The sequence below is a fragment of the Hemicordylus capensis genome, chromosome 6, assembly GCF_027244095.1.
Source record: "Hemicordylus capensis ecotype Gifberg chromosome 6, rHemCap1.1.pri, whole genome shotgun sequence".
NCBI lineage: Eukaryota > Metazoa > Chordata > Lepidosauria > Squamata > Cordylidae > Hemicordylus > Hemicordylus capensis.
In genome coordinates, this window is record NC_069662.1 from 39,377,534 (window position 1) to 39,521,067 (window position 143,534).

The 143,534-nt window shown below is 46.9% G+C and overlaps 2 protein-coding genes and 2 long non-coding RNA genes across 5 annotated transcripts in view; 3 read left to right on the forward strand and 1 right to left on the reverse strand.

The window, feature by feature from the left end:
* Nucleotides 1–5,806: 5,806 nt before the first annotated feature.
* NXPH3 (neurexophilin 3) lies at nt 5,807–21,530 on the reverse strand. Its single transcript, XM_053260624.1, has 2 exons — nt 21,214–21,530; nt 5,807–6,742 (listed from the first exon to the last, which is right to left on the reverse strand). Exons 1-2 carry the CDS (start codon nt 21,268–21,270, stop codon nt 5,999–6,001), a joined length of 801 nt encoding a protein of 266 aa, XP_053116599.1. The 5' UTR covers nt 21,271–21,530; the 3' UTR covers nt 5,807–5,998.
* A 62-nt stretch (nt 21,531–21,592) lies between these two features.
* On the forward strand, nt 21,593–76,812 carry LOC128331809 (uncharacterized). Of its 2 annotated transcripts, XR_008310435.1 has the most exons (4): nt 21,593–21,729; nt 30,895–31,079; nt 72,876–72,986; nt 76,704–76,812. It is a non-coding gene; the product is annotated as an uncharacterized LOC128331809 (long non-coding RNA). The 2 variants fall into 2 exon arrangements; XR_008310436.1 differs by lacking the exons at nt 72,876–72,986; nt 76,704–76,812 and adding an exon at nt 68,752–69,160.
* Nucleotides 76,813–114,590: 37,778 nt separating this feature from the next.
* Nucleotides 114,591–143,534, forward strand: part of LOC128331808 (uncharacterized) — a 35,866-nt gene continuing 6,922 nt past the window's right edge. The window contains exons 1-2 of the long non-coding RNA XR_008310434.1: nt 114,591–114,742; nt 131,678–131,850. This is a non-coding gene — a long non-coding RNA (uncharacterized LOC128331808). The remainder of the gene's footprint in view (nt 114,743–131,677; nt 131,851–143,534) is intronic.
* Nucleotides 117,374–122,432, forward strand: LOC128331807 (protein enabled homolog). The gene is made up of 2 exons (XM_053265698.1): nt 117,374–118,279; nt 121,819–122,432. Exons 1-2 carry the CDS (start codon nt 117,790–117,792, stop codon nt 122,430–122,432), a joined length of 1,104 nt encoding a protein of 367 aa, XP_053121673.1. The 5' UTR covers nt 117,374–117,789.

Genomic DNA, 143,534 nt, shown 5'->3' on the forward strand with positions numbered 1-143,534 from the left:
CCTGGACAGCAATGGATGTTCCCCTCTTAGCCATTCCTTCTAAAATGATGCATTTCAAATGCCTGAAATGTGGATAGTAGATCTCACAGAAGACCAGTCTTTTCTGTGTTTCTTTTCCTCTTGGGCTGTTTCCAGCTTTGCTGTGGACTTCTTCTTGCAAATCTTACTTATTTTTCTTAAAATATTTAATCCCAGCTTTCCAGCCCACCAATGGGACCCCTCAGGCAGCTTATCTGCAAAGAAAACCTTCCAAGGAGCTTCAGTCTGGCCTAGAAGCAGTAGCTCTTCTCTTAACCCCACTTGGTGCCTTCTACTTAATTGGCGGTGTAGCTGAGCCCTTATCAGGATGCTGTCTGATCAGGTTTTTCTCTGGCAAAGCTTGTCCATCTGGGAAACCTTGCAGAAGAAACAAACACTTGGGGAGGGCTTCAGACAAAACCAAGCCGCCCAAAAGCAATCTAAGGACAACTTCTCATCAAGGGTTCAAAGAGGCACCAAGATCAATTGCCCATTATTTTGAAGAACTTGGAAATTCAAGAGGAGGAGGAGTGGTAGACCCTTAAAGGCACCTCTGTTGTTGATTATACTACTGGGGTCATCACCGCCGCGCCCCCCCCCCCCCCCGGCATTTACATCATAGCTCCTCAGAAGTTATTTGTGAAGAAAAGAGGTTACTTTCAACTTAACACAAAAATCAAAAGCCACTCACTCATCATTCTGGCCCTCCATAATGCAGAGGGAAACTTTATTCTCCATTTTAAGGACAGTATTAAAAATAAATACGTGATGCAAGTAGAAGCGCCCATCCTTTTAATCAGAGAAACAGAGGAAAGTACAGAGCAATTTTGAGGAAGGAAAGAGATCTGGCACGAGGGAGTGGGAGATCGCTTGGAGAAAGGTAAAAGTCAGAGCGAAGATGAGAGAAGCAGAGGAAACTTGGGCAAGGAGGGAGAGAAGCCATCCTAATGAAAGCTTTTATACTGCACGGAGTGCTTTATAATCCTTGTCTGTCTTCATAACAACCATCTGAGGTAGGTCCTTAATGCTTCCTTTTCACAGGTAAAAGACTGAGGCCGAGAGAAAATTGCTCAAGGCAACTCAGTGAGCCGAAAGCTATGCTGGTATTTGAACCCAGCCCAGTTCAAGTCTAATGCCCCAGCAACTGTGAAATGCACTGGAAATAGGTTTTCATGTGTGTATGTGCTATGCTGGGTGTGGAACTCTCTACAGTGGGGATGGCAAATCACACCCAGCAACTGGTAATACACATTTCACTGCATGCACTACTCCAAATGGATCCCTACACACTTGTATGCCAGGTGGCAATAGCGGGTGTGCTCTCCAGACAACAGTGAAGGCTGGGAAGCATTCAGCACCAATATGAAATTTTAACCAAATTTGGCAACTGTTCCTAACGTAAAAGCTGTTGATTTAAACAAAACACATACACGCATAATGAAGTTCATTTTGAGATCTGTTCTTTTCATGCTGAAACACGGGTCGAGGAGGTTAAAAAACACACACACACCTGCTTTTCTCACCAGAGGAATCTTGACTTGGTGCCAACCAAAACAAAGAATTGCATGAGAACTTACACACTTTGAGGCAAACTTCCACACTGGATAATATGCCCCGGGCTTGTTACAAATTCCAGGTTCTATAGGAAGTGGAATCTAAGAGGCAGAACTGGGAAATGATGGAAAGAAACACACTTATTACAAATATGTGAATTATTTGGTATAGAAACTGTGTGTGCGCACATGCACACACAGAATATACACCATCTTGCCTGGGTGTGACCTTGTTCTCTTGCACAGGGGCATAAGTGCTATCCCTCACTTGTGAAGCATTGGCAACTAGATTGGCCAAATGGTCAGTTTCTGGCCGAGCACCAGGCCATGGGTGGGATGGGAAGTCATGTTGTCTGCCACTCCTGGCTTCTCCCCATGTTGGTTGCTGCTAGCAAACATGTAGTTAGATGATGCTGAAAGCATACATTAGGCTTGTTAGATATAAAAGTCTCCATTATAGAAACGATCTACACAAACAGTGGACAATTGGTGGTTGTGGCTCGTGGGCTGAAATTTTCTGTACAGTGCAGTGTGTCTCCAAATCCCTACTCCAAAGTTTAACACTTCAACAGCGGAAGTTGCTACTAGGAATGGGTGTGTGTGTGTGTGCGCGCGTGCGCGAATGCACATGGACCTAATACTAACCTTGTGTTCTATGTTCCTTTTAGCTCACCTTGAGAACTTCCTTGAGCTACAGTGGATTGTAAGTACTCTGAGCAGAGACTGAAACAGGGTCTGTGATTCTCATCTGGTTTGAATCATTAGAGTGCCCTCTCCTCCTTATATTCCATCCCAATCTTTTAATTGCAACAGAGTGTCCTTTCTCTAAAGCATCTATGTGCCATTTCTGAACAATGCAGACAGGTGTATTCTCAATGGCTGCCTTGGAGACTCATCAAACACCTGAGCCTAAGGATTTTCTGGAAGACCATCATTTGGGATGGCTGGCATTAAATAAATGGCTGTAATTGTAATATGTATTTAGCACAGTGTATTCTATTCGAATAGAGCTGTGATATTTAGTCAGTTAATTGACTAGATTAAAAACCTTTTGATCAACCAATTAAGGTAGTAGATTCGCCTTGGAATCCAAGTACACACACACAAAAAGTAGGCAACAGGCACCATCTTAGAAGAGGTGTTCTCTTTCTCAGAGGAAGGAATGCCTCTCCTAAGATGGTACCTGTTGTGACATGTTGCTTCACAGTAGCAACAGTGGGTGCTGGTACCATTTCAGAAGAGGCATTTGTTCCTGCAGTTGGCTGGAAGAAGAATTCAAATGGAGGTTCTGCACAGCACTTAATATAGCACTATATTATTCAGCAATGCCCTTTCTTTTGGGCAAGATCCTTCCATAATATTTACTCACAAATAGGTTTAATTAAGCAGAGGTCCTTTCTAATGCTTATCAAAAGCTTCCTGTTTGCAGGCTCAGCTCATTTTATTGCTTCCCTGGTTAGCCTGGCTGCGAAATTAGTGCAAAGAATGCCAAAGAAGGGAAATGTTTTGGTTAGCTTTTGTTAGGATTTAATTATTAGTTTATTTCTGGTTTTTTAGCCTCTCAGTTCAACTATGAGAAAAAGAAAAAGGAGGAAAACCAAATAATTTAATTCCACACTGACTAAATCAGGGCCAATTATGGGGCAATTCACCACTAATTCCCCAGCCACACTGACCAGGGAAAACAAACAAAAACAGGCTGATCCTGCAATCAGGAAGCGTTCAGTTTTCAGGAACAGTTCTCCTTAAAAGCCTTAGCAGTGCTTTTGTTGTTTGCACTGAACAGACTATTGCTACAATTGTGTCTTATAGCAAAAAAGCAGGCACACACAAAAAAGCCACCAATCAGGTCTGAAAAAAACATGAGAAGACAGCACAGACAATATGGCAGTGCAACAATTTGACAGTGATGGTGTGGATTCCTTCTAAAAAGTGAATGAACGAAGGATGGCAATTCCAGAGACAAGCAGCACGGAAGCAACTAGTGTCTGCAGCTGTTCACACAGCATGATGATGCAGATCTAGGTGCTAGCTTCCACCTCACTCTATTATCGGCTCCACAAAGATCAACTCCAATGTTGTTCCAAGCTCCATGCAGAGATACCTACCGTCTCCCCTTACTAGTTTCTCCTCCTGCATGGAGGAGAGGTCTCTGCCATTTGCTTACCGCAACCAATCTGTTCCACTTGGCTTTATGTAAACAATGAATCTCCTAAAAGTCACATAGTACAAATAATTGACATATCTTTAATGGACTGACAGCACTGTTATTTTATCTCAATTGTATTGGGATTGTGTTCATTTTCTGTGGTGCTATTTTCCCTGAGCCCTTGGTGCTTGATAAATATATTTTAGCGATAAATGCAACTTATCTGTGTCCCCGTTTTAAAAACAAAACAACTTACCCACTAGGATGTAGCTAGGCCTGGCCATTACAGGGCTGGATCAAATTAATGATGGGGGAAAGTGTGATGGCAATTGAATGAGAGGGACTATTATGGCCTGGAGGCCAGGTTCTTCATCTACATGTCAGGGAATTGAGTATGCACAATTTATGACCCAGTAATAGCCCGTTGGAACTCTAAACATCCCAGTGGTGCAATCCACTTATCTTATTTTTCAGTTGTTTAAAAGCGCAAAGTTGGGGAGAGGGGCAGTGCTTGTGACTGATGTTAGAGGGAGAAGCCAGGCAACAGTTGCTGAACAACTGTTGCCAAGGGGTGTGGAATGTTGGAAAGGTAGTTGAGGGCAGTTGACGAGGAAGGTGGAGAAGAAAAGAGTGCAAAAGGAATTGATCTGAGGAGTGAAGAGATGGCTTTTTGGAGCCTCGGAAGATAGGTTTGCTTCTACATGGACCAAGCCATCAAATCAGTGACAGGCAGAATGGCTGTGAGTAGTGGGCAGCAGCAGAAGGCCTGCCTTAAAAGACTCCAGTGCTGCAGGAAACTCCAGACTACTGCCCTGCACCGTCTGGGCCACTGTGTCCACACTCAGTTGGACTGAGGGCTGTTAGGATAGTACAGATAAAGGGGAAATTTGTTGGATTTAAAATGTAAAGATAACCTATTGTTCTAGACAAGCATTTGCCTGGACTCGCTAAGCCCCATCTAGATTCCCTCTAAAAGAACCTGTGAAGCTTCCACCTGCCACATTCCGTAAAGCAAGGTGTGGCAGCAAGTGGTAGATTTCAGGTGCCATTAAGGACTGGCAGAATGGGAAACTGACAGATCTGACCCAAGGGGCACAGCCCAGCATGAAGTTCTCCCGTGCAAACCCTGCAGGCTTGCATAGGATAAGGTGCTGGTGGACTGTACCCATCCTAATCAGCAGGAGGATGAGGGAAGGGGGCCATCTTGGACTTTCCACTTGGGCTGACTTTGAGTATGTACAGGTGAAACTCGGAAAATTAGAATATCGTGCAAAAGTCCATTAATTTCAGTAATGCAAATTAAAAGGTGAAATTGATATATGAGACAGACGCATTACATGCAAAGCGAGATAAGTCAAGCCTTAATTTGTTATAATTGTGATGATCATGGCGTACAGCTCATGAAAACCCCAAATCCACAATCCCAGAAAATTAGAATATTACATGGAACCAAGAAGACAAGGATTGAAGAATAGAACAATATCGGACCTCTGAAAAGTATACAGTGTACTGTGCTTGATTGGCCAGCAAACTCGCCTGACCTGACCCCATAGAGAATCTATGGGGCATTGCCAAGAGAAGGATGAGAGACATGAGACCAAACAATGCAGAATTGCTGAAGGCCGCTAATGAAGCATCCTGGTCTTCCATAACACCTCATCAGTGCCACAGGCTGATAGCATCCATGCCACGCCACATTGAGGCAGTAATTGCTGCAAAAGGGGCCCAAACCAAGTACTGAATACATAGGCATGCTTATACTTTTCAGAGGTCCGATATTGTTCTATTCTTCAATCCTTGTCTTCTTGGTTCCATGTAATATTCTAATTTTCTGAGATTGTGGATTTGGGGTTTTCATGAGCTGTACGCCATGATCATCACAATTATAACAAATTAAGGCTTGACTTATCTCGCTTTGCATGTAATGCGTCTGTCTCATATATCAGTTTCACCTTTTAATTTGCATTACTGAAATTAATGGACTTTTGCACGATATTCTAATTTTCCGAGTTTCACCTGTATGTGCAAGAAGAAGAAAAGTTTAGGGCTGAAATGTTTCAGGGGTGGTGTGCTGTCTCTCTCCCACTCACTCGCAAACTCTTTTTGGACCTATTGTCTTTAGCAGAGGCCAGCCACTTGTTGGTTGGTCTGGCATCAGAGAGAAATAGCTCCTCCTCTTTCCTGTCTGCAGCCCTCGTCTTGTTCTGTTTCTTGCCCTTACCCCATAGCAAGTTGTTCTTGGGACTGGGGCTGCTTCCGAGATCAAGGAGGTATGTTGTCACCCAGAAGGGTAATAAGGAACATTGTTGTGGTAATTGTAGTCAGGGCACACTTTCTGGACGAGTCTGTAGTCTATGCTATAGAAGGTAATATAGATACAGATGACTTTGAAAGGTTTGGAGCAAACCCAGGAGACCTGACTCTGTGTGTGGTTGAGGAAACAGGTTTTGGAGGGGTCATAGGTGCACAGGGTGGTCTTCTTTGCTCTGTCCACTTTCTCATACTCCACTCGGCAGTTGAAGATCTTGGATTCCTTTGCCTCGATGAAGATTTGCTGCTCAAGGTCAAACTCTACGGCTTTGTTGGGCGGCACAAGGCTGACAGAGATGTTTCCGTGCCCGGTCGAGTTGTGCCGGAAGAAGACGTTGACTGTGCCGTTGCCATGGTCAACCACTTTCCCTGTGATCAAGAGGTTCAGCTTTACTGTCTTGATGTTGGAATAGAAATCGCCCCAGCCAAATATCTTCTTAAGCCGACCAGGGCTGGCCACAGAGTCCCTTCGGCTGCGGGGTTGCAGGCCTTGTTCCTGCTTAGATAAGCTCTCTAAGACATTCCAAAATTCTTGTGGGTTGGTAGACGCTAACTCCAGCAGAGTTGTGTTCTGGAAGTGAGATTGGGCTACTGAAGATTTCAAGGAGAGTTGGCCTTTTTTCTTTTGTACCCGGGATCTTTGTTGTTCTTTGGATGGTTTCCCACTTTCTTCCTCCTCCTCTTCCGGTGGCTCGTCTTGTCCACAGATCACCTGCATGAAACAAGAAGGCCACGTGAAACAAGAACACCACAGAGCCTGAAGCACTGGAGGGGAGCGAGACTTTCTCTTTCATTGTGTTTGCTGGCTGCAGTGTGAGCTTTTGCCCTTTGGCCAAATGTCGTCATTCTTGAATGGCAGCACAGGCTGGAACTAAGCAGATCTGGGTCTGGTCAGTGTTTGGATGGGAGACCACCTGGGGACCCCTCGTTTCCTTGCGTTTTCATGGAAGAAGGGTGAGATAGAAAGGGTACAACTCTAACCCCTGAACATTTAGAACATAAGAACAGCCCTGCTGGATCAGGCCCAAGGCCCATCTAGTCCAGCATCCTGTTTTGCACAGTGGCCCACCAGATGCCGCTGGAAGCCACAGACAGGAGTTGAGGGCATGCCCTCTCTCCTGCCATTACTCTCCTACAACTGGTACTCAGAGGCATCCTGCCTTTGAGGCTGGAGGTGGCCCACAGCCCTCCAGTTCCTCAAATGTTCCCAACATTTGAGGAACTCCCCTTCAATTTTACTGAATTCCTCTCCCCTTCCCCCACACCCTCCATAACCCAGATCCCAGTGACCTAGTTGGGCATTGAAAGAGAAATATGTACAGGGGGAAAGAATGCCATGTCTTCATTTATCCAAAATATTTTCAGTATTTTGTAGGTGTGACATGCTGGGGGCCCCACACAAGGCCCTGGCCCCCATAGCTGCCGCCACCTACTGCTTTAAAGATCAGTAGGAACTTTGTATAATATCTTGGCCCAAGCACTGGCATGGCAAGGACAAGAGATGGGATTACTTATACGCCAGATTCACCCAGGCCAGAATACATAACATTTTAACAGAGTAAGTGGTTTTATTTAAGAACACGTGACACCAGGAACTGGCATCAGTTAACAATAAAGTTACTAACGATGGTTATAATTACTCTTCTTCTTCTTCGATCAACTGGCTTTCTCCCCAGCGTCTTTCAGTCAACCTTTTCTCTTCAACTCCTGTCTTGTCTGTCACTTCCTCCTGTCACTCACTCCATTCTCCCGACATTCCGCCTCACTCATCCTTCTGTTACAGGAGGGCTCCCCCCCCACCCCACCAGGCATCCCCCCTTAGAGCCTAGTCCCCAACCCACTGCAACTTGGGAGACCTGATAAACCTTGGAGAGTTCGTCTTGTCTCTAGTTACTTATGGCTCTGTAATTTGTGTCTTTGCTGTGCTACTCTAGTACAACAAGAAGCTCCAGGTCATGTGGGGGAAGCCCTCACATGTGGATTCTTCCTACACCCACCTTAACCTAACATTTGTGTGGAGAGACAGTTAGGCAAGTAACAGTGCACACAAGTGATTCATTTGGAGGTAATAAAAATTTCATTTCACATTAAGTGGGACCTGCGGCAAGCAAAAACCTCCAGAACAGTGAAGGGTCTGTTCCTGTGTAGGCTATCTAGTCATATCAGCTCCATCCTACTTTTGCCAAATTTGTAATTAGGGGTGTGTGTGTGTCTGTCTGTCTATCTATCTATCTATCTATCCATCTATCTATCTTCATTCAGTGTACATGGTACTTGGCAGAGCAATATAAGACAGGTCCCTGCCCCCAGGAGCTTACAGTCTCTAAATTTTGCCAAGGGCAGGAAGCAAAGAGAGAGGCAGAGGCTAACTGAGGCAACTGCCTCAGGTGGCATGTTTGGGGGCCTCTTTGGGGGGACGGAATGCACCTCCTCCACCCATCATGGCATGCCTCCGGCCCCATTGCTGATTCTGTCCCTGGGCAGGAGGAGCCAAGACTGAAACTTCCCCACTCAGGCTCTGTCCCACCTCGCAGGGCATGTCTCCATGGGCTGTTTGCACAGTGGTGTGCCTGTGGGAGGCAGTGTAGGGCACACAGGTGGCTGCCTGGCCTCTCCGGTGCTGACTGCTGCCCTATTAAGGGGGAAAGATAGGACTGGAGATGGATTCAAGGGGTGGGAAAGGCCCCTGTCTGAAACCCCTAAGGAGCTGCTGCCAGTCATCGACAATACTGAGCTAGATGAACACAGTGTTGCCCACTTTCCTAAGTGGTGAGGAATCTCAGGGGTTTTCACCATACTTTGGGTTCTGGTTTCCTTTGGAAGGAGAGTCACTACAGCTGACGTTACTCTTGTAATATTTGGCTTATGTACACAGATATACAGGAGGAGGATTGGATATATTTGATAAGACAGCAGATCATTCCTAAGTCAGCAGCAGTTTGAATCAGTTTCCCACAGAGTGGTCCTTACATCCTACATAGCTGCAGCTCCTGTCCGGCCACTTACATTCTAGACTAAAATCTCTGGTCTCTCTTTGGCACAGCAACCTGTCTTCTCTTTTCACACTGTGTGCTCTCTCTCTCTCTCTCTCTCTCTTCCCCGCCACCCCTTGCAGGGAAGGGGAGTTTCAGCCCCTCCTTTCATTAGGGTTGCCATATTCTGGCTTTCCAAATCCGGGTGCCTAATTTGCATATTATGTAAATTGGCTTGATGATAATTTTTGAGCAGAATAGTGACTGTATATTTTGCTCCATAACTCCGCTTCTACAAGGGCTAGAGCTTAGCTTTAATAAATAAATGAATTGAATTGAATTGAATTTAAATAAAATAAAATAAAATAAAATAAAATAAATGAAAGCTGAAATCCGGCCAAATCTGGATGGGCTAAGCAATCTGGGTGAGATGCTTAAAATCTGGGCGCAACCTGAAATTCCGGGGGGCATAGCAACTCTATTTCAGTTGTATGCGACCTGCTTTTTGCCAGAACCATCATGGTTTTGCTCATTCAGAGAGTCATTCGTCAAACATGCTGTGGTCCTCTTTGCCCATCACCTATTTATTTATTTACTTATTTACTTACCTACTAACCTATCTATTTACCAATCACCTAATATGTGTATCTCTAAGTGGTGTACACAATTTAAAACACGACAAATCTAAAGCAGAATAAAAACAATTAGAACAATTTCACAGAATAAAAAGTTAAAATGATTAAACAGTTTAAAATTGATTTCAGTTAAAAGCTTGAGAAAACAGGTGTGTCTTGAGGGTCTTCCTAAAAGCAACTGGAGATGGACATGCTCTTATTTTGTCAGGGAGCATATTGCAAAGCCCCGGGGCAGTAAACCATTTCCCCCACACACCTCAGCCACAAGGACGACAGGACACAAGTATTTTTTGGTATTAAAAGGGCCACAATTTTATTTAAGATTAAATAGGCAATTGGTGAACTGGATGTGGACAGAAAACTCCAGCCCCTGCAGTGCGGGCCTAATAAGGCTGGGTTCAGACTTTTAGGTCTTCCCCCAAGCTCCCTCAGAACGACACACCCTGGCTCAAAGGTGGAAGCGGTGCAAACCTGCTGCCTCCTCATCAGTGCCAGCCTGTAGGGTCAGAGCAACTTCTAGGGCTTCACATCCCAAGCCGCACAGACTTTAAGGTCTGTGAAGCCCCGAAGCAGGCATGATGGCCAATCATAACCCCTGAGCCACAAAGCCTCTAAGGGTGGATGAACCACTCACCTTTTAACGCCTAACAACTAAATATCTAATAAACAACTTTTAACAACTGAATATCCATCCAGCCCGCACTGCACCTGCCAAGTTGTGACCTAACTCTAACTATGGGAAAACAAGGGGGGAACAGAATGATGCAGGCCAGAGTTTCTTACCCTTGGGCCCCCAGATGTTGTTTGACTACAACTCCCAGAATCCTCAGCTGCAATGGCTTTTGCTTGGGGATTATGGGATTTGTAGTCCAACAACATCTGGGGGCCCAAGGTTAAGAAACCCTGATGTAGGCAAAAAGACAGAGACACACACCCCAAACATGGCCAGTCAGTGGGGAGGCTAAAAATTCCTACTCAGCCCCCAAGAGGAAGACCAACAAAGCCCATTCTGTGCCCCAGGGAGGGGAAGCCAAATGCGAGCAAACTGAGAGGAGTGTAGCCCCCTGGGATTACCACTCTGACTGAGCCCGCCCCCCACAGAAGAACTGCCCAATGAGCTGCCTTGGTGGCTGGGCAGAGGACTGGGGTGAGGCAAAGAGCCGTCCCCCAGCACGAGGCGGCGGGGGGGGGGGGGGAGGCACATTCACTCACAAAAGGGTATATCTCTGCCTGCTTACTACCCCCAAATTCACAACAATATGTGCAAGAAAGAGATGGCACCACAGAGCTGATTCAGAGGGAGTCCCAGGCATAAAGGGCAGAAAGGAGAATGAGCCAAGTCATTTAAAAGAGCAGAAGATCCGTGGCCGTCAGAACAGCAGCATTTCAGGCGTGTTTCAGACAGGAACTCTCTATTGGGAAGAGTTTGTTGTATAGCTGCTTCTCTCAGACACAAATAAATCTTAGCTAGATTTAACGAAGAGTTTATTCAGAAACAATTCTCCTTTCTCCTTTCGCTTTCCCTCCCTTTCCCCTCCTCACCCCCCCGCCCCATCCTCTCTACAGGATCCCTACTGGGACAAATGTCTCAACAACAAAACACAACAGACAGCTAGACAATACGACAGAGTTCTTGTAGCATGAAAACGTTACTTGGGACAGCATTGCTCTTTCCCAAACTAGCGGATTTTGTTCCTTTCGTGGTGAAACCACAGTGGCCTTTCTTCAAGCAATAAGTCTAAGGGACACCTGCTTAGTAAATCAAGTCAGCCCATTGCTTTATTAAGCTGGATTTTCCACAATGCTGCTGTGTCTTTGATTTGCTTCTTTTGAAGCTGTTTTGGCTTTGGCGTGCTACTGCAATAGAAATCTGCCATCCTCCACACTGAATAAAAAAGGAAATATTACTGCCAACAGTGAGTGGTCCCTTTTGTTTATGAAATGGTCACACTTAAGAGCGCTGGCCTCCTTCCTTTAGGAGCTTCAGAAAGGCCTGCTGCTGAGCAATTGCCATAGGCTTGCTTACATTTCTTCAATTAATCTGTAAAAGGCCAGGCAATTAATTGACTGAAAGACCTTTAATTGGTTGACAGTGCTAGTGAATGGTTGAAAGCTATAAAGCAAAGAAAATAATGGCTTTCTGTGTGTAATCAACTATTACTTGCATTAAGAGAATAGCACCATCAGCATCTCTGTGTTTATAGGCATCTTTCCTGAAAATTAAGCCAAGACTATTATACCTCCAAGCCACCTAATGGCGCAGTAGGGAAATGACTAGGTGGGAAACACCTATATCGGGCAGTAGCAATATAGGAAGATGCTGAAAGGCATAATCTCATACTGCATGGGAGATGACAATGGTAAACCCCTCCTGTATTCTACCAAAGTCAACCACAGGGCTCTGTGGTTGCCAGGAGTCGACTCCAGCTCGATGGCACACTTTACCTTTATCTCCTTTATTATACCTCCAGTCGTCAGGTGCTCGGTGCTTAATCTGAGCTAGAATCCCCACCACCACCGAATGTGTTCAGAGTCTGTCTTCAGTCTTAGAACTTGTCAACAGATAAGAAGGGCACTAACCACATGCAGAATGCACTGAGTAGCCACAATCGGCCTCTGAGTCTCTCACATCTGGGATTAGAAACTGTGCTGTATAACTCCAGTGGAAAATGTCTGCATATATGGTGGCGTTTCCATATCTCTACTGTTTATGTCTAGAAGCAGTCCATTCAGGATTAATACTGAGCAAATTCTTCCCAGAATCCTCGGGTTCTCTCAAACGTGGGAGCTTAATTCCATAAGTGGAATGAATGACTCTGGCTCCTATAAAGAGTGTACGAAGCAGATCTGTTCAGTGGAGAGAGTATTTAATTGGGCCACTTTAATGGTGACTTGTTTCAATGTACTGAGTCCCCCTATATCAGTCTCCCTGTCTACTTCACTAACCCTCTTATTCGGTTCCTATATATTGATATAACTGCGTTTGGTATATCTCCTGAGAAGACAGACTTTATGATGGTTGCTGTCATAACACGCATGGGAGGTATGGTTCATAGTCTGAATGACCTAAGGCTGCACACCTCACTTCTGAGGAATATTTCCTTCAGTAAAATTTGGACCTAGTTTAACTACCAGGGTTTTATGTATTTTGGAACACAGGAGCCTTCCTCCAATTCCAGCTAGCACTTATGTATCTGGGCAGGAGCAGGGGAGGGATTAGGAACATAGGAAGCTGCCCTATACTGAGTCAGACCATTGGTCTATCTAGCTCAGTTTAGTCTTCACAGACTGGCAGCGGCTTCTCCAAGGTTGCAGGCAGGAGTCTCTCTCAGCCCTAACTTGGATATGCCAGGGAAGAAACTTGGAACCTTCTGCTCTTCCCAGAGCGGCTCCATCCCCTGAGGGGAATATCTTACAGTGCTCACACTTCTAGTCTCCCATTCACATGCAACCAGGGTGGACCCTGCCTAGCTAAGGGGACAAGTCATGCTTGCTACAAAAAGATTAGCTCTCCTCTCCTTAGACCAGCTCTCCTCCTCATAGGATAGCAAGATTTTTGAGCCCCAGCACCCTTTCCTTTAGAAATCAGCACTGCATTGAGGCAGCACCAAGAGTGGAATTTGGCCCTAAGCCCCCAGGCTTTCAGGGCCAGTCCTTGAGGCATTCGGCACTGCCAGCTGCCTTTAATGCCCTAGTCCCAGAAGTCATGATTTTAACGAAAGCTGATAACTAATGGCATAGCAGGTTTATTTATTACAGTAAGTATTAACAAGTACTGGTCCCCCTCAAGATGTTGAAAAGCCACAAGAAAGGCAGGGATCCTTGACAATAATTCGAAAGACAAGGTATGCATCTTCAAAGCAGATTGATTCCACATGTGGTGGAGACCTACGTGCACAGAGCGGGGAGTGGGATCATGCCCTCTGGCCTTAAACTACACCCCCCACCCCCACTGGGGCAGTCCTTTAATGTGGCAAGGCGTGAGAGTCAATTCAGGCAGCAGATTACTGAGGTGCCAGCAGGGCAGTGAGATGGCCCCCCACTGCTGTCATCAAAGCAGATCTTTGGGACCAAACGGATCCTTGTAAGCTTTGCAAGCTTACACTCCTTGCAAAGCTTGTAAGAAGCATGAGAAGAGAAGAGGCGGCTGCTGGCAACCTTCTGTCCCCCCCCCCACCCAATACCACTTTTCGAAGCTTGCAAAGTTGGTTTTGAAAGGAGACTGACCCCCACCAGGGTCAGCATTGGGCGCCTCATCTCAGGCACTGCAATACCTCAGGCCACCCGCCCCTCCCACCCCCTACGGTCAGAAAGATCCAAAAGGTTGGGAAAGAGCCGAAAGATGGAACACTTTGTAGAGCTCCTTGTGGTGTATATAGGGAGCCTATGTGCTCTTCCTCACTGGTTCTGTGTGCAACTGTTCTGTGAAAAGGGCCGGAGTGGCAAAGAATTCTGGCATTTTCTGGGGAAGATCAAGGACAATTGAGTATCCTTGGCAATCGGTACATCAAGGACTATTGATGTAGCCAATTACATCACAATTTAGCCGTAAAAGACGGCAGTTTAGAAATCGGGACGAAGCTTGGCTATTTGCCAATACATGCCAGGTCAGAGGGTGCTGAGAGTTCCCCCTGGCTTTTCAAAATCTTTAGAATTCCTTGTGAAGGATAACGTTACAGCCCATTTGACATTTACTGTAATATACGTGCCTGCCTATTTACACACCGACCGTGTAATAAAGGCAGACAAACCGTTGTATATATTGAAGGACTGACTCAAGATGTCCCCCACTGCTCCATTTGGGAGTCTTTATCCCAGACCTGGAATATTTTAGGGGAAGTGGCATGTGCTGTCCAATTGTCCTCCAGCATGCCCCACTGATGTACCTTCACATCAACATGTTGCTATAGAACATGCACATTAGGAACATAGGAAGCTGCCTTAACCGGAGTCGGACCATTGGTCTACCTAGTTCAGTTCTGTCTACACTACACTGACTGACAGCTGCTCCCCCAGCAAGCGTCTCTTCCAGCCCTACCTGGAGATGCTAGAAAATGAACCTAGGACCTTTTGCATGCAAACAGATGCTCTACCACTATGTTATGGCCCCATCCCCTCAGGGGAATATCTTACAGCAGACAGTGCCCACATGTAGTCATCCTTCCAAATGCAATCCAAGGCAAACATGGGCATCTAGGGTGGTGGGCGGCAAAAGAGGGCACTGCCCGGATTGAGCGAGTTTCCATTGAATTCAGTGGGGCATACTCACAAGGAGGGGAGTATAGGATTGCTGGCTTTAACCCCGCTCCTGGAAAAAGTCCTGTGGGCGCTCATGGAGGCAAACCCTGCTTAGCAAAGGAGACAATTGCTTGCTACCACAGGATCAGCTTTCCTCCCCATGGAAAAGACCTGCTTTCCCAATATTCTGTTTCTAGATCCTACTCTCCCAATATTTTATTTGTGCTGTGGCCCTGGAGAGGGTAGGGACAAGTTATACACCCCCTCGGTGCTTTCCAGATGACACCCTAGAACAGCAGTAAAATGCTTCAGCTTAGCAGGATCGTATTGAAAACGATCCCCAGAATCTCAAACTCCTACAATGGGAAAAGACAGCTATTTTTCTGCAATGGACTTGCAACGTTATAGCACTAAATTGCAGAGAGAGAGAAAATCCAAAGTAAGGCATCGGAAATGTGAATGGCACCTTTCTGTAAGCACAGGGACGGCAGTGGCACAACACAGGAAGTACGGAAGCACACTTAGGAGATCCGTAGTGACACTGTGGTAAAGGTTTATCTGGAAAGCACCCTGCTCTGTCAGAAAGATGTGGAAGGAATGCAGGATCCTGCTGAAGTCATCCCAGGATCAAGGCTATCTCCCAGCTAATGTGTGCAGAAGCCTGCGGCATTTGTTGTCAGGATGACTAAAATGAGGGAATGTTGCATTACTCACTCTCTCCATCTGAGCATCATTTTTTATTCATTTATTTACTGGTATCCTGCCCTTTCTCCAGGAAGCTTAAAGTGCACTTTTAACACTTCATAGCTAAGCAAGGATTTCCACTTGGGTTTCTCCCCTCAAAAAACCAACAACCCCTTAACACTTTGGCCAGTGCATCTCATCGGCTTAAATAATCAACTTAAAAGGTTTTTTTATTTTTCTAAAAAAATAGCTCTGTTGAGACTCAGTTTTCTGTCTGTAATGTGGGCGTAATGCTGGCTTACTTCTCAAGAAGGTTGTACATTCAAATGAGTCCTGGATTCCAAAAGGGTATAATAAACATTCTACTTCAAGAAAAGGAAGCGGGAGAAGTTCTTTAAAGCGCACACACTAATCTCATCATAGCAAATAATGTTGATAGGTAAGATTAAGGCTTTAATCCTCTGTACACTTGGGAGTAAATCCCACTGAACTCCTGTGAGCCAGTCATTATCTCTTCACATAATCTGCATCACAAGGTGGCTGTGAGAATGAAATGGGATCCTGCCATGAATCATATTGGCAATACAAATCTTAAGTTGCAACCCAATAATACTGTATTTACCAGAATCCTAGACGAGGGTTTTTGTTTTGTTTTTTCAGTTTCTTGATATTAGAAATTGGGAGGTTGTTTTAAATTCAGAGTTCTGCTCCTTTCAAGTAAATGCAGGTATATCCAGTATTTGACCTTTACTTTTTAAGGGGGTCATCTTAAATTCAGGGTCATTTTCGATTCGGGTAAGTATGGGTATTTCCTCTAGGAGGATGTGATTGCTCACACACAGGATTAGACACAAGGTTAGACTGATCACCAGGGGTCAAGGAGTGTTGGCTCAGTTCACTAGCCAGACAAAATATTTAACTTGTCAGATGGTTTCTTGAACTATGTTGGTACATTACTTGTCAAGATTCTTTTCACTCACCAGGCAACACTTTTTACTTGTCATGGACTAGTAGACTAGTGGATTTCTTGAGCCCTGTTGATCACCGTATCTGGAGAGGGATTTTGGTTCCAGATCATATTTGATCTGGTCCCAGATCTGACTGGCTGCATAAGCAGTGTGGGGGTGGGGAGATGGGGGATTGCCTTATGCCTTTTGCTACACCTTCCTGAGTCAGCTGACACATTGATGGCTTGGCTACTAGCCCTGAGAAGTTAAATGGAACCTCCATGATTAGAAGCAGTGTACCTTTGGATGTTGGGACCAAACAAAGCATGACATCATACTGATCTTGTGAACTTCCCATGACATCTGCCAGATCACCTCTGTAAATAGGTGATCTAGATCAGGGTTTCTTAACCTTGGGCCCCCAGATGTTGTTGGACTACAACTTCCAGAATCCCCAGACATGGCCTTTGTGGCTGGGGATTCTGGGAGTTGTAGTCCAACAACATCTGGGGGCCCAAGGTTAAGAAACCCTGATCTAGATCAATCAGGCTCATGGCCATTGTCTATGGGGAAGGGATGGTGGCTGGTGTGACCTTGGTGTATGAACAAGATGGTAAAATCACTATTGTGTTGTGCAGGAGTGTTGGGAGACCAGAAGACATGGACTCACTTTTAGTCTTGGGTATGGATTCACTGGATGACTGTTAGACCCTTGTTAACTGAGCAAAGTGACACCTTTTAAAGTGGCGATTCTCTTATATTTAGCAGGAGGTGAGCAACTGGCCTTATCCAACCCCAGCACAGCATCATAGCTGTTGCAGGTAGTAGTAGTAGTCTCTCAGTTTCCTCATCTGGAAAATGGAACCAGTAATCACCTATCTCACAAGGCATTTATTTAACAGCTCTTGTTTCATGTTTATATCTTTTTTCTGGCTTGTATTGATGCATTTAAGCCAAGCAAACTGCTTCTCACTTTATATGACTACTTTTTATTACCTGATGATGACAAATGTTCATTTTTTAAAAAGAGAATGCGTGGGGCGGGGGGCACCCTCCTTTCTTTTCTGTAGAATCAAAGCAACATAGCATAGAAATGTACTATAAAATGATAAAACCCATCCCCATTCAGTAAAAACCAATATACCCCAACAAAATGTTCTTAAAAGAACAAGATTAAATTAAAACCACTAAATGCTTTCTGGAGCACTTATGAAAATGATTTCACAAGGCCATTGTGGCTGGGGATGATGGGAGTTGTAGTCATAGGAACATAGGAAGCTGCCATGTACTGAATCAGACTATTGGTCCATCTAGCTCAGTATTGTCTACACAAAACTGGCAGCAGCTTCTCCAAGGCTGCAGGCAGGAATCTCTCTCAGCCCTATCCTGGAGATGCCTGAGAGGGAATTTGGAACCTTCTGCGCTCAAGCATGCAAATGCTCTTCCCAGAGTGTCTCCATCCACATCTTATTTATTTATTTTATTTATTTAAAATATTTCTATCATACAGTGCTCATACATCAAGTCTCCCATTCATATGCAACCAGGGCAGATCCTGATTAGCAAAAGAGACAATTCATGCTTGCTACCACAAGACCAGCTCTCCTCCAACAACATCTGGGGAGCCAAGGTTGGGAAGAAACCCCTGGTATATATGATTCTGAATTAGGAATGGGGGCATGGCTCAACGGTACAGCACATGCACTACATGCAGGAGGTCCAGGTTTGACCCCTGCCATTTCAGACGTTGGAGGGTAGGCAGTGCTTGACTGGATAGACCAAAGTCTGATTCAATGTAAGGCAGCTGCTTATGTTTATTGTGATTCACAGACCTCTGACTCCTTCCAACTCTGTTTATCATTATAGTGCACAAAAGCGGCCCCCGCTGGGAAAGGGTGAGAGGGCCACAAGCCCCTCCTTGGTAGAACTTTATTTAAATGGGTGCAAATTCCAAAGGGTCAGTTGACTGGCACAGAAGCTAAGCAACAACAGAAATGGGGCTCAGTGGGCGGGAAGAAACCTTGCAGGAGACCACCACAGCATCCTACCAGGCAAGCCCACCAGGCAAGCCAGCTGCCAGCCCCTCTGTGCCCACGGCAATTGGAGGAAGATGCATCCCTGCCAGATCCGCAGGGATTCAGGGCGCTCGGCTGCCAAAGAAAACTCTGGGCTCATTTCCCTGTGGGCCTGAAATGTTTTCTGTTCATAGAACAACAGAACAATTGGGGAACAGGGAGGGGTGGGGGGCAGGAGTTATCTGATCTGTGGGCATACTAGCAGTAACAGAGCAAGAAGAGGTTAGGGTTAGGGTTAGAGGTGCCAACTGCAAGGTGGCTTGGGGGTGGGTGGGTAAGGGGGGGTAAGGACCCATTTATTTATTTATTTATTTATTTACTGCCCTTCCAAAAATGGCTCAGGGCGGTTCACACAGAGAAATGATAAAGAAATAAGATGGATCCCTGTCCCCATTGGGCTCATAATCTAGAAAGAAACATAAGATAGACACCAGCAACAGTCACTGGAGGTACTGTGCTGGGGGTGGATAGGGCCAGTTACTCTCCCCCTGCTAAATAAAAGAGAATCACCACGTTAAAAGGTGCCTCTTTGCCAAGTTAGCAGGGGAAACCTTTAAACAAGTTTTCTTTCCCCTCTGCCCCGCACCAGCCCCCATATCTGTTTCAGGAATCTAACATGTGGGACACAGTTTGCCCAACCAGAAACACACTTTGTTTATTCTGTGCCTCTCTCCCCACCCCATTTTTTTCTGGTGCCATCACTGGTCAACAGTAAGGACCCCTACAGCTTTTTCAGGATATGGGGTAGCCACCCACTGTTCCAGCTACCTGCCCCCAACATTACAGTGGATTTGGAAATGAAATACAAAGGGGGAGGGAATCAGGTTTTGCCCTTCTTCCAGGAAAATAGTATTCCCCATCCATGATTATCTATCCCAGCCAAACCATGTTCCTGCACACTAAAAAAAAGAAACACACACACACACACACACACACACACACACACACACACCCTGTCTCCTTCTCATCCACACCCCAATATCAGAAGTTACCTCTTCCGAACTGGAGTAACAGTCTTCCTTAGCCCACTCCTGTTGAAGTGCAAGCAGCACATCTCAAACCCAGAGCCTCAGGTAGGGGGCTTTTAAAATTAATCTGGCAACCATGTCATTTTGATAAGGATTGACACAAATGCCCGCTTCCTTTCTAAGCAAATAACACTCCAAGGTCAGCAGAGTCATCAACCTGTCCTGTTCCATTTTGCGGCTGAATTTTTGAAAGTCCCAGTAGCAGCCGCAGCAGTTTACAAGTGGGCAATTGGGGAACACGTCCATTTAACAGAGGAGACTTGGGAATTATTATTAGTTACTGGAAAATAATTGATTGCGTTAAATATAGACATTGGACCTGGCTGCGCTCAAATCTGTACAGAGTCAGGATTCTCACTGGTTGGCTATAAAACTCTCTCATTCATTTTCTGTCCAGATGCCTCCTTTGTGTCCCATTGGGAGGAGTTTTCCCTCCAGTATGAGCTCACCCCTCTCTTCCCCTTGCAACACCCACATCCACCCTTGGGCATAAGAGACTGCTATAGGTAGAGGTAAGCATGTTTGGTGGCCTTCCAGTTTCCTGCAGGGAAACCAGTAGGATATCTTTTGTTTATCATGTCTAGGACCTGGCCCCTTGCTCTCAGGAGGAAAGTCTCCCCTACTTGAGTCAGATTGGTTAGAAATGTATTTATTTTTCATTGTTGCAGGTGGTTGGCTTACTTGCAGCTTGGCTCACTTATTTCGAGTCATCTGCTGCTGTTAGTACTGCAAGCATTTCCTGCTTGCTGTGTCTGTTTGACACTAAAGTCTGCATTGTGCTGATTTTTCTGGGGTTGGCGGTTGGCAGTATAACTGGCCACCTTCACCTCCCTGCCTCCATGTCCTGTTAGCAGCAACCTGACTCACAGAAATCAAGCTGGGGGAAACTGTTCTTGGCATGAGATAAAGTGATAGGAAAAGCTGGTCTTGTGATAGCAAGCATGCCTTGTCCCCTTAGCTAAGCAGGGTCTGTCCTGGTTGCATATGAATGGGAGACTTGATGTGTGAGCACTGGAAGAGATTCCCCTCAGGGGATGGAGCTGCTCTGGGAAGAGCATCCAAAGGTTCCAAGTTCCCTCCCTGGCTTCTCCAAGATAGGGCTGAAAGGGATTCCTGCCTGCATCCTTGGAGAAGCCGCTGCCAGTCTGTGCAGACAATACTGAGCTAGATGGATCTATGGTCTGACTCAGTATATGGCAGCTTCCTATGCCCCCCCCCCGCCCACTAAATTTACCAGGTTGCTGTTAAGGGCAGAGCAGCAGGATGGGGGGAAAGTGGCGATCTTAGTTTGTTATTGAATAGTTCTTCCTAATGGGTGGAGGGGAGGGGCTGGTCTAGATGTCCTTTGGATGCCTTCCAAGCCTATGGTGCTATGCCCCTTCTTGCAAAGTTGACGTGAGACTAACTGAAGAGCAGGCGAGCCCGGGTGCCTGCTAATAAGCGGTGCCGCCGAAACGGCAGAGCACAGTACTGCTTGGACATCCTCGCTGAAAGGCAACGACTTGTACTAGCAGCCCTCCCCCCCGCCCCCCCCATTTTGCTTTCAGGCATCTGCAAGGGCATGGCACTACCCGCCTCCCTTCCCTAGTCCATCGGTCACTCACCAGCAGATATATGCTCCCTTGGATCAGGAAGATGAAACAGCAACGTGTCAGCTGCATTTTCAGCCTCTTCTCTTCCCTCCTATCGATCTCTGCAAATCTGGTGTGTCTCCGGCTTGTTGTTGTTGTTGTTTATAGCCTGCCCTCTGGCCTCCTAGGAGCCCCCCATTCCAGCTTCACTCTGGCAGCCTCTTTCCAGCCAGGCATGGGCAAAAGGATCCTCTTTTTTTACCCTCTGCAGCTGGAGACCTCCATGTGGCTGCCTCCTGGCTGCTCCCTGCTTTGCTGGAGACTCTGGAAAACTCACTCCAGTCCCTCGCTCGGCTCTCCTCCAGCTCCCTCCCCCTGACAGGTGCCACCACTGGAGCAGCCAGCCCTGCCTTTAACCCTTTGCCTGCCTGCCTGCCAACTTCAAAACTCAGCACCACACTTCAAACTTGGCATGGCATTCTAGGGGAGGCAGCAATCTCCCGCCCTGCACAGCTAGGCCCAAGATGCAGGGGAGGGAAAAGGCAGAAGGTAAGTTGGAAAGGATGCTGTGAAATCCCGTGTTGCGATTAATTTAACTGTCTTGCAGCGTTTGCGTGTGTGTGTGTGTGTGTGTGTGTGTGTGAAGCGAGTCACAGAGGAAAGCTGGTCTTGTGGTAGCAAGCGTGACTTGTCCCTCTTTGCTAAGCAGGGTCCACCCTGGTTGCATATGAATGGGAGACTACATATGTGAACACTGTAAGATATTCTCCTTAGGGGATGGAGCCGCTCTGGGAAGAGCATCCAAGTTTCCTCCCTGGCAGCATCTCCAAGATAGGGCTGAGAGAGACTCCTGCCTGCAACCTTGGAGAAGCCGCTGCCAGTCTGGGTAGACAATACTGAGCTAGATGGACCAATGGTCTGACTCAGTATGTGGCAGCTTCCTGTGTCCTGTGTGTCTCGTTCCAGACTTTCAGTAGGTGAGAGAGGAAGTGCCTGAGCTGGGCTTAATTTGAACTGGAGTGAACCCCAGAAATGGTTTTTATGGTCAGGGCTGAAGGGGTGTGGAGCTGTTATAAGAAGGAACAGGGCAAACGTGCAGAGAATCCCTTTCTCATCAAGAGTGCAATCACCACCTAGATGCCATGTGTGCGAGGTCAGGTGTGTGTGTGTGTGTATGTGTGTGTGTGTGTAAAAAGACTTCCAGCAGAGCAGGTAGTCTTATTTTATTAATACTGAGGGTCAGTTTTTAAAATAGGAAATGAAGCATACGGGGGGAGTAAAGCACAGGAGGAAGCTAGTGAAAATAGGGATGGATTATGTTGTGAATGTCTTGAATCCCAGGGTGGCTAGGGACTGTCACTGGGTTGAGACATTTTGATGCCTGAGATGGAAAATTCAAATGGCAGCTCCCGCTTGGTATCACGGGGCCCAATCCACCAAGAGGTTCTCTTGCACAAGCCTCTCTGCAAGGAACAACCATTCATTTCCATAGGGCTTGTTTGGCAGAACTTACCAGCAGATTGCATTTATAACAAAGATCTGTTTCTCTCCCAGTCTGCTGTTGTTGACAGTGGTCCCGAAACAATGCACTGTAGTGGACACTCATGGTGAGGCCACCTCTGGACTTCTGCTTCTTTGTGGAATTTACATGAAGATGTGAAACCCGTGATGTGAAACCCGTCCTGTCTGCAGAGAGTCTGAAGGGAAGATAAGATACCCTGGATTAGATCCAGGGATCGCCTGTCGTTCACTCCAGTGATTCATCAAGGGAAAGCCCCTGTTCAGTCCTGTAGGTGGGGACAGCATAACCAGTTCAGACAAGAAAGGAGCTGCCCACCAAGTCTTGCCAGGGCACCAGAATTTGGAGAAGGAAGGCAAGAATGGGCAGAGGAAACCAAAGGGAATGTGCTCCTTAACGGCCCTGCAGAAAAACAGTAGCCAGAGAAGACCCCTGTACCTTTTATTTTTTTAAAAAAATTATTTACATTTATATCCCGCTCTTCCTCCAAGGAGCCCAGAGCAGTGTACTACATACTTGAGTTTCTCCTCACAACAACCCTGTAAAGTAGGTTAGGCTGAGAGAGAAGTGACTGGCCCAGAGTCACCCAGCTAGTCTCATGGCTGAATGGGGATTTGAACTCGGGTCTCCCCAGTCCTAGTCCAGCACTCTAACCACTATACCACACTGGCTCTCCTACACTTTTAGACTTAGAGAGGAAGGGGAACTTTGATGGGTGCTGCTTTTCCCATCACCAACAGTGGAGATGGGAGGTGCTACACCAGCTGGGATTTCCCTCTTTTATGCAACCCTTTACAGGCCCAGGACTCCTCGGTTTGGGGGCTGTGGAGGAGATAAGATTTCAAGCCCAGGTTGATGCAGAAAACCAAGCATCACCAGGAGCCGAAAAAAGGATACATGGGGAAATGTATACTAATGGTGTCATCAAATAATCAGATTATTGTTGTTATGCTTTGGAAAAGGAATAAGAGGAAATGCATGGAATTGGAAGAGCGTCTCCAGGAACTTTTGCAAATAAATAAATAAATAAAAATTAGCTGGAAATTCAGTTAATTCAAAACATTGGGGTTGCTGGTACAGTTCAATGGTAGAAAACCTGCTTTGTGTGGAGAATGTTCCAGCTTCAATCTCCAGTATTTCCACTAAAAAGAATCTCTGGTAGGAGGGCAAAGAATGAAATACCTTTGCCTGGCACTTCTCAGAGCTGTAAGTAAAGTAAAGTGTGCTGTCGAGTCCATTTTGACTCCTGGCGCCCCCAGAGCCCTGTGGTTGTCTTTGGTAGAATACAGGAGGGGTTTACCATTGCCTCCTCCTGCGCAGTACGAGATAATGCTTTTCAGCATCTTCCTATAGTGCGGCTGCCCAATATAGTACCAGCGGGGATTCGAACCAGCAACCTTCCGCTTGTTAGTCAAGCATTTCCCTGCTGCGCCAAGTTGGGTAGAAATAATGGAGTAATCTGTCTTATACTGAAGCAGACCATCTAGTTCAATATTGTCTACACTCTCCAGAGTTTCAGGTTGGAGTCTTTCCCAGCCCAGGATTTAACCTGGGACCTTCTGAAAAGCAAATGCTCTATCAGTGAGCTCTATCAATGAGCCAGCATGGTGTAGTGGCTAGAGTGCTGGACTAGGACCAGGGAGACCCGAGTTCAAATCCCCATTCAGCCATGAGACTAGCTGGGTGACTCTGGGCCAGTCACTTCTCTCTCAGCCTAACCTACTTCACAGGGTTGTTGTGAGGAGAAACCTAAGTATGTAGTACACTGCTCTGGGCTCCTTGGAGGAAGAGTGGAATATAAAATGTAATAATAATAATAATAATAATAATATAATGAGCCAAAGCCACATCTCCATAGACCAGTGGTCTGACTCTCTGCATAAGGCTGCTTCATATGTTCCTGGGAGAGGCCTTTGCAGCTATGTCCGTTCCCAAACAAAGCATTTCAACAAGTGCATCCTTTTTCCAGCAGAGAGATGAAAGATGCCCCTGCTTAATTTCTGCCTGTCACATGGCTCTTAAAGGAACATACATTTATTGCTGGAGGGGGGAAGACAGGGGGGTGGATGGCAAACCTAGAGAAGCCAGAAGAACTACCTGAAGGTTTTGCTGTAGCAACTCTAGAAAGAAGACTGCTGAATATTACAAATTATTCCATAGCTTGACGTTACAGGTTTTTTTTGTTTTTTGTTTTAATTAGTCGGTCAGTTAAGTTTTACTGTGCAGCCCACACCATCACAATATTACAAAGAACATCATCAGTCAAAAAGCATAGATCCATAAAACAGTAATAGTCAGGTCTGGCGGTGCTGACACACGGCTTAGTTAGATCCCAACTTGGATGACGGTAACTTGCTCTGTGGTGCCGGCCTTGGAAAATTGCTTGGAAACTGCAGAATGCTGCTGCAGCCAGTTTACTGATAGGAGCAGGGTATCGCGGCCATGTGACTCCCTTGCTGCAAGCAAGAAGGGTGTTGGGAGTCCCAGTTGGCTTCTGGGCACATTTCAAAATGCTGGTCTTGACCTTGAAAGCCCCAGATGCAGGGCCAGCTCCAAGTGTCAGGGGGTCTTTGACAAACTGCTCTCCGTGGGCCTGCTCCAACCTGGGTGGACCCCGCCCCCAAAGTTCAAGGGAGAGAGAGGATGTGGAAACGCAGCAACTAGGAACATAGGAAGCTGCCATATACGGAGTCAGACCATAGGTCCATCAACCTCAGTATTGTCTACACAGACTGGCAGCAGTGGCTTCTCCAAGGTTGCAGGCAGGAATCTCTCTCAACCTTTTCTTGAAGATGCCAGGGTGGGGACTTGGAATCTTCTGCTCTTCCCAGAGCGGCTCCATCCCCTGAGGAGAATACAGTATCTTACAGTGCTCACACATCAAGTCTTGCATTCATATGCAACCAGGGTGAACCCTGCTTAGCTAAGGGGACAAGTCATGCTTGCTACCACAAGACCAGCTCTCCTCTGTGACTCTTGGCTGAGAGAGTCACTCCACCACCACTGCACGAAGGCTCTGGGTGTAAAAGAGGTGGTGTTGGGGATTGGCAGTGGGTCCTTCCGATTACCCCAGACTAGTGATCTTCACTATTTTTCAAGAGGAGCCCACTTTAGCAGAAAACCTTCAATATTTTATTTATTTATTTTATGTATTTTATTTATATACTGCTCCTCCAAAAATGGCTCAGGGCGGTTTACAACAAATAAAGACAATCAAAATCAATTAACAGTGAAAATCAAAACTAAATCAAACAATTAAAAATCATTTAAAGCCAGCATTAAAACATTTAAACCATGAATCTAATTAAAAGTCTGGGTGAATCAATGTATTCTTTTTTACTACACAGGGAGGAGAGCTGGTTTTGTGGTAGCAAGCATGACTTGTCCCCATAGCTAAGCAGGGTCTGCCCTGGTTGCATATGAATGGGAGACCTGATGTGTGAGCACTGCAAGATAGTCCCTTCAGGGGATGAAGCCGCTCTGGGAAGAGCAGAAGGTTTCAAGTTCCCTCCCTGGCTTCTCCAAGATAGGACAAGATTTTTTTATAGGACAAGATTTTTTTATTGAACCAACAAACTACCAAAGCATACAGATAGGGCTGAGAGAGATTCCTGCCTGCAACCTTGGAGAAGCTGCTGCCAGTCTGTGAAGACAATACTGAGCTAGATAGACCAATGGTCTGGCTCAGTATATGGCAGTTTCCTATGTTCCTAATGTGTCTTCAGCACCTTTTTAAAAGTTGCCAGAGACGGGGAGGCTCTTATTTCAACAGGGAGCGCATCCCAAAGTCCGGGGGGGCAGCAACGGAGAAGAATATGAGAGCTGCTTCCCTGTGTGCTGACCTCTGTGCTGGGAGGGCTTAGAGAGAGAGAGAAGAGAGAGAGAGAGAGAGCACCCTCCCTTAAGAGCTCTAGGAAGGGGAGAGGCTCCATTTCCCAGCATGCTGTGCAAGCCTCCTAAGATGGGGCTGAGCCTCAACAGGATTCTATTTCCCTTAAAAGAGGCCCATCAGCTCTGGGCAAAGTACAGCCTTGCACTGTGAGAACGACTGCCTCCACATAGTGCTGGGGGACTGAGCAGAGTGTTCCACTTTGGCCGAAGCTTCATACAGGCCCAATAAACTATTAGTCAGGGGGCCACAATTAGGGTTGATCATGGGACCTGCTGCTGGCTCACAGGTCTTGCAGTGAAGAACACCGCCCTGGGCCCTTGGTGGCTGCCCTGTGATACTGAAAACTGATAAACAGTCTGGGGCTGGAGTATTTTAAGAACCACCTTCTTTAAAGGAGAGGCTGAACACTGACAACATCCGATGTGCATTTGGTTGGCATGCAATCCAGAGCCTTCTCGGTGGCTGCACCCAGATTTCAGAATTGCCTTCCAAAGAAGGCATGCCTTGTGCCCTTTCTGGCAGTTTTTTGCCCCCAGGTTTTTACTTTCTTCTTCATCAGGCTTTCTCTGCTGGTTAATGGCTTTTAAAACCCAGATTCTTTGTTTTTATCTGCTGCCATTAAAACAAATGTTATAATGATGACTTATCCTCTTTCTTTCTTTCTTTCTTTCTTTCTTTCTTTCTTTCTTTCTTTCTTTCTTTCTTTCTTTCTTTCTGCAGTATGTTGATTGACTTTATAGGATTTTTGTTTTTTATGTTGGCTGCCTTGAACATTCTCTATTTAAAATTAAAGGCAGGGTATTGATATTTATAAGAAATAAGACTACAAATAGTTTGGCCCATGACTAATCAAACCAGTTCATCATCCTTGTTCTTTTAAAATCCATGTGTCAACTGAGGTTTTTTTTTTAATATACTCCACCACTAATCCTTGGAGTGTTTGTGGTTTAAGGCACATTAGTTTGTGCAAATTAAAAACCAGTCGAATGTTTAACACCTTATGACTTAAAAACTGTACTTTTTGGCCTGGATAGCTGTACCCCTAATCCCATGTGTGTGTGTGGTGGTGGTGGGGCAGCTGTGATTGCTTTGGTGACAGAAAGACACTCTTCACATGTTTAAAGGTAGGTATTTTGTTATGACTTATAGGTTCCAGAAAAAGTTAAGCTCTAATGTGCCCTGGCCAAAAGTAAGTCCTTTTTAGATTCTCTCAGTCCCTTCCTCATCTAAGGAACATCTGAAGCTGCTTCATACTGGCCATTGGTCCACCCAGCTGCACTGGCTGTCAGCAGCGCTCAGACAGGGCCTTTTCCAGCCCAGCCTGGAGATGTCAGGAATTGAACCTGGGACCTTTGCATTTATTGCTGATTCACAGCCCCTCCCTCTGTGCCTGACATTTCCATTCCTTTTCTGTACTTTAAGCTGCTTCCCTCTACTCCTCATCCCAGTCTTGCTAGGATTAGGCATTCTTGAGACTCACCTTACCTGCTCCTCCACCCTGACTTGACCTTTTCTTACTCCATCACTATTATATACTGGTCAGTTTTAGAGCATTTTCTCCATCTTATCATTTTCTTTTTGCTCTCTCTCTCTCCCCCTCCCTCCCTCTCTCTCTGTATACATACACACACACACACTCACGCAATATATATACTCTCTCAGCTTGTTCTCATGACCAAATTGGGGGGAGCTTGAGGGAAGGTAGAACCCTACCTTCCTGTTCCCACATGACACAAGCCCGATCAGGGCTTCTCCACCTACACGTCTGCACAAGCAACACTGCAGTGAGCTGAGAGGCGGGGGAAGCCAGGCCATCAGGTATCCCACAAAGCACCATGCGAGCAGTGTGGTACCCTGCGAAAGCTCCGTCCTGCTGGGCCGCTCCTTCCCCCTGGCTCTATGATCAAGATGACTGCCAGCAGCCTGGGAGCAGCTGCCGACAGCCTAATGACCCCCAGCGAGTGGAGGAGGAGGCACGTGTTTGTCCTCCTACCTCGCTGTAAGCCCGGGTTTAAAATCTGGGCTATCTGGAGGAGGAGCAGTGGGATTGGAAGTGATCCCTCCCTTGGCTTTATACGACCAGCCCTGCCTTTATACGACAGCCCTGTCTTACCCAGATAGGGTTGGTCGTGAGAATGACCTTACAGTTTAATAAGATATTTCCAATACAAAGATAGACCCTCAGACAAAAGAAAATAAGATTTTTGTGCAACTTCTAACACTCAACTCCAATCACACATGCCAGCCCAATAGGTGGTGGTTGTGCAAGGTCCTCGGTCACTTGTTACAGAATTTAGAGCCTATATGTTACTATATCTCCATTAGTTTAGGCCAATCTGGTTTCTTTTTGTCCTTGAACCCCCCAAATGGAATCAATTCTTCCCCTGCTCTTCTTTTTCTCATCTGGGCAGGGAGTGCATCACTTCTGTATGGTCACCATACACCTTTGGCACTCAGCAAAACCATCAGCTGTGATAATAAAAGTGATTCAACCACGACCCTTTTGTCAATCTGTGTGGCCATACGAGGAACGGAACGTAGGTCACCTTCTAAGGTCAAAGATGAACACTCAGTCCACATTTACCAAACTGGTTTAGCAGGGCTCACTCGTGCCCAGACAGGCTTGCTAGTGCTGAGGAGTCAAAGAGAGAATGAGGCTATTCTCACAACCAGCAAAAATTGGGCTAGCAGAGCCTAGCCTTTCACCGGTCATGTAAACCGAGCCCGGTGGTTTACAAGCGGGTAGCCCACTGAATTGCCACTGCCCTTAAACCGGGTTTGCGGAGCGAGCGCTCCACAAGCCTGGTTTTTAAAATCGTGTGTTGCTGCGGTGTGGCTCTGCGTCGCAGCAACTCACGAGTACACCCCCAACTGAGAGGCTAAAAAGTAGCCTCCCGGCTTGGGGGTCTCTCCAGCATGCCCTGCTTACTTGCACAGGGCATGCTGGAACTTCTGGGGGCCGCGCGGCCCCAAACTCCCAAGCCTCACTCTCCCCGCAAACCCAATTTCGTGAGACGAGCCTCACTATCTCTAAACATGTGGAGAGCCTCCATCACTGGGGAATGATTCACTCTTGGAGAAGGATTTCTGGGTAACAACAATATCTGTCTACGCTGCCATACGTGTGTGTGTGTGTGTGTGTGTGTGTACATAATCCAAAATACAACAAATATCAAATAATATAAAAAATTCACAGAATAAAAAGAAACAGTTTAAAGCTAATTTTAATTAAAAGCCTGGGGAAATAAGTATGTCTTAAGGATCTTGTTAAAAGCAATCAGAGAAGGAGAAGCTCTGACAGAGAATATGTCTCAATATCAGTGCCTGTCTCCAGTGGGAGAGACTTCTGTGCTGCTGAGGCCGGGTGCCAGATCCCCCTCTAGTGTGCACCCTCCTCTTCTTCTCCCCCTCTTTTTAAAAGCAGAGGGCCGGAGGGCATTTTGCTGCCTTGCTGGTGCCCCAACAATCTGCCACCTGAGGCAACCGATTCACCTCGCCACATGGACGGGCCACTCCCTGCCTGTTACTTAGCAGAAGGTACATAGAATTATTTTCCCCAACACGGCTCCTGCACTTCATGACTAGGAGACACTCACCAAGTAAAGCTTTCTCCAATGGAGACTCTCCATCCACAACACTCCTCTGCCAAGGCAATAGGCATCTGTTGAATTTCTGCAAATCATGCAGCTGTTAAGGGCTCAGGAGTTATGCTGGAGTGGGTGTGGGGAGCGCTGCAGTCCTGAATACTATTAATATTTCAACATGTTATTAAACCCACAATTCATGTTTAATAAATGGGGTTGTCCTGAGAGAATAATTACACATTTCAGAAGGGAAAATTGCATCAGGTGTGGCTTTCCCCACCACTAGAGGACTGTGATGGGAAAAGCCACACCTGGAGAAGCTTCTCCTCATACAAACCTGAAAGGTACAAGGGGTCTACTCAGGGCTTGAGCCTGCCAATGAGGTTGCCACTTTTAAAACTAGCCCTTTTTGGTAGCCCAGAAATGTAGTAGGAAAGCTTTTCCTGGCACAGAGATGAAAGTTAAGCATCCTTTGCATCACATTTAGGTGTCTGTCTGTTAAAGGAGGAGAGTCCATAATATCTTGGCAAGGCTCTTTATAAAGCATTTAAAAATAAAATTGCAATGAGGGAGGTGACATTTTCAACCAACTGACCTTGACGAGAGACTCCGTTTGCTGGAAAAATATCATCTGCTTGGTTTATTTATCTAACTTAAGGTTTAATTTTATATTGGTGCAGTCACCAAAATAACACACAAATACCTGTCACCATTTTTAGCTGAACTACCTGGCCTATTCCACCTGCTGCTCTTTCCCCTGGAGCATCCCCCGGAGAGTGCCTCGGAAAGGTAGCAAGTGACACCGGCTGGTGCAATATTACATCACAAACAGTTCCACCTGTTGGTTGGCCTTGGGAGAGAGATGAAAACCCCTTCGGCTTTGAAGAATGCTCATACGGCACAGGTAAGCAGTGACCAGTTTGGACTCCAAACAGCCGAGTCACGTGGCACTTTTAAAGAAAAACATTTTCATTGCATGTTAGCTTTGTAGACTACAGGGCACTTCACCGGATTGTAGTCTATGAAAGCTGATGCTACAATCAAATTTGTTAATATTTAAGGCAAGGTACTGAAAGATGCTTGGCTGTTCTTGCTGCAACAGATGAACATGGCTACCCCCTCTGGGAATGGTTTCGACTAGCAGAAGTGAGAGGCAGATGTTTAATTTGTTAGAAAGAGCAAATCTAATTGCAAATTTGAGGGGGAGGTCTTAATTTTTAAAACGAAATGATTTGGAGTCAGCCTGGCCTGAAGACTTTAAATCCCACGTATATGGAGACTGATATTCAGTTATGTGAAAGGCACTCTGCACATGCTTAAGAACATAAAATGTTCTCAAGCCAAGGCCCATCCAGTCTAGCATTCTCCCTCACACAGTGGCTAACCAGGTGCATCTGGGAAACTCACAGGTGGGGGAAAGAGGGCAATAACTCTTTCCTGCTGGTGTTCCCCAGTACCTGCTGTTCAAGGGCATGTCATGAGTGACCCTGATGGAAATATATAAAGGCTAAGAACTATCGATAGCCCTATCCTCCATGAATTCATCTAAAGAAGAACACTTACCTAAAGAATTTGTCTTAGAAGTACTGTCTTCTCTATTTCATGCTACCACTTTTTTTTTCTGATCAAAGAACCAGACTTCTGACAGTGCTGGTGATTTTCTGGGCAGGTTCACACATAATGCAGCAAGAAAGATTGCCATAAACGACAGGTTCCTTAGGAGTGTGCACTCCCAGCAGGAGTCGGCCCGCTACTTCTGCACCAGTTGTGTCATCTGAACCCAGAAATTTCAGCATATCCTGTAGCACTTCCCTCCACCAACCCAATCTCTATAACCTAAATTTAAAGTTGGTTACAGATGTCAGGTTGCCCAAGGAAAGTGCTGCAGCATAAGCTGATGTTCTCAGGTTTGAATGATATGACTGTTCATATGGAGAGTGCGTGCTTGTGGTGAACCGGCGGTTCGTGGCAACCTTACGTGCTGCAATATGTGTGAACCCACCCTTTAAGAGACGATGGCTGTTAAGTTAAGGCTGCCCTCAGGTTCCAGGCTCTGATGGGATATGGCTGCCTGGGAGTTATTTGCACATGGCTTATTGCTGTGGGGTAAAGCCACTTCGAACTACACTTGTGGCATTGAGGGAAGCAGCCTCTCCCCTCTATTCTCTGGTTTTGTTTTGAAACAAGTTCACATGGCATGCTCTGTGTTTTCCTTCTAGCCAATCGGGGAGGGCGGGAGCTTCCTAAAGAGTGGTATCTGCATTTCTATGTGCTTTGGATTGCTCCATGCCACGGCAACACATGAGGAGGCCCCGCCGGGAGGCTGAAACAAGCCTCCCGACCCTGGGGGTCTCTCCAAGATGCCTCGCACACTTGCGCGGGGCATCCTGGAACTTCCAGGGCCCGCACAGTCCCCAATCCTCACAGCCCCCACTGGCTCCGTGATGGAGCCGGCAGTCGTGTGGGCGGCCAATCCGGCCACCCAGGGCTGCTCTCCCCGCAAACCCCTTCCCGGAGAGACTCACTGATCATAAGACGCGCCTCACTCTCTTCTGAAGTCGATTCCGAGTAGAAGCCCTGTGTGTAAAGCCTCCTGGTAGCTTTTGGGGAAGGAGGAAGCACCTTGGTTGAGTCCAACTTCTCAGCTCTGTAGCAACACTGAAAACCCATAGTCAGGACGTAGGAGAAAGAGCATCCAGATTCATCCTTTCCACCTTTTCAGAGGGGGTGTTGCCACCTTCAACATCACCAGCATCAGTGTTGCCACCTTTTCTCTCCCAAAAAGAGACTTTGGGTTGGTTGGCTCAGGCAATATTTTGTCTGCCAGCTGACCACATGAGCGTTGCATGCAGAAGGTCCCAGGTTCAATCCCCTGGCATCATCTCCAGGTAGGGCAGGGAGAGACTCCTGCCTGAAACCTTGGAGAGCCATTGGCAGTCGGAGTAGACATTACTGAGCTGGATGGACCAAGGGTCTGACACCGTATGAGGCAGCTTCATAGGGCCACACTGATGCTCCTCAGGTCATGATTGAGACCATGGGTTTGTTGAGCTGCAGAAGGGGATTGTAGGAGAGGAGGTAGGTTTTTAAGGGTAAGCCAGATCAGGAGACAACACAACCAGCATGTGGCAACGACATGTTCTGGCATTATTTGTTCATTTATTTATTTATATTTATGTATCCTATTTCTATACCACCTGATTTGTAAGTCTCTAGGCAGTGTACACAATTTAAAATATTTAGAAGTTACACATTAAAAGACATGACAATAAAAACAATAGACTACAATAGATATTAAAAACAAGGTTTTAAAATTAGGAAGAACTTTCAGTGCTAGATGAAGCTATTCAGGAAGACTGTGGAATCTCCTTCCTTTGCTGAAGATGCGTCTGATTAGGTGATGGAGGAAGATGCTCTAGGTATATTCAACACTGTCTTGGGGCACCACAATAGGGCCCATTGATGGCCTTTCCAGTCTCGTGCTATGGCATTCCTAGGTAATTCAGAGCATAAAGTAAAAACAATTAGAATAATTTCTCAGTCTTATTGTGGTTTATTTATTTATTATTTATTTATTGTTAAATTTATATTCCGCCTTTCATTAAAACAATCCCAAGGCGGTTTACAGCAGAATTTAAAAACAAGATTTTTAAAAAGACACAATTAAAATGTTAAGCTAAAAATATAAAACAAATCTGATTAAAAATTTAAAACACAAGCATAAAAACAGTACAAAATACAAAGAGCAGCAGCAGAGACAATCATATAAAAGCCTGGGTAAAAAGCCAGGATTTAGCATGCTTTCTAAAAGCTGTGATGGAGCGGATACCCACTGGGAGAGCATTCCAGAGTCTGGGGGCAGCAACAGAGAAGGCCCTGTCCCTGCATGCACGGCAGCCGAGCCTCCCTCATTGTTGGCACCCGGAGCAGAGACTCCTCAGATGACCTCATCAAGCGGGCAGCAACCCTTGAGAGCAGATGGTCTCTCAGGTATCCCGGGCCCAAACCGTTAAGGGCTTTAAAGGTCAAAAACGGCACCTTGAATTGGACCCAGAAACACACTGGTAGCCAGTGCAGCTCTTTCAAAATGGGTGTGATGTGCTGCCACTGGGCAGCTCCGGATAAAACCCTGGTTGCCACTTTTTGCACTGGTTGGGCTCTTGTGGTCAGAAGCCAGATGCATGATTGGGATGGAGAAGAGGGATGGCTGTTTGAGATACACAGAGGAGAGATCAAATTAACAGAGTGAAGGCCAAACAGAGCAGAAATGCTGCTTTCCACCCCACCCAGTAATATTTCTCAAAGCGCACATCTCTCGTTTGTTAGGAATTGCTCCATGTTCTCTGCTAGGCTTTTTGAGAAATCCTTTGTGAGATCAGAGAAAGACAAAAACAGAGAGAAAGAGCAGATAAATGGTTACAAGGGCAAATGGCTAATGATGATTTTGGAGAGATGCTAGGCTTTGAAGTTGACATACTGATGATTGCAAGTGGTCTTGAGCCTGTTCACCGCTGCTTTTCTTGGGGCTGTGCTGCCCTCTAGTGGGCACATCTGGTGGAAAAATTGAGAATTCATGCAGGGCCACCGTTTGGGATTAATCAGAACCGTATAGATGCTGGGCTTCCGTGAGGTGGATGTGTAGTCTTCTTGAACCAAGTCTCCGGTGGCTTAACTCCTGCGCCACTCACACCCTGGCCCATTAGCAAGCCAGAAGGACTTGCAACCTCTTACACCAAGGGTGGTTTGCTGGGCTGAGCACTGCAAGTTGATCTTAGCCTAGCTGCGGTCAGTTGAGGCCTCCTTTGCTCGATAGAACCCTTGTATGTAGGGCAGCCTGGCAATCTGATCAACTCCTCAGAGCAGCAAAAAAACTCTGACCTGGCTGCTGCTGCTGAGCACACGATCATGGATGGCGCCTCCAGCCTCATTCTAAACCAGGCATCCCCAAACTGCGGCCCTCCAGATGTTGCTGAACTACAACTCCCAGCATCCCTAGACACAATTTTTTGTGGCTGGGTATGCTGGAAGTTGTAGTTCAGCAACATCTGGAGGGCCGCAGTTTGGGGGTGCCTGTTCTAAACAGACAGATGATCAGCAAACAGCAGTGCACGCAGTTCCCGAAGTGAGGTAGGAGGCACCCCCTACCCTGTTCTCCACTGTGTGAACTGCCTTTTAATGTGTACCGCACTGCTCTGTGTGCCACTGTAAGTGCAGACACTAACCCTGTCAACCTTTTTCATCTCCCCAGCAGGCCATCGGATCAGGCTGTGAACTGCATGTTGTGGTTGAGACATACAGTGAATGCAAGAAGGGGCTGCAGCTTGCTGGTCAAAACAAAACAAAACATGCTTTGCTTGCTGAAGGCCCCAAGTTCAGTCTGTGGCATCTCCAGCTAAAAGGATCTCAGGTGGTAGCAAGGCTAGAAGGAGAGGAGAGCTGGTCTTGTGGTAGCAAGCATGACTTGTCCCCGCAGCTAAGCAGGGTCTGCCCTGGTTGCATATGAATGGGAGACTAGAAGTGTGAGCACTGCAAGTAATTCCGCTTAGGGGACGGAGCCACTCTGGGAAGAGCAGAAGGTTCCAAGTTCCCTCCCTGGCTTCTCCAAGATAGGGCTGAGAGAGATTCCCGCCCGCAAACTTAGAGAAGCCGCTACCAGTCTGTGAAGACAATACTGAGCTAGATAGACCAAGGGTCTGACTCAGTATATGGCAGCTTCCTATGTTCCTATGACCTCTGTCTGAAACTCAAGACAGCCACTGCCCGTCAGGGTAGACACAGTACTAGGCAAGATGGACCAGGGGAGTGATTCCCGCAGCTTCATATATCCAGATGTGCAAGTGGACTCACTCTTCTGCTTTCTGTATCCAAAAAGGAAATTTGCTCATTGCCCTGTAGAACCGAGGGTGGTTCCCGTCTTTTGCCTCAGGCTTGCTATGTCTTTTTGCCTGGAGCATTTGAGCCTGGTCTCTGAATGGGGAGAAAGATGGATCAGTTGCATCCACAGGGCAATCTCGAAACTGCAGGTCAGAAGCAGGGTCAAAATAGCTTCTGGCCAGGATTTCTAAACCCTAGAGCGGCAGCCACTTGTTAACACAAGCCCCGGCATTGCTAAGCCATACTTTATGTAGCTGGCTTGCAATGGCTTTCTGCGCTTCAGTGATGTACCTTTTATTGTGGTGTTCCTTAGGACATTATGTACACTGGGGCGTAGGTACCCTTGGGCGAAGGGGGACAAATGTCCCTGGGCCACCAGAGTGCTCCCGCCCCCTCCCCCCAGGGCACCCCTCACCCCCCTCCTGCACTCAGCTGGTGAACAAAGCGCTCACGGCTGGGAAAGAGGGGCCTGGCTCACAGGTGCCTCTTCCAGTCAGTGAGCATTTCATCTGTCGGTTGGGTGGTTGCTTTCTCTCCCTCACTCCAAGTGAGAGACAGAAAGAACACCCTGCTGACAGACACAGAGGCAGCCGCTTGGAAAGGACTAAAGGGCCGCACATCACCACCACCACCCCCGCCCTGGGGTTGGCCACACCCTCTGCACCGCCAGGGCATCTGACACCAGCACAAGGGGGCACGGCTGGCACAGGCAGGCAGGTGGTGGTGGTGGGCAGCTACAGAAGCAGGTGGAGGCAGCTTGTACCTGGGCTGCCGCCAAGCTCGCTGCACACCTCTATGTGTGATGTTTAAAGTACTCTTGATAGTTTCACACAAGGCTTCGAACAGCGCCTGACATCTGCCAAGCCTTCAGCATCTGCTAGATAGTAGCAGCTGGTAAGGCTGGCTCCAGGGGGTGGTGGTGAGAGTGGCGGGAGATACCTTTAAAAAAAAATATGCCATATGTACCCACATATAATACCCACATACAATTAAGTGGTGGGCCGACCCAGCATTCCGCAGGGAGGCTGCTCCTCTCACTCAACTGGCCTCTGCACGTGTGCATGTGAACTGGTGGCCAGTTCAGGGGTTAGTGCAGAATCCAAAGGGAAGAGTTGTGGCCTGCAAGGACAAGGCGGTGGGGTGGAATCAGGAATATTCATAATTGAATGAAACAGATCTTCTGTCCAGAGAGGCGAATGCAGGCGGCTTTTCTGTGCTCTTGCTGCTGGCTGTTTCTTAGCCCCGCCTCTACTCCAGGACTAGAATACAAAGCCCCATTCAGAAACTGGCCTGGGTCAAGGAACTGATCAACCCAAAACACCACAGTTAGCACAGTGAGCTTTTGCCAGCCTAACCATTCCACTGGCCACTGCACATGCACAGAAGCCAGCTGAGCGGCAGGTCTGGTCCCTCTGAGCAAGGAGGCACCTTTTTAAAAGTGGCGATTGTCTTATATTTAGCAGGGGGAGAGCAACTGGCCTTATCCCTCCCCACTGCCTATCTATCCCCAGTGTACAGCATCCCTCCAGTGGCTGTTGCTGGTATCTATCTTTCGTTTCCTTTTTAGACTATGGGCCCTTTGGGGACAGGGATCTCTCTCTCTCTCTCTCTCTCTCTCTCTCTCTCTCTCTCTCTCTCTCTCTCTCTCTCTCTCTCTCTCTCTCTCAACTGCTTTGGGAACTTTTGTTGAAAAGCGGTGTATAAATATTCATTGTCGTCATATTCCTTGTAGGGGTGGGGCAGCCTCCTTGTGGGATGCTGGATTGATGGCTGCTGGTTTGCTGCTGGGTGCGACGGTGGCTAAATTCAACATTATTATTATTATTTTTAAAGATCTCTCCTGCCACCCTCACTGGCCACTACTGCTGCTAGACTGCTAAACCTTACTGCTAAGTCTCATGAACTTCCAAGAAGGTCTTCGGCTGGTCTGTGCAGCTTATTATCGAGCAAGTCATGTGTAGTGACCCACTTGGGAGTGGGGGTGCTTGATGTTTTTTGCTATTTGCCTAGAACTGTGAAAAGCTGGTGGGAGGGGGAGAGGAGAGGTGTTGAACACAAAACATGGTTTGGGGCTAGAAATGTGAAGGCCTGGGGTGGGGTGGAATGGGGAGAATGCAGCGGGGGGACACCAGGGTTTTCTTCTTCACCCCCCCGGAAAAATATCCCCCACCCCAGTATTCCGGCCCCCACCCCCTTCACATCTCTACTGTGGGCTCTGTTTGGCTTGGTGGGTCACAGCGTGTGCTGTGCAGACCTCAGCCATGAGATGTTGGATGGTCTCAGGGGTTAAAAGTGCCGTAGTCCTCTTGGTCAGGAGTTGCTGTTCCGTTTGGAACGAGATGGTACCGGGGTGGATTGAGTTAAATCAGGGGGACTTGAATAGTTAAATCAAGCCTCTTATTTTGTAAACTGATAATTTTCTGAACAAGAGTGCCTACTAAGTGGTTGCTGAAACAATAACAGCATATACTGGCTTGCAACTAATTAGTGCCTTTAGGAACATAATGCAAAACGCTGGTCATGCTGCCCACATGCCTTTTGCATTACAGCATTAGATCTCCTATAAGTTCCTCCCCATATGCTTAGTCAGCATCTGTGGCTTTGTTTCAAGTGCCTTTGCCGTGAGAGGTTTGGCAGGCATCCACAAAGAGCAGAGTCTTTTCGGCAGTGGCACCAAGTTTGCAGAATACCCTCCTGTTGGAGGCCTGTTTAGTCAGCTCACTTTGTTCCTTCAGGTGCCGGGTAAAAAAACTGGCTGTTCCAACAAGCTTTCGGGGCTGTCTGGTGTCTTTGCTTCATTGAGTAGACTGGAATGTAAAGCATTTTTGACTTTTGGGCACTGCTTTATTCTGTTGTAATTTTTCTGTATATGCTTGATTGAATTGCTTATTTTTATACACTTTTTTTTTGGTTATGTTCTAAGCAGCCTTGAATAGCTTCAGCAGGAAAGGCAGGGTATTCTGTAAATGTTTAAACATGGTGCTTTCCAGATTACATGTTACAACAGTGTCACTACGTGTCTGTTAAGTGTGCTTCCATACTGTTTCTGTTTCTACATCACAGTCCCTGTGCTGTCAGCAAGGAGCAGCATTTTTGATGCCTTCTTTTGGGTTTTATCTTTGTGTTATAGTGCTACAATGTTGCAAAAGGGGAAAAAAGCTGTATTTTTGTTGGAGATGGAGTTCCAGTGCATCGACCTTTTGCACCAACTATCCTAATGACCACTAGGGGCATTGGGAGTAGAGATAGTGCGTGAGGGTCTCCGTAACTGTTCTACCTCTCTCTACTCTATGACCTCTGAAATTACTCTTCAGGTATTTCCTGTTGAGCCTTACAATCCTTCCTTTCTTCTTAGAGAGCAGATGGAAACATTTCTCTCCCTCCATACCTATTCAGTATGTAGTCCTTTAGATTAGGATTAGGTCTTTCCTATCCAAGTGTATTTAACCAATAAATACTTAGAATTTAGTTCTACAAGAATCTCCATGTATTTTCTCTAAATAGCTGCAACAACAAAACCATCCTCTGCTACCTATTCTGTAACTGGAGTGTGTGCTCATCCCTAGTGCTCTGCTGGTTACTACTGGGGACAAAATTAACAACCCACAACAATTTTCTCCTTGTAAGAGGTCTGGGCAAGGTAGAAAAGACTGCTCCCCCTGCTGGTGGCTTTGTGCAACAACCTTTTATAGATTTAATTCTCTTAGCCAGCATGCGTGCCCAGGATTTGGTGGCGGAACTCTTGTGACACGCTGCGAGAGTTCCAAGGGAAAGAAAATGGCAGTGGGTGGTGGCGGTTGGCCGCAAAATGGCCTGAGGAGGTGGCCTAGGGTGGAAGGAGGTGGGAGGCAGGAGGCAGTGACAGCGGGATGGACTGGCCCTGGCCCGTGAGTGGGGAGCGGGTGGGGGGGGCGAAGCCCTGGTGACCGTTGCAGCCTGGGGCGGGAGGGAAACGGGTGGCCCTGTTCGCCTCCCAGGAGGAGGAACGGCAGCGGCGGGGCCCTTTTTGGCCTCCCACCTCCCCGTGAGGAGCAGCTGCAGCGCCAGCAGCAGGGCCCGGCCTTAAATGGGTGACTGCCGCCTGTTAAGGAGGACCCGCCTGGTGAGGAAAGATGCACTGTGCGGGGGGGGGGGGAGGGAGGGGAGGAAAGGAAGGGGGAGGGCAAGAGAGTGTGGGGCTAGAGGGAGGGCAAGAGAGAGTGGGGCAGGAGGTGGGGGGAGGTGGGAATGGCCAACCCCAAAGAACGTACAGATGCTCTGTGAGGGGTTGGCTAGTTATTTATGGTTTCAATACAAGCCTGCCAAGCCGAAGTAAACTACTGCGGTTGTAGCATGTAATCTGGAAAGCGCCCAATAAATAAAATTCTTCTGTAAAGACAAGGAAGTCATAATGGATTTTCATTTGTTCCTCTGCACACAAGCAAGGACACTAAGCAAGATGACTTACTTGAACGTAAGGCTGTGCACAGACTGAATTATTGGCTGGATCCTGATAACAATCCAGGCCGTTCTTGCATCGAGCATACAATGCAAGAGGATGACAGCCTTGAGCCAATACCTGGTGTCAGCAGCTAGATCCATTTGGATGGGAGGGCAGGCTTACCTTTTAACGACGATCCAGCTTCTCTGGAGAAATCAGTTGCCTTCTGGGCAGCCACAGCAGCGGTTTTTCAAATTGTCACTTTTCCTTTTCCGGTCTATAATGCACTAGGAAACAAAGTTGCAGGCAGCTTTTCTGTGGAAAATATACAATATGGCTGTGTGTCTTTCCTTCACTCCAAGGGGTGTGTGTGTGTTAGATCTAGGGTCAACAACAGTCCCTTATTAGCAGGGACATCCTTTATTTCAGACCAAAATTGTCTGTCTCATAAGGGATGCCATTTGTCCCTTATTTTCAGCTAATGGGAAGAACCTAGGGCTCAGGTCAAACCAGTTATTCTCACAAACAAACAAACAAACAATGAGGTCCAATTCCTATGCCTTCTTGCTCCCTGCCAAAGTACTCTGTATTTCTGGTGGGCTGCTGGCTTAAGGTTGCCAACAGTCCTATACTGGGGTCATTAACAAGAACATGAACAGCCATCAATGACTGGCTACCTTAGCATTACCCAGGTATCAGGATCATGGAAATCATGCTGGCGATGACTACTAGATATTGCTCATGTGTAAAGCCTATTTTTCATAGTCATTGAGAACCTTGATCTTAAACAAGGCTTCTGGCCGAATAGCCACTCCTAGGAATGCCACAGCAGTTCTGATCCAGTTCAGTCAAACCCTACCCTACAAGGGTTGCTTTTAAGGTTTGAAAAAGACGTGTCATGCCTAGATGGTCTTTCATTCTTTCTCTTTGCATTGCTGCTGCCCTTTCATGTAAGCTGTTACATCAGGATCTGAGTCAGAGAGAAGGTCAGGCTGAATAGGTCACGCTAAAGAAAGCTTCAGTGAATACAAATTGGGGAGAATTTGCCAAAAATGGCCTTTTACAAAAATGCGTACAGAGACCGCGAGTGAGTGTGTGTGTGTGAGAGAGAATTCGGCTGTGGAATGCACTCCCGGCAGAAATCTATAATCTGAGTTCATTACTGGCCATCAGGAGAGCCTTTAGACCTATCTGTTTGGCCTGGCCTTCCAGGGTTTTAAAACTATAAATGTTTGGCCTGGTTTTCCAGGGTTTTAAAAAACTGTTTTAAATGTCTTGTTACTGGTTTTATGTTGTTTTTGTAGTTTCTGATTTTAACGGTTAATTGATTTTAGTTGTTTTTATTTGAATGTAAACTGCCTTGAGCTGTTTTTGGAAGGGCAGTATAGAAATCTAAATAAATAAATAAAGGTTGATGCCACAGTTGAAGTAAAAGACAGTTGGAAGTCAAACATGTTCACAGTAGGGGTGTGCATGAATTGATTTTTTTTTTTTTGGCTTTGATTTGAACACAAATCAAAACACCCACAATTTGTTTTGGCTCCGAATCTGACCCCCAAATCACCCCAGATTTGATTTGTATCTGAGTTTTTTGAATCCTAATTGATTCAGATTTTTTTTAAAAAAAGGTCCCGGGGCCAAAAGAGTGGGATGGGTGGTAGTGCACAAACTTCAGAAATTTTAAAAAATCACCCCTTTGCCCAATCGCTCTGAAATCTGGGTGGTAGCAGGCACCCATTGGGGCACTACCACCCAACCCACTCTTCTGCCCTAGAAGCCCCTTTTCTGCCCCAAAGACATGCCAACTTCAGATACTTGTTTTACATCCTTATATTCTTGTGAGTTCAAGAATGCTTGTGCCGTCAAGAACCCACATGTTAAAAATACTGTGTGTGTGTGTGTGTGTAGGGGGATGATGCTTATCTTGTAGCAGGGACAAAAGGCTTTTAGGTCCAGGCTCCAAAATTGCCTAGGTGCACCTCTGGTCTTTAAAAAGTTGTCCGAGATGGGGAGCCTCTTATGTTAGCAGCGGCGGAGTGCGTTCCAGAGTCTTGGGGGCAGCAGCAAGGAAGGCCTGTCCCTGTGTAGCCACCAGATGAGCTGGTGACAACTGCAGACGGACCTCTCCAGATGATCTCAGTGGGTGATGTGGCTCATAGAGAAGAAGACGTTCTTTTAAAAAACCAGGACCTACGTTGTTTAGGGTTTTATAGGTTATAATCAGCACCTTGTATTTTGCCCGGAAACTTTTACATGCCAGTGTTGTTCTTTTAATATAAGAGTAATGTGGTCTCTTCAAGATGACCCGGCGGAGCCAATCTGGCTGCCTCATTCTGTACCAATTGCAGTTTCCAGACTACATGCAAAAGCAGCCCCACATAGAGCGCATTGCAGTAATCAAGTCTGGAGGGTACCAGCATATGTACTTCTCTTCTGAGGCCATTTATCTCAAGAAATGGACACAGCTGGCATATCAGCCAAAGGAAGCACCTCTGAAAGGAAGCACCTCTATCCACTGCCTCGACCTGAGACACCAGGGAGAGATTTGGCTCCAGAAGCCCTCCCAGACTGCGTACCTGTTCCTTCTGGGGGAGTGTGACCCCATTCAGAACCAGCAGATCCAAATTGTCTCATGGGTTCTGACCCTGCACAATAAATACCTCCGTCTTATTTGGATTCAGTCTCAGTTTGCTATCCCTCAGCCAGCCTATCACTGCCTCCAGGCAGGCAGGTCAAACCTCTTTAACCAGGATTGTGCAAACATAGCCTTAGTTGCATCTTTTGGATGTCTGTTTGGTCAGGCACCTTACATACATATGCTTATTGTGTTTATTATATATGTTAATTATTTCATCCTGCTAAGATCCAGAGCCTACTTATCACTATCTTTATTATGGCAGAGTTGTGTCGTCGAGTCGGTGTCGACCCCTGGTGACCACAGAGCCATGTAGTTTTCTTTGGAGGGGTTTCCCATTGCCATTTTCCGTGCAGTGTGAGATGATGCCTTCCAGCACTGTCCTATATTGCTGCTGCCCAATATATGTGTTTCCCATAGTCTGGGAAACATGCCAGCTGGGATTCGAACCAGCAACCTCTTGCTCCATAGGCAAGTTACTTCCCTGCTGTGCCATTAGGTGGCTTTAGCTTTATTGCAGTACTTGACCACGGTAAAAAGTAAAGTGTTCCGTCAAGTCGATTTCCACTCCTGGCGCCCACAGAGCCCTGTGGTTTTCTTTTGGGATAATACAGGAGGGGTTTACCATTGCCTTCTCCTGTGCAGTATGAGATGATGCCTTTCAGCACCTTCCTATATCGCTGCTGCCCATTATAGTACCAGCAGGGATTTGAACCAGCAACCTTCTGCTGGTTAGTCTAGCATTTTCCCGCTGTGCCACTTAAGGTACTTGACCAGATTTCAGCATTATATACAGAACTGACATTCAGTGCAGTTGGTACAGTCTGTCAGATATCACAGTTGCCAGAGCCGACTTCAAAGTAGCACTGTGTATAGTCAGATAATCACTCTGCCTCTCCCCACGGCTCACATAGGAAGAATGTTGCCTCCTCCCCTAGCTACTGCCTGGATCTGGCTAGGGAAACCCTTCTCATTCTTGGAATATTTTGGTCCTAGGGCTGCAGTGATAGGATTGCTACCAGCGTCCCCTGTAACAGGGATTCCCAGATGTTGTGCAGTCCAACTCCCATCATCCCCAGCTGCAATGGCCCTTGGCTGGGGATGATGGAAGTTGTAGTCAACAACATCTGGGAATCCTTGTTACAGGGGACACTGGTCTCCAACTAGGGAAGGAGATCTGGTCTATGGGAGGAGAGCTGGTTGTGTGGTTGTAAACATGACTTGTCCCTTTTGATAAGCAGGGTCCACCCTGGTTTGCATTTGAATGGGAGATATGTGTGAGCACTGTAAGATATTCCCCTTAGGGGTTGGGGCCACTCTGGGAAGAGCACCTGCGTGCAGAAGGTTCCAAGTGCCCTCCCTAGGTAGGGCTGAGAGAGATTCCTGCCTGCAACCTAGGAGAGCAGCTGCTGCCAGTCTGTGCAGACAATACTGAGCTATATGGACCAATGGTCTGAGTTGGTATAAGGCAGCTTCCTATGTTCCTATTTTTCCGGCACAGGCAGTGTATCATGGCATCTCTGTGCTGGAAGGCTGCAATTACTGAATTCCTTCCTGCAATGCACAGGAGCTCTACTAAAAAGAAAGAAAAAAGACAGAAAAATTCTGATTTAACTCTAGTCCCGCCCCCTACCGGCCCCCGGTATCACTGCCACTCCACTGAGAAATTTGTATTTGCAAATAGAGCAGAACTGTCTCCCCTTGCTTTCCGTTATATATGAGAAGTACAGTAGAGGGCAGCAGAGAGCTGCCATATGCATCTGGGAGATGAAGGTGAAAGGTGGGGGCAAGAGAAAGGCTTGTCTATTTCAGAGAAGCTGCAAGGTTTTAAGCTCCACAGAGATGTTTGGAAAGCAGAAGTTAGTTAGTTAGTTACATTTTCTTTCCGACTCTTCCTCCAAGGAGCCCAGAGCGGTGTACTACGTACTTAAGTTTCTCCTCACAACAACCCTGTGAAGTAGGTTAGGCTGAAAGAGAAGTGACTGGCCCAGAGTCACACAGCATGTATCATGGCTGAATGGGGTCTCCCTGGTCCTAGTCCAGCACTCTAACCACTACACCACTCTGGTGACATCTTTTTCTCTTTGGAACTAGTTTCAACCAAAGCACTGACATTGCTTAAACAATATGGGGGAGAACCGCCATAAATTGGCCTTCACTGAATATGCTTTGCTGTGTGCATTTCCCAGCCTTTCCTTACACACAAATAGTAATTTTGAGAAGGCAGCCCTGAGGTTCAGGGCTCCTATGGGACCCAAGCAAAATAGAGCAGACCAGTGTGTTGCATCCAAAGGTCCCCTTTCTCTGGAGGAAGAGAACCTTTGGATGCAACCCACTGCATATTTATTTGATGAGAGCCTGGTTTAGTTTTGTGTATCCTATGGCATGGGGCCATAGACCTGTGGTAGAGCATCTGCTTTGGAGGCAGGAGGCCTGGCAGCTCAATCCCTGGCAGCTCCTCCAGAAAGGGCTGGGAAAGATTCCTGCCCGGAGGAGACCCCGGAGAGTTGCTGCCAGTTTGTGTAGTGGGCAAGGGCATGACTCTGTAGAAGGCCACTTTCTCTGTCCCTGTGTGTTGCTGGGAATTTGTTGATTAAATGGGCTCAGTGCTGGGATCTTCAGCTGTGCAATCTGGGTCTTCCCCCCAGCCGTTTATGTATTGTTTAGAGTTGTCAAGAATCTTTATAAGCTTCCCTTCTTTCTTCTTCTTTGCTTGGCACGAGGGCACTCCCTGAGCTACAAAACGGGGGCCTGTTTTTCCTCACAAGCCTCGTCACTGCCAGGATCTGGGGACAACACAACCCTCTGCTCTTCCCAAAGGTCCTGACTCCTGTCAGAAGCAGGCGCTCTGCCACTTCCGGAGAGGCCTGGTGGAGGCTCTCCATCTGCCTCAACTTAAATGGCATAGACGTTCTGCTGATCCAGGGGGATCAGGTGGTGTGTCTCAGCTTTCGGGCCCAGCGGGGATGGCCAGGGGGGGCCTGTTTTCTGAGCAAACACTCTAATGAGTTTTCGTTTTCCTTTCACCAAGAGGTGGCCCCCAGAAAGTGAACTTTCACACCTCCTTGGCTGGTCTCTTAGATAAGGAGATTATAATGCATGTTAACCTCCACCCCCCTCTTCCCCTTCTCGCGTTTTTCTTTCTTTCTCCATTTGATCTTGGTGCACATAACTTTTTCCCATCCAGCCTGGATGCATTATTACAAACTAAAGCATGCGAAGTTCTCAGCACTTTCTAGTCCAAATGTGGACTTACTTAGAGCTTGAAATGGCCAGTTATTCATTTTTGTTTGACAATGTGACCAGAGGCGTATCTAGGGGAAATAGTGCCTAGGGCAAGCACTGAAATTGCACCCCCTGTCCAAACATCTGACACCCTCCTTTCAGATAACTTTACCAAAATATCAGCTGAAAAATACAAGTCAAGCTCGTTAATCTTTTAATATTTCAAAAACTATTTAGCAGTGGATGTAGCCAGACCAAAACATGCTGGAATACTACAAGTTTCAGTATGCTGGGGCTCATGAAATACCCAAATACTATGTGGAGGTGTACTTGGGAAACTAAACAGAAATGCCTGTCTAATTCTCTACTATGCATTGTAGCATCACTATTACATAAGTTTTAAAAATCAATGGAGAATTCGACTTTTCCCAGATACTCTGAAAATAATTAAAGGATATGCAGAGTAAACTGTGTCATTGCTTGGAATATATTCTAGTATTTCAGAAAGACAGTTAAAATGAGAGAAAGAGAGCAAGAATCTCCCACTGAGCCTTAATACTAAGGATTTCACACTGATTCAAAGACAAACTCACCATTAATAGCCATATTACTAAGACATCACTTTTAACTCACTTATCACAAGAAGCAAAGTAAGAGCAAATGAATACAACCCTAGCTCATAAGCTTCAGCTCAGTATTCACAAGCCCTGATTCTCTGTACATAGTGCCAAACTGAATACGTGTACAGTGACTTATATTATATATATATATATATTATTTTATTTTATTTTATTTTATTTTAACCTTCAGGGGGCTTCCTAAAGGCTGGGGGGTGGTCTGCAAAGGTCCCCCCCCCCGCTGGCCTCTACGGCCTCGCAGGGACCATTTGAGCATGTGCGGTGGCCATTTTTTTTTTAAAAAATTTTTTTTAAATGGCTGCTGAAAACAAAATGGCCACCACGCATGCTCAAATGGCCTCTGCGAGGCCTGGCATGGCCTAGGGCCTCACAGAGGCCAGTTGAGCATGCACAGTGGCCATTTTGTTTTTGGCGGCCATTTAAATTTTTTTTAAAAAAATTTAAAAAATGGTGCCCCACTTCAAGTGGCGCCCGGGGCATGTGCCCTGCCTGCTCCACCCTAGGTACGCACCTGAATGTAACAAATAAAAGATGCTACAGCTCAGTTCAATCTGGATGCTACTCCCCTTAAGCTTAAAAGAATGTACCCTGATGTGGATGGTTTTGCTGTGCCATCAAGTGATGAGGAAAGAGCACTCTGCACATGCTTAGTGATGCTCCAGATATGTTCCAGGGCATAAATAGTTTTTTTAAAAAGTACTGCTAAACAGTATTCCCCGTAAAAGGGATTCTGAGACATTGTAGACTACAACTCCAGCATCCCCAGCTGCAATGGCCTTTGGCTGGGGATTATGGGAATTGTAGTCAAAACATCTGGGAATCCCTCTTACAGGGATATTCTGGCATGCATGATGTGCCCTCCTTACCACATATGTGGTTATTCAATGGGAAGGAAAGACCCTTTGCCTCTGTTCAACAAAACTAGCCCCTAATTTATCATATCAAGTATGGATCCCTGACACTGAAACCATATTTTGAGCTGAGCTGTAACCCAGAATTAGGGCCCAGTTAATTTACAATCCTGTGTAATGGGATTGGTTCAGTAGACAGAATTTGAATGTGGGAAATGCAGGTTCTTCAGATCCCAGGGAAGCTTGTCTGGTGCATACACTAATTAGATGTCAGGCAAAGACTTTTTAATTCTCCCGGGACTTTTAGAAACTATCATTTTTATTGCTGTTTTAACCTGCTGTGGCTAATTATGCCTCATTTGTCATTGTTAAGTGGCAGACATTTTAACGCTGGTCATGTACTACAGAAAAGTGGCCATTTCTGCAGATTTCCTCTTCCCTCTGGAGTCCAATGTGCCTCTTGGAAATAAATCCCCGAGGGTTGCACAATTGACTGTGCCTCCTGAAAATACTTTATGTCCCTGAGTGTCCTATTGTTCCTCCTGAGGATTGCATGACCCTCAGAGACATGTTTCCAGGAGGCACAGTGGGCTTCAGAGGGAAGTGGACATTGGGGGATATGGCTCCTCATCTGTAGTGCATGCGGCATTAGTTCAGATATCAGCCACTACTTTTATTATTATTACGAATAATATTTATATACCACTTTTCAACAAAAGTACCCAAAGTGGTTTACGTAGTTATAAATAAATGAAATGGCTCCCTGTCTCCAAAGGGCTCACAAGCTAAAAAAGAAACAGAAGACAGACACCGGCAACAGCTATTGGAGGGATGCTGTGCTGGGGATAGATAAAGCCAATTGCTCTGCCCCTGCTAAATAGAAGAGAATCACCACTTTAAAAAGGTGCCTCTTTGCTCAGTTAGCGGGGGGGGGGGGAGAGCATTTCTGTTGCTATAATTGTTACTGCTTTGCATATTTTTTAGAAACAGAAAAATGACTTTAAAATAATTACAAAACTCCAGCCATGGTGCTGCTCATAGGCTTCAGGTAAGTAGTGTAGCACCCCAGTCTATTTTCCAAAGATGTGAGGATGTATGCATTTGGAAAATGGTATTATATGGAAATCTTCAGTAAAAAGAATTTGCTCACCTGCCTTGTTTCTTTGATGTTTTCTTTTCTTTTCTTCTTCTGTTTTTTTGGCTTCCTGTTAATTTCTCTCTCTCTCTCACTCCTGGTTAGGGTTCATGATCCAACCTATAAGGTTAGCAGTTGCAAATAAGCTCTAATCAATAGAGTCTGGTTTTAAGCTTGGGACTGAGCCTGTGATTGAGGTGAAGGTGAAAGGTGTGTGTGTGTGTGAGATAGGATCAGTGCAGGTTGGGTGGGCAGGAGCAATTGAACAAATGGTAGAGGGAGACCCACAAATTGGAACCATGGTTTTGACACGGGACTTTTTGCCCTCTGGTTATCCTTCAAAGCTGCTTGCACAGACGTGGGTTAAGACTCTGCTAATCTCTTTGACCCATCTGCAAAATAAGGTTCAGCTATGAATTGAGATCTCGCAGTCCTTCTTGTTGTCCTCAGGCACTTGATTTGGTAATCTTGGGGGATTTATTATGTGTATATTAGATCTGAATAAGTTTACATAGTGAATATTATCTAAATTATATTTGGATCCACTGGGGTCTATAAGGGTTATCTTCCGTCCCAGCTTTGATCTCTCTCTTTCTTTATTCTTCTGCCTCCCTAGTGCTCTGGGCCATCAAGGATGACCACAACTTTGGGTACCACAGACATGAACCCAAAACAGCCCAGTTCTATGCATGCTTACTGAGAACTTTCAGATTAGCATATATTGGATTACAGCCAAACTAACCCAGAGTATGACTGGGTGGGTTTATTTTATTTTATTTTATTTTATTTTATTTTATTTTTTATTTTATTTTATTTTAACATATTTCTATACTGCCCAAAACTCATGTCTCTGTGCGGTTTACAACAAGCAAACAAACAGAAAGTTAAAATATTAGTTAAAATAAATGACAACAGAAAACTTAAAACAGTAGTTAAAAAGAAAATAAATTATATAGTAACAGTTAACTCATTACAAATATTTACATTTTAAAACAACTTTTTAAAACGATGTTAAACTGTTAAAACAATATTTAATTAAAAGCCTGGGTGAATAGGTGTGTTTTTAAAGGCCTTTAAAAGGTTGTCAGAGATGGGGAGGCTCTTATTTCAGCAGGGAGCACATTCCAAAGCTTTGGGGCAGCAGCGGAGAAGGCCTGTCCCTGAGTAGCGACCAGATGAGCCGGTGGCAACTGCAGACAGACCTCTCCTGGTGATCTCATGTGTGGTGGGGTTCATGATGAAGATGACGTTCTCTTAAATACCCAGGGCCCAAGCCGTTTAGGGCTTTATAGGTTATAACCAGCACCTTGTATTTTGCCTGGAGTTGGCTTTGCTCACGAATGGGGTATGATTCTTCACCAGTGTGGCATAGTGGTTAGCATGTTAAACTAGGAATGGGGAGACCCAAGGTCAAATCCCCGTTCAGCCATGAGGCCCACGGGGTGACTCTGGGCCAGTCACTTATCTCTCATCCTAACCTACTCACAGGATTGTTGTGGGGATAAAACATAACCATGTACACTGCTCTGGACTCCTTGGAGTAAGCGTGGCATATAAATGTAAAAATAAGGAAATAAGTGGACCAGGAAGGAACGTTTTCCTATCTTGCAATAGCTAAAGACCCCATGGGCCAGGGGCATTGCAAGGTTGGAGTAGGCACTTGGGCAAAAACTGAAGATGGGCCCCTGTGCCCCCTCTGGGCCTGGGGACAATAGTCCCTGCTTGCTTGACAGTCGCTACACCCCTGCTTGTCCAGCTACGTCCTGTTTAGGACCTGGCTGTCTCCTTGAAGTTCCATTTGCCGTAACAGATCCTGCAGGAAAGGAACAGCTCTTTCTTACAGGCTCTGTGCAAGAGGCTTCTTTGCCCAGCTGCTTCCCACTCTGGATCCTGGTTCATTCTCTGAAATAAAGGCAGCGCCAACATTTATGCAGCAAACACAGCTGACAGGGAGCACCTGTATTTCACTAGTGGTTCCCTCCAGCTGCCCCCCCCCATGATAATCACTCCACTGCTTTTATATAGTTCATTTTTGCCAGGGGCCATGTGGTTCTCTTAACACTTTCCCTGGCCACACTAGCCCTCCAGAAATCTTCCTTTCCCTGAAAATTCAGCTCATTTTCTTTTCCTTTCTTTTAAAAAAGAACTCTACTCTCTCACTTGTGGAAACTTAGTGGGAAACAGGCAGGCAGAATCAATGGCTCCATGAGATGCTGATCTGCAGAGGCGTAACTATAGGGGGGGCAGGGGGGGCACGTGCCCCGGGCACCATCTTTTCTGGTCACGTGGGGGGCGCCACCATGACAAAAAATTATTTTTTTTAATTTTTAAAATTTTTTTGTTAATACAAATGTTTCCTGCTCAGTGCAGCAGTGCTGCACCAGTCAAGGGAGCGCGTCGGCGCCCCCTCCCCCACGAGCGGTCCCTTCCACACCACCCGCGACCCCCCCCATTGCTTTGCTGGCACCTGGCAGCCAGTCAGTGGCCTGGGTTGGCAGCGGCGGCGGGCGCTTGTGAGGAAAAACCTAAGTATAATGTAGTATGTTGGGGGCGCGGGGGGCATGGGGGGGCGCCATTTCAGTGCTTGCCCCGGGCGCCGTTTTCCCTAGTTACGCCTCTGCTGATCTGCTCCTGCCTTCCAGGGTCCGGACCAATTAGTGCAAAAGCACTGGGATGCTTGAGAAGGGAGCATTAGGGCTGTGCAGTTGTGTTGGTCCAGCTGGCACTGTCAGAGGGAGTTCCCTCACGGCAGCCCCTCCTGCTGTTATAGCAGAACTTCTTGGATTTCAACTGTGGTGTTTTTGGTTGACCCATTCCTTGATCCAGCCCAGCTTTTGAATGGGGCTTTAGTGACTTGTGTTCCAGTCCAGGAGTAGAAGCGGGGCTAAAAACCAGCCAGCAGCAAGAGCCTAGAAGGCAGACTGCACTTGCCTCTCTGTAAATAATATCTATTTCTAAAAGCCATTAATATTCCTGATTCCACTCCACGGCCTTGTCCTTGCACACCACAACTCTTTCCCTTGGATTCTACACCAACGTGTCTGTCAGACAGACAGGAGCAGCTGCCTTGCCTTCCCCTCTTTTGGCCCTACCTTCTCCTCCTTCCCCTCCTTTACCTGGGACCCAGGTGGGGATAGGACTCAGGGCAGCTCCAGAAGGAGGGCAAAGGTGGGCAAGTATCTTGTGGTAGCAAGCATGACTTGTCCCCTTAGCTAAGCAGGGTCAGCCCTGGTTGCATATGAAAGGGAGACTAGAAGTGTGAGCACTGTAAGATATTTCCCTCAGGGGATGGAGCTGCTCTGGGAAGAGCAGAAAGTTTCAAGTTCCCTCCCTGGCTTCTGCAAGATAGGGCTGAGAGAGAGATTCCTGCCTGCAACTTTGGAGAAGCCACTTCCAGTCTGTGAAGACAATACTGAGCTAGATAGACCAATGGTCTGACTCAGTATATGGCAGCTTCCTGTGTTTCCTGTGTTCACACCTGTCCTCCCATTTCTGTTTCAGAAATCTAACATGTGGGACACAGCTTGCTTGCTTGATTGATTAAGTGCCGTCAAGTCGGTGTCGACTCTTAGCGGCCACATAGATAGATTCTCTCCAGGATGATCTGTCTTCAACTTAGCCTTTAAGGTTTCTCAGTGGTGCATTCATTGCTGTTGTGATTGAGTCCATCCACCTTGCTGCTGGTCGTCCTCTTCTTCTCCTTCCTTTCACTTTCCTAAGCATTATGGACGTCTCAAGGGATCTGGGTCTTCGCATAATGTGTCCCAAGTATGATAATTTGAGCCTGGTCATCATTTGTGCCTCAAGTAAAAATTCTGGATTGAGTTTTTTCTATGATCCTGTTGTTTGTTTTCCTGGCTGCATAGCTTGCCCACCCATAAATGCACTTTGGCCTTTCTGTGTGCCCCCTCAATATTTTTCTGGTGCCCCCACTGGGCAGGAGACAGGCTGTGCAACATCCTCTTTGCTCCACATAAGGAGCACTCAGCCAGCGGCTTTGCCTTTTGGCTTCTGCTAAAAAAAGCATTTTTCTCATTTCTCTAAATTATCTTCTTAGGTCTCCGTGAGGTGTGGGTGGTTCTGGGATTCATAGTTTCTCCCCTGATGTTGCAAGCATGGCTGCGCAAAGCTGCCTGTGTGCTCCCTACATGAATGTACACACCAACTTTCATGCTGAGTTCTTGCATAGCAGTGAGTTTCACATCTTTCCTGGCCTCCTTGAAAACCAGTGTGGTGACAGCTTACATTTCAACTTGAAACTGAGAATTGCGACCTGGGACATGCATGTGATGATCTTGCATTTGTGTAACATCACTGTAGCCATTTTAAAAGGCCTGCCTTCAAAACAGTTAGCCTTAATGAATGTGCATGTATTAGGGGTGTGTGCAAACAGTTTGAGCGGGGTTCAGTTCTACGTGTCGAACTGATTCAGTTTGATGGTTCCAGGCTAGAACCGAAACCCCCTCCCCCATTCGTTCCGACCTCAGACCGAACCTCCCAGACGGTTCGGGGGGTTCTCAAAGTTTAGAAAATAATAATATTTTTGGAGTGGGGGAGTGGAGGGGTGGCTGGGAGTGGGGTGGCTGGGAGTGGGGTGGCTGACACTGAGCAATAAAACGGGCTGTGTGTGGTGGCAGGACTTTAAGGAGAGCAATAAAGTCCTAGTGCACAGATGTTCTGCGCAGGGCCAGCTAGTTGTTATGATTAAGAACATTTATGTATTGTTTTTCAACAAAAAAAAAAGTTGTCAAAATGGTTTACATAGCAGAGGAATAAAAGATGGCTCTCTGTCCTGAAGGGGCCCACAGTCTGAAGAAAAAGGAAAAAGGTGGACAAGAGAGACACCAGCCGCAGGCACTGGAGGGATCGGAACATAGGAAGCTGCCTTTATACTGAGTCAGACCCTTGGTTCATCTAGCTCAGTATTGTCTTCACAGACTGGCAGCAGCTTCTTCAAGGTTACAGGCACAGGAATCTCTCAGCCCTAAGTGGTGATGCCAGGGAGTGAATGTGGGACCTTCTTCTACCTGGAAGCATGCAGATGCTCTTCCACTGAGCTACGGCCCTATCCCTTAAGGCGAATATCTTACAGTGCTGCTCATGTGTAGTCCCCCATCCAAATGCAAACCAAGATCATTCTGCTTAGCAAAGTGACAGTTCATGCTCACCACCACAAAACCAGCTGTTATGCTGGGCTGAATAGGGGCAATTGCTCTCTCTGGCTGCTAAATATAAGACAGCTCTCACTTTAAAAGATGCCTTTTTGCCCAGTTCATTTGCCCAGTTAGCAGGGCTCCTATTAATATAAGCTTCCTGGTTTGTCTTTTCACAAAGCCTTGCCACTGGTCTTCTCTCTCACTGACTTATAAAATACTGGAGGGTATCCAGAGCAATGGACCAAGGGCGTAGCAGGAGGTGAGGCTGAGTCCTTGCGGCCAGAGGCTTCCCAGCAGCACAGCCTACAGAGACTTATTTCTGGAAGGCACAGAACACTTCTGGAGGCAGGAGGTTCACGGAAACAATCTTTCCTCCCCCTGTATGCATGCTCCACTGCTGGGGAAGAACCTGAAAGCCAAGCCCGTTGCTCTGGATGCTAGTCACAGATTGGATCATATCATCAGGTGTGAATAGACTCCCTGGCTTTGCCCAATCCTCATGAGTTGATGAGTGTGTGTGTGTATATATAAAATTTATTTTATTATTTAGACAATCAACAATTTCAAAGTGGTTCACACAGCATAATAATAACATGGCTCCTTTTCTCCAAAGGACCCACAGTCTAAAAAGAAACACAAGGTAGACACTGGTGATTGCCACTGGTGGGCTATTGGAGGGCTGAATTGGGAGTGTTGCCCTCTGGAAATAAAACTGCCTCCAGCTTCTCCTCAAAGGAAGTGGCTCCTCAGTGTCTGCCCTGAACTTCCCACCTCTCAGGAAAGCGGGAGGCAGACATGTTGGGGGTTGTAATTTTTATCCCCCAGTTAATTAGCAGAGCACTATAGAAGCTACCCACTCCAGTTACAGAGTAGTTGCAGAGTTTAGTTGTTGCCGATATTTAGAGAAGACACATGGAGATTCTTGTAGAACTAAATAGAGATAAAGTTGTGCCGACGAGTCAGTGTCGACTCCTGGTGCCCACAGAGCCCTGTGGTTTTCTTTGGTAGAATGCAGGAGGGGTTTACCATTGCCTCCTCCCGTGCAGTATGAGATTATGCCTTTCAGTATCTGCCTATATCACTGCTGCCTAATATAGGTGTTTCCCATAGTCTGGGAAACATACCAGCGGGGATTCGAACAGGCAACCTCTTGCTTGCTAGGCATTTTCCCATTGCGCCATTAAATACGAAGTATTTATTGGTGAAGTACACTTTAGATAGGAAAGGTTTAACCCTAATCTACAGGACTACATAATGTATAGGTAGGGGGAGAGAGACAGATGTTTCCATTTGCTCTCTAAGAGGAAAGGAAGGGATTCTGACTTTCAACTGGAAATACTTGAAGAGTAATATCAGGGGTCATAGAGTAGAGACAGGTAGAACAGTTAAGGAAACCCTTACACACTGTCTCTACTCCCAATGCCCCTTGTGGTCATTAGGGTAGTTGGTGCAAAAGGTTGATGCATTGGACATCTATCTCCAACAAAATAAGGAAGTGGTGGCGGTTTCACCTCTACATGGCCCTCAGTGTGACCCAGAAGATGAGTCGGGCATCTGTTCTGAACGCCAACATCAGAAAGTTAGCAGCTGTTATACTCTGAGCCTGCATAGGGACGTTATCCAGGACATGTTCCCTTCCTTCTGCTGCTCGAGAGACTTTTATATCCCAATAAACGCTCTGACACCAACGGCCCTGATCCTTCTACAGAAGCCAGAGTGGAAACAAGAGACTGGCTTCCATGCTGAAGTCTGTTTTTCCTCAGGTGATGTCGGGGCTGTAGGAGTCCTCACAACCCACGATGGCTTTATTTGGTCATGTTTTCTCAGAGACCTGGTGAGGAGAGCAAACGGCAAAACATGTGTCAACCAAGCACTGTGTCATAAAACCGCCTCAGATCTGGGAATCTGTGCTGTGTGTTAATACTTCAGCCCCGGGAAGTGGCTTGGCTTTTGAAGGAAGCCAGGCCAGGTAAGCACAAGGCCTCATGGTGGGGTTCAGTTTCTGGTGCGGCTGAAACAAAAATGTTCACAAATTCAAAATTCAGCAGACTTCCAGGAACAAATTAAACATTTTGAAATCTCAAACATTTTCAGATTGCTTGTCTTTCAGACCTTGCCGATGAGACTAAATCTTATATTTTCCTCAAAGGACTTTGCGTATAGTAATATGAAATAGCCCTGCACCGACCTGCATATAGTAACAGACCTGCATAAAGTAATAGTGGTAGTAATAGACCTGCATATAGTAACATGCAATAGCCCTGTAATATGCAAGAGCCCTGTAACGTGGACCAGTAAGTATTTTTATCCCCATACTGCAGACTGGGAGGGGGTGGGGTTGAGACGGAGAGGTAGTGGCTTGCCTCCATTGCCAGCCCTAGTGTGTTCATGGCAGAGCTGAGAACAGAACCAGAGTTTCTTGGCTCCTAGCCAGGCTCTCAACCTCTATGCTCTTTGATTTCAAGTCTCAACTTGCCAAATTCAATATTATCATACCTTGTTTTATTCTGAAGTCCCCCAAACCAACCTAATGGGTAATGACAGAAAACATAAATTTAGGTCAATATAAATTCAACCTTTTGCAAGCAAATTGAGTATTTCCCCCTCAAATTAAGCTCTCTTTAGACATTATTAGGAGAGACTCGAGTACAGCAACTCTCAGGGTGGGTCTGGGAGTCCCATCTGCCTGTCAATCAATGCAGGCAGTGCCCTGATGTTTTTCTACAGAGGGGAATGCTATAACCGTGATGGCTGCTGTTTCTGTGATTATGTCTGCTCAAATTATTTCTAAAATGTCTGAAAGCTCTCTCCGCTGACCTTAAAGCACTAGTTCCCAATATATGCTCTTTGTTGTCCATTGGTTGATGGACAAATATTTTTAATATAGGCAGTCCTACAGGGAGCACTGGTTGGGGGCCTTCTATACATGCTCAAAGGCACTGCCTACATTAAAAATATTTCGCACATACTGGAGCACTTGTATGCCCTTGACAAGATTTCCTCGCAGAAATCACACAAGGTTCCTGCATGTGAGATCCTGCTGGGAGAGACAAGGGAAGTATGCAGGAGTGTGTGGATGCTGAGCATGTTCTCGCCTGTAACTTCCTCACCAGCAATTCTCCCTTTCCCACAACATACTGTACGCCCCCCCCCTCCTTCCCTCCCTATCCATACCTTAATGCAAGCACGCTTACAGCGAAGCAAGTGAGGAGGAAGCCCTGCCCTGGAGCTATCCCTCACTCCATTGAGCCAGTCACTCATGGTTACCGCGCTTTCTGAAGAGGCAAGTGCCATAACTGTGATGGCCAGTACTTCTGTGAGCAGCAACCTCCAGCGATCAAAGTTGCTGCTCACGGAAGTGCCGACCATCACAGTTTTGAGCAGGGCATAGCTACAACTGAAGAAAAAAAAGGTTGTGCCGTCAAGTCAATGTGGACTCCTGGCAACCACAGAGTCCTGTGGTTGTCTTTGGTGGAATACAGGCGGAGTTTACCATTGCCTCCTCCTGTGCAGTAGGAGATGATGCCTTTCAGCATCTTCCTATATTGCTGCTGCCCGATATAGGTGTTTCCCATAGTCTGGGAAACATACCAGTCGGGATTCGAATCAGCAACCTCTTGCTCGCTAAGCAAGTTACTTCCCCCCTGCAAAGTGGGGAACAAATGTCCAGGGGCCCACCTGGCTGGGTAACATCTTGCTCTTTGCTCTTCCCCACACATATCTCTGAAGAAGGTAGTGACGGGAGGAGGGCCCATCTCCACTTTTTGTCTCAGGGCCCGCACCAGCCTTGCTACACCCCTGTTATGGTGCTCCACCCTTTAGACAAACAGTACCTTAACAGCGAGCAGCTGGCTCAAGGGGGTGAGTGACAGCTCCGAGGCGGGACTTCCTCCCCGTTTGCTGAGCTGTAAGCGTGAGTACCTCTTGCACTCATAGCGCATAAACAGGGCTTCTCTCTCAGTGCCACTCCAGGTGGTTCCTATCTCTGCCCCACCCCCTTTTCTTCCTTCAGTCTTTCTTTTGACTGTTGCTCCATTTTCCTGTCCACACTTCAGTCTCTGCTTCTCTTTACTGGGCAGCAACCAGATTAAATCGGTCACGACCAAATACCATTGAAATCAAATGAGACAAGGTGGCGGTGACTAATGTGGGTCCCATGAACTTCATTGGGACTCAGTCATGACTGACTTGGCTTGGATGCTGCACTCTGGATTGGGCAGCCACACCACTACTCCAAGTTCTCACGCTTCCTGCAATGCTCTGAGTGAGGGAATCTCAGGTGCAGGTGGGCGGTGCAGCCTGGCTGCCAGACCGGGGTGTAGACGGGGAGGGAAGGCTTGAGGACCACCTCCTCACTGAATATTTTTGTGGGGGAGGAAAGACACTTGGGGGAGAAAATGTTTTGGGGATTGAAGATATGGGTTATTAAGTTTGGGGTGTGTGTGTGTGGGGGGGGAGTTCATTAAATGAGGGGAGAACTCCTCAGATGTTTAGGAGGGTCTGCACCCCTGCTGCCACAGGCTGGGAAACTTGTCCTCAACTCCATCATGTGTTTCGAGGGAGTGGGGAGCCATGCCAAGATTCTCCTGTCCTCACCTCCACTTTTTATTAGTTTAGGCAGGCCCTAAGGCCAAAAGACTTTCGTAGGAATGTGTTATTAAAAGGCATGCTTCCAACCAGAAGGGCCTCTTTTCTTTCTCCCTGCTCTCTTTTCTTCACAAAAAGCAGCTATGGGGGTCCCACTCCTGGTTGGGACCGCAGCATGCAGGGAATGGGAGGTGGGCACTTCCCCCCCATGCTATTTTTCCCACCTCCCTAAAAACAAAACAAACAAACAAAACCCCACCCCTGCTATTTCTCTCTGAAGCAGTTATCTGCTGCACAAAGCTACTTTGGGGGGCAAATAGCAGCATGGAGGGCATTTGGGTAGGAAAAGGGCTCCAAAGGAAAGGATTTAACACCCCCACACTGTATCCCAATCAGGATTCCTACCTGCCCACCCGCCACAGCTGTGTTTTGTGAAAAACTAGATGCTTCCTGTATGGTCAGGAATGGGACCTTGGCTCAGTGGCAGAGCATCTGCATAGCACGCAGAAGGTCCCAGGTCAAACCCTGGCATCTCCAGGTGGCTTTACAGACAAGCAGAGGCGTATCTATGGAAAATAGCACCTCTGGCAAGCACTGAAATTGCACCCCTGTCCAAACATCTGATACCCATCTTTCAGATAACTTTACCATAATTTTCAAGTCAGCGGTCTTCCTCAGTGTCCTCACATGTGCACAGATAGATTAAGTAACTAGTAAATGGCCATCAAGGGTCCATTAGCTGTAAATCAACTTAATCATCACCTAAAAGTATAACAGCATATACTTTGGAGGAACAACAAGATTTAAATTGATATTTTAAAAAATATCAATGTGATTAAACACCTGCAGTCTGAAATGGTACAAATAAGAAAACTTAAAAGTATTAATAACTTAATTTTTACCTGGTGATTTACATGACAACTGAGATTGACAGGATGCATTCTGACAGAACACTACTAAGGCTACAATTCTTAAATATTTGCAAGAAATTCTAGCAAACTGAACAGAAACTTACTCCATGGAAGACGTTTAGGAACAGGTTGCAAGGATAATGTGCTACTTTTCATTTTTCTTTAAACATACAATGCTGCCTCTGGCTGCATTCTCATAATCACAGCAATACTGGTTAAAGAGTTAAACCTTGGAGCTGGTTGTGATAATGCAATTTCCTGGGCAAACCGCTGTGATTAAAACACATTTAATCAGGATAGATAACCAGGTTACTAACAAATACACAGTGGTTGTCTCTTTTTGTCTTAAGCAGCTGGTTATACTACATATATACAATTCAAGTACACTGCATTACAGTTAGTAGTTCTTTTTATCACGGAACTATTTTAAACTATAGAACAACTCTGATTGGGATGATTTTGGCCCGAGACTTTTCCATTTCCCCCCAAAAGCCCTATTGGCTAAAATGGCACAGAACTTACCTGAGAAAAGGGGAAAGTAGGGGAATTAATACCGCAATAATTACTGGGTTACTTCAACACTGTAACAAATTAGTGGTGGATCAATTAAATCTATCAATATTGCCTCTTAAATGTTTCATTAGCAAGGTTTCATTATCAAGTTTGATCAGAAAGATTTTGCATTATCAGTGCAAAATACTTTTCATAATGTATTTGTAGTTAAAGGGCAGAATATTTTAATACACATCTAACCCTAAGAACAGAACACAATGGCTCTACAAAAAAACTGGTCAGAGTTCCCATATTGAATGACTGCTCTGGTAACTTTAGATGATGTCAGGAGAAGTGGGTGGCCTAATAAGAATTGCCCCAAAGAGATACTCCACTGACTCTTGGCCACACTACTATATTTCTTCAGCTACTTGGGAAATGATAGCAATTAACATCCATGCATCAAAACTTCAGTTTGTTGACTGCTAAGCTGAAAAGAAGCAGATCTGAAAATCAGAAGGGCTCCTGTGAACTGAAGTTCTCAGCAGGCAAGTAAGTTAGTAACACAAGGGATGGGAGCAATAGCCCTTTTGGTGGCAGAAGCATCTATTGCCCTTTCTCTCCCTCCAGAGAGGGAGAGAAAGAAAGAATAGATGCTTTCAAGCAGCAAGCACTGCCTGAAATGATGCAGAAGAGCTTGCTCAGGCTCTTTGGTGCTTGAGGCCATACCCCCTTTGACATCGCATGCAAAGGGGGCCTGGCCTCGAGCTCCAAAGAGTGTGAGGAAGCTCTTTGGTGTCATTTCAGGCAGGGGAATAGATGCTTATTTCACTGCCTGAAATAAATGGCAAGTGCTCGCTGGGGGGGGGGGGCTCTCTGGATACAGTTTGGACGGGGGGTGGGGCATGGCAGGCACTTTGCGCCCCCTATAATGGCACCCAGGGCATGTGCCCTGCCTGCCCCACCATTGTTACACCCCTGCAGACAGGTCTGTTACCCCAAATCTCCTTTGCAAGAGAGTGTGTGTATTCACATACCAGCCAAACTTACCCTGAAGTCCATTCAAGATCCTTGGAAGCACTCCACACACAAATCGGGCTTTGTCTTCTGAATTCTAGCTTATCTTGATGTATTTCTGGTTTTTTAAAATGCTGGTTTTAAGAGAGTTTTTTTCTGAAAATGCTGGAGCAATTAGGGAGAGGCACTGAGGTTGAAACATTAACATGATAAGAGGGATACACTCTTTTAGGAATGCAGATATAGACTTTAGAAATCTCACCCACCCACCCACCATTGGCTAGAAGGAGAACACAGAGGCATGCCATGTGAACTTGCATCAAAGCAAAACCCGAGGGCAGAGGGGAGGGGCTGCTTCCCTCAATGCCGCAAGTGTGATTCGAAGTGGCTTCACTCAACATTTACCCTGCAGCATGAAGCCATGTGCGAATAACAACCAGGGCTGAGGGGGGGAAGCTTGCCTGGAGCCATGAAGAGCTGCTGCCAGCCAGAGTAGATAGAACTAAGCTAGATGGACCAATGGTCTGACTCAGTAGAAAATGGCTTCCTATGTCCCTATGTTGGAAGCTGACTTTTAAACAATACTTTATTACAGAGGTGGGAAAGAAATTTAGTAGACAATGGGAGCTTAGAATCCCGCTACGGAGCCACAAATACACAAGAGCGAGCCACAAGTGGCCTGTGGGACTTATGTCGTACAGAGCTGGTACAAGGCAACTGCCTTTGGCTTCCTTTTGCTTTGCTTTGCTTCCTTTATAGCTTTATTTTGCTTTCAGTTGAGAGATCTTCCTAATTCCAGATGGCTGGGAGTGGGGACAACTATACTACTCCTTCCTTTTACCCTCCTCCAGTCCCCAATCCTTCCCATTGCTTGTGGCTTAAACAGCTGTGTGCCGATGATCCCTCTGGCTTCTGCTGCTCCCCTTCCTGCTTTTTTCTGATCCCAGTTTACTGGGAATTATTCTGCTTCAAAGCTTGCCTGCCTGCTTGAAGGCTGGCCATTGCTATTTTTCTAGAAGCTGTCTAGAAGGGAGAAGTCCCCAATCCAGCGCTGACCTGATGGAATCTCTCTTCTGTGCAACCCCTCAAGGTACAGAAACCCCTCTCAGAGGCTAAATCTGGCAACATGATTTATTCAACCACCTCCGTAATGTTTCCCCCCCCCCCTCCTCCTCCTCCTCCCCCCCCCCTTTTGGCTGATTTGACTTTGTTTTCCTCACAAAGATTGTTTTGAGAGGCCCAATGCCCTAAAAAAAAAGAAGAAGAAGCAGAAGAAAAAGGGAAAAGGGAAACAGGGTCTGGCTTAATCAAGGAAGAGAAATTTCAGCAGGGAAATTTGAGAGCAAAGAAGGCAACATTCCCATGTTTTGCTGCAATTTGCTACCTCTAAGCCATAAGTCATCCAAATGTCTTATATTCTTTGGAAAGGGTTTTGGAGACACAAACAGGCTTCAGTCTCAAACCACGCGCTGCTCTGTGTAGAGTCCTGTCAGATCTGATGGTTCTGACTTGGGTTTGCATTCCCATTCTTCCCTTGTTCTCCTGTAAATAATTTCTATTCCTGGGGCATGGGATGAAGGCACATGATGTGGCAGCCTTGCTAAATAACAGGACTGGGTTTGATCATTGCTTGGATGGAAGACCACCTGTGCACCTTATATACACCAGGGGATAGAACAGCTGTATTGCTGTGTTGCTGCACACCTTGAACAGGGGCCACCAGGGGCCCCTACCATTGGTGGGGCTGCCATAGGACGCCACCACTGAGGAGCCCTGCTGCAGCCCCCAACGGCCTCTGCTCACTGCCTGCATCAACCAGCTGGCTTTCCATTACTGGCTGAAGCAGTATAATGACTTTGGCACCCAAGCTCAGGGCAATAATGTCATCATACCATGTTGCCTGGCAATGGAAAGTGAGCCAGCTGATATAGGCGACTGAGCCGAGGTCCCAAGGTAGGCAAAGGGCCAGCAGTGGGTGGGTGGGGTGCAAATGGCAGAGGTTGCTATGGTGGGGGTTGCTGCTGTGGCCGTGGGCAGCCGGGCAAGTCCCACCCAAACATTTCACCAAAGAACAATCAATGGTGCCTATGGCACTGCAGAAATATACACACGAAAGCCTTGAAAGATTCTTACACCACTGTTATGCACCATTGCTTGAGTTCCATGAATAGAATATACATGTCATACATAGCAATAATAATGATATTCAAGCTGAAATGAATATTTGCAAATATTAGAAATTCTGCAAGTTTTTCAAAGCTGCCAAGCAGTGTTCCCTTTAACAGGGATTCCCTGTTAGAATCCCTAAGAACTGGGAATCCCTAGAATCCCCAGAACTGGGGATTCTGAGAGTTGACTACAATTCCAATTCCCAGAGAATTCTCCAATTCTACAACTGCAATTCCCAGATGTTGTTGACTACAACTCCCAGAATCCCCAAGCAAAAGCCATTGCAGTTGGGGATTCTGGGAGTTATAGTCAACAACATCTGGGAACCCCTGTTAGAGAGTACACTGCTGCAAAGCGAAAACTTGAATTCAATGTCCCATTCTGAATGTGACACTTATAAGCCCAAAATACTTTAGACTGGCTGGTATCTCTTGAATGTTTTGATTCTGGCAGGCTTCAGATATGAATCCTCATGAGATGTCAGCTGGGTAGGGTTGTAGTTCTGTGGAAGAGCGCCTGTTTTGCCTACAGAAGGTCCCAGTTTCTATCTGTAGTCACAAACAAAGCTCCATAACATATTACATTAAGGAATTCCCCAACTTACAAACACCAACCTGCACATACAAACAAGCTGTTGCTTTTGGGAACTATGTATATACCAAATACTGGTTGATATCCCAAGCAGCCTAGTGCTAGTCCTGGTGGTGCTCCATGCTCCATGGCCCAGAGCATGGGTGGTGGTATGGTCTTGTGCAAGAGCACAAACTTTTCGGAGCTTGCCGCACTCTGGAAGTGCTCTGTTAGAGTGGAAACACATTGCTTGACTGTCAGTGATGTCTCCTCACCAATAGTACACTTCTGGAGTATGGGCAAGCTTTGAATGTATTTGCACTCCTGCGCAAGAGCAAAAGATTGCCTACACTTTGGCAGGAGTGTGGAGCAATCCTGGGATTAGTGCTGCACAGGTACTCCTGTTAGGAGTGCCTGCATTAGGCTCTTTGGATGTCAGCCATCGTGACTGTCAAATATGAACTATTGTTGCATACTAGCCATCCAATACTGTAAAGGTCACCCCAGTTACCCCTGCTAAATGAACAAAGGGGCATTTTTTGTAGTGGTGGTTCTCATATATTTTGCAGGGCAGTGGGGAGAGCAACGGGCCTTATCCAGCCCCAGCACAGCATCCCTCCAGTGGCTGTTGCTCGTGGCTGTCTTATAATTGGTTTTTAGATTGTGAGCCCTTTTGGGGTCCATCATCTAGATTTTTATTTCTCTATGTAAACCGCTTTGGGAACTTTGGTGAAAAGCGGTATATAAATATCTATTGTTTTCAAACTGCTTTCCAGGAAACTTGGGATTCTTTAGAAGATTATTGATTGATTTGATTGATTGATTAAGTGCTGTTAAGTCAATGTTGACTCTTAGCGACCACATAGATAGATTCTCTCCAGGATGATCTGTCTTCAACTTGGCCTTTAAGGTCTTTCAGTGATGCATTCATTGCTGTCGTAGTCAAGTCCATCCACCTTGCTGTTGGTTGTCCTCTTCTTTTTCTTTCAACTTTCCCCAACATTATGGACTTCTCAAGGGAGCTGGGTCTTCGCATAATGTGCCCGAAGTATAATAGTTTGAGCCTCCTCATTTGTGCCTCGAGTGAAAATTCTGGATTGATTTGTTCTATGATCAAAAGTCTTCTCCAGCACCAGAGTTCAAAAGCGTCAATACTTTTTCTATCTTGCTTCTTCAAAGTCCAGCTTTCGCATCCATAGAGTGTCATGGGAAAAACCATTGTCTGAACAATTCTAATCTTTGTAGGTATAGACACATCAGGGCATCTAAATATCATTTCCAAGGCCTTCATTGCAACCCTACCAAGTGCTAAAGTCTGCGGCGTATTTCCTGACTGCTGGATCCTTTACTGTTGATGGTCGATCCTAAAAGGCAGAAGCTATCCACCACTTCAATGTCTTCATTCTCAATTCTGAGGAAGCTTATTAGGGGTTCCTAAATCAGAATACCAGTAATGGCAGGCAAGATTCTTTGACAAATAACTTGCTCACTGCTACTAAATGTCTTCTGCAATGTACACTCACTGGAAAATGCCAGGTAAAAGCACACATAATTTAATTGCCTGGATGCAGAAATTTAAATTTTGTATGAGCTGGCTGACTATGAGCCATCGGCCCTTTATCTTGCCTTCTCTCCTCCTCTGTGCCTTCAACCAAGCTGTTCCTCATGCCTGGGACAGCTATACCCATCTTTAGCCTATCAACTGCTACCATCTCCTTCAGGTCACATCTTCAGCAAAACTGTGGCTGAACCACGGCTGCCTTCCCTTGCCTTGCCTCTGCTCTTCTGCCATCCCTGTCACTCATGTGCCACTGCCTAATGTATCCTCTGACCCCAGCACTCAGCTTGCAGTGGCAGGTCACCATGGGGACGGCCCATAGTTCAGTGGCAGAGCAACTGCCTTGAATGCAAAAATCCCCAGATCCAATCCCTGGCCTCTTCAGTTATCAGATCTCAGTTGGCAGGACTAGGTAAAGGTCCTCTCTGTCTCTGAGGCTCCTAGGAAAGACACTGGCAGTCAGGGTGGATAGCAGATGGACTGGTTTGGTATAAGGCAGCTTCATACTCAATGGGTCACTTTTGAAGGGAAGCTGATGCAATTTTCTCCTTCAGGTGTGGCAATCTTGCACCATCTGTCTGCCAACTGAACACAGAGCTGAGTGTGCATTTGGCTGGCTGTCGGATTGTCACATTCAAAGCTGCCCAAATTTATATATCTAATAAATAAGCAGTGTATTGCATACCATTTTCTCAACTAGCAAAAGCAGTAAAAATATTAATTTAAGAAATCCTAGGAGTCAGTGCACCCTCCAGGGTAATATAAAGTCTCTGCTTATCTGTAAATCAACGTGGTTTTAATGGTTTTATTAACCAATTAGTATGTGCTTTACATTAGGAAACATCTGAAGTACAAATGGGAAACTGGATTTTAATCCATGGTTTAAATCAGTCTTTTTCTCTCGCTGATTTAAGCCATGATTTAAACACACTAAAATAACACACATTAGTGGGAAACATTTGCCAGATGTCTCGGATTTTCCAGATATGATTTCCAAATCTTCCAGAACCACAAATAAAAAACCACAATTCCACGTGGTCTCTTCCAAATCTCCCAGAACCACAAAATAAAAGCCACTGTTCCACATGGTCTCTTATTTCTGGAAACTGTGATCCATGAGAGTAACTTTGGTTTAGATGTCAGGTGAAGCCTTCTTCCACTCCAGGCCATACAGTACATCAAAGACTACGCTCCAGTTCTGGGGCAGTTCTGCCCCCTGAAGAGAAAGGAACTCCAAGCCATAAAAGACTTGGGCTCCAGGTACCTGAAGGACCACCTGCTCCCAGCTGAATCGATCAGCTAACTTGGGAGGGCTGTGTTTCACGTGCTGACACCTGGGAGATTTTCACACAGAGCTTTTAAAGCCCTTTAGTTTGCATCTCCTCCGGAATGGAGGGTGTGTGTTCACAGATCAGGCAGATTTACTCCGAAGTCCCTGCGAGCTATTTGAGAGCACTTCACACACAATTCGGGGTTTTCACTGTGCGTGCAGTGAAAGTGCAGCCCAATTTATATCCGGGGTAAAAAGATTTTTAAAAGATTTTTAAAAGATCAAAACTGATTTTGCATCGAGGTTTTTTTGGACAACTTCGAGTTTGCAGTAAAGCCTCACAGAAAACACGCAATAAAGCATGCTGTGTAAAGAACTCCCTACTGAAGCCAATTTGTTGAGCATGTGGGACAGGGCCTTCTCGGTGATTGCTCCCAGGCTGCAGAACTCACTTTCACATAGCTCCCAATCTTCCAGAGAAAGACTGCCCATTTTATCCAGGGCTTTGGCCAGTGTTTTCCTTTTGGTGGTCTGTACCTTTATCTTTGGTGGTCTGTACTTTTATCTGTTTTATTTGGAGTATGTTTTAAATTGGAATTTTATTATTATGGTTTTTGGTTTCTTGTTGATCACCCTGAGATCTCAGGACAAAGGAAATCAATCAATCAATCAATCAATCATCCATAACTCCTCTAATTTTGGTCTATGACTGTAAATAAACATGACTGACCGACTGACCATAACTCCTCATGAACCCTTTCCTTCCATACAGGCAATGTTCACTCCCATGACACCCTCTGCTCCCCCAAGAATCCCAAAATCATGACATATCCTCAGACCTCCATCCAAAATCACTGCCCTTTGATTCCATTGCTCCCACACAACCCCTGTTCATCCAAACCTCAAATAGTGTTCTTGTAATGAAAACACACCAGCCTTCTAAATTCATGCCCCCAAATCACAGTTTTCCACTACTTCAGAACAATCTTTCATCATTTTCATAGTCTGCTTGCCACATATACCTCAGAGCCTCAAATTATTAACTTAAGAAAAATATTTTTTTGAAATTGTGGTAACTGCAGGAACCCAGAAAAAAAGACACTGGAGAGACAGAAGCTTGTCATAAAGCCCTCAGAATCTAATGTTGTTGTTGTACCCCCTATTCCCTGCCCCCACCCCAAATTGTGTTCCTACAAATCCAGTGCCAAACATTCAGTCACAACCCTCTGCCAGCTAGGCAGTGGAGATACTTATGGTGGAGGTGGGTGGGTGGGGGAAAGATCCCCTCTTCAGTTTCTGTAATGCTAGCCGTAGCTGCCTACGAGCTTCTAGGTAACAGGGACAGTGCAATTTGCTAAACAGTTGAGTCAGCAGATGGAGAGAAGCAAGGGACAGATGGACAAAGTGGGGTCAGCTTTTGGAGTGTGCGTGTGTGTGTGTAACAAATCTTATCTTACTAATCTATCAACCCCAAGGCATTAGTAACATGACCATATCTTTAGTTCCACTTCATTCCCACCCCCCCACCCCCCGAATGACCCTTGACAAAATGGGGGAAAGTGATATTAGAACCAAAGAATTGCCTGACTGGGACTGGTCAAGAGCTCAGCACTCTTCATCGGAAAGCAGGCCAGCCAGATGCCACAGAGGAAGTCTGTTATTAATTCCCAGCATCTGCTAGTCTTCTCTGAGCATGCATATTATTAACAATGCAGATTTAAACTAGTTTTAAAAGGGTTTCACAAGGCTCTTGAAACCAGTTTAAATCTGAATCTGTAGTGTACCCATGATGGCCTCTAGAGAGGTGATGCTTCTGGTTAGGTAGTAGCTTGCACAGCTCCTGTTAAGATCTCTCCTCCATATATTTATTTAACCCTCACTGGAGATCATTTAAGCCGGTGGCCATTGAACAGCATATGGCAGAGAGTTCCATACGTTAATCATTTGTGGAGTGAAGAAGTCATGCTTTTCTGTTATAAAGCTTGCACATGCTTGTTCTCTTCTGTTTTTGTCTTGAAGACTCTAACAATAACTTTTTCTTTATTCCTAATGTAATTTGTCGTCATAGCTATTGGCTCCAGCGATGAAGATGTTGCAAAGTGAGCAGCAGTGGGATTTCAAAGAAGTTTGAAACGTGGTGAAATTTGCAAATCTGTAGTTTGGTGTGCTTGGCAAACCACACTGATAATTCTTCGTGTCCCTCAGTATGATTGATTGAAAATGACACTCCTTGCGTTTATGAGGGATAGATGAGCAATTCGATATCTGAGTTTCAAACGCCTGCAATCAAGTGCCTTTCTCAATCCTTCTAGCACTCTCATGGGATGCCCTGCAGTTAGAGGTCTCCATTTATTTTGGAAAGAATGAAAAACCGGTCTGAATCGGGCCCATTCAGGTCCTTTTGTATATCTACCAGTTTATTCAGAAACTCATTTGTTTTACCATAGCACCAGTTCTTTTTAAAAATAAAATTAATAAAATTCTTTTTAAAACCAAAGATGTAAAAGGGTTTTGGCAATTTTATCTTGTGGTGACCACTGTCCCCCAAAATGCTCTAGCGCAGATGTGGCCAACTTGAGGTTCTCCAGCTGTTGTTGGACTACAACTCCCAACATCCTCTGCTGTAATCTATTTATTGTGGCTGGGGATGATGGGAGTTGTAGTTCAAGAGCCTCAGGTTGGCCACCACTGCTCTAGATGTTCTGTTGTCTGGAGCACTGTAAGAAAAAATTGACACTGTCACAAAAATGTGGTGTTCCCACTAGTGGCCACCATTTCCCCCACAGTGCCCCAGGATGATGTAACATCTAAGGCAGGAGTTTCCATGGTCCTCCAGAAGTTGCTGAACTACAACTCCCATCACCCCCAGCCTGTGTCTGCGGATGATGGGAGTTGTAGTTCAGCAACATCTGGAGGCCCCCAGGATGGGAACCTCTGATCTAACGCATTGTGAAGGGAAAAGGGCAGCAGCCGAAAGGAACTCTGCTGGTTCTTTTCAACTTTAAATGGTTGAAAGGCAGTGTGTGTGTGTGGGAATACATTGTTCTGCCATGCTGCAAGGAAAACCGCTCCCCCAATTATTAAAATAACAACAATAACAAAAACAGCTGCCTTTAGTTATGAAATGAATGGTGGCCTTAACAAGAAAATAATTAACTGAATTAGACTTTTAATAACAAAAACAAAGCGATGAATGAAAAAAAGAGTCTTGCACAACCCTACCTCCTTCTTACAGGAGTTATTTTTTTTCTTCCCCACCCCTTTCTTTCTTTCTTTTCAGGAGGGCAGTGCTGTTAGAATGGTGTCTCACAGCTCTGCAATAAGATAACCAGCTTTCTTTCATTGCCTCTGCTCCTTTAAAAGCAACTTTGGGTCAAACTTGTGTTTTGTTTAAACCCAGGTCTTGACCAATCACATATAAAGTAGGGAGTAGGGTCTAATGTTTACAGCAAAAGGAGAATTGAGTTCTCCCTATGCCCACTGCCTGCCTATCCATCACTGTAGTCTCTCTTTTCTCCCATCTGAGCTCACTTCTGGTATTAGAGCTCAACTGAGCACAAAAGCACTTGGAGAAGACGACTGTGTGGGGATGTGAGCTGTGGGTGATAGAAGAGTTTAGACCCCCCTCTTTCCTTCTGAAAATAGGACAACCCAACCTCTGCTTTATATGTGTCTGGGGCAGAACCACCATCCTTTTTCATTTAGCCTCAACATGCAGAATTTTCACAGGTGAAGCTTGTCCTAGTTTGCAGGGAATGTGATGAGAAAACTTCACTTGCTTATTTGCTGGGTGTCAGGCTGCTGTTAATGGTGCAGGAGCAGAAAAAAAGAAGTTGGCCCTCCTATGTTACAATATTAGAAAGACATCTCCTGGGGGAAAGCATCTTTCTGGGGAAGGAGGCCAACCCTTCTATCCCCTCATTTATGTCCCAAAAATTCTTACAGAGGGATCAGAATTTTTAGCTCCTTCCCCTTAATTTATGGCAGTGAGAACAGAGTCAACAAGGTTTTTTTTGGACACAACAGTCTTTTAAAAAAACAAAAAAAAACCTGACTGTAATTATCTTGGCAAACTAATCCCAATTGCTTTGGCCGGGTTTACTGCTCTGTTTTACTAAGGTTTTTAATTTCCTCTCCTCTTTCGTTTCTGGAGTGTCTTTTTGTATCTCTTTGTTGTTTTTCCAAGAGCTCCTGAATTACTCAGCTTCCAGGTTGGCTCCTCTGCCCTGAACGGGCCTAATAGTCTCTCTGCAGTGTCAGAATTCTCCTATAGGTTGAAGGGTCTGGGGTTGTATTGGGGTTTTTATTGCCCAAATTCCCTCCTCTAGGCTGATCCCCTGGCAAGTTCACTTTCAGCTCAATGTGTTTCTTGTTAGGAGAAATTTGGCCTCCATGATCTGCGTTTCCCGCTCTCCTCCTGGTGAGAAATGCTGAACATTAAGTCCCAGAAATGTGCAAATTCAGGCCGAGTCCCATCCCATTTTCTTTTTCAGGGAAGGGGGAATAAAAAACCAGTGCCAAAAAGCCAATTTCCCTCAGGAAGCTGAGAGAAATATTTAGAAGCCTGTCCAACAATCAATTAAAAAAGAAAGAGCGCGAACAACCTGTTTTAATGGTTGTGTACTGCAGATTCCATCAAAAGAAGCATTTCAAAACTCTGGGTGGTTTTGGAAAGGGATGAATAGCGAGGGCACACCTTCACTACAAGCTGAAGCTGGTGGCAAGGCAGTTTAAAAGGGAATCTGATTTCACACGTGCTGCTTAAAGCACTTGGGATATTGGTGTTGAAGACAAAAATGGCATTTAAAGTGCTGTTGTATTAGGTTTTGAAATCAATTGTTGGTCATACAGGATGGTGGATGTACAATTGCATTTCAGTTTTCCTGCAGTGTTTGTGTCACCTGGGAATAGAAATGTTCTATCTGAAGTGAATTTTTAATCCTCCACCCACCATTTTTCCATGGCATTGTACACATTTCAGATTTTTGTTTAAAAACCTCTCCTCTCTCTTTGGAAGTGTCTCTGTGATCATGATTAACTGGAAAGAGAGGAGAAGAAAAGTGGAGGGAAGATTCTGAACCAAACTTTCCCCCGCAAGGGTGCAGACAGAGGGAGAATTTGAGGAGCAACTCCTTACTTAAATTTTTTTGAGGGGAAGGAAATACACTTTTGAGGGGGAGACATGAGTGATTAGACTTGGGCACTTTCCAGCCTAGCTGCTGGAACAGCCGCAAAATGCCTCCATTTGGGCAAGTCGCATTTGGGACGTAAACAGCAGGGGGAGCAGTCTCGCAGCAATGAACAACCTGAAAAAACAGCAACTTTTTCATGCCGGATATACGACTCCTTGCTCTATATCACAGAGATTAAATTCACAACAAGGCATTGGAAATGTGAATGGCACCCTCCTGTCCCTGTAGGGACTGCGGTGTCATGATGCAGAAAGTGTGGAAGCACACTTCCAAGGTTTGTCCTGACCCTGTTGTAGGGTCTAGTCTGGAAAGCACCTTGGTGGGGTGGGTGATGGTTCAGTAAAATGGCAAAGAGCAAAATGATCATAGATGCCACATGCCAGTGCATTGGCATGAAGAGGTGGACCATCCTGTTTCCCTGGTCACCGCTCTTCCAGATCTACTAGCTTACAAGTGGTTTGTTAGCCACATGGATGGTTTCCATGCTGTCTCACCTGGAGCATTTCCAGAAGGGACTTTTAGCTCAGAATGAAGGGTGTGCGTTTGCACATTGGCCAGATTTGTGCCGAAGTCCATGCGAGATACTGGGGAGCACTTTGCACATGATTTGGGTTTTTCATTGCACATTAGAGCCTAGCCTGATTTATGACCAGGGTTAAAAAAAAACAAACCAATTTTTGCATCATTTTTTTTTGCAAATATGAACTTGCAGTAAAGCCTCGCAACAAACCCACAGTAAAGCCTGCTGTCTAGGAAAGCTCCTGGACAGGGACAAAGAAAGGAAACCATCCAGGCGGTTTGTGAACCACGTGCAAGTTGGGAGATGTGGGAGGAGGGCTGGTCCCTCCCCTGACACTAGCATTGCAGTCCGGAATTTTGGCTAGGTAGGACCATGTTGCAGGGTGATTCTTTGTTCTATAAGGAATTAAACAAGAGGCTTAACTTTAGTTGCAGAAACAACACCTTAATTGTTTATTTCTTCTTAACACCGGCTAACAAGGTATCTGCAAGAGGGGAAGAGCAAAACCAACTGAGCTGATAAAACAACCAATCAACAGAATTGAAGACTGACTCCACTGCAAGGACTTAGCATAGATACCTACATAGAGAGGTAAGTATGCCTTGGACATGTTACACAGAACATTCTAATAGACCAGTAGGTGGTGGTGTCGGAGAAACTGAGGGCACCACCAGCAGCAAAGCAGGTGAGGTGACCCCTGCCGCAGTAGAGGGAGGGGTGCCCATGCTTGCCACTCCAGGGTGCAGGCACTGCCTGAGGCCATTGCTTTTCATCGCCTCATGGACGAGCCATCCCCTGCCCACTGCAGATTCAGCAGAGGAAAAGGGAGCATAGCCGATGAAGCCGCTGTGTGTGCACATGTATCTTTGATGGCTGTTGGAACAGGCTGTGCTTATTAGCATGGTATATGGGTGTTTAGTTTGGGGGTTAATGAATTTTACATCTACATTGTCATGTTTATTTGAGTCTCTCCCCAAACCATTTCATTTTGCGGACTGTGATCATCTTGGAGACGGAAAGATTAGCATTTAGACAAATGCTAGCATCTTGGAGTTAGGGTCTCAGAGTCCACAGAATGCAGTGGGATATAAATTAAATAAATAATTTATATGTACCTATAAGGGGTCAAGGCAGACATTGGGGGAGGGGGGAAGAGATTGAGATTGAGATTGAGAGAGAGAGAGAGAAAGAAACCTAGCACACTATGAATAGGGATGTGCCCAAATCATTTCGGCACCTCTTTGGAGAGGCACCAAAACAATTTGGGCTGCTGCAGGCAAAATGTTTCAGCACAGGGCAAGAGACACCTTTAAAAGGAGGCAGGCAGGTCCTACTTGCTCCTCCAGTGAGGCTACACCACCACATCACAGCGCTGTGCTTAAAACTGAACTTAACTTAAAAGGAGCCGCTGCGCTGCTGTCCTCTTTAAAACACTGTGCCGATGGGATGCTGTGTCGATGCCATTTGCATGCCAACGCCATCGGCACGGCGCAGTGTTTTAAAGAGGACAGCAGAGCAGAGTGGCTGCTGCTTGTAAGTTAGGTTTTAAGCATGACAGTGCCGCAATGGGACATCGGGGGTTCACCAGAGGAGCAGGTAGGACCTGCCCGCCTCCTGTTAAAGGTACTCCTCCCTGCCCCCTGGGACATACAGGAAGCATTTCGTGCACGTCCCTAAATGTGAATGTTGTTTGAGTTCTCTTTTTAACATACATATAGCTATAGCACAGCGGCTATGCTGTTAAGATATAAGCATGGGCTGGCTGTGTGGGTCTCTGTTGGAACAGAACACCTGGTGGTGGTCACTTGCCTGAGATGGTTGTACGACTCCAGCCACTTTGCTGTGGGTTGCTTTCCCCGCAGAAGCAGGAGGAGGCGGCGGCAGCAGCAGTAGTAAGGTTGGAGGTGAATGAACTGCCGGCACAGGGAGTCAGTTGCTTGACTGTGTCAAAGAGGAAGGGACACCCGAGAGGGTGGATTGCTGCCCTGGCTGCCCGCTTGACCTCCTTCTGCTGCATCCCTGAGATAGAAGTGTTAGAGGTTGTTGATTTTTACCCACAATAGGTAAAACAGCAGAGCACTAAGGAATGAGCACACACTCCAGTTACAGAGCAGGTAGCAGAGGATGGTTCGGATATTGCAGCTATTTAGAGAAAACACATGGAGATCCTTGTATGACTAAACACTAAATATTTATTGGTTAAATACACTTAGATAGGAAAGACCTATCTCTAATCTAAAGGACTACATAGTGGATAAGTAAGGAGAGAGAGAGATGTTTCCATCTGCTCTCTAGGAGGAAAGGAAGGATTGTGACTCAGCACAGGAAGTGCTGCAGAGTCAGTTCAGGGGTCATAGAGTAGGGACAGATAGGGAGACCCTGACTCACTGTCTCTACTCCCAATGCCCCTAGTGGTCATTAGGACAGTTGGTGCAAATGGTCGATGCACTGGAAGTTCATCTCCAACAAAAAGCCGCCTATCTGAAGCAAGTGGCTGCTAGCCCCTGCATTTCAAAAGGTGAAGAGGTGGCAGCATTGAAGGAGACGACCACTGAGGGTGGTGGCCTGATTTGCTGCTATGCAGCATCCTCTACATAAATTAACAAGACAACTCAGTTAGCATCTGCAGTGCCATGAGTCCCTTTATGAGATACGTCTGTCTTGGCCCTAATAAAGGCAAATAGGAACCTTGCTTCCTCCATGTCTGCTAATGCAGCTGACGATTCTTTTCTGTAGCCATCTCCCTCCAGCCTCATCCTGTGCTCCAAGTCCCCAAGCACATTTTTCCTTGCTTTTCAAATGGCCATATAGGCAAACCACCTAGTGCACAGAATGGCATTTTAATTAACAAAAAAAGCAGTCAAGAGGATGTAGAGATGAATGGACAAGAACACTTGCCTTGTGTCCAAGGCCATTACTCTCCTTTGGGAGGAGAGCTGGTCTTGTGATAACAAGCGTGACTTGTCCCCTTAGCTAAGCAGAGTCCACCCTGGTTGCTTTTGAATGGGAGACTACATGTGAGCACTGTAAGGTATTCCCCTTAGGGAATGGAGCCGCTTTGGGAAGAGCATCTAGGTTCCAAGTTCCCTCTCTGACATCTCCAGATAGGGCTGAGAGAGACTCCTGCCTGCAACCTTGGAGAAGCCGCTGCCAGTCTGTGTAGACAATACTGAGCTAGATAGACCAAAGGTCTGACTCGTTATATGGTAGCTTCCTATGTTCCAGCTCTAGGCAGGTAGACATTGCCAAAAATCACTCTGAGTGGTGTTCTCTCTAATTTTTTTCATCTGTTTGCAGAATGAGTTTTGTTCTGGGTGGCAGTATTAAGGCAGTGTGCATGCATGTGGGGCCTGCCGGATTCAACCTGAGCGGGATCTAAAATGTACTGAGCGGTCCAGCAGACATTTAAAAAAAGCTTGTGAGTGTGTGCACATGCACACGCCTTAGAGGAAATACTAACTCTGAGCTTTTGTCCCCTGAGATGATACTGGTGACCAAAATTTGTGGGCTCATGGACTAATACCAAAAGGTGACATTGCATCTGAATAGTCATAGGGCACTTTGGGCCAGCATGTGGGGTATACCCTATATCAAACCAGTATGATCTTTCCCTAAGTTGGGAGCCCATTTCGGAACCCCCTGCCCCACTCATTGTTTATGCCTGCAAATAATCCACTCAGTTACTAAACACCACACACTCTCAGCCCAGTTGCATTGAGAGAAATCTGAGCTGCTAATTGGTGGAAACTTGGGGCACAGAGGGGAAATTCTTCCCCTTGCAATTTGATGGATGAAAGAAGGCTGGGGAAATGGATGTGTGGCCCTGGGAACAAAGGAGCCTTTGAAGAAGCTGTCATAGGCTGCAAATTAATATCTCTCCCTCCGCAGCACCACCAAAATATCTCTATTGCAAGTGACAGAAACAAAAAGGGCTGACAGAGTTACCTTTCTGAAGGACTGACTTTTTCTTCCTTCTGCCTTGTGTGCAATGACAATCTGGCACTCTTTAGCAGAAAAATGAATCCAGATGCCTTGCCTTGCAATTTTGTTCATAGATCCCTGAGGATCACAGCTCCCTTTCTCACTCCCTCTCTGTCACCAAATTTGACTGCTTTCCAGCTACTTCCCCCCTGGTTGCTCTCTGTCACTTCCTTGCTCCTTCTGTCTCTGGTCCATCCCACCCACCACCCACCCCCGATAATCCCAGGCTACATCTGCCTGCCAACTACTTGCCATAGCCTGGTTTAGCCGCCCTTCACTTCTTTGTGTCTCTTTTCTCTTTCTTGCCATATATTTGCCTGAACCAAGAATTCCTGGCCAATTGCAACCAAAAGAGCCTCTCAAAACATCCACCGTTGTTTGACTTACTTTCTGGAAAAGACTGACGAGAGTTGCTTTCCTGAATGGTGTCTGCATGTTTTATTCATAGTCTCCTCAAGTTATATTTTTTCTTCCAGTTGGTTCAGTGACAGTGATATAACTTGTTATTGCCACATTCCATAAAAGAACATGTGAATTAAATTATTCTTTTTGAGATGGGTGTGATAGCTTGGTATCTTTTCCTTTGCAGTGATGGGAGTCTTACTGTTCAGGGTTTCCTCCTTGTTTTCTGCCTTTTGGGGGTTCCCTTCTGTTTTTGTTTTAGGTCATGAATAGTGTTTTCATTGCCACTGATTGACAGGTGCTGCTGTGCACACGCACTTTCAGACTCCTGTGCAGCAAACTGTGTTATCCCTGTAAACTCCCGGACCATGTTATAACCAGCGAAACATTTTTCTTGGAAAACCTTTTAAAATTGTTTTTCAATGTCAATTGAACTAGCCAGGAATGGAAGAAAGAAGGGGCTGCTGGGGAGAATATGAGAGCCCTGCTGGATCAGAACAAAAGTCCATCTAATTCGACATCCTAGTTCCTGACCAGCCAGATGCTTCTGGCAAGCCCACAAGCAGGCCGCGAAAGCGATAGCCCACCACTACTGTTGCGCCCCAGCAAACTGCCTCGGAACCTGGAGGTTTCATTTAGTTACCATGGCTAATAGTCCCAGGAGGATAGATCTTTCCTCCACGGATTTATCTACTCCTCTTTTGAAGCCCTCTCAGCTAGTGCCACATCTTGTGGCAGTGAGTTCCCTATATCATTTAGGCACTAAGAGCAGCCGGAGCAGATTGCTCTATCTAGAATGTACACTGGCACATATACAAAAGCAAACAAATCCAATTGGAGTGGATATGGAAGCATCTTTCATGGATGTTGCGTACCATTTCAGTGCTACAGTAATATATGGACTCTGATTCTTTCCTGCTATGCTTATGTTGTTATATTGTTGCATGATGTCCATTCCTTTTCTATAAAAATTGTGAAACTATTTTTCGTCTTTTTTAAAAAAAATAGACCCCCCTCCCCCGCAAAAAACTACACCCCAGTCATGAAATTGCAACAGGAAGGAAGCAGATGCAGTCAGCAACTCATTCTGCATGAAGGAGGTTAGGACGATGTATGGAGGTCAGTGCACACACAGAGCCAATCTGTACAGGGATATACAGTGGTGCACTTTCATTCCTTCTCTGTCACCAGAGACTGGGCCAGAATAGCTGGTATCTTGTCAACAGGGGCAGCCAAAGTATTCTGCCTGAGGCAAGGTGCCAAATGCTGCACCCACTGTATGCACCCATTGTGGGGCAGCCTCTTTTCAGAATTAACCCTTGCAAGCTGGGGGGGGGGCAAAGATGAGGGGAGGTTGCCAGCAGCCTCCTCTTCTCTCCTCAGGACTGTGAGAAGGGGTGCCCCCCCCACCAGTTCTAAAGAGCTGCTCTGATGGTGACAGCCTGGGGTAGCATTTTGCAGCCCCCCGCCCCAGGAATTTGCTGTCTGAGACCATCCCCTGACTTTATCTCATGATAGGGCTGCCCTGTTTGTCAACCATCGCAAAGTGTTCTCCTCCTACAGATGTTGAGCGGAAGCCAATAGGCTGGTTCACATGATTCTCATTAATGGCGCAGCGGGGAAGCAACCTACCTAGAGAGAAGGAGGCTGTTGGTTTGAATCCCTGCTGGTGTGTTTCCCAGAAAATGGAAAACTCCTATATCGGGCAGCAGCAATATAGGAAGGTGCTGAAAGGCATCATCTCATACTGCGTGGGAGATGGCAATGGTAAACCCCTCCTGTATTCTACCAAGAAAACCACAGGGCTCTGTGGTCGCCAGGAGTCGACACCGACTTGACGGCACAATCTTTAATGAGACATATAATTTACAGAGAGGCAAGTGCAGTCTGCCTTGCTGCTGACTCTTTTTAGCCCTGCCTCTACTCCAGGATTGGAATAAAAGTAACTAAAGCCCCATTCAAAAGCTGGCCTGGATCAAGGAATGGATTAATCAAAAACACCACACTGCTTAGTCGATGATCATTTCCTTCCCTTTCAGCCTTTCTTTTCACTCACAGACGAACGGAAAACAGAAGCGTGATCAGCTCCTGAACTTGGGTAGAATGTTTCCAGAATTAGAATTTCATCCTAATTAGGGATCAGCTCCCTAATTATTATTTAATTTATTGATTGATTTGATTTCTATACCGCCCTTCCAAAAATGGCTCAGGGTGGTTTACAAAGAGAAATGATAAATAAAGAAGATGGATCCCTGTCCCCAAAGGGCTCACATTCTAAAAAGAAACATAAGATAGACACCAGCAATAGTCACTGGCGGTACTGCGCTGGGGGTGGATAGGGCCAGTTACTCTCCTCCTGCTAAATAAAGAGAATCACCATGTTAAAAAGGTGCTTCTTTGCCAAGTTAGCAGGGGGAGATTGTTAGGATTCTGAGAACAGCCCTTATGTATGTTGCTCAGAATAACGTTGGGGGGGGTGTGGACTGCGGTCCAAGGACAGGTCCAAATTCAGACCAACCTGTGGTTCCGTGAACCGGTTCGGCCCAGTTTGCCCCAACCACCGAACCAGTTTGGCGGTCTGAGGGCCAGTGAGGGTGGAGCCGGGGTGGGGAGTGGTACTTTAAAAAGGAAACATCCTTGCTGGTGTTACCTCTACTGCAGGCAGCTTCCTGCTGCAGTGTCACTCCCCTTAGCAGACTGGTGCCATGCGTGGGCTGCTGGGGGGAGTGACGCCACAGCAGGAAGCTGCCTGAAGTGACGGTAATGCTGGTAAGGATGTGCTTATTTCCTTTTTAAAGGTGCTCCTCCCCCTCCCCAGCACCACCCTCACTGGCCCTCGGACCGCTGAACCGGTGTGTGGTAGGGGAGTGCACGGAACCATGGAGCTGCGATCCGGCACTGGGGTGGGGGTTCCTTTAAGGGCGCGGGGAGGATGTACTTACCTCTCCCACCACTTTCCCCCCACCAGCGCACATTATTTTTGTAAGCATTTGGGGCGGCAGGATACCTCAGAAAGTCTTTTGCTGCCGAGAGGGGGAAGGGGCGGTAGGGAGGTATCCTGCCGCCCCGAATGCTTACAAAAATAACACGTGCTAGAGGGGGGAAAGCGGTGGGAGGGGTAAGTATACCCTCCCCCCGCCCTTAAAGGAACCTCACCCCGGCACTCGAACCGCCCCAAGATCAGACCGGTCCTGAGGTCTGTAGAATGGCCTCTGGACTGGTCCGTGCACATCACTAGTGTGTGATTGGGCCAAACTGGTTCAAGGAACCACGGGTTGGTCTGAATTTGGTCCAATCGACGGACTGCAGTCTGCGCACGTCCCTAGAAGAAAGTCCCACTAAGTTGAATGGAACCTACTGTCAGGTAAAGGTGCATTGGATTGCAATCTAAGGGCCAGACTCGATCATTGTGGATAATGCGATTGAGGCCTGTGTGTCTGCATTTTAAAATATAAGCTGACATGAGGGCCCCTAATTTGGATCAGGATCACAGGTGCAAGTGAGTCTTTTAACTATGCCCTTTCTGAAGTCCTATTCTGGATCAGGGCTACTATGGGTGATAGTCTCAAAGGGGGGAAACACTCCTATAATTAAATTCATCAAATGTATGCTTCTTAAAAGGAGACGAACCATTCTGCAGAAGTTTGTAATCCATTCATCTGCCTTTCCTGTGAGCCAAAACATTCCTAGCACCAATAGTTTAGACAATCTAGTGTCCTCCAGAGGACTGTACAAAACCCCACCTGCTCTGGCAAAGTCTAGAAACTAGGAGAGTGGGAGCCAATGAAGAAAAAGGCAGCATCGGTTCCTCTGATGAGAGTCCAACATGACTCCCTCCCTTTCTCTCTTAGCATTGCCTAATTGATAAACAGCTGTTTCCGCTCCTCCCCAGAGGTAGCTGCTTTTACTGACGGCTGTTGCTGTCTTTGATTCACACTCTCATAAAAGTTCTGGGGCTCCATCTGGTTGGAATGTGCTTACTAAAAGTCAGCTTGTGTTTCACTGTGCAAATGAAAGCCCTGGGGTGTGTGTGTGTGTGTGTGTGTATGTATGTGTATGCCAGTGATGGCGCTATCCCCACTTATGGACTGTGAGCTCACGACCTGAGCCACCCACTGAACCACCAGGGAATTCAAGCCCCCCCCCCCCCAACTCTCTTTGATTAAAAAATAGAACAGAGTTTCTTAACCTTTGGTCCCCAGATGTTGTTGGACTACAACTCCCATCATCCACAGACATGGCATTTTTGGCTGGGGATGATGGGCATTGTAGTCCAAAAACATCTGGGGCCCAAAGGTTAAGAAACCCTGAAATAGAACGAAAAAACCCACTACTTCCCTCTCCCCAAATCCCTCTGAAGCCTTTGCACGCACCTGAGAGGACATCCTGACACTGAAGTTGCCACAGCCTGTCCGTGTGCATGGTCGTGGAGTGGCCCAATAGGACTGTACATTCACTCAAGTTTAAAAATCCCAGATCTACTCCATCTGCGTGCTGTATGCAGATAAGTGGGCATGGGAAATTGCGGAAGAGGGCACTTTCCTCTGCTCCCCTGTCCCCAGGGCAGCTGGGTTGAATGCAACAACAACAACAACAACAAATATTTATATACCACTTTTCAACACAAGTTTCCAAGGTGGACTGTGACGGTGAACCTGTGCCTAGGTGCTAATGGCCAGTCTCCGGGGTAGCACTCCCTGGGACTGCCATCCACAAAACTCCTTGCTCTATTCAGAGCACCCATGGCCTGACACTCTTGTGAGGGAGGTGTTAGTGTGGGAAGGGGATGTTTTGTCACCTGGCATCATTGCAGATTTGCCCAGGCAATTCTCTTCTCTCCCCTGTGATGGTCCTTCTCATGAGCTGTCTGGGGGGTGGGGGGTCCCCATGGCCTTTCATTCTCATGCCTGGCCCTTGAGCCCTGGGTCAGGCGAGTAGATCCTTGAAAAAGGATCTCAGTTGACCCAAGACTGACCCTGGTGGTCGGCCTTGATCACGAGCAAGCCTTGGGGGCACGAACCCCCAAAAGGGGAAGGGGCTGGGGCCCCCTTCCCCAACATTTCTGTGAAAAGAATAGAACAGCTGCTCAGGAATCCCTTCTGGGGGGCTGACTTTCAAACCATTGCCAATAATAGGATCCCACCCAAACCATCTGCATGGACGGTGGGTGCAATGGGCTTTGGTGTGGAAACTTTATCCCATTTGAAATTCCTGGGCCAGGAGTGGTGTTGTGGCACATGTAGATCGGCTGCCGTGGGGAATCCCGTTTGAGGATTGCTGGCATTTTCAGCAAGCTCTGCCAAGCTGCGTGGGCGTAGTGGGCAGAGAAAATCGTGCACATGTGCTGTGGGCAACCTGACTGCTAGAGGGCGTGCTTTTCATCCTGCTGCCCACCAGCCGCCAAGACCAGGAAAGGTGTTGCTGGGGTACCCTTCCTCCAGGTTTGCAGGGGCCTAGTATCCGGGCTGGGCGGCAGCCGCCCTCCAGCCTGCATGTCTGCCTCTGGGGCCTGTCACTCTCATGAGAGAGTGATCCTTGGGAGGATATCTAAGACTTTATCGTGCCACTTGGCTTTATTGCCAGGCCAATATCTAGATGGAACCCAGGATGGTTCTGCTCATGAGGTTTGGCCAATATTGCATGCTTGCACCCCAGGGGAAGGGGATGAGCCCCCTTTCCCAACCTTTAAAAATAGAACTTGGCTTCTCCAGCTTCCCTGCTTGAGTCTGCCTTTTGTGCCCCCCCGAGCCATTGCCCCCCCTTTCCCGGTGCTGTGATGGGGTGCCCTGCTTGTGCTACCACTTGAAATGTCCGTGCTTGTAAACATACATCCTTGTAAACATCCCTTCTCAGGAAGCAAAGCTCTGAGTGTCTCTCCTGTCATTCCGTGCCCTCGCCCTGCCACTTAAGAACATAAGGACAGCCCTGCTGGATCAGGCCCAAGGCCCATCTAGTCCAGCATCCTGTTTCACACAGTGGCCCACCAGATGCCTCCGGGGAGCCCACTTGCCCGGTGTGAGGGGGGGAGCAAGGGACAGAGTGGGAATTGGGGGTGCTCCCAAGCAGCTGTGTAGCTTGACAGGTTGGCCAGTCCGGGATGGGGCGTGGCAGCACTGCTGAGGCCTGGCCACGCCAAAGCTGCATGGCTGACAGGAGGGGCGTGGCCAGTTTCCCCGAGAGCCGGCCAGCGAGAAGTGCCGGCAGCATGGAGCAGCCACGTTCCTGGGACGGGTCTGGGCCGCCGCCTCTATGATTGGGGTTTGGAAATGGGTGCGGAACTGTGGTCATAGCTGAGTCTGCAGTCGGGCTGAACGCTTCGGCAGCAAAACTGCAGTTACCAGCAGTGAAGCTTAGAGAAAACCGGAGGTCCCAATTGGAGTTTGGCAGATCAAAATGGAGTTAAGGTTTTGGCCTGTAACCGCAGTTTTGCACATTCAGCCGTACTGCAGTTACAACCTCGGCCAGCTATAACCACAGTTATAGTGTATGTCTAAGCTCACCCTATGATTCTAATTTACCATGTAAATTAGATAAATGAATTATTCATAAAATGAATAATGTTTGACATTTACATCCTACACATTTCTTTTGTTCTTTTACTTCCCCTTGGCAGGCAAATTAAATTAAAAAAACTATCTTACATATATAAAAATTACATCTTTTATATATTTTGAAGAGTTTGTAGATTTGTTTGTGCAAATTAAAGTCTCACTTCCTGATTAGCTACAGATATCAAATTTTGTATTTGCAATCCTGCCACTTGAAGTAGTTGAATGCACTACTTGTTACACCAGAATATGCTGGGAGGAAGCTGTAAATATTATTATTATTATTTTTTTGCAAAATGACTTTGTCCTGGCAGTGACAGGCCTCACTTAGTGGTATACAATAAATAATTATTTATTTATTAATTATTTATTTAGCACATTTTTATACCGCCCTAACTCAAGGTCTCAGATTTAAGGTTGGTGCAGCTTTTTTCCTATTGAGGTTGCTGCCACAGTAGCGTAAACATAACAGAAAGATCTTGGTCAAAGGGACAGGGTTCTCCAGATAATACAGCTAAGTGCCATGTAGAACCACTGTTTTAATTTCATTTCCATCTGACTGAAGAAAAGGCATGCCTCAGCAGCACTAAATGGCCGTAGCATGGAAGTAACCTAAATATACATAGCCCTGGTTATTGTCAGAGATATGTAAAGGGGAGGGACCTTAATGTCTAGATGAGTTCATTGAATGACCCAGACATAGACATCAGTGGGTCATGAAATATACTAGACGTGCGGAAAAAGCCTCTGAGAATCCACCAACGCACCACTGTCAACAAGTCTGCTGTGGGTGTCTTCTGGAGGATGTTGCCATCATCCAGATGTTGAGTTCCTTCTCCAAATCAATCCATTTCAGAAACGAGGCCCTCCTGGATCGACATTAAAGACTCTGAGGTTCACTCCCTGAATGTCTTGGCGGTGTCCGCTCCAGAATGTGCCAACAATGGCCCATGAAAAGTACATAGTTGTCTGTAATGAACTTGTGTACTTTGGCTCTTAAATTCCTCCCCATTCCCTCAGACCACCTGAAGGAGGATGAAGGACTTCTGGATTGATGGTTTAAACCTCTGTGGAGTCAGAGAGAACTTGGCAGGGATGCCGAATGAATGGGTGGAGACCCCCCCCCAGCATCTACGGGTTCCCCCACATTTTACTGATCTCCCCTCTGACAAACCTAATAACCCAGATCTCCCACCACAAAAGTGTCTTTCCTTCCTTCTGAAAAAGAATTTAAATGAGTTGCTCCTCAAACTTTCCCTCTGCCTGCAATGGAGGTAAAAAGGCTCTGCACATGAGCAGTGTGGAGAGCTGTGAGGGATTTTGCAGGGAGTGTGGGCTTGGCCTGCTCCCCCCCGCACATGAGCAGTCAGCTTGCCCTGGGTGGCTGGATTGGCTGCCCACACGATTACCGGCTTCGTCACGGAGACAGTTGGGGCGATGGGGATCAGGGAAGCCCCAGAATGCCCTGCGCGAGTGCGTGGGGCATTCTGGGGAGCCCCCCCCGATGCTGGGAGGCTTGTTGTAGCCTCCCTATCAGGAGGTCTTCTCATGAGTGGCACAGTGCAGAGCTGCAACACACGATCCAATAAATGGTGTTAGCGGAACACTCGCTCTGCTAACCTTGTTTAAGGGGAGGGGCATTTAGGGAGGCTTGCTGCACAGCTCCTGTGGCAGCACACGGCCAAGTGAAACCAGGCTAGGCTCCCTTCTATTTATCACGGGGAGAGCAACTGGCCCTATCCAGCCCCAGCCCAGCATCCTTTCAATAGCTGATGCTGGTGTTACCTTGTGTTTCTTTTTAGATTATGACCCCTTTGGTGACAAAGGAGCATCTTATTATTTATTTTTCTTTGAAAACCACTGTGAAACCTGTCGAGAAGCTGTATATAAATGTTTGTGGTCTTAGAGAACAGCAAGAGAGTGAGTGGGAGATCGTGCGTGGACCACTGTGCCAGCATGCGTAGAGACTGGCTTGGCAGCTAGCTGGCTGCCCTGCCTCAAGCCAAGAGGTGAAGTTGCTGGCCTGGCTGGGGAGAGCAGGCTGGGTGACCCTTGGGGGAGGACAGAAGACTGTATGTGTGGTAGACCTAACCAGGAGATGAATGTGCAGTTAAGAATCAGGGACCTTGTGAACTCTGCCCCTAGACAGCAAAGTGAGCAGACATACAAGGGAGTTCACAAGATGCTCACCTGGTCATCTGCTTCACAGTGATGAGCTGCATTTATTCTCAAATTATCCAGTTGTTAAATCAAACTATGCACATATAATACCAATAAATATATGCAAATCTTATGCAAAGTGGTGACTTTTGGGAGACCTTTTTGGTGAAAAGTATCCTCTCTTTCTACTTTTTTGGTGATGGATATCAACTTTTTTTTCACCATCTGGACCTGGCAACCCTACTCCAAAATCACACAGTGATAACCACTACTCCTCACTAGCTCTCTGACCTGGTTTTCCAGTCAGGATCTGTAGCTTCCAAGCACTTTGCTCTTCAAAAATGGAACATGCGGTTTCAGCCTGAATGGAATTCATGCCTCCCGCCCCCTTCTCCAGTGAATGAGGATGTAGTGATTACTTTGTCAGGAGATTATATGGAATGTACTTCACACATGTTCAGATGTACTCTTGTTTTATGATGTTACTTGTTGCAGAGCTGAGCCTTGGCACTGAAAACAGATTTTGGAGAGGATCCTGTAGATTGTAGGCCTTCCTCCCAGCTAAGCAAGATGTGTATGTGTGTGGGCTTCTTTTGAACATAACGCACTCGTATGACATCACCATCATAAACTGCATTTACCACATCTAATTGTGATGTCACACAGACAGGTGGGGGCAAGGATGCAAAGCAGCAGGGGGCTTAAAAAACACACAACAACCCCTGAGAGAGCCAGCTGTCCCCAAACATGAGACAAGGGAAGAAGGCAAAACTTGATACAGAAGCAGAACCAATTTTGTTCAAAGCTTTTAAAACATTTTTTTAAAAAATATGTACAAACAGCATCATCACTGGGAATGGAGGCTGCTTTGCACTCCCACACAGCTCCCTCTTTTGACTTTGTCATTCTCCACCTGCTGTGTGCTTTAAGGAAGCATGGCCCAGTGGTCAGGGTTGACACCTCAGAACAAAGAGTTCTTAAGTTAGTAGAACCAGACAGAACTTAGGGTGAGTTAAGGCCAAACTGCCTAGGATGTGAAATGTGTAATTAGCCCTGATGGGTTTAGTTCTATTTTTATCCGTAGCAGCTGCAGGGGGAAAACAATCTGAAGGGGGGGGGGTCATGGTGGGAGCAAAGGGTTAAAACTTTCCTCCTCCCACACCATGGTCCCAGTCCAGCTCACCCCCTTCCTCTATTTATTAAAGAAAAAAACTAAGCTGATAAGGATTAAAAACACATTTAACCTCATGTATAGTTTGGCCTTCAGGCAGCATTAACTCTGGGGTTTCCTGTATGCTCCATGACATGCTGGCTGGTTGACCACACAGCCTACATCTCACTGGGCCAGTTCAGATGAACACTTACCCTACACACGGTAATGTTGGGGCTGTGTCAAGGATGTGCCTGCCCTAACATCACCAGGCCACATTCTCAGTACATCCTTTAATTGCATGTGAGGGGTGTTTGTCAGAATCTTCCCTCTACACGTGCTATAAAACCCTGTTTAAATATGCATCAGGGTGCATCAGGGTGGGCATGTTCTCGGCACGCCCCAACTTAACTGTGTATAAGGTAAATGTTCCGCTGAACTGGCCCACTGAGATGGTGAACCTGTGCCAGACAGGGGCGTAGCTGGGGGATAGGGGGCCCGTATTTGTCCCTCTCTCCAACGGCTCCTCGGACTGAGGGAGATAATGAAGAAAACGGGGAGGGTTGGAGCTAGGGGGCCCTCAGGAGCTCAGGGGCCTGGTTTCTTTGATCCCATTCACTCAATTATAGCTACACCCCTGGTGCCAGTTCAGTATCACTTCAGACTGCAGGTGGGAGGTCATTGGACTGAATGCTTGGGGAGACCCAAGTTCAAATCCCCATTAAGCCATTATACTAGTTGGGTGACTCTGGGCCAGTCACTTCTCTCTCAGCCTAGCCTACTTCACAGGGTTGTTGTGAAAGAGAAACTTAAGTATGTAGTACACTGCTCTGGGCTCCTTGGAGGAAGAGTGGGATATAATAATAATAATAATAATAATAATAATAATAATAATAAAAACATCTGCCACACAATACACCAGATATAACTGTAGTCGAGAAGAAAGAAAAACAAGTGAAAATAATCGACATAGCAATACCAGGGGATAGCAGAATAGAAGAAAAAGAAATAGAAAAAATCACCAAATACAAAGATCTACAAATTGAAATTGAAAGGCTGTGGCAGGAAAAGACCAAAATAATCCCAGTGGTAATTGGCGCCCTGGGTGCAGTTCCAAAAGACCTTGAAGAGCACCTCAACACCATAGGGGCCACATAAATCACCATCAGCCAATTACAAAAAGCAGCTTTACTGGGAACAGCCTATATTCTGCGACGATATCTATAACAACTGGCAATAAAATTCTGGCATCCCAGGTCCTTGGGAAGGACTCGATGTCTGGATAAAACAAACCAGTCAATAACTCCTGTCTGACTGTGTAAACAAGAAATAATAATAATAAAGAATCATTTCACCCTGAAAAAGTGAAGCCAGGGGGTTCTTCCAAATGGCAATAATCTGCACATTGCAAAGAGCTTTAAGTAACTTCTAGGTCTGCATCCTTACTCAGCAGACTTATGTCATCTTTTCAAGCAAGATCTCTCACACAGTTTTACTAGCCATCAGGGATTTTGTGTGATTTCTGCAGCGCTTCCTGGTAGCTAGCTCTTGCTTTCCAAGATCAACTCATCCTTTTCTCCATTTTCCAGAAAAGTTTTAAGAAGTGGTGAATTAATTTCAGAAAGCAAGAACTGGCCAGCAGGTGGTGCTGCAGAAATCACGCAAGGTCCCTGCTAGCTATCTGGAATATAGGAACATAGGAAACAGCCTTATGTTGAGTCAGGCCATCCAGCTCAGTACTGTCTACACTGACTTGCAGCTGCTCTCCAAAGTTTTAGGCAGGAGCCTCTCTCAGCCTTACTTGGAGATGCCAGGGAATGAACTTGTGGCCTTGTGCATGCAAGCATGGAAATGCTCTTTCACTGAATTATAGCTCCATCCCCTAACGGGGAAATCTTATAATGCTCACATATAGTCACCCATCCAATGTAAACCAAGGTGGACCCTGCTTAGCAAAGGGGCAATTCATGCTTGCTACCACAAGGCCAGCTCTCCTGCCTGCTGGAGAATCTGCTGGAAAAGATGACAGAAGTCTGCAGGAATGCCAGGATGTTGAAAGCTCTCGCCTAGAACTTACTCACAATCACTTTTCATTGCACAGTTTATTGCCACCTGAAGAACTCAGACAGAAAAGTTCTAGCTTTACCCTTCTCTCTGGCATGCTAGTTTTCAATGTACAGAGGTTTGGGTTTCCCCCTCAAAAAGATAGATGTATATTTTCTAGACGACATTATTGACAACTAAGATGAACTTTGCAAGATATGAGCTGCCAAACCAAGATAGCTCTTGATACAAGAGCTGGTGTCATTGTGTGTTCTCAAAGCCAGTTTACGCATTTCCTGCCCTTTCTTAAACAGTGCTGCCAACAGCTAAGATAATCTTTGCAAGAGCTAAGCTGCTTGGTTGACACAGAAGTCCTTTTAATAACCCAGCTCTGCGTTCCCTGGCAGACAATAATCTTCATTGAAAATGGCCTCTGTTGACAGCCTCACTGCCAAAACAAGTCTGCATTCCCGGGCTGTAGCACACAGTTAAACAAGACATAAAAGTCTTTTAGAAATTACTATTACTATGCCTGATGAGTGAAAAAGCGAGACTGCTTACAGCTATTTGTTATAGCAGCAGCCTTCTGGCCAGATTCCATACTGGATCAATATGCATCTAGTCTGGAGGTGGAAGGTTAGCACATTAAAATACATTTAGTAAATACAATCATTAAAGCCAGCGAGAAAATGAAGGTAAGAAATCATTGGGAAACGGTCTTGGTTGGCATGTTGAGAGGGAGGAATGGGTAAAAGGACCTACCATAAACCTCCATCAGGGATCCATCATACTGTGTGTGAGCTGGGGGAAGGGTAAAGTGAGTGCGCCCGAAATCAGCCAGCATGCAATTAAAATTCAGAGCATTTGTGCAAACGAGAAGCTGCAAGGAAGGAAGGAGACAAAAATGGAGTTGTGTCTATATGCTAAGCAATAATTTGTCAGGGAGGGGGCATAACACAGTGGTACAGTAGAACACATGCCAAAGGCTCACTCAGCATCTCCAGCTAAAAGGCTCTCAGGCAGCTGGGTAAGGAAAGACCTTGGAGAAATGGATATATTAAGCTTCTTTGTATGAAGCGCAGCTTTGGACATTGTGTGGAACCTCTGTTAATGCCAAGCTCCATGCGATGTTGATTTCCTCAGCCTCTGGAGTGCATTCTCCCTTCTCCTACCCCCATGCAAGCGTCTACTTCCTGTCTAGGTTAGGAGAAGCTGAGATTGGTCATGACATCCAGACCCACCAATCTCGGCATATTTTGACCTATGTGCTTCAGAATATCTGAGCTCTGAATCTCACTTCAACTCTTGTGTTCAGAGCCGGTGCGAGCCCTGCTGGGGGGCAGGGTGATGGGGCGGCTAGAAGCATCTTTAAGTGTAAATTGGTAGGTATGTGCTTACTTCCCATACCACCACACCCGAAAGCTCTTCCCAGCAGCGATGCGCCACCCAGCACCAGCTCCGGTGAAGGATTGGCTCCACCATTCAGCTGGCAGAGGCCATTTGCAGGGCAAGCAACTGGCCTCCGTCAATCCTCCGCCGCAGTGGGTGCTGGAGGGTGTGCCGCTGCTGGGAAGAGCTTTCAGGTGTGTTGGTATGGGAGGTACCTACCACTTGACACTTAAAGGTGCCTCCCACCATCTCCCCGGCGGCGTCCACACCAGCCGCCACTGGTTCAGAGCTCAGGTATTCTCAAGCAAGTAAGTTAGAATAAGCTGAGACTGATGGGTTCGGATGTCGTGACCACTCTGAGTTTTTCTGAAACTAGAAAGGAAGTGGATGTGCCCGTGGGGATATGGTGGGGAGTGCACACTCCCAATGGCGAGGGACGTTGTGCAAAGCACAGTGTTAACTGAGGTTTTGTGCAAGGTCTGAAGCTGCCTTTTAGCAGACTATCAGTTCATCTAGGTCATTATTGCCTACTCCAGGGCTTCAAATGGGGGTCTTTCCCAGCCTTTTCTAGAGATGCCATTGAACCTGAGGCCACCTACACGTAAAGCAGATGCTCTACCGCTGACCTACAGTCTTATCCTTGATGCTACCAATCTTAGTAGACCATGTTAGACTAGATGGACCAATGGACTGAGTCGGTGTGAAACAGCTTAATAGGTTCAGGATGCTTCCCGCCCCCAGGAACAATCTCCTCCTTTCTGGCTTCACCTCAAATATTTCTCTTCCACTACCTGATTTTTCTCCACTCCATCCTCACTGTGCCATGTCAATCTCTAACAGACACATAACACCTGGAATTTATTCAGACATGGCTTCATGCCGTGGGGTATCTGTAGAGCAAATCTGCTTCGCAGCAGATTCACAGATGTCTAATTCGGGGGATTAAATGGACTGTTCACATAGGGCCAGCTCCTCTCTGCAATCCCTGCAGATCTTTTTCCTGTGTGCATTCCCACAGCTTGCTCCGGTTTTTTTCTCCAACCAATCCAGGGGCTTAATTATAATAGGGCAAGGGGAGACAGTTGTCTGGAGGCCCACTGCCTTGGGCCCCCCCCCAGAGGCAAGTCACATGACTGACTCCCCCAGCCGCGCACCTGCCCGGGCTTCCTTCACTTGTATTCATCCTCTGAAATTGCTGTGAGTGTTAAGACCTTAAGCTACCAGAACAGCATGTCTTTCTCAGCCTGATCAAACAACAGAACGCTTAACCCGAACCTGCTGAATCTGACCCAAATCTTTGCTGATTTCTATAATGAACTTGCCTTTGTGACTGCCTTCATCACCTCAAGGCCCCACCCCACCCCACCCCAGACCATTTAAGAGGCCATGGAAGTTTAAAGAAGAAATCATTGCTTTCTTTCTGTGATGAAAAAAAATACAGCCTCATGGAATCAGCTCAGACACAAAGGGCCCAGGTTACATTGGCTTCCAGGCATCTTCCAACAGCATCTGCATTTGTAAAGCCTATGTTCCTATGTCGACCAGTGCAAGTTTTGAAAAAAAGCTGAATTACTGGCAATGGGGCCTCTACACACATTGCAGGATAAGTGGCGAGGCATACTAGAAAGCTTGGGTTTTTTCCAAAAAAGCTGCTGCAAATAGAGGATTCTTTTACCCTGGACATAATCAAGCCAAGCTAAAATGTGCAGCAGTAATTTGGTGAAAAGCAGAATTGGGTGTGTACTGGTCCGTGGTAGCTCACAGGGACTTTGGGGTAAATCCAGCTGATATGTGGACTTGCACCCTCCATTCTGGAGGAGTTGCAAACTAAGAGCCATGTGTAAAAGTCCCTGGTGCACTTATTTTAGACTGTAAACCCCCAGTCACTCTCAGACATCAATCATTTTGGCAATAAGACTACTGTGGAAGCACATCCACTACAATGTTCCTCCTCTGGCTGAACTCAGAGGAAACCATTTCTGGTTTCCAGCAGAAACTGAGTTTGTACCACACTGATTGGCCAGTGCTTGTGTCAGTCATGAAGCCACTTGTCCCACTTTCTCAGAGCAGCTTTTAAAGTGTAAGAGATAATGAAGCACTGGACTCAAGCATTTGTCCAGTGCTTCATCATCGGCTTAATGACTGACACAAGCATTGGCCAATCAGTATGGTTGGCATGTGAGGAGCCTAGGAGAGAAAACCAGGGGTGGTGGTGATATGTGTGTGGGCGCCAGCACAGGGGAGATGGTGAACAGAAAGAAACAATCAAGTCTCAGTCCCCAGGCTGTCGATGTGCTGGCTGGAGGAAACAGAAGAGAAAAGCCGGCACCTGCTCCTGGTTCCCGGTGCATCTGCAGGCACCTAGGACTGTACAGAACCTTTTATTGTCAGGTGCTGGACTCCATTGGCCCAGGACCTGTATTCTTTATGGGACTGGACAAATTCATTGGGTGTGGGGGCTAATATTAACCATGATAGCTATGTGGAACTTCCATGTTTCAAGGCAGTATACCTCTGAATACCAGCTACTTGGTGGGGGGGGCAGGAAGAGCAGGGAGGGCTATTGCCTTCACACGCTGCTTGGAAACTTCCCAGAGGCATCATGTTGGCCACTCAGGGAAACAGGAGACTGCACTTGATGGATTTTGGGTCTGATACCCCGGATTTAGTCTTTTTAGGTTCTTAGTAGGGTTGCCAGCCCTCCAGGCGGTTGCATAGTGATGTGGGTGGTGGTCCATGGCTCGGTGTTCTGGCAGCTCCCACTTTCACTGCTGGCACCACTGGCCTCCGCAGCCACCTGCCCACCTCTCTCCCTCCACCCTCATGCAGGCTAATGACCTCACTGCTTGGCCACATGTGCATCGTTAGCCCTTGTTGGCACTGGCAAAGCCAATGAGGGTGGAGGGAGAGAGGAGGGAGGGGGACGGATGGCCATGGAGGCAGGGAGTGTGCAGCTCCATTTCCAGCCCATTGGATGTTTCCCTGGCCCCAATGGGCAGCCTGTGTTCACTTAACACAATCACCCTGTGACAGTTATGCCACTGATTGACCTGGAATCTCCAGAAATTGGCATGACTCACCAAATCATTTCTATAGGATTTTATTGTGAAAAATATTGTGAAAAACATTGGAAAAATATATCAGAGGGGGAGAAATCTCAGGAACAACTTCAGTCAGAGCTCCAAGCCTAGATCTTGAAGCCCCCATGCAAAGTCTGGGAAACAAGCATTGATTTCCCATCTAATGGCGAAGCAGGGAAGTAACTCGCCTACAGAGCAAGAGGTTGCTGATTCGAATCACCGCTAGTACCTATATTGGACAGCAGCGATATAGGAAGATGCTGAAAGGCATCATCTCATACTGGCATCATCTCAACCCTAACCTTGTATTTTACCAAAGGAAACCACATGGGCTCTGTGGTTGCCAGGAGTCAACACTGAGTCGATGGCACAACTTTACTTTACTGAGGAACTCTTGAGTTTCTTGGGAGCTTGACATGAGTTCCACAAACAGAATTGCAAGCAAACGTCCATGCACGAGTTTGCTCACTGCTATGGATTGAACCTGCAATGCAGAATTGTTACTTATGTATATGTTTGAGGACTACTTCTATGTAAAGTAACTGTAACACAGAGTAGGTATAAAGCACAACAGGCTTGGCCCACGATCCTCATGAATCGAAGGTACAGCTGCAGGACTCCAGGGCAGGTGGTCCAGGGTTCCTCACCAGGGAGTGGTTCCCTGAAGCAGCAGTGGCCTGTACTATAGAGGTGTGTGAACCAGCTCGAATAGAACTGGGTTCAATTCAAATCGGCTTGGTTGGGCCCAGTCCGAGTTTGAGCCGAACCAGGCCCAGTTCAGATTGAATCGGTTGGGCCCTGTTTGACCAGTTCTAGTGCTTGCAAAGGGGAATGCGGTAAGGATTCCCCTTTACAAGCATCAGTGGAACTTTACGAGGTTGAAAAAGGGCAGGCAGTGAGGTGGGCAGGAGGTTACCTTATGCACTGCAGCAGTGCAGCTCCTTAGCGGCCATGGGGGGCCAGCCACGGCAGCTTCCCTACCCCACTGGCACTACCCTCATCAGTATGGGCTGATGGGGCCTCAGTTTGGGCCTCCACGCATGCGTGGCCATTTGCATCACCACCCGTAAATAGCCATCTAACCTCCCATCTGCCCCGCCCACCCTTTCCCAATCCCTTAGGGCTCCCCCGCTGCTTGTAAAAGGGTATCCTTACCAGTTTCCCTTTTGTGAGCACTAGAACTGGGTCAAACAGGTTTGAACAGGTTTAACCCAGTTTTAGACACAAACCAAACCACCGGCTGGTTCCAACGAACCGGCTCGTGGACCAAGCGGTTCGGTTCGAGTTTGGTTCAAACTCAAAGCGAACTGCTCGGAGCGGTTCTGTGCATACCCTTACCGTACTAACAAGCTGGAGGGGCAGAAAATGAGCTGCAGCTGCTCCAGTACCAGCAGCCGCTCCCGCCCTAGTTATAACCGAGCCCTGCAGCTTGATCATTCATTCAATAGGGGAGGCAGATCCTCAACGAAACAAATGAGCAGGGTTGTGGGGGGATTTCCCTTCCCAACTGGACAAATGACCAGCCTGCAGGGCTCAGCTACAGCCAGAGCAGGGCCCGAAGGGAGTGAGAGAGCAGCTGCAACTCATTTTCCACTCCTCCAGCTTGTTAGTATGGGCTGTTACTGCCCTGAAGGTAGAAAGTTTGAAAACTGTTGAGATAGAAATACCACCCCCCCCCCCGCTTTCCCCTTCCCTTGTCCAGGCCCCAGATAGTTCTGAGTCGAGCCTTTTGATTTTGTTGTGAGTCCTGTATAAATCCTTCCTGAGCTAGGTTAATCTCAGTCCTGGCTTCCCTGTCAGTTGGCTGGGATAGCGGCCTTGCTCTCTTCAGCCCTGCTTGACCTGACTTCTCCTGCCATTGGCTCCCTCACTCCACCAAGCGCTGCTTACTGAGGTCCTGGCTCTCGGGTACGCCTACTCAGCAAAAAGAGTGGCCGAACTCCTCAACTTGCACTTGGTGAATCCCACAGGCCCGGTCCAGCTGCCATCACGGGCCCCACACCGAGGTGGGCTGCTGTGGACTGTCGGCCAGGTTTCTGGTCACGATGTTTAAGAAACAAAGAAAGAGTCAGAGAAGAAAAACATGTGATACTCAATGTTAATGATTCAACATATGATAAGAGTAAGGGTGTTTGTGAAGAGAATTGGATACCAGTGTCTCAGGAGCTTTATGCATATCTCTTTGAAGGAAATAGTTTGGGAAATAAAAAGGGAAGATAATAGAGAAAGACATTCAGGAATGTGCTGTGGGTGTGATTTCTGAACAGCTTCGACCCCAAAGTGGCCGGTTTCTGATGGAGTTCAGTCATCTGCCTCCTTCCAAAGGAACCACTTTAAAGGTTGTTTGTTAGGAAGACCTGCTGGCTCATGACACCAAAACATATATTTCACAATTCATTTTGAAGGACATTCCACTGTTGTAAAAGAAATTCTTCTCTCTTCTCTTGACAGCTATTTCCTGTCCAAATGGTGAGGGAGAAGAAAGACGGCAGTGGGGGGAGTTTACTTTCTCAAAGGTACCTTATACATTTTTGATCCAAGAGCTTTGTAGGCTCAGCCAAAAGGACTTCCAGAAAACTCGAAAAATGGAGTTGGGAAGGGCGAGTGAAGTCAGAAGGATTCTGAAAATTCAGGAAGGAATGAAAGCAGTTGCCCTCAAGTTCATAGAGTTGAGATTGGTCACAGGTCTGAATTGTACAAATGTATAGAGCTGGGAGAACTGTGGAAGAAAACACTAGGCTCACTCACATGACTGCCATTAGAGTAAGGGGAGTGTTTGGCCAGGGTAAGATCGCTGGGCAAGCTCCCAAGCGTCACTTGTGTGCACTCAAATATCAAGGTAGGATGCGGGGAGCGTGATCATGTGTGAGAGGCGGGAGCTGGATCTGGTTGCTTTTCTTTCAGCCTAGGTAAAATGCTGGGGACAGAATCTGGGTGGAGAGTAGGGATGTGCACGGAACTGGCAGTTCCGCTGGCTCAAAGACGGTGGAGGTCTGTCTTTAAGAGTGGAGGAGGGTGCACTTACCCCTCCCACCACTCCCCCCCGCCAGTGTCCGTGTTTTTCAAAGCCCATCAGGGTGGCAGCGTACCTTCCTGCCACCCCGTTGCCCTCGTCTTCTGGATATGACCAGGTTGCCAATGCACCTGCACGTGTGACATGCGCACGCCCATGCCGGCACATGCAGGCGCATTGGCAATTTCTGGTCATATCTGGAAGATGAGGGCAACGGGGCGGCAGGGAGGTATGCTGCCACCCCGATGGGCTTTGAAAAACATGGACGCCAGTGGGGGGAAAGTGGTGAGAGGGATAAGTGCACCCCCCGCCGCCTTCAAGCCTCCCTGCTGTGGTTCTGTGCACATCCCTAGTGGAGAGCACCCATCTGTCCCAGCTTCTGGCTCTCACATGATCACACTTCCCACCTTGATGTTTAGGTGCACATGACTGCCACTGAGGAGTGTGATAGGTTCTCCTACCCTGGTATGGGAGCTCCTCCTACCCTAATGGTGGCCATGTGAACGGGACCACTGAGAAACATCCACCTAAGTGATGTATTAGTGCTACTCAGGAGTTATTCTACAGGTCAAAATGTTAATAGGACTCCATTGGAGTAATTAATAGGGATGCTGCCGCCCGCTTGAAAATAAAATGCATTCAGATTGAGAGTTGGGAAGAATAATCTTGCTGCTGCATGTCTTTCTGGATATCCAGGCACTGGTCCTAGACTGATGCTATCACCTTATGAATTGTAGCTGGGGATGATGGGAGTTGTAGTTCAGCAGCATCTGCAGGAACCCAGGTTTGGAACCACTGCCCTAAGGAAATATCCTACAGTGCTCACATATGGTCACCCTTTTACATGCAAACCAAGGCATAATTCATGCCCGTTATCGCAAGACCAGCTCTCTCCCCTGTGAACCCCACATGTTCCCATGCCGGCGTCCCCTGCCACTGTCCACCCTTTGTGCTCCACTGCTTGGCATTTGCATCTCTTTAAGGAGGTGCATGCACATGCCCAATAATCTGGACAGAAGTCTCACACTTCCTCACCACTGTCATGTTGCTCTCTTCTTCCTTCATTAACAAGGCCTTCCTCTTCTTTTCTTTTTAATGGTAAATCAGTCAGCACTGCATCCAGGCACCTAACCACCTTGTCTATTTTCTCTGTTAATTGCTTTCAGCAGTTGCTAAACAAGGTCACTTAATTATCTCAAACTATCTACTCCCAGCCAGGTCTAAGGTCCTTGCTCCTCCCCCTCCCCTGCAACCCCGCGCCCCCGAAAATTGCTTCAAACTTATAGATGTATGCAACAGTCTCATGGTCCAAATTCAGCCCTTGCTTAGTCAAAAACAGTAACAATGAAAAAGCCTGCCATTCCTGAAGGAGAAAATGTGTATGTATAGGAGGCATACCACAGTGTGAAGATAAATCATCCTTATTTCAGAGAGTTAAAATAGCAGTATGATTGCAGCCTTGGGCAGGTGCATAGCTAGGGGAAGAGAGGCCCCATGTTCGCCCCTCTCCCCGGTGGCTCCTCGAAGTGAGTTAGATAATGAAGAAAATGGGAAGGGGTGGAGCTGGAGGTCCCTCAGGAGCTGGGGAGGTCCCTCAGGAGCTGGGCCCCCCCGAGTTCTTTGAACCCATCCGCTCAATTACAGTCCTGGCCTTCATACCAAACTATGGTTTGTGCTAACCATAATTTAGAACCTAAAGCAAGGACGGCCAATCTAAGTAGCTACAGCTGTTAGACCACAACTCCTGTCATTCCCAGCAACAATGGCCAATAGCCAAGGATTATGGAAGTTGTAGTTTAACAACAGCTGGCCTGCCTCAGGCTGTCTAACTTGACCCAAAGCATGGTCTGCAGTATTAAACAGAGAGGGAAGTCATGGTTTAGAGATACTTGTTTGCCTCCATTTTCCATCTGCTGAGCATTTCCATTCCCAGATGCTCCATACAGTCATAACTATGGTTTGTCTGTTTGGACACAGCAACAAACTATAGTTAGCACAAATCATTGTCTGTTGCCCCACTTTAAACCATGGTTTCTGATTCGGGTTTGCTATTCAGTTGCAAACTATGGTTTGTCAATGCTAACCACACTATAAGACCAATGCAGACCAAGTAGTTCAGCTACTTGAACCATTATTTTATGAGAAGCCTTATCTGAGCCTTTGTTGCTCAACAGCACTCATCCTGCTATTGCCTCTGGCAAATAGGTTTAGAAGATGTTTGTAGTAGGGATGTGCATCCCTATTCAAATTCAAATCTATTTGACTATAATCTGGGTAATTCAAGTGATTTGAATTAAAATAGAATCAACCCTTAAAGGGGCAATTTGATTCAAATTCGAATTGAATTTTTGAAATTTAATTCAAATTCGATTTGAGCCATTTGGCACCTTGTAAAAAGAATTCAGGTCCCCAGATGGGTTAAAAAGGTGCTAAAACAGGGTCAAATTCTAATCAAATTTTCAGACCAGATTTGAATTTGATTTGAATTCAAAATTATTATTATGACATTTATATCCCGTTCTTCCTCCAAGGAGCCCAGAGCGGTGCACTACATACTTAAGTTTCTCTTTCACAACAACCCTGTGACGTAGGTTAGGCTGAGAGAGAAGTGACTGGCCCAGAGTCACCCAGCTAGGTTCATGAAAATAAATTTTCGCATTTGAAACATCATGCACATCTCTAGTTTGTAGTACTGCAAAATCTGTCATGCCAGAAACATGTGTAAAACAAAAGAAATCAGCGTGTGTACCAAGAGAAACTATGGCAATATTGTACTGCTTCAACTTTCCCACAAACTTCTTTCTGCCTCTAGGCAGAGATTATCACTGGGGTAGATAAAGACAGAAGTGAATCAAAAATGAAGGAAGAGTGCTGGGCTGTAAAGGTAAGGTAAAGTGTGCTGTCAAATCAATTTCTACCAGCCAGTGTGATGTAGTGGCTAGAGTGCTGGACTAGGACCGGGGAGACCCGAGTTCAAATCCCCATTCAGCCATGAGACTTGCTGGGTAACTCTGAGCCAGTCACTTCTCTCTCAGCCTAACCTACTTTACAGGGTTGTTGTGAGGAGAAACCTAAGTATGTAGTACACCGCTCTGGGCTCCTTGGAGGAAGAGCAGGATATAAAATGTAAAATAATAAAACTATAATAATACTCCTGGCACCCACAGAGCCCTGTGGTTTTCTTGGGTAGAATACAGGAGGGATTTACCATTGCCTCCTCCCACACAGTGTGAGATGATGCCTTTCAGCATCTTCCTATATTGCTGCTGCCCGATATAGTACCAGCGGGGATTTGAACTGGTAACCTTCTGCTTGTTAGTCAAGCATTTCCCCGTTGTGCCACTTAAGTCTGTACACAACTGAAAATGAGATGAGGCAACAGAACTGAAGCTTGCTTCAAAGCCATGTCCCCTCATCTACCTGCCTCCCCTTCTGGATGCAGATGCGTAGGAGCTGGTTGCCAATGCTGGCCCACTACATTTGCTGCCTGTAGTGAAGCACCATATGGTACCTCACCCTTCCCCCTGCTTCTCTTGTTTTCCTATTAAATAGGGAAGTGTGAAACGTTTTGAATATAAAATGTTTTGTACCCAAAACAGCCTGTTTCGGGTGTTTTGTAGACAAAACAAAACACCCATTTCCAGATCCAAAAGTTTTGTATACAAAACAAAACATCCCTGTTTCAGCTACAAAACGTTTTGTTGTTTCGGACCTCCATTTTGTGGCGATCTCAGTCTCCATTTTGTGTTTGACATCTCTGAATTTCCCGCCCTTCCAGCCTTCTGATTGGTGACCTGAAGCATGGGCTGATCTGCTGACAATTACCTCCTTGTTCCCCATTGGCTCCTTTGCCTCTTTGCACTCTTTGCTGACCCCACATTGGCCAGGGGAAGGGTCGAAGAAGGGCAAGAGTGGGGGGAGTTTTCAATTCAATTCAAGGAGGGGTTTTCAATTCATTCAGCAAGTTAGTAGTCACCATTCTGCCTCATTGAAGAGAGAGGAAAAAAGAGAGAGAGAGAGAACTAGTTTGCAGCATTGCATGCCTCAAGTTGCCATGCCATTGCCTATGCCTGCCTTGTTGCCAGCCTGAGTCCAGCCTGCTATGGCTACTGCATGTCAGCCTAGGAATGGATTCAGGGGCAGAAGAGTGGGTTGGGTGGTAGTGCCCCAATGGGTGTGATTTGTTGAAGTTTTCGCATCTTTAAGATTCCCCCCATAGGGAATAATGGAGGTTTCAGCAGCCCCATAACTCCACTTGGAAGGCACCGAGGTGGCCCAGACTGAGTGGTGATGTAGTTCACATAGGGTGCCAACCACCCACATGAGTTGCTAACCCATGAGGTGCTGGGTTCTGTTGTTTCTGAGGTATACTGAGTGTAGATTCTCTGGTAGCAAATGAGATTTTCAATGACAAGCCATGAATCCACTCTCATATGCTACCAGAGAATCTACACTCAAAACATCTCAAAAACAACAGAGCCCAGTACCCCATGGGTTAGCAACCCATGGGGGTGGTTGGCACCCTATGTGCTCTACACCACCACTCGCTCTGGGCCACCCTGGTGCCCCTCAAGTAGGCTTGTACATTTTGATTTGGCAACAAAATGTTTTGTGTCAGAAAATGGCATTTTCGGACGTTTTGTATACAAATCGAAATGAAAAAAATAAAAACAAATTTTTTTTTTATACAAATTGAAATGACCCTATTTTGGAGCTGAAGTTTTGTTCTGTTCTATTCTTTCTGAGGTGTTGAATTTAGATTCTCTGGTAACAAATGAGATTTTTAATGAAAAACCATGAATCCACTCTCATATGCTACCAGAGAATCTACTCTCAGAACACCTCTAGAATAACAAAACCTCATACTTCATGGGTTGGCAACCCATGTGGGTGGTTGGCACCCTATGCACACTAGGCCACCATTTGCTCTGGGCCACCCCAGTGCCCCTCAAGTGGAGTTATGGGACTTCAGAAACCTCAATTATACCCTATGAGGAAAATCTGAAAGATGCATAACTTCATTAATTCTTTAAAAATCAGCCCTTTGCCAAATTCCTCTGAATTGTGGTAGCTTCCTTGTACCAACTGGGCACCACCACCAACCACACTCCACTCTGGGCCACCCCTCCTCTCCCTCCATGTGAAGCTATACTTTTCCTGAAACCTCCATCATACCCTATGGGGAAAATCTGAAAGACGTGCAAACTTCAAAAATTCACCAAAAACCAGCCATTTGCCCAATTCCTTTGAAATTTTTGTGGTAGCTTCCATTCAGTGGGACTATAAACCCCACTCGCTCTTTTGATCATGTGACCCATTTTAAAATCCGAATTAATTTCAATTCGGATTAATTCGGATACAAAACAAAACTGGGGTGATTTGGAAGGCTTCATTTTGGACAAAATACAAAATGGGGTTGATTTGGATTTGGTACAAATCAAAACAGAAAAAATACAAAACGCGCAACCCTACCCCCAAGTGCAGTTATGCGGCTGCTGAAACCTCCATCATTCCCTATGGGGAAGAACCTTAAAGATGCGTAAACTCCATTAAATCTTTAAAAATCAGCCCTCTGCCCAATTCCTTTGAAATAATTCTGGCAGCTTCCTTGCCCCCACTGGGCACTACCACCCACCCTACTCTGCTCTGGGCCACCCCTTTCCCCCCAATGTGAAGCTTTGCTTTTGCTGAAACCTCCATTATTCCCTATGGGGAAAATCTTAAACTTCAAATATTCACCAAAAATCAGCCGTTTGCCCAATTCCTCTGAAATTTGGGTAGTAGCTTTCACCCATTGGGCACTACCACCCCAACCCACTAGATTTTCCCCAGGGCCATTTTTTAAAATCCAAAATGTTTCAGATTTGGATTTTGCAATTTCGAACAAAGGACAAAATTGGGGTGTTTTGGATCTGCTGGTTCCGAACAAAGAACAAAATAGGGGTGTTTCAGATTTGGGCCAAAAAACAGAAAACAAAACAAAATGCACAACCCTACTATTAAAATCACAACCCCAGTTCCTCCCTGCTTTCATATCTCTCCCCCTTCCTTTTCTATTGGGGAGGGAACAGGAAAAGCCATGTAGTATCATTTTGCTTTCCTCTCTCCCTCTGCAGGCCATCTATGGCAGCTGTTCTGAGTGGGCTGCTGTATTGTCCCTGAAACTGGCCCACAGTCTGTCACCCGATGCAGCTCATTTCACCCTGCTTCAGGGTAGGGTTGGCCCTGCTGTTATACTTGGTAATGAGGTGGCATTATTATTCTTCACTCTTGGGTACCTAGTTTTTGGACTACAACTCCCAGGAGTCCCAGCCTTTGGCCATTGTGGCAAGGAATGATGGGAGCTGCAGTCCAAAATCAACAAGTTACCAATTAAAAAATAATAGACACACACCAGCAACAACTACTGGAGGGATGCTGTGCTGGGGATGGATAGGGCCAGTTGCTCTCTCCCTGCTCTGTAAAGAGAATAACCACTTTTATAAGGTGCCTCTTTGCCCAGGACTCAGCAGTCTAGGCCAGGGTTTCTTAACCTTGGGCCTCCAGATGTTGTTGGACTACAACTCCCATCATCCTCACCCACAAAGGCCATGCCTGGGGATGATGGGAGTTGAAGTCCAACAACATCTGGGGGCCCAAGGTTAAGAAACCCTGGTCTAAGCCTTTATATTTTCGAGAAGCCTGATGTCTGTGTGTGCACGCGCGTGCACACACATGGTGGATGAGAATAGAGAACTGGTGGAGGAAAGGAGTGCTTAACCCTTTCCCTCCCTGCGTTTCCCCCACTCCACACTGCCTCTCCAAGCATCTTCCCTCCTGCGGGGTTTCAAACATGTGGGAGAAGTTTGTGAACAATTATATTCTAAATTACTTCCTAATTAAAACGAACTACTCACTTTGATTCCATATATGGTGGCTTTTCCCAGAAACAGTTGGGCGGGACACTCCGCATACCTGGAGTGGTTTTTCTGATAGCTGCAGCCATGTTGAATCATAAAACTTCAGCCTTGGCAAAATGGAATGTGCGCTGCTAAATCTTTGGCCGGGAACTGTAAACGGCGGGAAGTGAGGAGTGGAATGGGTAACGGCTGAGACGCTGCAGCTGGTTGTTCCCACATAAGCATCGGGAAAGGGGCATTATCTCAGGATGCTGAAGATTACTTAATGTCTGGGCTCCATACTGTCTGCTGTGAAAAAGAATTGAAGCAGGAAGGGAGATTTTTGTCTCCTCCAGCTAACAGTACTTGAGTCCTGATTCCCTGTCTTCTCTTTTCCTTGCAACCTTGCTTAGCACAGCTGGTCTGCAGCTTTTGGTGATTTTAGAGCATAAAATCCTTTCCAGAACAAATCTGATGGCTCATTCTTGGAATGCTGTCAGAACTTTGAATGCCTCTGCCAGCTCTGTCGGCTTTGGTTCTGGTCCGGTTTCCTTTCTTTCAAGGTAACCCGCAAAGCAAAGGCGTGAGAGAATGGCTGTTAATGGTTGCTGGGACCAGGCCTCCCACAGCGCAAAACAAGCCAATGGACTTGAAACATATTTTATTCTTTTACACTGCAGGCTTTCAGGTCGGGGGGGGGAGGGGTCTTTCCCAGCCAACCTGCCTAGAGATGTCAGGGATTGAACCTGGGACCATCCATATGCAAATTAGGTGCTCTAACCACTGGAACATAGGAAGCTGTCTTATATTGAGTCCATCTAGATCAGTATTGTCTACACTGACTGGCAGCAGCTCTCCAGGATTTCAGGCAGGAGTCTCGCCCAACCCTACCTGGAGATGCTGCCAGGGACTGAACCGGAGACCCTCTGCATGCAAAGTGGACACTCTACCACTGAACTATAGCCCACTAAGCAGGGGTGGAGCCACCACTGAGTGACAGGGTTCAAAGAATCCGGGCTGTCAATAGTGGTGTGCATGGTTCGAAATTCCCGTGGTCCGGCACGGGGGGGGAGTTTCTTTTTAAGGGTGGTGGTGGTAGTACTTACCCCCACCCCGCCGCTCTTCCTCCTCCGGTGCTGGCAGTTTTCAAAACGTTCTTGGGGCGGCAGAGTTCCTCCCTGCCACTCCTGCCGCCGTCATTGTCCTTGCTAGCTTAAAAGTAGGCAGAGCTGGTGGTGCGTGCGCGCACCGCATACGTCATGCTGCGCACGTGCGCCAGCGGCAGAGACGAGCGCGCGGGCCGCAAAGGGCGCATGCGCGCCACCAGCTCTGCCTACCTTTGAGCTAGCAAGGACAACGATGGGGGCAGGGGCAGCAGGGAGGAACTCTGCCGCCCCAAGAACGTTTTTAAAACCGCCAGCGCCGGAGGGGGAAGAGCGGCGGGGGGGGGGAGTATTACCACCCCCCCTTAAAGAGAAACTCCCCTCCACCCTTCCGAACCGGACCGGGGGAATTCCGGACCGGTCCGGAGGCCTTGCCAATGGCCTCCGGACCGAACCATGCACACCACTAGCTGCCAATGAACAAGGCCGCCGGAGACCCTGTTGCGTGTGATGTCACACACAAAGGGCGCATGGCTCAATTGCCAGAGGGCCCGCCCCAGTCCTCCCGATCTCATTTCCTGGCAGTGTTCGCTGCCTGGATGCATGTATTTCCCTTCCTCTGCCTTGCTGGAGGAAGAGAAAGGGAAATACACGCATCCAGGCAGTGTTAGCTGCCTAGAAATGAGACCGGGAGAGTTTGCTCGGGGCCTTCCAGAGTCTGGGTATGCCTACGTGCACGTGATGCCATGCACAAGGGGCATCACTGGCAGGGCTGCCGGTGGGGTGGAACATGGGCCATCATTCAGCTGACTCTGCCACTGTCACTAAGCCCCCATGGGTTGAATAGCAAGACCAGAAGCCTAAGTGCTTTCTCAGCAGTAGCTTTTATCGCATCTCACCCAGTCCTGAGCTAGCCATCCTTAATAAAGGGACTGACATGATCACACCCTCTAACATACCCTCCAGCGTTTCACAGTCGAAAATAGAGACATGTGCTGCTGTTGCTGCAGTTCTCATACCAAGAATCACGTCATGCTCCCCTCTAGTATTACAGATAGCTGGAGGCTCTTCGCTGACTGCTGTATTCCCTGGCACGCCAATAACCCTGTCCTCTACTGATCTGAAAGTCAAGGAAGTGATTGTGCTTTTGCTAGAAGAGACACTAAAACAAACCACCCCTCACCCCCCATAATTGTCTTCACTAAGCTATCAGCAGTTCAAAATACACCTCAGCAGCAGCTGCAGTGTGTTAAATAGCAGGCACTGTGCTCCATGGTGCCTCAGTGTTTAACAGGCTCAGCCCACACCCTCTGGCACTTCAAGCCGTGTGGCGAGATGCCACTTCTCTATCCCCCTGCCTCCAGCTAATCCCTTGTCCTCCCAATATGCTTACCTTATGGAGTGCAAAAGATGCCACACATACTCCCTGTCAGACTCCCAGGGGACAAGGTGGGCTCTGAGCCCTTCTTGAACTCCAGAATGACTGGAGCAACCCCAAAAAGGTCAGCCTCTGGAACAGCCAAGGGAGGAGGTTGTCTGGTCACCTGTGCCCTCCTCCTGTCCTGGCTTGCTACATTCAGCCAGTTCCCTCTCCAGGAGAACTCCTCGCTCCCATACTCGGAAGCAGCCCCTCATCATCAGCTGCCTTGTCTTTAAATGCCCCAGTGCAGACCTGACAGGGCTTAAAGCCTACCTCCAGCCCCGCCCCCTTCCTGACCTTGCTTCCTGTTTCCTGCCACACCCAACCTAGCTGTCTCCTGTAGCTCTCACTGCCTTGCCCCCACTGGGATCGGACCAGCCTGGGCCCTTCTCATCCCCACTGCCTCCTAAAGGGCACAAAAGCCTCAGAGGAGGGATGCCACGCCCTTCTCCAGCCTCCACAGGGCCACCCAAGTGACCAGGTAACATGGCATCCCGACACTCCCATTTTCTCCTCTCACCCCTGCCAATCTTCTAACCCCCAAGATTCCCAGTCCCCACACATCTCCCCTTACTTGACAGCGGTGTCAGTGCCATGGCTTGTCGTGCTCTCTCATCCTCTTACTTCTCCCACTTTCCCTGCCTTTTGAAAAGGCAAATATAGCAGGACCTGGAGCAGAAGTAAGTGGGGACTTTGCACACGCTCTGCCATTTTGTGTCCTGCCCCCTGCTTACTTTCACACATGTTCCAAGTGTGATCTTATGCCTAGTACACTTGCTGTTGCATGCAAGCTTCTGTGCTACTTCCTAGCACAATCTTGTCTTCTGTACACATGCCAGTCAGGGACCTCACATGATTTTCACCACTTGAGGTTGCAGCCCCACCTGCCTCTCAGCTCTTGCATTGAGAGAAGAATCCTCCCTTTTTCATTACTACTTTTGTGGTAACTGTGGAAAAGGCCGAGTCCTTCTTGGAATGCAAGATCTGGCCAGCAGGTGGCGCTGTGAAATTCCGCGAGGGCCCTGCTTGGCGTGTGTGCAGATCGAGCTAGGAAGTAGCATGGAAGCTTGCAGCAGCATATGTACTAGGAATAAGATCATGCTTGGAACTTGCGAAAACAACAGATGTAGATTTCTTTTAAAGCAGCCTTATAGGATTCGCTGAGAAAGGTGCAAGTGTGCAAGCTACAGGTTTTAATACCAGCCAGTCTAAATAACAGAAGAGGCAGGAAAGCTGTAGGTGGGTGTCTTTCTCATCATACAAGGTCAGAGATAGGTTTTTTTTGAGGTTCGAAACTGACAGCCATGCTGGGGGGTGGGGGTGATAGCTCAATGGTCATAGCTCTTGCTTTACATTCAGAAGGGTCAGTGCTTGGTGTCTCTAGGGCTAGGAAAAACTCCTGCCTCAAGCCTTCAGTTGTGACCAGGGCTGCTCCTTGAGTTTTTGGCACCTTAAGCTGACTTTCACGCTCCCCCGCCCCAAGCAGAGAAGTGTGGAGTCCCAGCTCTAACTTGAGCTGTGCAGGTTGTTCATTTGTCGGGACAGGATTGAGTGCAGGGTGGGAGAAAGAGCAGAGTAAGGCAAGTCAGGCTTTTCTCATTTGCTCTTTCCCTCCATTGCATCCTGCCACTCCTCCAGGGAGAAGAACAAGTGAGCACTTCCACGAAGACAAAGATGTCATTGGTTGCTTGGAGAGGGAAAGGGAGGCATGTAGTGTGTCCCCCCCCCCACCACAAGAACTGGTGCCCTAGGTGACCACCTAGGTCTGACTACTGGATGGGCTGGCCCTGGTTCTAGCAAGCCAATTGAAACAGCATTGGACTATATAGACCAATAGTCTGACTTGGTATCAGGGGCGTAGGGACTATGGAGCAAGAGTGGAAGTTGTCCCCCAGCCACCAGAGTTTGGGGCTCCCACCAAGGCATCCCCTTGCCCTCGACCAGGGTGCCCTCTTGCCCCCTCCCACACCGAGCCAGCAAACGAAGTGCAGAGAGTGAGCTATGCCTCTCTCCTCCCCATCCAGTTTCTCACTGAAACGCTGACTATGCTGGGGGTGGGGAGAAGCCTAGTTAGCCAACATGTAAATGAAGTTGAGGAGGCAGGGAAAGGATGGGATAGGAAAGGGTCTGAATTGACCCTCTCCTGGGCAGTGACCCCACCCCTGCATCTGACATCAGATGGAAGGCAGCAGGGCCATTGCCGAGGATGGCGCCTGGCAGCGGCCCCCTTCCCCAGTCAGCTGTTCGTTGAATTGCTGACTAGGAGCTCCTTTCCCTGCCTCTTTGAGAAGGCAAGGAAAGAAGCTCCCAGTCAGCAATTCCACAAACTGCTGACTGGGGAAGGGAAGTTCTGATAGGCCTCGCTCATGGCATTGGCCCCACCCCCTAGCACCTGATGTCAGATGCAGGGGGCGTGGCTTTGGGCACGCATGCTTTGCATGCACGATGATAAAGCCTAAAGGGTGGTGGAGCTGTTGGAGAACTTCATGGCCAAGCTCCCTACTCCCCTGCATGGTATACAGCAGCTTTGTATTTTGGGGGCTGTGATGACCAATCAGGAGAAGATGATCTGAATGAACTCTAAGCCTCCACTCATCTGCCCCCACCAGCTACGAAAACAGTTGCAGCACCTGGGCCTTCAGTTTTGCTTCGTGGCCTGCTACTTGCCCTCAGAGCGGCTAGGCAGGCCCCCAAGAGGACATAACCTTCCATGAAAAGGCAGCAGCAAGGTCCCAGGTCACACTTTTTCCATAGCATGAGCCAATAATGTACATGCTGTGGCTATATGTATCTTGTTTATCTAATAGAAAAGGCAGCAGCCTGCATGTGCAAAAACGTTAGAAACTATACAAGGCTGCGGCTCTGCTCCAAAGCCAAACAAATAATTCTCAGAGCTTAGTGTGTGAACTGACCCTGAGAGATTTGGTATCCCATCCATACCACTTTCTTTGTTTTTGTGCTAGTGGGGAAGCGTGAGAATCAGAGTGTTGTAGCTGAACGTTATACTTAGAAACGGAGCGAATGATCTCAGGGTTAGAGAGGCTGAGTTTGTTCATTGCTCCCAACAGTAATTCAGGCAATTATTTGGCAGCCTTTTACCAAATTCAGGCAATTATTATGTTCAACCTTTTTCAAGAGCGCAAAGAGCCTACCTTCTAATCTGCAGATATCAATATTTGCCTGTTACCTATTAGCATAAAGGTAGGAGCTTGATCCGAGTGGCCGGGGACCCTGATCATTTTTTGCCTCCTTCCATAGCATCAAACCCTCCAACACCTCACAGACAAAAACAGGGGTATTCTTGTAACATACATCCCATTTCTCATACTGGTTCACACAAACAGGAGAATACGGGTGCAGTGGGGAATCCAGATTCCTGAGCCATGTGCACGCCATGAACCTGGGGGAAATAGATGATGTTGGGTTGGCAATGTGCCAACTCCACATGAAACCCAGATCAGAAATCTAGGGTTTGAACTGGGCTTGTTGCCTAATCAACATTGCTGGTGTTTCCTGCGTTCATACAGCATGTTCCATGGGAGTGCGTGTGGCTTGGGAATCTGGATCCCCTGTTGAACCCACATTCCCCTGATGGATTACTGCCCTGGTCCCCCACATTGCTTTTTGTTGAAGGCTCTGCTCTGTCTGCTGTATTACTCCGCAATCATCTGTTTGCCAGAAGTTTAAAAGCCAAGAAGTCATATGTTCTTTTAGTTAAAGAACATAGAAGTCATATGTTCTTTTAGTATTTGTAAAATTTGATTGTCCTGCAATATGTTATCAACCGTTCAGAGCTTACCATAGCAACTGCAGTGTGTGAAATGTGAGGTTGGGCAGTGCATGAGTCCTTTGTGCTCATGTGCAGACTGTTAGCTACATATGTGCAAGACCTCAGTGCACCCGGGGCAGGGCAGCAAAAGCCTCCTGCCCCCTTGTTCATCTATGTTTTTGTTTGTGGCTGCTGCTTCATTAGACGTGTGCAGACACACGTGTGAGCATCACCTCCACCTCCTTCATCTTGTGGCCTAGTGACACGTGCAACCTCCCCCCACACACACACTTCTCTCATGCTGAGCTAGTAATGAAAAGGGGAAGGAAGTGGAAGAGATGAAAGGACAGCAGAGTCTGTGCGATTGTCTCAGGTCAGCCCTTTGCTGAGTGGTGCTGAAAAGCAGCTCCAATGGAAGTGGGCATCTGATGCCCCCAAAACTTTCTGCTTGAAAAGACAGCCTCACCTTACATCATGAAAGGATTGCTTCTGCCTGCTAGAGACAGGCTCCATCCATTCATCAATCCAAGATATATTGTTCATTATTCTTAAAATATTGTATCTTTTTTTCAACAACAAAAAGTTGCCAAGAGTCAAGCCAGGTAGACAGCCAGAAGGCAGAGGATTTAGACAGGAGCCAAGATTCAGGAACACACCAGGAGTCAAAGCAGGTAGACCAGGGGTTCCCTACCTGTGGTACTCCAGAAGCTGCTGAATTATAACTCTCATCGCCCCCAACTACAAGTTGTGGCTGAGGATGATGGGAGTTGTAGTTCAGCCATCTGGAGTACCACAGGTTGGGAACCCCTGAGGTAGGCAGTCAGAATCCTGAGGGTCAAAGTAAGGGCCTGTATCTTTCTGTGCCTGAGGTGGACTCTTAGGCCTGAACTGCATCAGATAGCTGCCCCAGGCGAAGAACCTAGCCTCATGGCCAAACTGCATGTGATATTTAAAGCATCACCAGCCCTGACTTGCTTCATTTCCCCTTATTACAAAGCAACCAGAATCTCTCGCAGATCAGGACCTCACCAAGAAGTAGGGCTAAAACCCACGTGTTCTACCTACCATGGTCCCAATCCACAAGAGGCCCGGCTCTGGCTGTTCTTTACTAAGGCACTACGAAGCCAGTGAGGGCTAATTACACATTGAATGCCACATGTTATTTTGGCCCTCGGTTCCAGAGGTTCCTGGGTTAAGCGCCTCTGGCACCCTTGACAATGCTATGGTTCCTCACCCACTGAACCCTTGGGTGAGCACAAGGTTTATTGGGATATCAAGCCCCATTTAATCTTTTAGTACCAGCCTTTGCACCTGATGGGAAATAAAAGGCCTCTTCTGGGCATTTTCCTGGCTTTTTACATTTCAGACATAGCAACATGTGAAGAACTTGTAATCGTCCACATTTTGCCGGCAAAAGATTCCCAGTCACACAAAACAGCAGTGGCCATTTGGAAGGAAAGGGAATTAAAAACCAGTTGTAGTCTGTGCTCTGTAAGTTCTAATTTATTTTAAATTAATTTGCACAGAGGGTGACAGAAAGGTGAATTAGCTTTCTTTTACCACCACCCCCGTATGGGCCTTTTCCAGCTGAGAAACACAAGAGAAAAATCCCCCCTCTTTTGTGTGTTTTGTTTTAAGAGGAAAGGTCTTATGGTTCTCCCCAGGGAAGGAGAAGGTAAGGCCCCAGCATTTTATTAAATTAGGTGTAATAAAGCAACATATTCCTGTCTCCTGATCCCATAGCAAGGTGAGGGAATTTACACAGATAATTAACCTACTTACCTGATCTGTTTAACCCACTTACTTGATCAGTTAATCCCCAGTTCTCTTCTCATCTCAGAAATGGGGGAGAGGAGAGAGAAATTATGCAAGCTAACTAGCTAACATTATGCAAGCTAACTAGTTCAGAGGGCATTCCTGTCAGCAGAGCTGAGGGTAGTACTGTACATGATGGCAGGAGGGTGGAAAATCCATGCTGTGGGTTCTCCTAAAGGTTTGTTGAAGGCTAAATATAACTGTTGGGATCTCTGATTCAGATTGAGGCTTGTGTCACTGGGGGAGAGGAATTAACCCACAGCACCTGTATGTTTTGCATTTCTGAGGGGGCAATTTGGCTCAGGAAAATGGTGCAGGGGGAAAGTTACCATTTTTTATCCAGGGTGAGCTCTGAAAAAAAATGCAAGTTTGCAACACTTCAGTCTGAACTGGGAAAAAGCAGACTTTGGATGGTGCCTATTGGCTAGTGTCCATGACATTATCAATAACCTGCCATCTACCATTGAATGTTCCACATGCCGCTTTAAATGTTATTCTTTTTTAAAAGGCAGACGGTTCACCTGAAGCATGGGGATAGGGGCGAGATCAACAGCTGAACCCTCATTTCCCTTGCTGTTATATCTGCCTGTCATGCGAATTATTATGAAGGTGTGTGAAGAACCCTCTGTGAATGCTCTTTAAATACTACATCTGTCTTCAACCTTATTTTCCCAGGATAGAGCCCCTGTCAGACCGTAACCAGGATCAGGACAAAGTGCAGAATGCAACACCTGTTTGAGGTATGTTCCAGGGCACACCCCATAAAAAGAAAAAGCTGCTGCAGACACTCACCCCGAGGCTAAAGTTTATGGTGCACATAAAGGAGCGTTGTATACTTTCTCCTTTTGGTTTCTGTGGCAGATGAGTATTTAAAAGCATCCACTGTGGGGAGAATGATGGTTTTTCAAAAGGAATGCCTAATTAGAAATGATGGCTCCCAACTTTAGTAATAATAAACTCAAGATGAGCACTATGTGGGCCATCTCTTTGGAGAAGTCTCCCCAATCAAATCCAGGCTGAGTGAGAAGGATGTGATTTGAAGCAAAAGAAAAAGGAGAGAGAGAGAGAGAGAGAGAGAGAGAGAGAGAGAGAGAGAGAGAGAGAGCACCTTGCCGGCAGCAGGATGTAAGGTTCTTCCTGGAAGAGATCTTTAGTAACTTGGTTGCTTCTGCTTCTAGATGTGTATTTAATCTCATCAGGCAGGCAGAAACTCTTCCAGGGTAACCAGATCACTGATCAGAGAGAAAATGGTTATAATCTGAGATATTCATCTCTTTCTGGGATCAATGTAGGACCAGTTTGGTTGCCTCAGAGTTGCCCTTTTCATTTCCAGACAATAAGCCTTGAAACCTTGTTTCGTAGCGGGCACAACCTGTATGAAATCTGTATGTATATATATACCCTTCCCTCAGTGGCTAGGAGATATTGTGCAGTGCCCCACCAATGGAAGTGTGGGGTGCTTGTGCTGCCTCCATGAGTGTGGAAAGCTCATCAATCAGGGCCATAGCAAGGTTGGAGTGGGCCCAGAGACAAGATTTTAAAATGTCCCCCCCCCCTCACTGAAGCTCAGCTCATGAAGTAAAGAAATCTTAAATGAGGCTGAATAGTGGTAACAAAAACATAGTAAAATCTGTCTGTCTGTCTGTCTGTCTGTCTATCTGTCCTATGTGCCACAACAGAACATCATCCTAAATTATTTTTTACAAGGTTTTGTAAATTGTGGACGATGCAAGTCATTGAATGGTCCTAGAGAAAGACATGCTGTTCTGGTAGCTCCAGGTCTTAACACTCACATCAATTTTGGAGGATGAATACAAGTGAAGGAAACCCGGGTGGGTACATGGCTGGGGGAGTCAGTCATGTGACTTGCCTCTGGGGGCCCCCCAAGGCAGTGGGCCTCCAGACAACTGTCTCCCCTTGCCCTATTATAGTTACGCCCCTGCCATCAACGCTGCTTGGGAAAGCAGAGAGCCTCTGTGGCTCTTAAGGATTGCGTAATCACTGCAGGACACTTCTCCCATCATTCCCAATGGAAGAAGCATCCAGCAGCATAGACACAATGGGGACATTCACATGACCTACTGAGCGGATGGGCGGTGAGGGGGAGGCTTTACAAACCTTGCCTCCCCCCAGAGAGGATCATGTTGTGCTTGATGGGAGTGCCGAGTGCGTTCTCACATGATCAGCACAGCTCTGTGCATTGCAGAGCAGGGCAGATCGCTCTGAGGCTGGAGCTTGATGCCCTAGTCTCTGGGTATCCCACAATACACTACATGTTGAGGGCAGTGCACTGGGGGATTTCCCCAGACGTCAGATGCTATAGGCCCTCATCTCTGCATCGCATGATCCCGCACTTGCGCCCTTAACCTGGACTAAGAGCCGGGCTTCGGCACTGGGTCTGGTGCCGCGGCACCACCGAGATCCACATGGATGCTGGCGGTTCTCACAGGCAGCCAAGCCCAGGCTTGGCTGCTTGTGAGAATAGCCTCAATGCTGGGATTTTGCCATTGACATTGTCTCAGTTCTTTGTATGGGGCATGCTTGTCTGTATGTTTTGTCTCTATGCAGGGGCGTAGCTAGGGGAGAAGGGGTCCGTGTTCTCCCCTCTCCCTGGTGGCCCCTTGGAGTGAGTGAGATAATGAAGCAAATAGGTAGGGGTGGAGTTGGGGGGCCCTCTGGAGCTGGGGGCCCCAGGTTCTTTGAACCCATCTGCTCAACTATAGTGACAATCTTAATGACAACTATTATAGTGCCTATGTTTGAGTTTGGGAGTGGAGACTAAGTTCCTCCTTCCTGTTCGCTTCTTACTTGTTGCCTTGAATTCAAACCGAGAGGTTCTCTCTCTGCATAAGAGACTGTTAGTCTGTCCATTGTTTTCTTAGCCTATATTTAGTAAGCAATAAATATCAAACTCTTGTTTCTCAGTTAAAGCTGGCTTCCTGTTCAATTAATTATAAAGGATAAGTAATTTCTCTGCAACACACAATTCTTAGGAGCCACAGGGGCTCTGTGCACTTGCAAGCAGCATCGATGGGCTGCCCACAGTCAAAGAGCCAGTGTGTGTACCTTGCACTTCCATCAGGATCATGGCCACATTATGTCAGTGTTAGGCTGTGTAAGCAGCTGCCCAGTGTTGAGAAACCATAGAAGAGGACTACTCATTGTGTAATTTATATATCTCCAAAGGTATAATGTGGAACAATTCAGAAGGGAACCAAGCTTACTAATATAAAGATTCTCATAAAAGTATACTATCTATATTACCAGCCTCCATGTTATGACTCTGATTCCAAAATGTTAGGTGTTGTGCTCTTGTTACAGCAGATTTTATCAGTGTGGGGAACAATGACGCCATTTCAGGTTTCATGGAGTGAAGGAAAATTCATAGCAAGGTTCAAAGGCTGGCTTTTATGTTTATTCACAGTTATATGGCCAAAAAAGATCCTCATCAGTGTGTTTTAAGAAGTGATGAAGCTCATAATTTACTGTCTGGGAATATTAACTTGTATGGCTCATGCCTTATAATGCTCGGCGGCAATGCAAAACAAGCACCGTTTCTTCAAAGATTCTTCTTCAACTTGAATCTTCAACCTGAGGTAGTCCAGCTCCCTCCTTGCCATCTCAAACACGACCATGGCATAGCCCAGGCTATGGTCAGCAGACTCCCTGGACACTGTATATCTCAGGGATCCTTGTGTCTCTTTGTGCACGCAAAGCAGATACTCTGCACTGGGGCTTCACAACTTTGACCCTCCAGCTGTTGCTGGACTACAGTTTTTATCATCCCCAGCTACAGTGACCAATGGGGATGATGGGAACTATGCCAATGGAACGAAATGACCAGTCTGCGTAAATTGCATGATTGATTGGAGGTTTCTCTAGAACCGGGATTGATTTCTAAACAGAGAGAGGCTTGTCCATGCCCACTGCCCCAGAAGCAAGAGGTAGGGTTGCCATATTCTGGCTTTCTAAATCCGGATGCCTAATGCGCATATTATGTAAATTGGCTTGAAAATAATTTCGCATATGCAGATTAGCAGCTGCACTTTCCAGTTGACTTGTATTTGTAAATGACATGTTTTATGATGTCATTTGGGATACATTTGAGCTTGTGAAGGCTGATAATGTGTATAGAGTTCTCTGTGGAATGAGTATGACATTTTGTTCGCTTGATCCTTGCCCCTCCTGGTTGATTTGTGTGTGAGGTCCTGGGTCCAGGAGCTAGTGAATTCACCACTCAGGGAGGGAGAGGTTCCTCTAGCTTTGAAAGAAGCAGTGGTCTGACCTCTCCTTAGACCTATCTCCAACCTTCCTTTTTTAGGGAAGATTTTGGAGAAAGTTGTTGCTGCTCAATTACACAGAATCTTAGATGAAGTGGGGTTTTTTAACCCTTTTCATTTGGGGTTTAGGCCACGGCACAGCACGGAAACGGCATTGGTCGCTCTGGTGGATGACCTCTATCGGAGCCTTGCTGAGGGGAGCGTGCCTCTCTTGGTTCTATTAGATCTCTCAGTGGCTTTTAATTCCATCAACCATGATATCCTTCTGGATCGTCTGCAGGGGTTGGGAATCGGGGGTACAGTGTTGTGTTGGTTCTGTTCCTACCTTAGTGGACGGTTTCAGACAGTTTCCATGGGAGGTGAGTGTTCTAGCCCCTGGCCTCTCTCTTGCAGAGTGCTGCAGAGCTCAGTTCTCGCTCCTATGCTTTTTAACATCTGTATGAAGCCCCTGGGTGAGGTCAGCTGTTGGTTTGGGGTGAGGTATCATCAGTATGCTGATGATACCCAATTGTATATTGCCACCCCGGGCCGATCTGGGGATGCGGTGAATGTGTTGACCCAGTGTCTGAAGGCTGTAAGGGTTTGGATGGGCCAAAACAAGCTCAGGCTTAATCCCTCCAAGACAGAGTTGCTCTTGTTCAGTTCTCGTTCTGGTCAGGTTCTGGTTTTTCTGAATTCCAGGGGGCATGGCAACTCTAAAGAGGGGTCACGTATGGCAAGGAAGCTGGGTCAGAAACTGAGGCCAGAACAGGACAGAGCCAGGAGCTCTGAATCTTTGGTCAGAGTAGAGTTTCACCACCACAAACTCCATTTCTGCAGTGCCAGTATTACATATGAATACTGGCACCACAGTTTGGGCCCCATGGAACTGGATTTGAGGGAGAAAGTGCCTCCCTCACTCCAGGCTGATGGGCTGTGTGGACTGTCCTTCAGGAAAGAATGAAGCCCGCACAGCCAGAAACCTCACCTCGAATGGGAACGGGAGAGGTGGCATTTTATGTCTGAACCAGGCCTATAAGTAACTGGCCTTATCCAACCCCAGCACAGCATCCTCCATGGCTGTTGCGGGTATCTATGTTATGTTTCTCTTTTAGATTGTGAGCCCTTTGGGGACAGTGACCCATTTTATTTGTTTGTATGTTTATATCTATGTAAAGCACTGTGGGCCCTTTTGTTATAAAGCAGTAAATGAATATTCATAGTAGTAGCAGTAGCAGCAGTAGTAGTAGTAGCAGTAGTAATTTGCATGCTTGGAAGTAAAATAAGGCCTTTACAAAGATAAAGGTAAAGTGTGCCATCGAGTCAGTGTCGACTCCTGGCACCCACAGGGCCCTGTGTTTGTCTTTGGCAGAATACAGGAGGGGTTTACCATTGCCTCCTCCCGTGCTGTGTGAGATGATCCCTTTCAGCATCTTCCTATATCGCTGCTGCCTGATATAGGTGTTTCCCATAGTCTAGGAAACATACCAGCAGGGATTTGAACCAGCAACCTCTGGCTTGCTAATCAAGTCATTTCCCTGCTGCACCAGGTGGCTTTTACAAACCAGTTGGTAATTAATACTTTACACCTACAGACTTCTCAGGAAGGTCCAAAACGGGCTACAAGCAGGGAGCTGAGAGAGCAAGGCAGGTGATTAGAACCAAGGCTAGAGCAGAAGCTGGAGCAGGGATCATGCTGGAGCAGAGGACATGGGGTAGGCTGTGTAGGAGATGTTCCCCTCCCCTCTGCCTCGTGCTGCGGGGAGGTCCTTTTCCCCAGCCCAGCTCAGCACGAGGACCAAGAAGGGTCCTGATTGGCTGGCCGGGCTTGGTGGGCGTGGTTTCGGCCGAAAACGGCCGTTCCACGCTCTGAGCCGACCAGTCCTTTTGGATTGTCGGCGAGAGAGGAGCTCTTTAGTCGAGCTCCTTTCTCCTCTAGTGGGGGGGGGGTTTCGCCCGAAAGCGGGCGTGGGGGCATTCGGCGGTGGTTCCGTCGCGGCGGCAACAGGTTTCCGGGCTTGTCGGGGGTAGCCCCGGAGAGGCGCGGCTGCAGCTGCGGGGGTTGTTCCGGCCCGGTGGAGCCTTCTCGTCGCGGCGTATTTCTTTGCTTCTGGGCTTCGGCCTGTTGGGTTTGTGGGTCCCTTAGCCACTGGGGGGTGGACAAGCCAGGGTGTGGGGTCCGGTGCGGGGGCGGGTGGCTTCCGGGGGCCCCCATTTTCCTGTTTTGGGAAGGTGCTGGTGGCTTTTCCTAGTTTGGGCTACTGATTTTGCTGGGGCCTTTGCAGGCCTGTGGTTACAAGTCTTCCTCTGGGCTTTGGGGGCTTGCTTTGGGGGGTTTTTTGTCTGTGTTTATTTTTTACTCCTATCTGGTATTGTGTGCTGTGATGCCCCGTAAGGCGAAAGAAAAGAAAGGGGGGCGTCCCGTTCGTCCGCCTAAGAGGCCTGCACCCCCTCCTTCTTCCTCAGAGGAGGAAGATGAGGAAATGGCTCTTATTCGTGGCTTAATCACCCGTATGGAGGCGCTAGAGAAGGCGAAGGCTGCTCCTTCTGACCCGGGGGCCGGGCCTTCTGGCGGGGGTGGGGTTCCGCCTCCCAAGGTTCCCCGGCGGACCAGGGGGTCTGCCAGGAGTCAGCTACTAACGTCTATTTCTAGCAGGTTGGAGGCGCTGGAGAGAGGATTGAACCCATCAGGCCTGGCCCCCCCCGGGGGGCCGGAAGCGCCTTCTGCTCCTGAGGGACCAGCCCCGGCTCCGCCTGTTCCTGTGCTGCCATCTCCCGTGGACCCGGCTCCTGATGTTCCTGCGTCATCGCTGCCTGTGCCTGCCGCTTCGGTTGGACATCCGCCTGCAGATCCGGCTATGCCGTTGGTTCCGGGTGAGCCAGCAGCACCGACACCTCCCGGCGGCACCGGCCAGTGGCCTGCTGTTCCCTGGCCGATTCCTGCCATGGGTGGATGGGGGCCAGCTTCCTACTGGTCCCCCTATACACAACACTTGGGTATGGGTTTTCCTTTGGCGTTTCCTGGGGTCACGGCTGGTACACAGGGTGCAGCAGAGCAGGTATGGTTGGGCGGGCGGCCTGCGAGTGGCCCGTTCCCCTCCCCCAGTTTTCCTTCTTCAGAGCAGAATGCCGCTAATCGGCCTGGGTATTACCCAATGGGGATTCTGCCTTCGGCCCAGCACGCCCCCTACGGGGGCATGGGCCTTCCCCTAGGGGATCACTTGTTGCCTTCTACCAGGGAAAAGATTCTCAAGGGGGAGTATGTAGACATCTTTAGTCTTCTATTTAGGGAACCAGAAGTTAAACATAAGGAGGGTGAGTCTTGCAAGGAGCATGAGGCCACCAAGAGAAAGCCAGTGGAAAAAACATGGAATAACTGGCTGTCTGGCTTTACTGTCTACATGGGCATGATACTTCAGGCGCAGCCGGCTCGGGGCCCGGCTCTCCTGAAGTATATGGATATCATTCACCGTGCTGTCTCAGATTTTGCTGGATCTTCATGGATCCGTTATGATGAGAGTTTCCGTATGAGGGCAGCTTTGGATCCCACTCTGCCGTGGGATACACCTCTGCAGGAACTATGGCTGGTGATCATGTCTCCAGCTCGCCCAGTTGAAGGTGACCGCTCGGATAGTGGACACTTGTTGTCCAGGCCTTCCGGGGTTTCGGCCGCAGCGGGGGCGGGCCAGCAGTGGGTTCAACCCCATCTGGTCTGCTGGGAGTATAACACCAGCGGCAAGTGCTCTCACTCCCCCTGTCGCTTCAGGCACGCATGCGGTTTTTGCGGAGCAAAGCACCCCAGTACATCGTGCTCCCGAGCCAAACCTGGTGGTCCCGGGTCCAAGTTTAGGCCTGGAAACAATCGGAAGGGTGGTCCCCCCCCACCCCCTTCGGGTAAGGGGCCCCAGCCCCATCAGGCTTGACGTGTTAGAGCGCTTGCTGATGGACTACCCTGACCAGTTGGCAGCCTCTTATCTACTTTTGGGCTTTCGGGATGGCTTCCGGATTCCTTCCTCTGCACGCCGGGGGCTAGGGAGTCCTCGTAATCTTAGATCTGTGGTGGGCAAGGAGGATGTGGTATTACGGAAGATTACTAAGGAGGTGGTGGCAGGTAGGGTGTTAGGCCCCTTCGATGCCCCTCCTTTTCCCCGGTTACGAACCTCGCCCCTTGGAGTGGTTCCAAAAAAGGTTCCTGGTGAATTCCGGTTAATTCACCACCTTTCGTATCCCAAAGGGTTGTCTGTCAATGATGGCATCCCCGATAGTTTGTGTTCGGTTCGTTACACTTCCTTTGATGAGGCAGTCAGAGTAGTTAAGGGTCAGGGCCCAGGGGCCCTTTTGGCCAAATGTGATATTGAATCCGCCTTTCGCCTGCTGCCCGTTCATCCGGACGACTTTGAGTTGCTGGGCTTCACATTTGCTGGCCAGTTCTATTTTGATCGGGCCTTGCCAATGGGTTGCTCGATCTCTTGTGCCGCCTTTGAGGCTTTCAGCTCTTTTTTGGAATGGGCGGTCAGGCGTAGGGCGGGCCTTCAATCTACAGCTCATTATTTAGACGATTTTCTTTTTGTCGGTAGGGGCAATTCAGGGGAATGCCACCGCTTGTTGCGCTCCTTTATGGGGCTGGCGGAGGAGCTTGGGGTACCGCTGGCTAAGGATAAAACTGAAGGGCCAGTTACCCGGCTTTCCTTCTTGGGTATTGAGATTGATACGCTTGCTGGTTGTGCTAGACTCCCGCAGGCTAAACTACTAGTGCTGGTGGAGCTGCTTAGGGCCTTAGGGCGGGCCCGTAAAGCCTCCCTTAGGGAGCTTCAGGTGGTAACGGGGCATCTTAACTTTGCTTGCAGGGTTGTTGCCCCTGGTCGGGCCTTTCTGCGTAGGATCTGTGACTTGACAATGGGCCTGCGCGCTCCCCATCACAGGGTCCGGGTTACTGAAGGGGTCAGGGCTGATTTGTCCCTTTGGGAGTCCTTTCTGGCCGGCTACAATGGGGTTACTTTTTGGAGACAGGAGCAGCTTTTAGAGGCTGATCTGCAGGTCCATTCGGACGCTGCTGGAGGTGCAGGTTTTGGGCTTTACTTTAGGGGCCGCTGGTGTGCTGCTCCCTGGCCTCGGGACTGGTTTGAACGCGGGGTAACGCGGGATTTGACCTTTTTGGAACTGTTCCCAATAGTGGTGGCAGTTCACATCTGGGCTGAGGAGTTTGCTGACTCCTCAGTTCGTTTCTGGTGCGACAACCAGGCAGTGGTGCAGGTTGTCAACTCTCAGTCTTCGCGCTCCCCTAGGGTTATGGTTCTGGTCAGAGCTTTAGTTTTGCAGTGTCTGCGGGCCAACATTTTGTTCCGCTCCCGCCATGTGCCGGGGATTCGGAACGACATCGCTGACGCTCTGTCTCGTTTCCAGGTGGACAGATTCAGAGCGTTAGCTCCCGAGGCTTCTCTGCACCCGGACCCCATGCCGGCTTTCCTTTGGCAGCTTGGCAGGTGGAGGCGCAGCAGGCGATAGCGGCGTCTCTGGCGCCTGGCACCAGAGTTAGCTACGCAGCCAAGCTTGAGGCTTTTGCCCTTTTTCGAAGGGCTGAAGGTTTGCCTGAGGTTTGGCCGGTCCCCGTGGGTCAGCTGCAACAGTTCCTAGTCACGTTACGCAGAGCAGGACGGGCCGTGTCCACCCTGGGTGGTTATTTAGCTGCCCTTGCATTTGAGGCGCAGGTGAGGGGGGTGGGTGATTTTTCCTCCGACCCTCGCGTGCGGCGCATGCTGGAGGGCTGGGCCAGGCCTGGCCCTGGAGACTCTAGGCGGCCCTTTACCCTGGATATGGTGACCGCTACACTCAGTCAGTTAGCCGGGTGCTGTGCAGATTCTTGGGAGGTGTCTTTGTTCCGGGCTGCGGTTTTAGTGGCTTTTTTCGGAGCCTTTCGCCCCGGGGAGCTGCTCCCGCGCAGCAGGGTTTCCCCTCGTGACCGTTGTCTGCAGTTCTCCGACCTGTCATTGTCAGGAGAAGAGGCGCAGCTTTTTCTTCGCCGCTCTAAGACGGATCAGCGGGGGAGGGGCCAGACGGTTCGCTTGGCGGCCGCTGGGGATAGGCAAATTTGCCCGGTGTCGGCCCTCAGAGCCTATGTGGCTCTGGGACCGGACTCTGGGGGGTGTTTGTTCGCGCATTCGGATCGGACTCCTCTTACCCAGTATCAGTTTCTTTCAGTGATTAAAAAGGCCCTTAGCGCGGCCCTGATTCCCCTTGAGGGAATTACACTTCACTCTTTCCGCATTGGGGCAGCTACTACTGCCACGAGGTTGGGCCTCCAGGAAGCGGAGGTTCGGAGGATTGGGAGGTGGAAGTCCGTGGCGGTCAGACGCTATGTGCGCTGACAGCGGGCTTTTTTCGGCTGCTATTGATTGTGTTTTTTCCCTTGGCAGGTGTTGGGGGATCGGTGGCTCCAGTACGGATCCTGTTGTGCGGCCACTCGCTGGTCTTTTGGGCCTTCAAGCGGGCTAGCACGTCTCGTTGGGGATCCCAGCTTGGGTTTGGAAGACGGGCTGCTGTGTACTGGTTGGGCATGTGTGGGATGCTCTGGAACCAGCTACTGCCCGCACTTAGGGGGCACTTAGATAGTTTTTCCCCGCCCGACATCTTGGTTTTGCATTTAGGGGAAAATGACCTAGGCAAGCGGACTGGCCTGTCTATTGTTCAGCAGGCCTCCTCTGATTTGTCCTTATTGCAGGAATGGATGCCCGGGGTGCTTATTCTCTGGGTTAATTGGCTGCAGCGTAGGGTGTGGCGGAATGCCCGTTCGGGGCTTTGTCTAGAAAAGGCTAGGCGCAAAGCTTCAGCCGCAATTGGGAAACTTGTGATAGCTGCCGGTGGTGCTGTAATACACCACCCTAATGTGGTGGCTCGTCTTCCCGAGTTATATCGTGCCGATGGGGTTCACCTTTCGGAGCTTGGTTGTGATCTATATTTAGGTAACATACAGAGGAGGCTTGCTGAATTTTTGGGCAGTGGTGGGGCAGGGAGGTCAAGCGTGGGCTAACCTCCCTGGGTGGCGGTAACAGTGCGGGCTGAGGGGTAAGCAAGGTATAGTATCGGTGAGCACCCTTGGATATTTAAAGGTGGATTGGTTAATCGCTCCTTTGTTGCCTGTGCGGCGCGGGGAGTAATTGATGGCCATGAAACCTGCTCCAGGTCTTCACCATCCTTTGGGCTGCGCGGTCCGGGGGGGTGAATACCGGGAGCTGTCCAGGTCCCCTCTTCTAAGGGGGTGGTTGGCTTTGATGGAATAGGGCAGGGCGTGCCTGCCCCCTTTCCGGAGCCAGGGTGTGTCGCCCAAAGTGGCAATGGGCAGGATGAGGGTAATCCTAGCCCTTGCCTAGGAGCCCGCACTGTTTCGTTGGTGATTCATCACCCACTGTTCAGTTCGCCTTTGCTGGTTGTTAATTAATTAATAAAGAGTGGCCCTTTACCCATAAAGAATGTCTAAGTGTCTTCTTGGGCCGGGGTCTGGGGAAAGTTCCCCTCCCCTCTGCCTCGTGCTGCGGGGAGGTCCTTTTCCCCAGCCCAGCTCAGCACGAGGACCAAGAAGGGTCCTGATTGGCTGGCCGGGCTTGGTGGGCGTGGTTTCGGCCGAAAACGGCCGTTCCACGCTCTGAGCCGACCAGTCCTTTTGGATTGTCCCCTCCCTCCCTTCCCTGGTGCAGAGCGGGTCTAGAGATTGGTCGCCTCTGGGGCCGAGTAGGAATTTTTTGCCCTTAACCGATTGGCCATGGTTGGGGGTTTTTTCGCCTACTCCGTTCTGTATTCAGTGAGTAGTTAGGTTTTAGGTTGGCCACGTTAGCGGTAACAGTGCGGGCTGAGGGGTAAGCAAGGTATAGTATCGGTGAGCACCCTTGGATATTTAAAGGTGGATTGGTTAATCGCTCCTTTGTTGCCTGTGCGGCGCGGGGAGTAATTGATGGCCATGAAACCTGCTCCAGGTCTTCACCATCCTTTGGGCTGCGCGGTCCGGGGGGGTGAATACCGGGAGCTGTCCAGGTCCCCTCTTCTAAGGGGGTGGTTGGCTTTGATGGAATAGGGCAGGGCGTGCCTGCCCCCTTTCCGGAGCCAGGGTGTGTCGCCCAAAGTGGCAATGGGCAGGATGAGGGTAATCCTAGCCCTTGCCTAGGAGCCCGCACTGTTTCGTTGGTGATTCATCACCCACTGTTCAGTTCGCCTTTGCTGGTTGTTAATTAATTAATAAAGAGTGGCCCTTTACCCATAAAGAATGTCTAAGTGTCTTCTTGGGCCGGGGTCTGGGGAAAGGTCCCAGTGTTGAGCTGTTGCACCAGCAAAGGTCTGGCTGCCGCTGAAGTGCTTATAACGGGAAGCAGAAGCCCCAATCCTTCTTGGAGCTAAGTAGGCCCCGATCCAGGGCATGCCTCCCAGCTTTTCCTGTCTTCCAAGTAGGTCCATTGGGAGAGAAGCTCCGGACATTTAATCTCTTTCTGTTTTCAGTGCCAATTGCTGCTGATTCCCCACCCCTTTTGCTCGGTGGCTGTTCTGACTTTTTAAAAAAATTATTTCTTTAAAATATTTCTGAACAGCCCAAAACTTGCGTCTCTGGGCAGTTTGCAATTAAGTTTTAAGTTTTATGTATGTGTTATACAGTATTTAAGATTTAAACCCGGCCTTTCCATTTTACATTAAATGCTCAAGACAGCTAGCCATGGAAAATAAAAACTCAATAAAACCAAGCATTAAAAAAAAAATGGGTATCATAATGAGATGTTTCTATTGCCTTATTGTTTTATTTTATAATTGCGAGCTGCCCTGAGAGTTCTAATGGAGCAGTCAGAAGGATGGGATATTACATTTTATTAAATAAATAAACAAATGAAGGCCAGCCGAGTTGGAAATAGATTGATCTGGCTGAAGGAGCACACAGTTCACCGGGAAGTTCTCCAAAGAAAATGAAATGAGGTGGTGGTGTGTAAGGGCTCTATAATATTTTGTACAGCATCCGTTCATGTCAATGAAGCTTGCTTTGGAAAATGTCTTGGTGGATTGCGGCCCCTATGAATTAGTGGGAGGGAGAAGAGTGATATTTGGGATTTCTGACGTAGGTGCTAAAATGTCTTAAACCAGCTCTCATGTTGTAGAATGTGGTTCTTTGTTATTTCAAAGCAAGAGTTCTCAATGAGGCATTAATACCCCTAGGTGTACTTGAAGGGCTCCCGGAGGTACTCAGAGCCTTCTTGCCTCCCCACGCTGCAGCTGTGCTATTTGTTCCCCATCTGAGGATATCCTCACTGCGGCATGTCCGCTGCAGAAAGGAAATTCCTAATTGGCTGGCTGCATGCCAAAGCTCAGTGTACCCCGCCCCTCAACCTGACCGACAGGTTTCAGAAAATTAGCATTGAGTACTCCCATTGACATTAATGGGGCCAGAAAACTTGTCCCATTAATTTCATTTAAGACTGCTTATGAGTAACTTAGTGTGAATGTGAGCCAGTTTGACTGGAGTAGACCATCTCCTGAACTGTAATGCGCTCTCTCTCACTCTCAAAAATCTCTGTGGTGTACCTAAGCTGATGGTTTGCAACAGACGTGGACACTTGTTAATATGGTGGGAACTCCCTGTTTTAGGATTATTATTTTTTAAGCAATGGGGATCTTAATAGCACTAGGGAGTCAAAGCAACGGTTATGAGACCATTTCATCTGATCCATTCCAGTCTTGGACAGAAAATATTTTTTTCTGAAAGCAGGAAATTTCATACTCTTTTTAAAAAAAACACAACAAACCATAAACACAATTTAAAACTTTAAGTGCATTTTAGCCCCCGTTGATCCCAGGACTTGTCACACCAGAATGGGGCAGGGGAACTTTTTCTCAATTGTGAATTAATTATTTCTGATGTTTTAAAAAGTCCTTCTTTCATGCTCTCTGCATGTCTGCATGTGAAGGGCTAAAAGTTTTGTAGAGAAATCCGAAACCATGTGAAAGTTGGTTGACTTTGGGGTTTAATGTAAGCTCTAAACTCAGACCAGATTCTCCGGGAGAGCTTCAATCAGGCTTGCAAGACTTTTAAAGCAAACATATTTGACTTGTCAGCCTTACACTCTAGCTTTCATGATATGTGCATTGCCTGCCTCTCAGTCCTGGGCCTTTAAAATGTGAGTCGGGAGCTGCTTAATTGAAAGGAAATCAGGGTTTTAAAAATCGGCAAGGAAATGTAGGATCCAGTAAAGATAATCAGATGCCTTTTCTATGGCTGCCCCGGTGCTTTGGAATATATAAAGGTAAAGTGTGCTGTCAAGTCAATTTCAACTCCTGGCACCCACAGAACCATGTGGTTTTCTTTGGTAGAATACAGAAAGGGTTCACCATTGCCTCCTCCCACACAATATGAGATTATGCCTTTCAGCATCTTCCTATATCGCTGCTGCCCGATATAGTCCCAGTAGGGATTCGAACCAGCAACCTTCTGCTTGTTAGTCAAGCATTTCCCCACTGCACCACTTAAAGTGATTCGGAATATATACCCCTTGTCAAAATAAGAGGATCTCCACCTCTATTTGCTTTTAGGGAGATCCTCAAGACACACCTGTTTTCTCAGGCTTTTAATTGAAATCATTTTTAAACTTGATGTTTTTATCCCATGAAATAGTTTTAACTTTTTATTTTGTGAAATTGCTGTAGTTGTGTTTTAAATTGTCTACACCACCAAGAGCTACACATATCAAATATGCCATACAGATAGATAGATAGACAGACGTGTCAGAGCTCAAGCTACTTGGGGGTCCATGCTCTTGATAGGCCTTTGATCATGCCTTTGAGAGGCCCAAGGCTGGGCCATCTATGAAGCACGGTAATGCAAGTTGCTTTAGACAGCAAACTTGATGAAGTGGTAGATTTGGATCTATCCTCCAACTTCATCGTTGCCTACTCATATCTGTTGTGCCCAATACCACCACAGAACTGCTGGCAACACCATTTAGCCAGCTCAGTTCTATGGGTAACATGTGCCATCAAGTTGATTTCAACTCCTGGCACCCACAGAGCCCTGTGGTTTTCTTTGGTAGAATACAGGAGGGGTTTACCATTGCCATCTCCCATGCAGTGTGAGATGATGCTTTTCAACATCTTCCTAAATTGCTGCTGCCCGATATAGTACCAGCGGGGATTCGAACCGGCAACCTTCTGCTTGTAAGTCAAGCATTTCCCCACTGCACCACTTAAGGTGACTCCAGCTCTATGGGTAGTACCCCTTTAATTAAACTTATCCTCACAGGCAGCAGAAGCTAACTAATACGGTGCAATTAAGAAGCAATTCGTTACTAATCCCCTAGCCATGCTGAGCAGAAAACAGAAATGTCAGGAAATTGAACATGAAACTAATCTCTTGAACAAAAAACAGACTAAGTCTGCAAACATGATGCTTTTGAAAAGCCTCAAAAGTACACTGCCAGTCTACAATGGGTAGGCTGTCACTGCAATTGGGTCTTATTGGCCAAAAATTACCACAAATCAGGTCTGAAAGAAACATGGGCGTCCACCACAGAAAACAATGGAATGAAACTATTTGACAGTATCATCATCTGGATTCTCCATAAAAAGAGAGTGAACAAATTAATAGCAATTTAAGAAAAAAAGAGCTAGTGTGGTGAGCCCAGACTCAAAGCAAGCTCTGAATTTCCTATAGACGTGGTGCTGATGATATGAGAAGCCTCACACCCTGCACCGTCCACACTTACTGTGTTTCTTTGAAGAGGCAAACACTGTAGGTGTGAAAGGAGGTTGTTTCCATAACTGGAAGGCTGGGATACCTTCCAAGGATGGAAGCTACAGATAACAATGTCCCCTAGGGTTGCCTGTTAGGGACTTTTATAGAGGACATTGGACTATTTGGGGGACCAAATGACTTGGGGTGGGGGGGCATTAGGAGGACTAGAGACTATTGTGGAGACCAAACCACTTTTTTTTTTTTTTTGGCATGTGTCAGGGCGTAGCTATAATTGAACGAAAGTGTTCAAAGAACACGGGCCCCCAGCTCCTGAGGGCCCTCCAGCTCCATCCCTCCCTATTTTCTTCATTGTCTCCCTCACGCTGGGGGGCCGCCCGAGAGAGGGATGAACACAGGCCCCCTCTCCCCTAGCTACGCCCCTGGCATGTGTCATGGTGTCCGAAGTTCTGGGGAGCAGCTGGAACATTTTGTTCACTCAGGACACTTTGCTCCCATGAGCAGCTTCCCTTCCTCCGTCTCCTCCCCCTTCCCACTGACCATCCGTCCAACGGGGAAGCCAGGGTGGAGGCTCTGCTTCAGTGGCAGATTGCAGAGCCACCTATGCAGGAGCACAGATAGGTGGGCCCAACAGGTGCAGGTTGCTTCCTTCCTGTGGTGGCTTTGATGGTGGCATTGAGAAGCTAGCAGTTAACTATCCTGCTCACTGAGTAAAAAGGCACCTTTTAAAAGTGGTGAATCCCTCTTTTTATCATGGGGAGAGCACCTGGCCCTATCCAGCCCGAGCACAGCATCTCTTCAATAGCTGATGCTGGTGTTACCCTGTGTTTCTTTTTAGATTATGAGCCCTTTGGTGACAAAGGAGCATCTTATTTATTTTTTTCTTTGAAAACCGCTGTGAAACCTGTTGAAACCTGTTGAAAAGCTGTATAAATGTTTGTAGTAGTAGAGAACAGCAAGCGGGTGGGACGGGAGACTGTGAATGCACCGCTGCACCAGCATGTGTAGAGCCTGGCTCGGCAGCTAGCTGGCTGCCCTGCCTCGAGCCAAGAGGTGAAGTTGCTGGCCTGGCTGGGGAGAGCAGGCTGGGTGACCCTTGGCGGAGGAGGACAGAAGACGGTATGTGTGGTAGACCTAACCAGGAGATGGATGTGCAGTTAAGAATCAAGGGCCTTGTGAACTCTGCACCTAGACAGCAGACTGAGCAGGAATATAGCCCTCCTGGTCATCAGCTTCACAGTGGTGAGCTGTTTTTGTTCTCAAATTATCCATTTTTAAAAATCAAACTACGCATACATAATACCAATAAACATATGCAAATCATATCCAAAGTGGAGACTTTGGGGAGACCTTTTTGGTGAAAAGCATCCTCTATTGCCACTTTTTTGGTGATAGATATTGACTTTTTTCACCCTCTGGGCCTGGCAACTCTAATGTCCTCATGTGGTTACAAGCACGGCCTAGCTTGAGCTGCTTTTTGTCTCCTGGTTCTGTGAATCCGCCTAGGCAGAACTCCGGATGACGGAAGACAGAGGTGGCTTTATCATGAAGCAAAGTGAGGTGATCGTCTCAGGCCTGGTCTGGTATCTGCAGTCAGCACTGTCAGGCAACTAATGAGGCAGAAGCCCCCGGCAGGGCCCACTGCTGGCACCTCTAACACCTGCATCAGGCCCCTGGGGAGGATTTATTTATTTATTTATTTATTTATTTAACATATTTGTATACCGCCCCAAACATGCGTCTCTGGGTGATTTTCAATTAAAATAATTTAAAGCATTATCCATTAAACAATTAAAATCATTTAAGCATTAAAAACATTAACATTAAAATCATTTAAAAAACCAACATTAAACATTGAAACCATAAATCTAATTAAAAGCCTGGGTGAATAAATGTGTCTTCTGTGCCTTTTTAAAAAAGTTGCCAGAGATGGGGAGACTCTTATTTCAACAGAGAGCACATTCCAAAGTCGAGGGGCAGCAACGAAGAAGGGCCGCTCCCAAGTAGTCGCCAGACAAATTGGTAGCAACTGCAGACGAACCACTCCAGACGATCTTAACAGGTAGCTCATGGTGAAGAAGATGTTATCTTAAATACCCAAGGCCTAAGCTGTTTAGGGCTTTATAGGTAATAACTAGACAGGAGAGCTGGTCTTGTGGTAGCAAGCATGACTTGTCCCCTTAGCTAAGCAAGGTCTACCCTGGTTGCATATGAATGGGAGACTTGATGTGTGAGCACCGTAAGATATTCCCCTCAGGGGATGGAGCCGCTCTGGAAAGAGCAGAACGTTCCAAGTTCCTTCCCTGGCATCTCCAAGTTAGGGCTGAGAGAGATTCCTGCCTACAGTCTTGGAGAAGCCGCTGCCATTCTGTGAAGACAATGCTGAGCTAGATCGATCAATGGTCTGACTCAGTATATGGCAGCTTCCCATGTTCCTATGTACCTTGTATTTTGCCCAGAAACGTATTGGCAGCCAATGTAGTTCCTTCAACATAGAAGTAACATGGTCTCTCCTAGATGACCCAGAGACCAACTTGGCTGCCACATTCTGGACCAACTGCAGTTTCTGGACTACATACAAAGGCAGCCCCACTTAGAGCGCATTGCAGTAATCCAGCCTAGAGGTTACCGGCATATGTACCACCATTCTAAGGTCATTCATCTCAAGAAATGGATGCAGTTGGTGTATCAGCCGAAGCTGATAAAAAGCACCTTTTTATCAGAATTAAGCCTGACTGCATTTTAATTCTCCCCAATGCCCCTGGAGTTGACTGCAACTCCCAGCATCCAATAAGAACATAAGAGCAGCCCTGCTGGATCAGGCCCAAGGCCTATCTAGTCCAGCATCCTGTTTCACACAGTGGTCCACCAGATGCCTCTGAGAAGCCCACAGGCAGGAACTCTTACTGTTCTCTTACTGTTGTTCCCCTGCAACTGGTATTTAGAGGCATCTTGCCTCTGAGGCTGAAGGTGGCCTTTTTATAGATCAACCCTCTTCACACATTTTTAATAATAATAGTAATAATAATAATTATTATTATTATAAAGCTAAACAAACAAACTGCTGTACATGGGTAAAGTGTCTAAAACGGGGCCAGAAATCCTGGCTCGGCTCCATATCTCACTCCCTCATAGCTGCCATGAATGATATTATGCATTTGTCTGAATAGAAGAACACTGTATCTATGAATGCAAGCGTTTCTGTGATCAGGAGGCTGGATCACCCCAGTTTCTCAATCTTGGAAACACCTGGATTCATGGATATGGTGTTTGTTTCTTCCAATGAACGCCAGCATATTTGCGAGAGGCTTCTGCAAGGGGGCTAGTGATTGGGCCAGGGCAGGACTTCCGGCCCCATTTTAGACTGTCTTTGCATACAGTGTTTTTATTTAATGTCTGAAAAGGGCAATCATTCCAGAGCTCTGTTGGGGAAATGGTATCAGCCAATGGGAGCCACCAGTTTACCCTGATGATGGTTTGGTTGGAACTATCTCAGAGAGGCATTGTTGCGGGGGAAATGGTGGCTGTCAGTAGGCAGCTGCTGCAAGAGCCTGTGGCAACAGTAATAACCAAAAAAAGACTCTCTCCCTATTCTGGAAGAGCCCATTGTGCACTCTTAGCGACTGCATTTTGAAGGGCATGATGGCTAAACTGAGGGGACAAGGGGTGTGTGTGTGTGTGTGGCTTTCATTAAAGGTTCATTTATTCATTCGAGCGAAGGGTAACATGAGAAGCCCTGAACCCCACAGGGAAAATCCATAGAGCTCTTCATCCTCATGGGAGCTTGCACGGGGAAACATGTACTATTCTAGGTTTTGAGGTTGAAACACTGGCTATAGAGGAAAGAAACTTAGGTACAAAATATTCTCCTTTGCTTGGGATTTTCAAACAGAGTCTGGAGGGCCATCTATGAGGGTGTCAGGGATGCTGTTTCCTGCATTGGGCAAAGGGTTGGTCTAGAAGACCTCCAAGGTCCCTTCATACTCTAAAATGCTATGATTCTATGATATAGTCCTATGTGGATTTTGGGGGACAAATACTTTAAAACAAGACTTGCATTGTCTGAGTTTGGGAATGTAAATTGGTTTTGCCAGAGGACCACTATGAAGGGAGGGGAGGGGCAATGCCCCCAGCACATCTTCTTGCCACGTCTGCTGTGTTCTCTCTCTCTCTCTCTCTCTCTCTCTCTCTCTCTCTCTCTCTCTCTCTCTCTCTCTCTGGGTTGGCAATGAGGATGGGCATATGAGGGAGGGAGGCAATACCCCTCGGCAGTCTGGATCTGAGATTTGCTGACACACAGACTCTTTAGTCTTCAGTTCTACGCATTTTAAGATCATATAATTTGTGTGAAGCTTTTGGGGAAAAGAAGTATTTAAAAAATATTTTTGGTCCTTTGACGTACAAAGCCAAATCCAGGACTGCTTTGCAGATTTATCACCCTCTCTGTTTCCGTGGGTGTTTCCGTAAGATATCTCATTCATATCTCATATCTCAAGCTATTTATCTCATTCATCAAGATATTTAATTAAATCCCATTTTCTTATTTTATGTATTCACAGTTTAAGCCACACCTCTGCCTGCTGGGAATAGCTCCATCTAGAGACAGCTTTTCTCCCCCTTTCCTGGGCCAACATTTTCTTGCCAATAATGGCTTCCTGTCCTGATGAGGAGAGTTGTTTTGAGAACTTGGCAAATGGGGAGGCAACAGGCAAGAGAAATGGAAGCTTGACAAGTAAGCAGGCACACAGGAATGCTCAAATGAACTGTTCCCCTCACCCCTGCAGCACACACTCTACACGGTATATGAGATACAATTTCTAGTGTAAAGAATGGATAGGGAAAATGTTTCCTCGTCTCATAACAGAAAATCACAGAGTAAAATTGATTGGCTGAATGAATTAACTAACAAATGTATAACCCACATGCCTCCCATTTCTAGTTCAGACCTTTCTAACCACTTCTGGGTCCACGATGCAGTTAACAGTCATATAATAAAAAATAATATTAGATCCAGGATGGACAGTAGACATAATACAATGCAAACACAGGGAATTTACTGTCACAAGATGTGTTGAGCTGCTGTGATGTCACGGAATGCTCATAGTCATTCTGACTGGTAAGCTGAAAGACTCAGCTGTGTCATGAAACATTGACAGCATAATGGTGGTGAGGGAAGTGGAAGGTTGGTTTGGCTTTCAGGCAAAAATTCTCACTGAGTCCAGAGTCACAAGTTGCTGTGTGCTGCAGAAACGCTTGGGTGGCTGGAAGCTTGGGAGGAGGGGAAGTCAGAAGCTGAGAGATTAGATGAGAATGGCCTAAGGGCAGGAAGGTGAGTGTTTGCTGGTGGTAGAAAAAGTTGTTGAGATGTAAAGCAGGGTAAATGACATTCTTGATTCCAAATAACTAGCCAGATCTTTGACTGTAGATCTCAGAACAATTATAATGGTAATCATCGTCAGAATTTCAGTGATAGCCGATGTCTTCCATCCTGTGTCGTGGGTTAATGAAAGGCCTCTTCTTTCCACCTGTAACCTCTGCTCCATCCAGTCTTCTCTGGCTGCTGCAGTCTGGCCTGGGACAGAAGTATCTTCATGATCTATCTGCAGCTGTCCCTTTGCCATGGCTCCTACAGAACAGATCAAAGAGAGGAGGGTGCTGACATTTCCTTGTTAGAGAGAACCTGAGCTTTCCATGGCAAGCTGGAGCTCCATTGTCTGAAGGGAAATCTTAGCTGGCAGAGAAGATATGCAGATATCCATGGAGAAAGGGGACTCTGGAAGGAGATGGCAAGATGGGTGTAATTTTGTAATCTGACCTTTCTCCCTTTCACTGGAAACAAAAGGCAAAGAGAGATTTGGAGATTACTACACAGGCATTATCAAGGTGAAGAAAGGTGTCCTCATTAATGCAAGGGAGGGAATGGACCAAAAAATAATAATAATCTGAATCCTGTTCCTCTTTCCAAATGAAACATTGCAGCATTATGCCTTCCTCTGTTCCTAATGGGTCTGGAGTGCCTGCCCTCCCACCCCATGGGGCATTTGAGTTTGAGAGGATCAATGTCACCCTGCTGTCATTGTGAATGCCATGGGTCATGCAGCTGAAGGGAGAATGAGGAAGCTAAAGCGGTCTTGAATCACCTGGGCCTCCAATTCATTAATGCTGCCTGCATCCACCATGCTTGGCCTGTGTAACATAAAATATGTCAGATCCAATACGACCCGGCAAAGGAGGGCCGACATGGCCTCCCTTTGCACAACAGCTTCTGAACTGGAGGAGTCTATATGAATTTCAGTAGTAGTACTGTACTCTTAATGGTCCAGAGCCATGTGTGTGTGGAAGCTTGTACAAATTAAGTAGCAGCATTTGTTCAGTACCATACCTAGTTACCTGTATGCCCAGGGCAATTTCCCCATTCTACATCCTTCTCTACCTTAAAGGAGGAGAGCTTGAAGCAAGCATGAATTGTCCCCTATGCTAAGCAGAGTCTATCCTAGTTTGCATTTGAATGGGAGACTAGAAGTGTGAGCACTGTGAGATATTCCCCTCATTGAATGGAGCCACTCTCTGGGAAGAGGAGAAGGTTCCAAGTTCCCTCCCTGGAATCTCCAAGATAGGGCTGAGAGAGACTCCTGCCTGCAGCCTTGGAGAAGCCACTGCCAGTCTGTGCAGACAATACTGAGCTAGATGGACCAATGGTCTGACTCGGTATAAGGCAGCTTCTTTTGTTTCCTACAGTATCAGCTGCTGGGTGAGGGGGATAGAACAGCGAGATTGTCCCGGTTGAACAGATAATGAATTATGGCTCTGGACAAATGCAGAATACTTACATTGCACAAGTTTACACACACACAATCTGCTGGAAGAGAAACTGCTAAACAGGAAGAATGAGTGTTACGTCATGCAATGTAGTGTAGACTATGCTACATCATTTATACAGCTATCAGTATCACTTGCATACACAGCTGCCAGTCTGTCAGGAACAGGCAGAATTCTACCTTTACCCCCTCTGTGCTCTCATCTGAAAATGCTCAGAACCCATTTCAACAAAACTTGGTGCACTGATGACTGCCCGGCTTATACACACGGTTCCATTTATAGAAGAGGAGGCTGCTTGTCTCATCCAGTGCCAAAAATTGTAAACAGAGATAATCAGAAAGCTTAGTCTGGCCGTGAAGTTCTGGGTGAAGGAGGAGGTATTGGGAGACTGATTTGTTTGGAGAGGACGTGGTTAAAAAAAAGGTGACTTAAAGGCAGAGTTGTATGTGACGGAGGCTGTGAATATCAACGTGAATGCTATATAAATTTGCGGGAGGTTTTTATTGAGTTGGATTAAAGGATCAAGCCAGAGCTGAGAGAAGGAAATTAGAATCAAATCATGTTTAAATGTTCATTGGAAATCAAGAGGGAAATTTATGGCTTGCTGAGGCCAGAGCTTAATTTGAGCCAGGACTAAAGCTTCCAAATCAATCTGCAATGCCAGTCCTCAGACCTGGAACACATGAAGTAATAACAGGAGACAGTAAATTTGAGCATGCGCAGAATGCCTTTCCTTCACTTCTGAATCTGCACAACTAGCACCCCCACCGGCCACACACACACATCTGGACATAGATATTCCAAGAGCCTCTACTTAGGGCTGGGCCCCAGCAGCGCCACTCACAGCCCTGAGAAGCTGAAAGCACCTTGGCGGCCTCCTGTTTACCAAATCTACTCTGGAAAACGAATAAAGCCCTCCACCACTCTATATTTCCAGAGCGTGCCCTCTTTGGGATGCTAACCCCCGCTAACTGAGCAAAGAGGCACCTTTTAAAAGTGGTGATTCTCTTTATTTAGTAGGGGGAAAGCAACTGGCCCTATCCAACCCCAGCACAGCATCCCACCAGTGGCTGTTGTTGGTGTCTTTCTTAGGTTTCTTTTTTAGATTATGAACCCTTTGGGGACAGGGGACCATTTAATTAATTAATTATTTTCTGTATGCAAACCACTTTGGAAACTTTGGTTGAAAAGTGGTATATAAATACTCTTCGTATTCATACATCAGGACCCTAATTAATTCCAGTAGCCAGCATCTTGACTGAGGCTGTGCTTGTGCAACAAACAAAGTTGTGCTCCTTCCTTCCTTCCTTCCTGATCTAAAATATTTATATCCCACTCCTCCAGTGCTATACTGCTCAGGGAGCCTCACAGCAATAAACAATAGAAACAGTATACAATTAAAAACAAAACAGTAAAACAGATAAAACATTATAAAATAAATTGATTTAAACACTAAACTAAAAATTTAAAGCTGATCAGACTATACAGTACTGAAAAATTAAAAAGCCTCTCTAAACAAATTTGTTTTAAGTTTTATTTAAAAAAATCAAAAAACAACCCACCTCTAATGGAGTGAGCATGGCAAATCTCTTCTGGGAGTTAAGCCCACTCTAGAGCCAAAGGACCACAACTCAAAAGCCTCTGGGGTGATTCTCACGATCAACAACAATCGGGCTAGCAGAGGCTAGCCCGATTTTTGTTGACCGTAAGAACCACCGGACTCGCAGCCAAGCCCGGTGGTTCTTGAGCGGGTAACCCGCTCGAGAACCCCTGGTAAAAAGCAGGTTTGTGGAGCGAGCGCTCCAGCAAACCTGCTTTTTAGGATTGTGAGTAGCCGCGGCGTGCCTTCGCGCCGTACCTACTCATGAGTAGACCCCCAACCGGGGGTCTCCCCAGTAGGCCCTGCGCACTTGCGTAGGGCCTACTGGGGCTTGCGGGGGCCGCATGGCCCCCGCTGGCTCCATCACGGAGCTAGCCATCGTGTGGGCAGCTGATCTGGCCGCCCAGGGCTCCCTGCCCTCTCGTGAGCGGGGAGAGCGGGCTTAGCCCGCTCTTCCCGCTCACTGCCCCAAACCTCTGTCTCTCATCCCTGCCCACTGAATCTCAGTCCACAGCCTAACCTACCTCACATTCTTGTGAGGATAAACATAACTATGTGCCCCACTCTGGGCTCCTTGGAGGAAGAGCGCCGGGATATAGGTTTTGTTGTAAACCACCCGGAGACTTGCGTTTTGGGCAGTATATAAATGTGCTAAATAAAATATAAATAAATAAATAAGTGTACACACACACACACATACACACACACGGTCCATGAGCAGGGCCTGACATGATGAGCAGAGAAATCAGGCAGATTCATATGGGTGGATGTGACCTGGTAGGTACCCCAGCCCCCAAACGTATAGGGCCTTAAAAGCCAAAAGCAGCACTTTGAATCTAGCTAATGCGCAAAGATCATGCAGCTGTGCGCAACAAATAATTGCTTGAAATTGTGCTCTTTTACAAAAGTTCCCTGCAAAATATATGAGGCGTGCCACAGGTTGTGCCATACCTAGTTCAGCAAGTGCAAACATGTTCATGATGGTGCAACACTAGTCTGAAATGCAAGCTCCAAGCTTAGCACAACTACCTAGCACAACAGCCCAATGTTAGTGGAATATCCGAACAGCCTTGTGTTAGGATGTGAACTACTGTCTATTTGCAAGTTGTGCATTAGACAAGTGTATTCAAATTTAAAACAAATAGTAATAAAAATGACTGAGCCTGATGGGAATTTAAAAAAAGGGTTCTGAAAGAATACATTTTCATTGTTCTTTTACTATTCATTTGTTTCTATTCATTTTTATGAGGAGCTCTCAGGAGCCTTAGAAGAGCTTGTACACTGTATATAAGTCACAGAGAGAGTGTGTACAGTGCAGTTGATGTGCCTTTTAAGTTGTCTATAAAATGAAACCCTTTTGTATGATTTGTTTCAAATTTGGCAGGTCTGATTCTTTAGAGGGCTCATACAAAGCCTGAAGATTTCACACCAGTAGGAAGGAAAATGCTCCAGTTTCGAAAATTTAGACTCAGAAGAGCAGCTGGATTTCCCATTAAAAGCAATGGGAACGTTATCCTTTCTTGACAATAGCTTCTGCTGGAGCTGAAAAGAATTGGGAGAGGGAGGAGATATGTGCAGTAATCTCAACACAATAATCACAAATTGACACAGTAATCTCAAATTGACTTGCAGAAACTCCAAGTATTCTCCTTATTTAATTTGTTTGCCAACATTCCCGTTTGTGGGCACTGTTGGATATTATGTTTTATTGTTCCTCTAACAAAGTTATTTAAATATAATGCTCACATTTAGGACTGGACCTTAAAACTTCACGCCAATAAGACAGAAAACACTGAAGCTAGATTGAGAAGAAGAGCAGCTGAATCTCCCATTAAAAACCGTGGGGGTATTATACTACATGCACTTCTTTTAATTGCCTCCAAGATGGGGACCTGTTCCCCAATTTGTCTGAAATTTGGTAGATTTGGTGTTTTGAGGAACAGTAGTACCCTCAGTGCTAGGGACACAGGAAGCTGCCTTCTACCGAGTCAGACCATTGGTCCATCTAGATCAGTATTGTCTACACCAGGGATTCTCAATGTTGGGTTCTAAGCTGTTATTGGACTTCAACTCCCATAATCCGCAGCCCCAGTGGCCTTTGGTTGGGGATTATGGGAGTTGAAGTCCAATAATATCTGGGGACCCAACGTTGAGAATCCCTGGTCTACACAAACTGGCCTTCTCAGCCTTATCTTGGAGATGCCAGGAAATGAACTTGGAATCTTCTGCATGCAAGCATGCAGGTGCTCTTCCCAAAGCAACCCTATCCCCTGAGGAGAATATCTTACAGTGCTTACACGTATCTCCCATTCAAATGCAAACCAGGGTGGACCCTGCTTAGCAAAGAGGACAATTCATGTTTGCTACCACAAGACCAGCTCTCCTCCCTGTTGTATTATTTGGATGAAAAGCAACAAAGTTGCAGGCAACATAATACTGGCTGGGTTTCCCAGTGAAATAACTGGAAAATGAAAACCAATGAAATGAATAATGATTAATTAAAATGTTTAAGAAATTAACTGAATCCAGATGCATCAGAATGTGAAAAATAAACCCAGGAACAAAAGTAAACAAAATAAAACGTCTTGCGCACACTTAGTGGGCATGGTGGAGAATCCTCCTCCTTACCTCTTATGTTGGACTCTCTGCCTGAATATCAGCTGAGAGCGGTTTGCATGCATTTTGGCTATTCAAAGCCCTGATGGCTCTGTTGTGTTTCTTTTAATTTGTAAACTGCCCAGAGATTTTACAGTATATGGGGTAGTCTATAAATGGAAAAATGAATGAACGAACGAACGAATGAATTAAATCTATTCCTTGATCCAGGCCAGGCTCTGGATTAGATGCAGTTTTAGTTCAGTCCTAGACTGGAGGCGGGGCAGACAAACAACCAGCAGCAGGAGAACAGAAAAAGCAGTCTGCACTTGCCTTTCTGTAATCAACACTTATTTAATTAAACTATTAATATTCTTAATTATACTCCACTGCCTGGTCCTTTTGTGCCACAACTGTTTGTTGTTTAACTGTTTGTAAAATCCTCTGGATTATACAGGCTCCAGTACTCAAAAATCAGAATTGGTACTGGCAAGAATTTGTCAAATTACTCGTAAGATTGCTCTGCTTGCAACATTTCCTGCTAGATTAAGATAATTTAAGATAACCATTCAGTTATCAGAATTATAATGTATAATTGTGTAAACCGCACACTATTATCTCTCTCTTTATTTTCCCGGCTGACATACCGTGCAAGGGTATGTAAGCTCAGCAACATTGCGTGCATGCAAGTTGCACAACTGTGCAAATTGAAAAATTGCACAAATGACATTACACAAGAGAAACTCTACTAGAAAGAATGTGCGTACTCTTGTGTAGTATTATTTGCACAAAGTTTGCATATGTGCAGTTGTGCAGCTTGTATACATGCAGCATTACTGGGCTGACACCCTTGGGCAGTATGCCAGCCAGTGTATTGTAACCAGGGGTACTGCAAGGCTTGAGTGGGCCCTGGGATAAGCGAAGATGCCCCTGCCTTTCTCTCTTTCCATTGTCCCCCTGTGTCTTTACAGCAGAAGAACTGGCAAACAAAACGCCAACTGGGGCTTCCTTCCTCCTCCTCCTTCCTGCGCTCATAGCCAACCAGTCATAAGGAGATGAGGAGGGAAGGAAGCTGCCTGACACTCCTCCCCCTCCCCTTTCTGTCCTGAAGGGATTTCATCTGGTTTGAAACTGAGAGCCCTTTCTCACGATTGGGAGAAAGGGCTCAAAAGGAGTGAGGGGAGGAAGCCTCAAAATGCTTTCCTCTCCTGCAGATGATCTCTCTGCCATTGTTGAGCAATGGATTGCCTGCCCAGACAACTGCTGGCTGCTCTCAGCAGCATGGAGGTTTGGGGGCCAGGAGGACCCCGGAACTCCTATAATTCACCGCACAAGTGGTAGAGCAAATGCTTTGCATGCAGAAGCAATCTGGAATCAATCCCCGGAATCTCCAGACAAAGCTGAGAAAGACTGATTGATTGATTGATTGATTGATTGATTGATTGATTGATTGAATGCTAAGTCGGTGTTGACTCTTAGCGACCACATAGATAGATTCTCTCCAGGATGATCTGTCTTCAACTTGGCCTTTAAGGTCTCTCAGTGGTGCATTCATTGCTGTCCTAATCGAGTCCATCCACCTTGCTGCTAGTCGTCCTCTTCTTCTCTTTCCTTCAACTTTTCTCAGCATTATGGACTTCTCAAGGGAGCTGGGTCTTCGCATAATGTGTCTGAAGTACGATAGTTTGAGCCTGATCATTTGTGCCTCAAGTGAAAATTCTGGATTGATTTGTTCTATGATCCATGTGTTTGTTTTCCTGGCTGTCCATGGTATCCTCAAAAGTCTTCTCCAGCACCAAAGTTCAAAAGCGTCAATGCTTTTTCTATCTTGCTTCTTCAGAGTCCAGCTTTCGCATCCATAGAATGTCATGGGAAAAAGCATGGTCGTGATTCTAATCTTTGTAGGTGTAGGCATGTCACGGCATCTAAATATCCTTTCCAAAGCCTTCATTGCAATGCTACCAAGTGCTAGTCTGCAGCATATATCTTGACTGTGGGATCCTTTGCTGTTGATGGTTGATCTTAAAAGGCAGAAGCTATCCACTTGTCTTCATTGACATGTCTTCATTGTCAATTCTGAGGCTGGCTGCTGTATCCGTTGTCATGAGTTTAGTCTTCTTTACATTTAGTTGTAGTCCCATTTTTCCACTGTGTTCCTTGACTTTCATTATGAGAGCTTGCAGATCATCCGCATTCTCAGCTATCAGAGTGGTGTCATCTGTGTATCGCAGGTTGTTGATGTTTCTTCCTCCAACTTTAAAACCACACTCACTTTCTTCCAATCTAGCTTCTCTCAGTATATGTTCAGCATATGGAGAAAGTATACAGCCTTGTCTTACTCCTTTGCCAATCTGGAACCAGTCTGTTTCACTATGTTCCATCTGGACTGTGGCTTCCTGCCCTGTGTATAGGTTTCTCATGAGAACAATGAAATGTTCTGGGATGCCCATTTTCCTAAGGATATTCCACAGTTTGACATGGTCAATGCAATCAAAGGCTTTTTTGTAGTCAATAAAGCACATATTGACTTCTTTCTGGTATTCTTTGGCTTTCTCAATTATCCAGCGTGCATCAGCAATGATGTCTCTTGTTTCTCGGCCTTCTCTGAAACCAGCTTGAATTTTTAGGTATTTCCCTTTCCACATAGGACTCTAATCTGTGTTGGATGATTCTGAGCATTATTTTGTTAGCATATTTTATTTTGTTAGCATATTTTGTTAGCAATTAAGGATATTGTGCAATGGTTTGCGCAATCTTTTGTGTGATGGTTTGCGCTGGCAAAGCCAGCGTGCTGTAGTGGTTAGAGTGCTGGACTAGGACCGGGGAGACCTGAGTTCAAATCCCCATTCAGCCATAATACTAGCTGGGTGACTCTGGGCCAGTCACTTCTCTCTCAGCCTAGCCTACTTCACAGGGTTGTTGTGAAAGAGAAACTTAAGTATGTAGTACACCACTCTGGGCTCCTTGGAGGAAGAGTGGGATATAAATGTAATAATAATAATAATAATAATAATTAATAAAGTCTCATTTCTTTGGTATGGGTATGCAGACTGACCTCTTCCAATCTGTTGGCCACTATGTCATTCTCCAAATTTGCTGGCATATTTGGTTAGAGCTTGACTGATTCTTCTTCTGGTGCCTGCCATATTTCTGTAGCTATTCCATCAATTCCTGTAGCCTTCCGACTTGGTAATGACCGGAGTGCTGATCTAACTTCATCTTCCCGTACTAGAGGTTCAAATAGGGAATATCTTCTAGAGTATCTTGGATGTTGACGTCCCTGCTGCACAGATTTTCAGTATACTCCTTCCATCTTTGATCTTCTCTGAATCAGTAACTATCTGTCCTTTGGCATCCCTTAACACAGGGATTCTCAACCTTGGGTCCCCAGATGTTGTTGGACTTCATCTCCCATAATCTCCAGCCCCAGTGGTCTTTGGTTGGGGATTATGGGAGTTGAAGTCCAGCAACATCTGGGGACCCAAGGTTGAGAACCCCTGCCTTAACATACCAGTTCGAGGTTGGAACGTCCCTCTGAGTTCAGAGATCTTTTTGAAAACTTGCCTTGTTTTTCTGTGTCTAAACCACCCAGAGAACCTGCATTTTGGGCGGTAGAAAAATATGCTAAATAAATAAATAATAAAGAAATATTTCTATCCTCAAGGTCTTTACAGATGTCATTGTAGTACTGCTCCTTGTCCCTTCTAACAGCTTTCTGAAATTCCCTATTAAGTTTCTTCATAGGGTCTTTATCTTTCTTGATTTTGGCTTCTCTCCTCTTCTTGGCAATTTCCACCATCTGTTCTGACATCCATTTTGCTTTCTTCTGTTTTTTGGTCTTTGGCAGTCTCTTTTCACATTCATCCTCAACAACTTCTTTTATTTCATTCCACAGTTCTTCTGGTTCCCTATCAATGAGGTTCAGAACTTCAAAGTGGTTCATGATGTTCTTCTTGAAAATGCTGGTACATTCTCAAGATCATATCGTGGAAGCTGGATAGCTTTGTTTTACCGTTTTAGCTTGACTTGGAACTTGCGCATGAGCAGTTCATGATCTGTTCCACAATCAGCCCCCGGCCATGTCTTTGCTGTTATAAATGAGCTCTTCCCCCTCCTTGCACCAATAATGTAATCAATTTGATTTCTGTGTACTCCATCTGGCACTGCTTTGGTTGTTTGAAGAATGTGTTAGCAATGAAGAGATCATTGGCTTGGCAGAAACTAACGTTATTCTCCTGCTTAGTTTCTGTTTCCTAGGCCATACAGTCTGTGTTTTCTTCTTTACCATTTCCAACTTTAGCATTCCAGTCTCCAACCACCACCAGCACATCTTCTTGCATGTTCTCTCAGTTTCAGACTGAACTTGAGCATAAAACTAATCAACTTCCTCTTCTTCTGCATCAGTCATTGGGGCATAGACTTGAAGAACTGTCATGTTAAAGGGTTGTCCACAAAATCTAATTGATATTAGTCGGTCACTGACTGCATTGTACCCAAGTACTGTCATTGCTGTTAGGGGTGTGCACGGAACTGGTCCGGCACTGGGGTGGGGGGTTCCAATAAAAACAGGGGGGGCTCTACTCACCCCTTCCAGTAAAAAAACGTATTTCTTGTACTAATTGGGCGGCAGGGTGCCGCCCGCTTCAATCTCCTTGCGCGGGCTCCTCGTATCCATCGGGGCGGCAGGATCGCTCCAGTCCCTGGCGCCCCCTTCAAGTTAAGTCCCCCTCGGCTGGCGGCCGCCCCCTGAAGTTCCCCAGAGGTCCCCCGCCACCCCCTTCTTTCCAAAACTACCCCCATTACCAGAGGACGGCAGGAGAACTCCCTGCCGTCCGCTCGCCTTGCCGGCTGGGCTGCAAATGGCTTCTAGGAAGCCTTTCGCGCACGTGCGCGAAAGGCTTCCTAGAAGCCATTTGCAGCCCAGCCGGCAAGGGGGAAGGGGACGGCAGGGAGTTCTCCTGCCGTCCTCTGGTAATGGGGGTAGTTTTGGAAAGAAGGGGGTGGCGGGGGACCTCTGGGGAACTTCAGGGGGCGGCCGCCAGCCGAGGGGGACTTAACTTGAAGGGGGCGGCAGGGACTGGAGCGATCCTGCCGCCCCGATGGATACGAGGAGCCCGCGCAAGGAGATTGAAGCGGGCGGCACCCTGCCGCCCAATTAGTACAAGAAATACGTTTTTTTACTGGAAGGGGTGAGTAGAGCCCCCCCTGTTTTTATTGGAACCCCCCCACCCGAACCAAAACCACCCCGTGCCCGGACCGGTCTGGAGGCCTTTAGAATGGCCTCCGAACTGGTCCGTGCACATGACTAATTGCTGTATCCTTCCTGACTATGAAAGCAACACCGTTCCTTCTTTGGTTTTCGTGTCCTGAGTAGTAAACAGTATGATTTGCTGACGAAAGTC

Bases quoted from the DNA above. Each gene is read 5' to 3' on its own strand.
- NXPH3 (XM_053260624.1), bottom strand. From the start codon at position 21,270: ATGCAGCTGACACGTTGCTGTTTCATCTTCCTGATCCAAGGGAGCATA. The intron at 6,743-21,213 runs GTGAGTGACCGA...TGTTTCATGCAG, and splicing joins AAGGGAGCATATATCTGCTG to GTGATCTGTGGACAAGACGA.
- LOC128331807 (XM_053265698.1), top strand. From the start codon at position 117,790: ATGCCCCGTAAGGCGAAAGAAAAGAAAGGGGGGCGTCCCGTTCGTCCG. The intron at 118,280-121,818 runs GTGAGCCAGCAG...TTCCCTTGGCAG, and splicing joins GGCTATGCCGTTGGTTCCGG to GTGTTGGGGGATCGGTGGCT.